This window comes from Cnephaeus nilssonii (genome assembly GCF_951640355.1).
Source record: "Cnephaeus nilssonii genome assembly, chromosome: X".
Lineage (NCBI taxonomy): Eukaryota > Metazoa > Chordata > Mammalia > Chiroptera > Vespertilionidae > Cnephaeus > Cnephaeus nilssonii.
The window spans coordinates 87,380,377-87,524,555 of record NC_137071.1 but is presented as its reverse complement, the minus strand read 5'-3'; the positions used below and the strand labels follow the sequence as shown (position 1 = coordinate 87,524,555).

At 41.7% G+C, this 144,179-nt stretch overlaps 2 protein-coding genes across 2 annotated transcripts; both read right to left on the bottom strand.

The window, feature by feature from the left end:
* Positions 1 to 28,958: 28,958 nt before the first annotated feature.
* ZCCHC12 (zinc finger CCHC-type containing 12) lies at positions 28,959 to 32,078 on the bottom strand. Its single transcript, XM_079765777.1, has 4 exons — positions 31,926 to 32,078; positions 31,528 to 31,579; positions 31,185 to 31,330; positions 28,959 to 30,777 (listed from the first exon to the last, which is right to left on the bottom strand). The coding sequence occupies exon 4, from the start codon at positions 30,683 to 30,685 to the stop codon at positions 29,483 to 29,485; it is 1,203 nt and encodes a 400-aa protein (XP_079621903.1). The 5' UTR covers positions 30,686 to 30,777; positions 31,185 to 31,330; positions 31,528 to 31,579; positions 31,926 to 32,078; the 3' UTR covers positions 28,959 to 29,482.
* Positions 32,079 to 71,724: 39,646 nt separating this feature from the next.
* IL13RA1 (interleukin 13 receptor subunit alpha 1) lies at positions 71,725 to 142,895 on the bottom strand. The gene is made up of 11 exons (XM_079764525.1): positions 142,705 to 142,895; positions 133,780 to 133,919; positions 126,961 to 127,099; positions 122,816 to 122,936; positions 115,261 to 115,448; positions 108,149 to 108,300; positions 101,183 to 101,230; positions 100,768 to 100,900; positions 91,411 to 91,507; positions 88,417 to 88,501; positions 71,725 to 74,328 (listed from the first exon to the last, which is right to left on the bottom strand). The coding sequence occupies exons 1-11, from the start codon at positions 142,781 to 142,783 to the stop codon at positions 74,236 to 74,238; spliced, it is 1,275 nt and encodes a 424-aa protein (XP_079620651.1). The 5' UTR covers positions 142,784 to 142,895; the 3' UTR covers positions 71,725 to 74,235.
* Between the last annotated feature and the right edge of the window lie 1,284 nt (positions 142,896 to 144,179).

Here is a 144,179-nt window from a genome sequence, read left to right as displayed (position 1 = left end):
CTCCATTCTAAATACCTTCTCTTGACCCCACACACCATTCCAGTTACTGTCTCACCTCTCTGCTCGTTTACAGTAAAACTTCAAAAGACTTGTCTATATTCCCCATCTACCATTTTTCACCTCCTTTTCTCTCTTACACCCACTTCAATGAATCTTCTGTCCACTGAAACAGCCTTTATCCAGGCCACTAGTAATTTCTATGTTGCTAAAGTCTATTTGAGAATTCTTGCTTGCCAACCAGAAATATGTTTCACAACTGATCATTCCCTCTTCCTTGAACTTCTTCTGTGGCTTCCAGGATACCATTTGTTCTCTTCTGGGTTCCCTTCTACCTTACTGGCCACATCTTGTCCGTTTACTTTGCTCATTCTTCATTGTGTTCCTAACATTTCAATGTGGGAGTGCTTCAGGGCTGGGTCCTTATCCCCCTCTCTTCTCTAACTACTCCCACTTTCTTAGTGATGTCATCCATCTCTTGGCTTTAAATACTACCTAGATGCCTCTGACTCAAAAATATTTATTTCCAGCCCCAACCACTCCTATGAATGCCAGTCTCATCCTACAGATTACTCACCATCTCCATTTAAATATCTAATTGGCATCTCAAATTCAACATATCCAAAATTGATCTACTGATATACTCTCAACGCTGTTCTTCTCACAGTCTTTACCATTGGAATTAGTGGAAACTCTATCCTTCCAGCTGCTCAAGAAGAAAACCATGGCATCATCTTGAACAGAAATGCTATGTTACACAACTCCAGAGGGCACCAGCCACATTTAATTCAATGCTATTGGTATGATGCAACGTGGTAACCTTGTTCTCCTTTATTCTCTTTTTCTCACATCCTGCTCTTTTGAAAATGCAGTTGTTCTAACTTGAAAATATATCCAAAAATCCAACAACTTATCCCAAATTCCACTGTTCCAAGTTGGACCCAGGCCTGTCTCCTTATCCATAAAAAAAACAAAACACCCACAAAAACAGAGTGATCCTTTTAAAATATGTCAGATCACATCACTCCTCTACTCAAATGTCCCCAATGCTTCCCATCTCTTTTAGAGTAAAAGTCAAAGTTTGTGCAATGGCCTATAGACCCTGCATTATTTTTCCCCGTTGGCATTTATCCCTATTTAATCTATTTTATTTGAATCATATATAAGCGTTTATTCTAATACTGCTGGCAGTATGGGAGAGCAGCAGGTCATCCACAAAAATCTGCTCTGTAGCTCCCCATAAACCAGCTGCTTATATGGGGTAGGACAAAGATTACATGAGAAAGAAGGGATTATAGGCATGGGGAAGTAGGAGGCTGGGGTGGGACTCCATTGTTTGGGCAACAAGGTTGTTAATCTTTCCATGAGAATAGGCAGTTCTTAAATGAGAATGGTTCCAAGGTTGACTCCCAGGTCCAAGGTTGACTCCCAGGTCCTGGGGGCTTACAACCCCCAGCCAGGTGCCCTATTTAATCTATTTATCTCACTTATTGTCTGTTGCTCACACATGAAATAAGCTCCATAGAGTCAGGGACTTGGTCTATTTTCTCCACAAATGAAGCCTCAGTATCCACAACAATAGCTGACACAAAGGATACACTCAATATATATTTGTAGATGTAATAAATGAAATATATTGGGAAGAGGTAAATTTTTACACATGGGCCAGAATCATACCAACACATAATATAACAAGTGAAATGGCATGTGAGTCAGCTACTCTGAGACCAAGTTAAGTGACAGGAAATGTTCAGTTCCTACTTCCTACTGTTTGTTTCTCCATTGCTTTCATATTTTACCTGATGAAGTCTTTCTTTTGCCTCCAAAAGAAAAAGAAATTGACTTACAGATAGTAAGGAGCGCCCCCTAGTGGAAGAACTCCTTCAAAGCAATAGAAAAGAAAATCAGAACAGGTTTAAATTACAAAGATCTGAAAGGAAGTGACTCCAACATTTCACAAGGAAAAGTCCTCAAGGGAAGCTCACAATTGGATTCAAAGTCCATGGGGGAGCTTATCAATTTATTTTACTGTTGAGCCTCTTTTGCATCTGATGATGAAAAAAAGAATTCATTTAAAGTTGAACAAAGTAAGTACCTTCCCTCAAGTAATTTAAAATTTGGTAGAGACATGGAAATGAAAAAAAAGCTGGGGTAGCAATCCTTATATCTGACAAAATAGACCTCAAAGTGAAGGACATAACAAGAGATAAGGAAGGCCACTTCATTATACTAAAGGGATAGATACAACCAGAGGATATAACTCTGGTAAACATATACACACCCAATGCAGGAGCACCCAAATACATTAAAAAAAACTTCTGGAAGAAATCAAGGGAGAGACTGACAGCAATACAATCATAGTAGGGGACTTTAATACCCCACTGACATCACTGGTTAAATCCTCTAGACAATAAAATTAGCAAAGAAACAACAATCCTAAATGACTCACTAGATGAGATGGACTTAATTGACATCTTCAGAACATTTCACCCCAAAGCTACAGAATATACATTCTTCTCAAGTGCACATGGGACATTTTCAAAGATAGACCATATGCTGGGTCATAGGCAAAGTCTCTCCAAATTCAAAAACATTAAAATCATATCAAGCATCTTCTCAGACCACAATGGCATAATATTATAAATCAACTACAATAAAACCAATATAAAAATTCAAACAATTGGAGGCTCAATAACATGCTATTAAACAATGATTGGGTTACCAAAGAGATCAAAGAAGAAACTAAAACCATCCTGGAAATGAATGACAATGAAAACACAACAATCCAAAACCTATGGGACACAGTGAAAGCAGTCCTGAGAGGGAAGTTCATAGCTCTACAGGCCTACCTCAAAAAACAAGAAAAAATGGTAATAAATTATCTAACTCTAGAACTAAAGAATTAGAAAGAGAGCAACAAGAAAAGCCCAGAGTGAACAGAAGGAAGGACATAATAAAGATCAGAGCAGAAATAAATGACATAGAGACAAAAAAAAAACACAACAACACAAAAGAACAATGAAACCAAGAACTGGTTCTTTGAAAGGATAAACAAGATTGATGAACCTCTAGCCAGGTTCACCAAGAAACAAAGAGAGAGGACCCAAATAAACAAAATCAGAAAGAGGCAAAATAACAACAGACCCCACAGAAATACAAAGGATTGTTAAAAAATACTATGAACAACTCTATTCTAACAAACTAGACAACCTGGAGGAAATGGACATATTCCTAGAAAAATACAACCTCCCAAAACTCAACCAAGGAGAATAAAAAAATCTCCATAGGCTGATAACTAAGGAGGAAATGGAAGCAGTCATCAAAAAACTTCCAGCAAACAAAAGCCCGGGGCCTGACGGCTTCACAGGAGAGTTTTACCAAACATTCAAAGAAGAAATAAAACCTATCCTTCTCAGACTATTCCAAAAAATTCAAAAGGAAAGCACACTTCCAAGCTCTTTCTATGAAGCCAGCATTACCCTAATCCCAAAACCAGATAAAGACACCACAAAGAAAGAGAACTACAGGCCAATATCCCTGATGAACATAGGTGCTAAAATCCTCAACAAAATTCTAGCAAATTGGATCCAGCATTACATTAGAAAGATCATACACCATGACCAAGTGGGGTTTATTCGAGGGATGCAAGGCTGGTACAATATCTGCAAATGAATAAACGTGATACATCACATAAACAAATTGAGAGACAAAAATCACATAAACATCAACTGATGTAGAAAAGGCATTTGATAAAATCCAACACCCTTTCCTGAGAAAAACTCTCAGCAAAGTGGGAATTGAGGGTTCATACCTCAACATAATAAAAGCCTTATATGACAAACCTACAGCCAACATCATACTCAATAGGCAAAAACTAAAACCATTTCTGCTCAGAACAAAAACAAGACAGGGATGCCCACTTTCACCACTCCTGTTTGACATAGTACTGGAAGTGCTAGCCATAGCAATCAGACAAGAAGAAGAAATAAAAGTCATCCAAACTGAAAAAGAAGAAGTAAAATTGTCATCATTCACAGATGACATGATATTGTACATAGGAAACCCTAAAGACTCCATCAAAAAACTACTAGAATTAATAAATGAATTCGGCCATGTAGCAGGATACAAAATTAACACCCAGAAATCTATGGCTTTTTTATATACCAATAATGAACTTACAGGAAGAGAAACTAAAAAAACAATCCCATTTACCATTGCAACAAAAAAATTAAGATACCTAGGAATAAATTTAACCAAGGAGGTAAAGGAACTTTACTCAGAAAATTACAGGACCCTGAAAAAAGAGATACAGGAAGACATAAACAAATGGAAGAATATACCGTGTTCATGGATCAATAGAATCAACATCATTAAACTGTCCATACTACCCAAGGCAATCTATAGATTAAATGCAATCCTCATTAAAATACAAATGGCATACTTCAAAGACCTAGAACAAACTCTCCAAAAATTCATCTGGAACAAAAAAAGACCCTGAATAGCTGCATCAATCTTGAGAAAGAAGAACAAAGTTGGAGTGATCACAATCCCAGATATCAAGCTATATTACAAAGCCACTGTTCTCAAAACTGCCTGGTACTGGCACAAGAACAGACATATAGACCAGTGGAACAGAACAGAGAACCCAGAGATCAACACAAGCCAGTATACTCAATTAATATTTGACAAATGAGGCAAGAGCATACAATGGAACAAGACAGTCTCTTTAATAAATGGTGCTGGGAAATTTGGTCAGATACATGCAAAAAAATGAAACTAGATCACCAACTTACACCATACACAAAAACAAACTCAAAATGGCTAAAGGACTTAAATGTAAGACAGGAAACCATAAAAATCTTAGAAGAATCCATAGGCAGCAAAATAGCAGACATATGTCGTAGTAATATCTTTACTGACACAGCTCCTAGGGCAATGGAGACTCAGGAGAAAATAAACAAATGGGACTACATCAAAATAAAAAGCTTCTGCACAGCAAACGAAACCATCAACAAAACAACAAGAAAGCCCACTGCATGGGAGAACATATTTGCCAATGTTATCTCTGATAAGGTTTTAATCTCCAACATTTATAGGGAACTCACACAATTTAAGAAAGGAAGATAAACAATCCAATAAAAAAAAATGGGCAAAGGACCTAAATAGATATTTTTTCGAAAGAGGACATACAGAAAGCCGAGAGACATATGAAAACATGCTCAAAGTCACTAATCATCCAAGAGATGCAAGCCAAAACAACAATGAGGTACCATCTCACACCTGTCAGAATGGCTATCATCAACAAATCAACAAACAACAAGTGCTAGAGAGGATGTGGAAAAAAAGGAACCCTCTTGCACTGCTGGTGGGAATGCAGACTGGTGCAGCCACTGTGGAGAACAGTATGGTGTTTCCTTATAAAGTTAAAAATGGAACTCCCATTTGACCCAGTGATCCCACTTCTAGGAATATATCCCAAGAAAATAGAAACACCAATCAGAAAGGATATGCACCCTTATGTTCATAGCAGCACAATTTACCATACTTAAGATTTGGAAGCAGCCTAAGTGCCCATCAGCAGATGAGTGGATTAGAAAACTGTGGTACCTCTACACAATGGAATACTATGCTGCTGTTAAAAAGAAGGAATTCTTACCATTTGCAACAGCATGGATGGAACTGGAAAGCATTATGCTAAGCAAAATAAGCCAGTCAGAGAAAGATAAATATCACATGATCTCACTCACTTGTGGAGTATAATGAACAACATAAACTGATGAACAAAGATAGAACCAGATCATAGAAGCATCGAACAGAGTGTCCAACCTATGAGGGAAGGTATGGGGTAAGGGGGTAAGAGATCAACCAAAGGACTTGTATGCATGCATATGAGCATAACCAATGAACACAAATGGGCATGGGGGGAAGTTGAGGGCATGTGCTGGGGTGTGGGGGTGGGCAGGGAGAGGTCAAGGGAGGAAAAAGGAGATATATGTAATACCTTAAACAATAAAGAATTTAAATTTTAAAAAATAAGTTTGGTAGAGACAATAGCTTCTCGGCCTTTTGTCTAAGATCAAGTGTAATAAAATTTGGTAGAGGATTTAAGTCATGAATCCAAATAAATACAAAACAATGAGTATGACTATGAATGAGTAAATTTGGGCAAAATAAGAAGAATAAACTAAGAGCTATGATTTACCCAGGAAAGTGAAGGATTACCTTGGGCTGAGTAAATCCAGGAAGACAACTTGGAAGGGGTAGTTCTTGAGGAGAACCTTAAAAAAATAGAGAAAAAATTAATAAGATAGCAAAAATGTAGGAAAGGGCACATCGTGTAGAAACCCACGCTGGCCAAATGAGCTCTGTAAAGGTCACAATTAGTTGACAACAGAATTCAACCCCCTCCTTGAAAAGAGTAGAGAGGGTTCTTCAAGAAAAAAGTCCTTGGCAAAGGTAAACACAGGAGGGAACCAAAGAAAGTCCCTTTCCTTGTTTTCCTAGTGTTCCCTGTATGAGAGGAATACTACTAAAAATTAGGAGGGGAGGGAGAGATATAATGCAAACTCTATGATAAATAGTCTAGCTTATATACTAAATGATTCTGAATCTACATCTAATGAAAATACTTACAGGCATGCAGGGTCTATTCTAAATTGTATCTGAAGGTAATCCCTGGAGAACCTATTTTTCAAATGATGTTGCTCTGCCCTCCATTCTCTCCTATATAATGTCCTTTTCATGAAGATGTCAAAATGAATCTTGAACCCACCCACCCCTCTCCATCTCCACTGTCATCCCAGTCTGAGCCACCACCATCTCTCCCCTGGTCTAGTACAACAGCCTCCTGACTGCTCTGCCCACTTCTAATCTAGCCCCTCTATAAGCCACACTGCACACAGCAGTCAGATCACCCAGGAATATTTGGGAGGGGAGGTAAATAATTCATTTCATTTTCAACTTTTCATTTTGAAATGATTACAGACTTACCAAAAGAAGTTGCAAAAATAGTACAAAGAAATCTCCATATTCCTTTCACCAAGATTTTCCAAATATAGCATCTTACATAACCACAGCACAGTATTAATAAAAATAAACATTCATGCAATACTATAATCAATAGACCATAGTCGATTTTCTCCAATTGCCCCACCAATGTCCTTTTTCTGGTCCAGGTTCACACATGTCGCCTTTAATCTGGAAGAGTTCCTCAGTCTTTTTTTTTTTTTTGGTCTTTCATTACCATGACACTTTTGAAAAACAATGACATGCTTATTTCTTTGTTTTAATTTATTGATTTTGAGAGAGAGAGAGAAACATTGAGTTGTTTTTCCACTTATTTATGCTTTTATTGATTGATTTTTGTATGTGCCCTGAACCTGCAACCTTGGGATATCAGGACGATGCTCTAACCAACTGAACTCCCCAGCGAGGGCTAACAATGACCTGTTTCAATTTGGGGTTTGTCTGATGGTTCACCATGACTCAGTTTAGGTTATATGTTTTGGCATGAATACTACAGATGTCATGTCGTGTCCTCAGTGTATGCTATCAAGAGGCATGTGGTATCAGTTTGTTTCATTACTAGCCATTTTAACTTTGATCACTTGATTAAGGTGGTGTCTACCAGATTTCTCCCAAGTTACAACTTTGCCCTTTGTAATAAATAAGCATTTTGTGGTGAGATACTTTTAGATTATATAAATATACTGCTTTTCATTATACTTTTGTCAGTTCAATTTAGTATCTGTTAATGATTCTTGCCTGAAACATTTACTATGGTGCTTTCCAAATGATAAGTTTCTATTTCCATTATTCTTTCTACATTTATGAATTAGAATTATACTGTAAACAAGTACTTTCTTTTCTCCCTTATTCACTTATTTTTCAGTTATTTCTTTATATTAGTATGGACTCATGAATTCTTACTTTATTCTATGAGTTATAATCCATTATTATCATTAGTTATTTTGTTGCTTAACTTATCACAGATTTTGCCATTGGGAATCCCTTCAAATTGTATCCTGCATCCTTTTGATATGTCCTGATTATTCCATGCGTAATTTCTTACTTTCTGGAAGAAAACATTCCAAGCTCATCTTATACTCTCCTTGCCCCAGCCATGGAATCAGCTATTTCTCCAAGAGTCCTGGTTCCTTTTATTTGGGGAATAGCACTTCAAAAACTAAGATCTGAGTACTAGGTGTCATTGCTTCTAGGCTTTCTCAGCAGACAGAGGTAGGAAATATATGTTTACACACAAACAACTATATCTATAACTTTCTCTGTGGGAATGTAGGGGTTGTGGTATACCTCTGATTACCATCAGTCTTCCGTCTTCCCTTATGTGTAACTCCTGACAGAGTAAAATCTGGCATTCATTATTCACAATATATTTACTTACTTGCTCACCAGTGGAATATACATAAAGTAGATTCAGAGTTTCTAATTTATACCCCTGTAGAAAACAAACCTACTAAGAGTACTGTACTTGTTTACAATTTTATTTTGTCTTTAGCCTTAGAACAGTGGTTCTCAAAGTAGTCCCTGGACCAGCAGCATCAGCATCACCTGGGAACTTGTTAAAAATGCAAATTCTTAAGCTCCACCTTAGACCTATTCAATCAGAAATTCTGGAGGAGGGGTCCAGCAACCAGGTGACTCTGATGCATGCTAAAGTTTGAGAACCATCACCTTGGAGTATATAGTCAAAATATTCTTTTCCAAAGTTACTTAGTACATTAGTCTCCTCAGATTAACATAACTAAATACCAGATGGATGGCTTGAAAAATAGAAATATATTTCTCACAATTCTGGAAACTTGAAGTTCAAGACCAAGGTGTCAATGGGTTTGGTTTCTCCTGAGGCCTCTCTTCTTGTCTTGCATATGGCCACCTTCTCACTGTGCTCTCACATAACCCTTCCGTTTCTTATATGAACACTGGTCATACTGGATTATGACCCAATGCTTTGACCTCATTTAACCTTAGTTATATCCTTAAAGTCCCTATTGCCAAATATAGTCACATAAGGGGTTGGGGCTTCAACATATGAATTGAGAGGATACAATTTAGTCCATAACACTTAGGCTAATGGGGGTTTTCCCCGACCCCTTCATTGTGGCTATTATTCATTTTTAATACAGTTAGTGCCTTTGTTTCTGTTTGTATTCCATTTTGGGTCTTCCTTTCATCCATATTGATTTTAAAAACTTTAGTATGTGAGCCGAAACCGGTTTGGCTCAGTGGATAGAGCGTCAGCCTGCGGACTGAAAGGTCCCAGGTTCGATTCCGGTCAAGGGCATGTACATTGGTTGCGGGCACATCCCCGGTAGGGGGTGTGCAGGAGGCAGCTGATCGATGTTTCTCTCTCATCGATGTTTCTAGCTCTCTATCCCTCTCCCTTCCTCTCTGTAAGAATTCAATAAAATATATTTTAAAAAAAAACTTTAGTATGTGAAATATTAACATAATTCTAAAAGTTAGAACTAAATACAAAAAGTGAACTAAGAAAAACATCACTTTCCCATTCCTTCTATCCCATTCCCATTCTCTTATCCTTTCTACCCTGTTCCTATCCACCCCTGTAAATTACTTAATCTCATTAGTTTTGGGTTTATCTTTCCACACAGGGAGTATTTGCTACTGCAACAAATCACCACAAACTTAGTGGCTTAAAACACCACAGGTGTATATTATAATTCTGAAGGTCAGAACTTCACAATGGATCTCACAGGCTGAAGTCAAGACTCCAACAGGCCTGCATCCTTGGGGCTTTGGGGGTAAATATGTTCCCTTATCATTTTCAGCCTCTAAGGGCTGCCTACATTCCTTGGTTTATGGCCCCTTCTTTTATCTTCTAGACAGCAACATAGCATCTTCAAATCTCTAGGACCCCCGCTTCCAACATCACACTTCCTTCCTCTGACTCTAGTCCTTCTGTCTTCCTCTTATAAGGATCCACCAGGATAATTTCCTGTCATGATCCTTAATGCCATTTTAAAAGTCCCTTTTGTCATATAAGGTAACATATTTCACAGGTCCTGGGGATTATAGCACATGGACATCTTGTGGGGGGGCATTATTCTGTCTACCACACAGAGATTTTTTTTAAGTTTTTAGAAACACAGAATGAGAGATTATGTCATTCTTCTTCTTAAACGGTTTGCCTGTACTTTTAGAATGAGCACAGCCTCTTTACCCTTCTAGCCTCTTTGCCTCCTTCCATTTTTGAACATGCCAAGTCTTTTGTGGCTTCAAGGCCTTTCCTCTGCCCCAAATATTCTTTCCCCAGTTCCTCGCTTGGTTGACTCATTCTTCCAGTCTCATCTCAAAGTCACCTCTTTAAAGAAGTTATCCCTGATCACCAGATAAGTAGCAGCCTGTCTCAATTACTCTAATTTATTTTCTTTATCATTGATTAGTCTGTAATATATTTTTATTTTTATGTATCACTCACTTGTTTATTAACCTTTTTTTCTCACTAGAATTTAATCTCCATGATGGTGGAGACTGTATATATTCTCTGGTATCCATCTAGCATAGAACCAGAATATTCTAGGCACTTAATAAGTGGTGGCAGAATAAATGAATGCTGTCCCAGTCTGGATGAGCAATATAAGATAAATGTGCTGCTGGTATAAACAGGGTAAACAAAACAACCCCCTATTACTTTAGGTACTGCTGGTGCAGACTTTCACAATTTCCAGTATAATTCAAACAACTTCCTATATGTAATTCACTCAGTCATTCAACAAGTACTCACTGAATAGCCAATACACATGCATTTAATTCTTCCAACAACCATACGAGATAGCTACTATTATTATTATCTCCATTTTACCAATAAGAAAATGAAAGTTCAGAGAAATATATGCTAGGTATTATGATAGGTTCAGGGGATATACCAGAGAAAAATCTAACATGGTCACACCCACTGCCCTCTCTAGTGGAGAGCCAGAGAATGAATCCAGGCTTACAGAGCAGTGGGCTAAGTGTTACGACAGAGGGCTAGGAAGGGTGCTACAGGTGCACAGATACAGGATTGTGAAATCAGGTGAAGTGAGAGGAGGCTTCTGAGAAGAGGAAGCACTTGATCTAAATTTGAAACATAAGTAGAAAGCTAAATGAGTAGAACACCAATTAGCTATTATTGATAGGGCTCACAGGCTATAATTTACCTTAATAACTTTCCTGTTTTTCCATGATTGGCCTCACCTCAGCTTTGCAGGATAAGAAATCCAATTTTGTATGTAACCCAGAGTCATTTGTAATTGGGAATATTGACAGATGGTAATAGAGCTCAGGAGGAAATGAAGCTTATAAATCAGAACATAAATTTGTTAATTTAACTGTAAGGTGGGCATTCTCCCTCCACGGCATGCCTACTGAGACGGTTTTATAGTAAGCCTAGAACAGGGGTCTACAAACTTTTTCTTTAAGGGCTGATAGTGAATATTTTTGGTTTTCTAGGTCATACATAATCTCTGTCACAACTAAACTGCATTATTGCAGAGCAAATGCTGACCACTCTACAAAATCCCACCCCATTCTAAAGCCTTGGGTATAAGTAAGCTCTACTTACCAGTAAAACTCCAAGGGAAATGCCAGAAGCATCAGTTTACAGCTATTTCACAGAGAATGCCTTGATCCTTTGTTAACTGCAAGGGGGAAGAGCACTCTCCATCATTACATGTACTCCCCCAGGAAACAAATTTGGCAATATTAGTACTTACAAGAGGAACTAGCATGTAAGCTCCATGAACAGAGAGATTTTTTTTTAAATTAGAATCTTTTTTTTTTACAAAAGCAGTATATATTTATTGTAGAAAATTATAAAACAAAAGTAAGTAATTAGAAACATTATAATGGGTAATATGCAAATTGACCCTAACCACATCCGATCCGGAATGACTGGTCCCTATGAAGACCACTGACCACCAGGGGGCAGACGCTCAACGCAGGAGCTGGCCCCTGGTGGTCAGTGCGCTTCCACAGGAGGAGTGCTGCTCAGCCAGAAGCCGGCTCATGGCTGGCCAGCACAGCGGTGGTGGCAGGAGTCTCTCCCACCTCCATGACAGTGCTAAGGACATCCCCCGAGGGCTCCCGGGCTGCCAGAGGGATGTCTGACTGCCACCTTAGGCCCAACCCCCCAGGGAGCAGTCCTAAACATCAGTCGGACATCCCCCAAGGGGTCCTGGACTGCGAGAGGGCACAGGCAGGGCTGAGGGACCTCCCAAGTGCACGAATTTTCATGTACCAGGCCTCTAGTATATATATCCTATCTAATAAAGAGGGAATATGCTAATTGACCCTCACACCATCACAAAGATGGCAGTGTCCACAGCCAATAAGAAGGGAATATGCTAATTGACTTGCATGCCCTCAAAGATGGCAGCGCCCACAGCCAATAAAGAGGGAATATGCTAATTGACTGTCCCACCCTCAAAGATGGCAGCGCCCACAGCCAATAAGGAGGAAATATGCTAATTGACTGCCCTGCCCTCAAAGATGGCAGCGCCCACAACCACAAGGTGGCAGTGCCCAGTCCCTTCAGCCCTGCCAGGATGCCTACCTCCGGAGTCCCCTATCCCCTCAAACCCCCAGCCGCCCAGGGCTGCCCCGAGGCACAGGCAAGCCTTGGATGGCAGCTGCCCAGCTGCCCAGGGCTGGCCTGAGGTACAGGCAAGCCTCAGATGGTGGCTGCCCAGCCGCCCAGGGCCGCCCAAGGCTCAGGTAAACAGGGCCGGCTGAGGCTTGCGCTGCCGGAAGTGGCAGCAGCAGTGGTGTGATGGGGCGTCGCCTTTCCCCTGATCGCCAGGTCACCTCCCACCCCTGAGGGCTCCCAGAATGTGAGAGGGGGCAGGCCAGGCTGAGGGACTCCCCCTCCAGTGCACCGGGATATATATATATATATATATACAAACACACATATATATACACATTTCTACCAAAATGAGGTAATACTGTACATAATGCTTTTTTCAGTTAATAACCTCTACCATTCCATGTTAATAAGTTTTCATCTAATATCCACCAATATTCATATTCCCCTGCTTTTCCCCAAAATGTCCTATAAAGCCTATTTGTTCAAATCAAGGTCTAATCTCAGACCATACATTGCATCTTAATACCTTTTCATTTAGAATAGTAATCATTTTCAGGAAGGAATTTTGTTTCCTGCTGATTCCCAATGCCTTTAATAATTCTTGCCACATAGTAGCAGCTCAATAAATATTTGCACAATTAATTAAAAACTTAGGGATGGGAGCCATTTCATTGTAGAGTTTATCTCATCTACCCATTACCCTTTATCTCCATTTTATAAATAATGAAAATCAAGGCCATAGAAGTGAAATGACTTCCCAAAGTCACACAGCAAGTACATGGAATTGCTTTCCATTCCTCTGTTTATTCTTTTAAACTGGAGTTGGCAAACTTTTTCTATGAAGTTCAGATAGTAAATATTTAGGCTTTCTGAGCCAAGAAGCAAAATCCAGGATATGTAGGTACTTCTATAACATATATATATATATATATGGAATCCATAAATGTTTTTGGTCTGTTTTTGTTAATCCTCACCCAAGGATATTTTCTGCACAGCTTTTCAGAGAGAGTGGGAGGGAGGGAAGGAGGAGAGGGGAGGAGAGAGAGAGAGAGAGAGAGAGAGAGAGAGAGAGAGAGAGATGGAGAGAGAAACATCGATGTAAGAGAGACACATTGACTGGTTGCTTCTCTCACGAGCCCTAACAGAAGTGGGGAACAAACCCACAACCCAAGTACCCACCCTTGACTAGGAATGGAACCTGAGATCATTTGGTGCTTGGGCTGGTGTTCTAACCACTGAGCTACCATCCAGGGCAGAATCCATAAATTTTTTATTGATGAAATCCAAATCTATATATATATATAAGCCTAATATGAAAATTGTCCCCTTGGGAGTTTGACTGGGAGACCGGGAGTTTGATTGCTCACTATGACGTGTGCTGACCACCAGGGGGCAGTGCAGAACAAAGGAAGGCCCTGGCCAGCAGCTGGTAGCCAGGGAAGGGAGGCCCCAGCTTGGCAGCAGGAAGGCCCTGATGGGCCCTGATTGCCGGCCAGGCCTAGGGACCCTACCCATGCACAAATGTCATGCACCGGGCCTCTAGTATGATAATAACTGATCAAAGGTTTTGTAATTCAGGTCTACTAATGAAAAATAAGAAAGAAGAATAACATTTGGTTTAATTGTGGCTGAAAGTTAGTGTTCCCTATCATTAAACAGAATGTAAATGTTTATCTTAGTTTATGCAGGTCATAGTTTGCCAACGTCTATCCTATACTATGCTGCTTGTGTGTGATTTGGCTTTTTCTGTGAAAGTACCATTTTTCTTAATTGACAAGTTGCAACCCAGTTCTGGCTTATTGAAGATATATGGTACTAAAGTACCAATGAGGAAAACAAGTCCTGAGCCACTACTTTAAAATGTGTATCTTGTCTTACTTCAGTTATTCTAGTACCTAACCATTGGTAACGCCTATCTTCTTTCACTAAAATTGCAAGAAGGTAGGTTGCACTGTGACTGTGGCTTTCATAATTAACCATGTGTTAATATTTAATGGGGCTGACCAATTTAGAAATCAGTGCAAGTGAGGATGGTGATTGTTTTGCCTACGTCAGAGCTCATTATTTTTCTTTCTCAATTAAAAAACATGCTATGCTATTTAAAGATATAAAGGTAAATATCCAAAGAGTTAAAAGAATGGAAAGTGATTGCTTTGGGGGGGGGCAGGGAATGAGGAGTAAAGCTGGGGACTCATTTTATTTTTTTAATAGCACACCTTGTAGAATTCTTTGTCTTTTTAAACTATGTACATGCATAATTTTGATTTAAAAATACACAAAAACCAGAAGCACATTAAAACCCCTTCTAGTAAAGTGTTCTTTAATACTTTCCTCCATCCTTCCCTCAACCTAGGATAGGTGTCCCTTTTCTCTGCTCCCCATATTGTCTGTATTCTGCTCCATCAGAGCACTTTAACACACTGTACTATATTATCTGTTTCCCTATATGTCTCTCTGAAGGAACCATGAGCTCCTTGCAAGGAGGAACCATTTATTATTCATTTCAGATCCTAGACTCAAATATTTAAAAAGGTATTCATTAAAGTGAAGTGAAACTAAACCAAATACCATTCAGTCTAGGCAAATTAAACATCACAATGAGATAGCAGACAAAATAAGTGTTGGTGAGGATGTGGAGAAATTGGAACCTTCATACATTTACCAATGGGAATTTTAAATGGTGCAGCCACTTTGGAAAACAGCCTGGAAGTTCCTAAAAAAGTTAAACATACAGTTACCATATGACCCAGGAATCCCACTCCTATATCAGCGAACATGTTCCTTGCCCTCTCTAGTGGAAAGACAGAGAACGAATCCAAGTTCACAAGTCAGTGTGCTAAGTGTTATGATATAGGTCTGCTAAGGATGCTAGGGGAGCACCCATGAAGGTCAGTGAAATCAAGAGAATTGAAAACATATGTCTATGTAAATGTTGACAAGAGGATTACTCATAATAACCAAAAAGTGGCAATAACTCAAATGTCCAACTAATGGATAAATAAACGTGGTATATCCATACCAGGAAATATTATTTGGCCATAAAAAGGAATGAAGTACTAATACATGGTACAACTTGGATGGACCTGGAAAACATCATGCTAAGTGAAAGAAGCCAGTCACAAAAGACTGCATATTGTATGATTCCATTCATATTAATTGAGCAGAAGAAGCAACTACGTATAGTCACAAGGCAGATGAGTGGTTGTTAGGGATAGAGATAGGAGGAGAGATTAACTGTAAGCAGGTTTAGGGAATTTTGGGGGGTGATGGAAATGTTCTAAAACTGGATTGTGGTGATGGCTGCACAATTGTGAATTTACTAAAATTAACTGTACATTTTAAATGAGTTCGTTTTATGGTATGCAAAGTATAAGGCTCTAAAAAATCCCTTAATCAATTACATTATTTACTTTCTCAACACCCCCCCCTCCCCCAATTGGACTAGCCCTCTTACAAGACCTGGTAAGACTTGTGAAAGTTTCTGAAGCATTTTTGCCAGTTGGGGCTTGGGATTGTGCTGATGGAAATCAAAGTCAGCATCTCTCTGTGAAGCTGTAAGATGTCTTGATGTGTTCAATGTGTTTCAGGTTGGGTGACCCTTGTGTATAATCTGGATAATCCGTAGCCTCTCTGTCAATTTAGGTGTGAGCATGCCTAGGGCCTCCACTCCAAGTAACAAACTAGTCAGGTAACAAATTCACTACTCGCAACTCTCGAGCCCTATTCATAACCAGGTGAATTTTTCTATCATGGCATATCCGTGAAAATGTTGGGTGGGAGGGAAACTTGGTCAGTGCTTGTTAGGCAAAGGTGTCCTGCCAGAATAAGCGGTACAAACTCCACCCCCTAGGCCAGCTCCCGGGTGGTAACCCAGGGGAAAGCACACCTTTCCAAGGGCGGTGGGAAGGTGCAGGAGGCTGTAACTGAACCTTTTCGAGCTAGGCGAAAGGCCCGAACCAGTCCCTCCTTCTCTGCGTTGCAGGAAGAGCAAAAACTGCCACAAAGTAGGGGTAAGGTGTCGGCTCCCAGGACCACCTGCTGTCCGAAACTCACGCTGCTACTGTCAGAGTCCGCCAGGCTTGTCTTGTTTTCTTGTTTGCCGCTGCAGCCCCACCTTGTGGGGAAGGAGAAGGTAGTGGAATTAGCAAAGCAGTCTGAGGGGGCTCCCAGCCGTGCAGGACTCCCAGCGTGCGATAGCCTCACGACCCAGCGCGGGACTCCTAGGTCATTTGCCCACGCCCTCCCCCCACTCCCATCCCCCACCTCCTCCCACCCCGCTCTGGCGATTGCCTCGCAGCTCTCCCTGGTAACCGGAAGGAAGCAAAGCCCTCACCGCGCGGACACCAGTTGGTCGGAGCATGCGCAGACCGGTTGGAGGGAGGCCAGCGGCTTCTGTTCAGCAGGGTAACACTGGCCTGGCCGAGGACCCTGTGGCGGAAATGGCCGTACCCCTGGGACCCAGGTGGCCTCTCGAGGCAGAGGAAAGCCGACCCAGACCCAAACTGGAGTAGGTAAAGCGTTCAGGCTTCCACCTTTTCCTCCCAAAAGGACCCCGAAGAGGACAAAATTGCCAAATTATCATGAACCTGGATCCCAGCTCCCTTCTGCAAAAACTGGAACAGAATAAGGCAGTTTTGTTGAGGGTGGTTTTTCTTGGAGTTCCTGAAAAAAAAAAATGTATTTGTAGCCTCGTGAATGTGAGCTAGGTATTACCTCCCTGAGCCTCAGTTTCCTCCTCTATAAAATAGGAATAATAATGGTGCCTACTTCACAAGGTGTTGGTAAATATTAAATAAAATAATCTACCTTAAGGGTTGACCAGACTGGAGAAAGCTAGTGATTTAATTTGTTTCGCAGAGTTTAGCACACTCCTAATGTAGGTGTCATCTTCCTTGGGATTCAGGGAAAATAAAGGATTTTGACACCACAAAATAAACACATACCTAAGGTTAAATATTCATTAAAATGTATATGAGAATCGAAACAGTCTCCCCACACTCAGCCTGGACAGAGACATAACCACCCCTTACTATCTACATAAACATTACTTTACTAGTCAACTGTCATTACCGGCATTTTCCAGGATTCCTTTGTCCAGGTAAATAGTTTCTTCATTACAGGAATTTCCCCAAAAGACCCACCAACTCTTCAATGGAAAGCATTAACAGCTTGTACCTAAAATTACTTGAATCCCTCTCCTCCAAATCCTCCCCTTGCTGCTTCCACAAACCTAGGCTGTTCATATCATGATCCTTACCCAATTCTAATCAAGTTCCCACGTTGACAGACTCTCTGCCTTAAATCAAACTTTCATTTATCAGTAAATTCTGACCTTTCCATTCCTCCATGAAACATTGCCATAACTTTGAGAAGTGGGGTTCTCCTTTACTGCGATAAGCAGTGAATTCAGTTTCGTCATATCAGTAGGTGTGTGGGTAACATTCGGAAGCCAGCATTTGACAGTTTTGAAGGCCTTACAGAGATTCAGGGCAGGCTAAAAGCTCACTACCACAGCTCAAGACCTTTAACTTGGAAACAGTGTGCTCCTCTGAAGCCTCTTGAACCTATGTACCTTGGTTGCGGCTCTCTGACAGCAATGGTGAGGTACATAGGTTTCACATTGGTTGAAGCTCTGAACCCTTGACTTGAGCTCCCATTTGCTAAGGATACTAGTCCTATGGCCCATACATCACCCCCTATAAGAAGCCATTCCTGACCACCTGAATTATAGGGTCCTCTATGTTCCAAATGTCCCCTGTCTCAACCCTGCCATGGCTGTCACCACACTTGTTTTATTCCCATTGAGCTACTGCATATGATTGTAAGCCTAGTGTGGCAAAGGATCCCTGCATTGTAATTATGAGGTCAACCTGTGATGTGGCTGGGACCTGGGTGGTTTTATGGTGATGTCTTCCTCTCCACCTCAGCTGCAACACCCACCATCCTGTAGCTAACCTTGAGGTCACTCCTTTCATTCAAATGTAATAGTGCACTAAAGAGAGTTTTATCATTTTCTCTTCCAAGGTCTTTCAGATTTTATATTAATGTCCCTCATTATTTTATTTTCAGATATGTTTCTGCCAATTCTTTTGCTTATGAAAATAATCATAGTTACACAATTAATGGTCAGTATTTCTCAGCCAGTAACAACATAGTGTTTATTTCTTGTAGTCCTTTTGGAGGGGTATGTTTTTATATTTGCTCAGACTTTATCCCCCCCTTAATCTTCTTTTTCCACACAACCTTTATTTCTGCTCTTTAAATTATTACATGTATTAATAGAGAAAGAACAAAAATTTCATAACCATGTAAAATATAAAACAATAGAAAGATAACCTCAATAAAGTAAATATATATATTCACATACAGAATTAGAAAAAAAGATTTAAGAGGAATATGCCAAAATGTTTAGTGTTTACCTACAGTTTATTTTTTTTGTTCTGTATATTTTTATGGCTATTTAAATGTTAACCATACAAATCTTTTACATAGATTTGTGATATTCTAAGTACTCTACTTTTATTTGCAGTTGTTTTCCTGAGCTAAATTAGGTCTTGGTCCATCCAGAATATTTAAAATCAACCTCCATCATGTTTCTTCAAGTTATTTTACTTATAAAAGTTCAAACAGCTTTAACATATGTTTGACAAACAGGAAACTATCAAATATTCATATCTGCTTATTACCCCTTCCCCAATTACCCTTTTCCTAATAATTGATCTTCCACTGTAATATAGGTTTTCTCAGTAATGTCAATACTTTTACTTGAAATATATAATGGAAAGTTCAGACTTTGGTGTCAGTCTTAAAACCTGTTTTCTGGTTATATAACCTTAGTCCTGTTGCTATCCCTTACTGAGACTCACTTATGTCCTCTAAAATTAGGTTAATAATTCTTACTATATTTTTTATATGTTCAATACATGGGAATTGAAAATATTCATTATCATTACTCTCAATTATTCTTTAATATATGGAAAAGAGCAAACAGTAACTGAAACCTTTCTATTTACAGGGCAGTTCTTTTTAATATTTACAAATGCTTGTGGAGTGACGGAGTTTGAAACACCTAAATCTAAGTTTTGGTGATATGACATGGTTAAAGCTACAGAGAAGCCAATCTCTCTCTTTCTGCCATGCTAGAAGTGAATGGTCCAGATAATGTGACAGCCTGGGAAAGTGAGAAGCAAGCAATCCTATATAATAAAGAGGTAATATGCAAATTGACCATCACTCCAACACACAAGATATCCACCACAAGATGGCCGGCAAGGGAGGGCAGTTGGGGGCAACCAGGCCTGCAGGGGAGGACAGTTAGGGGCAACCAGGCTGGCAGGGGAGAGCAGTTAGGAGTGACCAGGACGGCAGGGGAGGGCAGTTAGGGGCAATCGGGCCAGCAGGGGAGCAGCTAGGCATTGATCAGGCTGGCAGGGGAGTGGTTAGGGGGTGATCAGGCTGGCAGGCAGAAGCGGTTAGGGGCAATCAGGCAGGCAGACAGGTAAGTGGTTGGGAGCCAGCAGTCCTGGATTGTGCCAGGGGTCCCAGATTGGAGAGGGTGCAGGCTGGGCTGAGGGACACACACCCCCGTGCATGAATTTCATGCACCGGGCCTCTAGTTGATTTATAATGTCTCCCAGATTTCTGATCTCATCAGCTAGGTGGATGGTGGTTCAGGATTGTGAACTGTTTTCTCATTAACTATTTCCTCTCTGGCAGCACCTGTTTCAGGAGAGCAGCAATAATGAAGGCTTCCATTTGCCTACTGTGCACCAGGCACTTCATTCATTCCAGTCACAAACATTTATTCAGAGCCAGCTTATGTTCTATACAGTGCTCTAGAAGCTGGGGATCCAATGGGGAACTGGGCAGACTAAAATGTCTGCCCCTGTTGAGATTGTGTTCTAGTAGGGAGAGATACAAACAATATAATAAATCAATAAATTATCTCTATATATAAAACACTAATATGCAAATAGACCGAACAGCAGATGGAACAACCGGTCATATGATGTGCGCTGACCACCAGGGGGCATGCATGGAACATGGCGGGCATCAACCATGGCGGGATGGTGGAGCAGGTTAGCAGGGGCACCAGACCAAGGCAGGGTGCCAGTCGCTGTCATCTGGGCAAGCCTCCAGTGGTTACTGAAAATTCTTTGGTCCCACGTGCTGCAGTCCCACTGGGCACTCGCACCTGCTGCCAGCACCGGCCCCGCTCGCACCCGCTGGCAGCGCCTGACACCAGCCCCAATCACTTGGCACCATCAGCGGCTGTGAGCAGTGGCTGCTCGCCCCAATTGCCCCTCAGAGCTTCTCCACCTCCCCCTGCTCCCAAGGGGCGATTGGAGCCAGCAGCCACCTCTCACACCCACTGCTGGCACTGACCCTGCTCGCACTCGCTGCCGGCTCCCAGCGCCCGGTGCCGGTCCCAATAACTTGGCACCATCAGCAGGTGCGATCAGTGGCTGCCAGCCCCAATTGCCCCTGAGGGCTTCTCCACCTCCCCCTGCTCCTGAGGGACGATCAGGGCAGCAGCCACTGCTCGCACCTGCTGCTGGTGCTGGCCTCAATTGCTCCACACCATCAACGGGTGCAAGTGGGGCCAGTGCTGTCAGCACATGGGAGCAGCAGCAGCAAGAGCAGGGCTGCTGGCAGACAGGGGACCAGGGACCACTGCGAGAGGGGCCAGGCAGGGTGCGGAGGATGGGCCGAGACCCACCCCTGTGCCCATCGCAACCGCATAGCCCACAGTTCCTTTCAAGGTGCATGAATTCATGCACTGGGCCCCTAGTTCTATATAATAAAAGCCTAATATGCTAAGTGTCTGGTCGACTGTTCAGCCATTCAACTAATCAAAGTATAATATGCTAATGACATGCTAAGCCCACTCAACCGCTGGCTGTGACATGCACTGACCACCAGGGCACAGACAGTCGACCAGTCAACCAGTTGCTATGACATGCACTGACTACCAGGGGGCAGAAGCTCCGACCAGTAGGTTAGCTTGCTGCTGGGTCCAGCCGATTGGGACTGAGCTAGAAGGGCCAGACATGCCATGGAGTCCTCTTGCTGTCTCTCCCTCACTGGCCAACCTCCCGTGTTTCTCCCTGGCCTCAGTTGTGCACCATTGGGGTCCCTTGGCCTGGCCTACACCCTCTCACGATCTGGGACCCCCTTGGGGAATGTCAGAGAGGTGGTTTTGGCCCAATCCCAAAGGGGGAGTGCCACTCAGCCAGAAGCCAGGCTCACAGCTGGCAAGCGCAGCGGCAGTGGCAGAAGCCTCTCCTGCCTCTGCGGCAGCGCTAGGGCTGTCCGACTGCTGGCTTAGGCCTGCTCCCCCTGGACTGCAAGAGGGTGCAGGCCAGGCTGAGGGACCCCCTGAGTGCATGAATTTCATGCACCGGACCTCTAGTGTAGTATAATAGAAGAGAGACATGATGGAAAAAATAGAGCAGGGAAGGAGGAATGGGAGTGCTAGTGGCTAGGTATACAGTTTTATTCTTATTTATTTTTTTAATATTTTTTTATTGATTTCAGAGAGGAAGGAAGAGGGAGAGAGAGATTGAAACATCAATGATAAGAATCATTGATCGGCTGACTCCGGCATGTACTCTACTGGGGACTGAGCCGGCAACCCAGGCATGTGCCCTTGACTGGAATCAAACCTGAGACCCTTCAGTCCCCAGGCCGACACTATATCCACTGGGCCAAACCAGCCAGGGCTAAGTATGCAGTTTTAAATGGGCTGTGCAGGGTCAGTTTTACTGAGAAGGCGATATTTGAGCAAATACTTGATTAATATGATGAGAGATCAAGGCACAGGAACATCTGCGAGAATGTTAACAACAGCCTTTGCAAACACGTGAGGTGGAAATGTGCCTGAATTCTGTACCAAGATATCCAAACAACACTGTGCTAGGCACCAGAGATATAAGCCTAGTGGGGAAGACAGATAATATACAAGCAGTTACAACAAAATGACTTAAGATATAAGGGATGACCTCTAGTGAGAATCAGAGAATGCTGGCCTGAGGGTGTACTAAGGGAGATGATACTAAAAGTTTGGCAAGGATTTTGCCTGATGAAGGGGAGGACTAGGCTGATAGAAGAGCATGTTGGGAATCAAACATAACACAGATGACCTGGTGGACTGGTGGTCCTTTAAGCTCTTTTTCTAGAGGGGCCACATTTCATTTGTCTGGTTAGGCCCAATGATCTGAAGGCACACCCAGCGTTTTAAATGTGTGGCATTCCATTCTTAATGTGGACCCTATTTTTTTCGGCCAAACTTTACTCAAAGTCTTTCAAGTTGTTTCCAGTTTTCCACTATTAAAAAAAAAAAAAAAAAAAGCTAGGGTAAGCATCTTTTGTTCATAAAAAATGTTACACTTGTTTAGTTATTTCCTTTTTTAAACTTTTGTATTTAATTTATTGGAGTGACATTGGTTAATAAAAGTATATAGGTTTCAGGTGTACAATTTTATAATGTATCATCTGTATGTCCAGTTATTTTCTTGACATCAATTTCAGAAATTTAAACTGGGGTTTCATATTTCAACCTTTGATACATTGCATAGTTGGCCTTCCAGAAAGAATGTGTCAATTCTCAGTCCTTCCAGCACTGTGGGAGAGAGACTCTTTGCCCATATCCTTACCAACAGTTTGTTACTTTTAGTATCTTATCTCAGAAATTGAAGGAAGTTTCTTAAACTGATCATTTTTTTTCTATTTGTTCAATAAAAGAAATGAGTCCGTGCCCCAACAGTGTTGCTCAATGGTTGAGCATCAACCATGCACCTGAAGGTCTCTGTTTGATTCCTGGTCAGGGCAAATGCCCAGGTTGCAGATTTAATCCCCAGTAGGGGGCATGCAGTAGGCAGCGATCTATTATGTTTCTCTCTCATTGATGTTTCTATCTCTCTCCCTTCCTCACTCTGGAATCAATAAAAGCATATTAACAAACAAAACACCCAGGTTTTTGTTTTGTTTTTTTAAAGAAATGAGACCAAGGCTATCCTACTGTGCAGACCTTAGGTCATAACTATGACAATTTATAAACCTGTATCCAGCATGAAGCCAGTAGAAGGATCAGATATTTTATACTCATTACCTTAGAGAGAAGGTAATGGGGGATGTCATTACCTTTACAGAACAACAGTAGACCTCCGGCCCTGGGGAGGAGCAAATCTGATGTTTGAGTTCCTTACTCTCTGTCTGATCTTAGGCAAGTTACTATTGCTGTGTGTGACTCAGTGTCCTGGTCTGTAAAATGCGGATGTTGAAAAGGCCCATACCTGTGGGAGCAGTTGTGAGAGGCCATAATAAGTTGTGAGTTCCATTCTGAGAAGAAATGCCACATCTGGGAATCCATCCATCCCTTCAGGATGAGGTGGAAACCCAGCCCCACTCTCTCTGCTCCCTTTTATGCTGCCCCTGAGGTCCCTGGTAGTGACAGGATTTCAGAGTTATCTGGATTGTAAAGGACTCCTCAGACCTCAGTCATATCTCCTTCCCACCACACACTGGGGAGCCTATGTGTCCTTCTGAGATAAGTTCCCCTTGCTCTTAGCTGCCAACTGTTGCTCAGCAAAGTGATTTGTGAGGGGGACAATTGGCTGGTACTGAGCGATCTGAAAGGATAGTGGTGCCTTTGACAAGTGGGAGAAGGAGACAGTCCCTGGGGATACACAAAACCAGGAGAAATCCATCTCAACATTCTATGTGTTCCCTTATCATTTCATCATTAAGCTCTCAGGTATTTTTTAATCCACTCCTATGCCTGTCAAAGGCTAGCCTTGGTGCAGTTCCTAGAGCAAGACTGTCACAACATCAAATTAACACAAAGTAAGCACTTTTTTCATGACATAGACAACATTTAATTTCCCCCCATCCTTCTGTAGCAGAGTAATGCATTCTAACAGAGTAATATACTAGCTACCATTGCTTTAGAGCATACAATGGACCAGTCCTGTGTTAATTACTCATACACAGGGCACACCTGGGAAAGGCAGATATGAATTTACACACCTCAATTTCCTCATATATCATATGTGAATAATAACACCTACATCGTAGGGTGCTATGAACAGATGAGAGCTCAGACAGATGAGAGCTCAATTTCAATGATACATCAGATAAGGGGTTGATATCCAAAATATATAAGGAACTCATACAACTTAACAAAAGGAAGACAAATCAATTTAAAAATGAGCAAAGGACCTGAATAGACAGTTCTCCAAAGAGGGCATACAGATGGCCAAGAGACATATGAAAAAAATGCTTAACGTCACTGATCATCAGAGAGATACAAATTAAAACGACAATGAGGTATCACCTCACGCCTGTCAGAATGGCTACCATTGACAAATGGCAAGTGTTGGCGAGGATGTGGAGAAAAGGGAACCATAGTATAATGCTGGTGGGAATGAAGACTGGTGCGGCCATATGGAAAATAGTATGGAGTTACCTCAAAAAAGTAAATATGGAACTGCCATTTGACCTAGTGTTCCCACTTCTAGGAATATATCCCAAGAAATCAGAAACACCAGTCAGAAATAATGTATGTACTCCTATGTTAATAGTAGTGCAATTTACATTAGCTAAGATCTGGAAACAGCCCAAGTGCCTGTCAGTAGATGAGTGGATAAAAAAACTGTGGTACATTTACACCATGGAATACTATGCAGCAGTGAAAAAGAAGGATATCATACCCTTTGAGACATCATGGAGGAATCTGGAGAGTATTATGCTAATCGAAATAAGCCAGTCAGCAAAAGACAAGTATCACATGATCTCACTCATATGTGGAATCTAATAAACAACAACCAAAAAATGATGAACAAAATAGATCCAGAGACATAGAAGCATGGAACAGACTGTCGAACCTCAGAGGGAAGGCGGGGGAGAGGGGAAGGGAAGAGATTAACCAAAGAACTTGTATGCATATATGCATAACCCATGGACACAGTCAATAGGATGGTGAAGGCCTGGGGTGGAGGTGGGCTAGAAGAGGTCAATGAGGGGAAAGGGGAACATAGGTAATACTTTCAACAATAAAAATCTAATTAAAAAAAAAGAAGCCTCAGTTTCTCACCCTAGAGTCTGACCACTGATTCTACCACTAACTAGCAGCATGACCATAGGCAAGTTTCTTAACTTTCCAGCCTGTTACTTCATCTGAAATATGTGTTAATAATAATACCTATCTTATAGGGTTGATATGATTAAAGGATCTAATGCATTTAAAGGACTTGGTACTGGCGCTGGGCACGCAGTAACCTCTTATTAAAACAGTTATAATGATTTTTTATTTTTATCAGGAAGAATCAGGAAGAGGAAGAAGATTCAGCAAAGGAGACTGAGAAGTAGACACCATAAAGGTCAGGGAGTGGGGAACATGAGAGAAGCATGTCATGGAAACCAAGGGTAAAGAATTCCAGGAAGGAAGGAGATAGAATGCAAAAGGGCACTCAGAGGCCACTTTCTTTTGACAAAAGAGTGATTTTCATCTTAGTGACCACTGAGAATGAAAGCAGAAAGGAAGAAAATAAACCCATAGTTTGAAATGAAGCCTTTTAAAAGCTAACTCCATTAGTCTGATCTAAATGCCCAGGTATCACTTCCATGTCTTCTAATTAGGGATACACATATTTATTGGGTAAAGGAAAAGCCAATGCCACACAAATTAAATAAAAAAGAAATGTCAGGTTACGTCAGGTTGGTGAAATAAAAATTTAGACAATCTCAAATTCACCAAACAGAAGAGGATAAACAGGAAGAAACAGGAAGAATCACAGAACAGGTTTTCAGAGGAGTGGTCTATACTGGCGCCCCAGGCTAACTCCAGTGAAAAGGAGGGTAGTGATATAGATAATTCTTTTTTTTAATCATCACCCAACTATATTTCCTCCATTGATTTCTAGAGAGAGTGGAAGGGAGGGAGGAGGGAGAGAGAGAGAACCATCTGTGAGACAGAGACACACTGAATGGTTGCCTCCCACATGTGCCCCTATGGGGGATGGGGAACCTGCAACTGAGGTAGGTGCCCTGGGCCAGGAATCAAATCTGAGACCCTTTGGTCCAGGGCCAAGCTCTAACCACTGAGCAAAACCGGCCAAGGCATCTTTATTTTTTATTTTATCTTTCTATTCTACCTGGTGCCAGAAAGAAATTATGGCTGTATAAACAGTGCCTTGTGTGAACAAATATTCCACAAGTGTTTATAGAGTAAAACAGAAAAGATGAACAGGAAGTGGAATGATATTCAAATCTGGACTAGATGAGGGAGGTAGATATCTCCTAATGGTAGACTTATCGAGGGAAAGAGAAGACTTAAGGGTTAAATCCTATGTGAGCTGGGAAATGTTGGGGCCCCTGTGGAAGCCTGAGTGGAACTGCCTCTTGCCTGGGGGTGAAGGAGGGATGCCCTTTGGCTCTTGAGAGATGGTAGTGGCTGCCAGGGTCCCAGAGGTGCCCCAAGAGATGCAAGGAGTGGCTGGCTCCTGGCCAGTTCTTAGCTAAGGGGCCCCTCCCAGTCTCCCTCTGGCCTTGAGGGTTAAGAATGCTGAATTTTAAAAAATATTTTTTATTGATTTCAGAGAGGAAGGGAGAGGGAGAGAGAGATAGAAACATCAATCATGAGAGAGAATCATTGATCAGCTGCCTCCTGCACACCCCACACTGGGGATCGAGCCTGCAACCCGGGCATGTGCCCTGACTGGAATCAAACCGGGAACATTCAGTCCGAAGGCTGACGCTCTATCCACTGAGCCAAGCCGGCCAGGATGAGAATGCTGAATCTTAAGGAAAACATGGAGTGTGTGGTGGGGAGGGTAATGGCAGAACCCAGAGACAGGGCCTCCACCACCCTCTACCAAGAGATGAGTATGGCTGGGTGTGGGGAGTCCTAAGGTCAGATTGTAGGGTCGTTGATGGAGCAGGAGCAAGAACCCAGGGAGGACCTAAGGAGCTGTTTCTGGAAAGAGAAATACTTCAAGGCAGGTTCTTGTCATGGCAGCCCAGACAGGCCTGCACTGACTTTCTACAGTGCTTGGCTTCAGCCCCTAACCCCTTCAGGGTCCCTTTATCCCTCTGAGTGGCCCATCAACTGCTAGTATAATTAGAACCCCAATACCTCTTCCTGGGCTCCTCAACCTGTGCCATTCCTGATACAACATAGCCCAGAGTTCTGTATGAAACCCTGGAATCTGTGGTTCCTATCAGGCTTCCTGTCACTGTCAACCTCCATGTAACCTCAAGCGCTTTCCCCTGACCCACACAGCTATGTGCTTCTCCCCTGAGGCAATATCTCCCACTGCTGCACACTCTCTCCTCTCAGCTCTATGGAGCACCAATTTCCTGCATGACAAACTCCTTCAAGTCCTCAAGTTTGTGCATTCAATTCACTCCCCACCCCCTGCCTTAAATGCAATCATTCCTACACAACTGGCCTTGTCCTGCTCACAAAGTAGGGACATATGCACCTACAAGAGACATAGGGACCCTTGGGGCCTGAGGTCACACATGTCCTGTCCTTTTTTTTTTTTTTTAAATCACACTACAATATGAGATCAGGAGAGGGGACAAGGCAGGTTCCTCCAAAGGTCCCTCACTTCCTCCCTGCCCCATGAATGCCCTTCACTCTGCTAAAATGGCATGGCTTTCTGATCCTCATGTTCCCACATGCGTCCTAGCCACTAGATTGCTTTCCATCCCTCCCCAGCTATTCTCAATTCTCAGATTGGTGTGGGGTTGGCTTGGAGTCCTGAGCTGCCTGTGTCTTCTGGCATTTAGCCTCAGGGCTTAGGGGTGAGGCTCAGTCCAGTGCTATCAGCTGAGCCTCTGGTGCTGGGCTCCCGTGAGTAACTGCTCTCCTTTCTTTAACTGGGATTTGGGAAGAGGCCGGTTTCAGCCCACAGGAGAGATTGCTGGTTGTGACCACAATGTCAGCTAGGAGCAGCAGCAGTAATCTAAGAAATCCACCCAAAGGAGGAAGAGCTGCCCCTCCCCAAAGGGACAAGGATTGAAGCCTCTAGACTTCCCATTTGGGGTTATACTCGAAGCACCAGACTCCCCAGCCATAAGACTCCTTTGGATACATTACAGAAATCACTGAAGCATTGTCAACTAGTGGGTGCCATAGTTTGGCTCTGTGATCTAAGGGACAAGTCAATTGTAGAGAGTCTCTATATACCTTTGGGGAATATTTCAGCTTATTTCTTCTTCCCTTTGCCTCGCCTGCAAAATGAGATTGCTAAAAACCCCACCCCTTTATAGCTTTTTACCATATTTCTCTTATTTCCTTTTCCTTTACTTCTTAAAATAATACCACAGAGACATTAAAATAGATGCTGATATATATTTATTGACATAGAAAGAAGCCCACAACAAATTGTTTGGTGAAAAAATACAGACTATAGAACAGCACTTATATTTGACACTTTTATCTGTACATATATCTATCTGGGTACATACTAGTAGGTATAGGGAAATATCTAGAAGGATAGTCATTAAAGGGTTGACAATGGTTATATAAGGGTAGAAGATTTGGACTAATTTGTACTTGACTTTTTGTACTTTTTTGTTGTTTGAAGATTTAACAGTGAATTATACCACTTTCACAAAGAGAATAAAGCCATCAAGGAAATGAGCACACACAGAAAATAGACCCTTAGGCAGCAGAGGTGGGGGTGGGGAGCAAGGTCAGACGACAGGCCATCTTTCTCCACTGTGCTTGTATCCAAGACCCTTTCTCCTGAACCCTAAATAAAAGCTGCTATGTGGATTAATTCATGCAATTAGAAGCCCCCTCCCTCAGTTTTCCCATCACTAGGCTCTGAATATAGCTTACGGGTTCATTTAAGGCTGAAGGCTAGCACCTCACTGTAGCTCAGAAGGGTCATCAGATTGGTCAGAAGCTTCTCTTGACCCCTCCTCCTCTGTATGTGTCAGCTCCTGCAGGGTCATGACCAGATTTTCAAACATCTCAGCCTTGTTCTTGTCACAGGTTTCCTTCGAGTGGTCCTCCTTGCCACAATATGAAGAATGGGTTGTGTATTTTCGCTTCCTGGCTCTACAAACATCCCCAGGACCATCATTTTTATCTCCAGAACCCCCACTGGTGGAAGGAGACTGAGCCTGGGAACTATTGGGGGAATCAATGACTACCACTTGATCCTGAGGTCTGGCTCTGCTTCTGGGGGGAGGAGAACCAGACGATGAAAGTGGAGGGTCCTGAGACTCCACCAGGATCACATCTTCATCTGAGTCATCCAGAGTGTCATCTATTTCTATAACGTTGCAGTCAGCACTGCCGATTACTATCCGTAGGGAACCCTGAAATGCCACTGGGCTGGTTGCCCTCTCCACCATTGACTCAGATCTCCTGGCCCGCTTCCGACTAATTAAAGTGTCATCCCAATCCTCCTCCTCCCTTATCATCTTGATTAACTCCAGAAAATTGGGAAGTCGCTCCTGATCATTTGCATACATCCTGAGAAGACGCTTCAGCCTGTAGCGCAGGTCCCCATTCAGCTCAGCCCCTAAAAGGAGCTGGTGCAGGCGAGTCTGGTTTGCATCTTTCGCAGCTATGATCCCTGCCTGAATAGCATTCTGGAGCTGCACCTCTAAACGGATCACATAAAGGGAGGCTTTCTCCCCTTGTGCCTGCAGGGTGTTAAAAAATTTACCATGGGCAGTCACATTGTTTTCAGTCTCCCCAAACACCAATTTCATTGCGTGCAAGAAATCTGCCACACTTAGGTTGGGGTTGGCTGCCTGGAGCAAATGCATGACCTCCCGGGCAGGGCCCCTAAGGGTTTTCAGCAAGCGCTTGAGCTTTTCTTCTTCAGACATATTCCAATCTGGCAGGACCCCATTGACTTGGATTAGCCAGTTTTCAAAGGTTTCTTCCCCCTGGGCTGGCACCCCCCTCCCTGAGAACAGCTTCATGTTTCTTTCTGCCATGTTGGCCATTAAAGGACCAAGACTCCTACCCAGGGACCTCAGCATAGAATGGGCCCAAGGCGGCAAGCGTGTGTTCTGCCGCCGGCTATTACCCATGTGTGCAATGATGCTAGCCATGACAGATGATCGGGTATCTGAATATTATCAAGATGTTTGGGCTTTTTGGAAAAGACTAATCTGTAGGCGTGCCGGGAGCCTCTGCCTTCCTCCTGTAAAAAATAAAAAAATAAAAAAATAAAAACAGGAGGGGTGTGTAAGAGGAGATTAATAAGGCTGCAGCTGTTTTCTCTCCCTTCCTGAATATCCTGCGGTACATTTTATATCTGCCTGCTGTCCTAAAAATATCCTCCAGGAGACTGGCAGTTACAACCTCAGGGAGCCAGCAGGTGTCTCCCTGTTAGCGGGGAGCTTTGGACAGCCACATCCATTCCTCCAGTCTTTCAAGAGCAACAGCAACTGTTGCTTCTAATTCTAAGTGTAATAGTGTATGGAGCTGATGTTGGGCTCTCAAAATAGAGCACAGTGGTCAGATCTCATTAACCTCATGGTCTCAGGTCTCAACCACATTCCCTCTCAAAGTGTCTCTCCCCCCACCCTTTATCTCTCAGATTCTTACAGGAGCTCAGGAACAAGCGTGCGCCTTTATTTCACTATCAGCCTCTGCAACTGGTGGCCTCCATGAGAAAGCTTGTCTCCAGGATACAGTCGATCTTTGTCCACTGGGAGTCCCTGATCCCGGACCTCTGGGCATCAAGACTGAGCCTCCGCCAGGAAGGGCAGGGAAAGGAAGGGTCAGAAACAGCCCCATCCCTCATCCCGCTCCCTCCCTCCTCATCCCACACCCCTTTGCTCCCTCCGCTGTAGCCAAGCTGAAAATTCCCTCACCGACCTTTTGAATACAAGCGAAAGCGACCCTCGCCCCGCCCCATTACACTTCCCCTTGGAAATCCTCGGCCTACCAGCTCTGCAATCAGCCGCACAGAATTCAAGTCCGGAATCGTCTTAGATGGCCTGCCACCGAAAAAGGGAATAGGAGTTGGACACGCACACGCACACCCATATATCCCTCACCAGGGTGAGATGAGGGGATGCAAAGGGCTGTCAAGACAGACAGCTTGCGAGTCTCTTCCCTTGCCTCCCCAACCTCCCTGAAAACTGCCCCCTCTCAATCCAGGCAAACCCTACCCACTAGACAGCATCCCGTGGCACCCAACCTCCTCCCTCAGCGCAGCCAGGCCATACTGAGTGCTCCTTGCCCAGCCTCCTAATTCTGGATTTTCCAAGCGGGGAGCCGCCCAGTCCCGGTGTGGCTTTCCCTCCTCTTTCCCCGCCGGGCAATCGCGCCCCCTTTATTTACCTGTGTTCCGCGGGTGGGCAGCGGCGAGACAGCTCTGGATGTAGGCTTTGGCCTCTGTGGCCCTGCAGTGGGAAAGGATGGACGCTTCCTGGGCCGCTAAGCTACTCGGGGCTGCCGGAACCGAACTGCTCTGCACTGCCGCCCAGCTAGGGGGAGTCGAGTTCGGTCAGCACGGTTCCCAAGGCAGCAGCAGCTGCTTTTATCCTCAGTCCTCTGAGACAAAAGAGCGTGACGCGCGGGCTGGCGCGGCCAATCAAAGAGGCGTGTGTGTGTTGGTGGGGCAGACGATTCCCAGCACAACCTCCATCCTAGGCCAATTATACCGGAGCAGGGGGTGGGGGGTGGGGGAGGGGACAAGGGACTGGGCCGCAGGTCTGCTGGGCTTCAAGTGCAGTTTGGTTGCATGGGCTGCAAATTTGCTACTCTTCCCTTCTCCCTCTTTCTCCCTTGACTAAATTCCGTGCCTTGAGGGCAAGTGCATTAAACACGAGGTGGGATCGAAAACAAATAAATAATAGAAGGATTTCACCTTTGTGTGGTGGGAAGAGGGGTAGGGGTAAGAACACTAGAGTTTTCTTAGTGCAAATAGGCTTGCACAGACATCTTTTACTGTGAAGGAGGTGGCAATATGTCCAGTTAACAGCGAGAGGACTTAGGCACCCAGGCTGTTAACCAATTACTAAACTATGGGTACAAGGCTGACTGCAACAGAATCATTTTGGGGAGCTTGTTAGAAATGTAGATTACTGGATCTGGCTTCTGGGGCATTCTGATGAGATGAGGGGATGCAAAGGGCTGGGGTATGATTTTAGATTTTAGGTTTTTAATCACCACTGTAGTTGATCCTGAGGTGTAGAGAAGATGGTAAGTAAATGCACCTGTCTCCAATGTATCTGTTCACAGTATATCTGTGGTGAAATGCATCTCTAGAACATATTCAGCCTCCTACAGATTCCAAACTCTTCCCATAAATTTCAGGAAGATCATGGACACAGGGAAGAGTTTGGAATCTGTAGGAGGCTGAATAATGGCCACCCAAATATATCAAGTCCTAATCCCTGGAACCTGTAAATGTCACCTTATAAAGTAAAAGAGCCTTGACAGATGTGATTGAGGATTTTGACATGGAGAGATTGTCCTGGATTATCTGAATGGGCCCTAAATGCAATCACAGGTGTCGTTATAAGGAGGACAAGAGAGCTGACACACAGAAAAGTAGAAAAGGATGTGAAGACAGAGAGCCAGAGAATGGAGTGATGTGGCCACAAGCAAAGGAATGCTGGCAACCACCAGAAACCAGAAGAGGCAAGGAGCAAAGTACAACTCTGCCCACACCTTGAATTCAGTCCAGAGGAACTGATATTAAACTTCTGGTCTCCAGAACTATGAAAAAACAAATGTCTCTTCTTTCCAGACACCAAGTTTGTGGTAATTTGTCACTACAGCAAAAGGAAACTAATGCAAATTGTATTTTTCTGAATCCATAGCTTTGTCAATTTTAAAATGGGTCAATGGCTCAGTAACTGTTAAAAACCACTCCCCTGCGATATTTCTTCATTAGTATCTTCCTCCTTCAATTTGTACTTGAGGAAAGAGTGTGAGAAATTAAACAGTTTTACTAGAGCTCTGAACCACAGTTTTCTGCCATAACATAGCTCTTTCATTTCCTGGTTCAAGGATAAGTTGCTAGATGGTTATTCTTTGAGCTCTTGAAAAGACTTTGCCTCTGCTGGACTTGGCATTACTAGACCAAGACAAGGAGCAACTCCATGAAAACACTATGCAGAGTTGTCTGGAGTGAATGGGCTATGAAGCCAGTGGCTCCATGTCTTAGCTCGGGCTGCCATGACAAAGTACCATAGACTGTGGGGGCTTAAACAACAGGAATTACTTTTTTAAAAGTTCTGGAGGCTAGTATCCAGTTAAAGTTGCCTACAGGATTGGTTTCTTCTGGGGCCTCTCTCCTTGGCTTACAGATGGCCACCCTCTTGCTGCCTCTTCACAAGGTCTTTCCTCTGTGTGCCCACTCCTGATGTCTAAATTTCCTCTTCTTATAAGCACCCCAGTCAGACTGAATTAGAACCCACCCTAACCTCCTCATTTTCACTTAGTCACCTTAAAAATCTGAAGTTTAGAAGTTAAAGCTTTCAGTTGAAACACAAATAGCTGCCTTTGGTTGCCTTCCTCCTCTGTGCCAGGAATTTTCCATCCGTTATCTCTTTTAAGCATCTCTGGCAACCCTGATGAGATAGAGATTGTTCTCCCACTGAAGGAGCTGAGGCCATGCAGGCTCTTCACACTAGGGCTTAGGCTCATTGGAAGTCAGAACCCAGATGGGGATACTTATGGGAGATCCTGGTCACACTAACCTCGTAACCCAAGGACAGCATCTTTCATGAAAATATTCAACAAGAGAGTGAAACAAATATAATTTTTTTAATTTTAAATTAAATTTAATTTTTTCCATCACCTTTTATCCCCTCTATGGCCTCTACCACCTCCACCCATCCCCCTCTACCCGTGCAATCACCACACTTTTTTTCTTTATTCATTAAGGCAGTGGTTAGCAAACTCATTAGTCAACAGAGCCAAATATCAACAGTACAACGATTGAAATTTCTTTTGAGAGCCAAATTTTTTAAACTTAAACTTCTTCTAATGCCACTTCTTCAAAATAGACTCACCCAGGCCGTGGTATTTTGTGGAAGAGCCACACTCAAGGGGCCAAAGAGCCGCATGTGGCTCGCGAGCCGCGGTTTGCTGACCATGGCATTAAGGTATTACACATGTGTCCTTAACCCCCTATTGCCCCCCACTATTGCCCCCCCACTTGTGCCTTCACCCCCTAGTGTCTGTGTCCATTGGTTATGCTTATATGCATGCATACAAGTCCTTTGGTTGATTTATCCCCCTCCTTCCCACCCTTCCCTGCCTTCCCTCTGAGGTTTTTTTTTTAAATATATTTTATTGATTTTTTACAGAGAGGAAGAGAGAGGGACAGAGAGTTAGAAACATTGATGAGAGAGAAACACAGATCATCTGCCTCCTGCACACCTCCCCCTGGGGATGTGCCCGCAACCAAGGTACATGCCCTTGACCGGAATCGAACCCGGGACCCCTCAGTCCGCAGGCCGACGCTCTATCCACTGAGCCAAACTGGCTTCGGCCCCTCTGAGGTTTGACAGTCGGATTGATGCTTCTCTATCTCTGGATCTGTTTTTGTTCATCAGTTTATGTTGTTCATTATAAATATAATTTTAGACAAACAAATCTAAGAGGGTTTGTCACCAATAGACTGAACTAATGGAAATTCTAAAGGATGTACTTCAGGAGGAAAATGGTCTTAGAAGAATGAAAACCTAGAAGGAATAAAGAACAAGGAAAGTAATAATGCATGGGCAATGTAAGTGAATGTTGACTGAAGAAGGATTCATAAAAACATCTATTCTGGTTTTTTTTTGTTTTTAGTAACTTTTTATTTATTATTATTTTTTAATCCTCACCCGAGGATATTTTTCCATTGATTTTTAGAGAGAGTGGAAGAGAGAGGGAAAGACAGAGAAATATCGATGTGAGAGAAACACATCAATTGGTTGCTTCCCGCACGAATTCCAACCAGGGCTGGCCAGGGAGGAGCCTGCAACCAAGGTACGTGCCCTTGACCAGAATTGAACCTGGGACCCTTTGGGCCCCAGGCCGATGCTCTATCCACTGAGCCAAACCGGCCATAGTTTATTCTGTTTTTTAAAAATAAATGAAATATTGTACAATAAGAAAAGATGTTAGGAAGGACATAAATGGAGTTGAACTTTTCTAAGGGCCTTGTATCATATCGGGTGATTTGGGTATTTATTAAATGTACACTTGGATAAGGTAATTCTGTATGTAGGAATTAATAGTATGTAACTATTAAAATAATAGTAACAGGGTGTAAATTTCCAAACTAGTAGAGAGGGAAAATAATTGAAATTTTTAAAAAAATTCTCAATTAAAAAAAAATTCAAGAAGAGGTGAAAGAAATATAGGTTGGACCAATACAAGCACAAAATAAAATTATAGCTTGAGTCTCAAATATATCAATAATTTTATTAGATGTTTATGAGGACCATGATCAGATTAAAAAAACAAATATTATCAAGTGGGATTAATAAGTGCACCCCTATTTAAGAGAGACAAATCCAAAATATAAGAATACAGATAGGTTGATAAATCACACAAATAATATATGTGACAGGAAACTTGTATAGCTGCATTCATATCAGATAAAATACACTTAAAAGCAAAGCATTATTAGAGACATAGAAGGTTATTTCACAACTAGAGGCCCAATGCATGAAGATTCCTGCAAGAATGGGCCTTTCTTCCCCTGGCTGCTGGGACCACCTTCCCTCTGGCCAGGAGCTGCCTTTCTGCCTTTGCTCTGGCCCAGAGCTGCCTTTCCACCTTCCCACGCTGCCCAAAGGCCTGGAGCTGCTGGGGTGGTGTGGAATGCCTGCATCGTCGCCATGATGATGCAAGCATTCCCTCCCCCCCCCTCCTTGCCCTGGCCACTTGGCACCTGCATATGCAAATTAACCTTCCATTTTTGTTGGGTTAATTTCCATACTCACTACTGATTGGCTGGTGGGCATCGTGAAGGTACAGTCAACTTGCCTCTTTTTCTTTTATTATTGTAGATGATAAATGGTTCAATTCATCAGGAATGACCTTGTACTTATAAATATATAAAGTAAAAATTAACTTACTAAAAGGAGAAATAAATATGTAATCAGAGTATATATTTCATTATATAGAGAGAGGTCTTACCATACTTCTCCCAGCAGCTGATCAAGGAGGCAAAAAAATATCTCTAAGGATATAGAATTTTTGAACAATATGATTAATAACTTGAACTAACCAACAACTATGGAATACACATACAGAATGCTTATAAAATTTGACTATGTACTAGGCCAAACAGCAAGTTTCAACACATTTTTAAAAATTTAAATCTGGCCTGGCTGGCATGGTTCAGTAGTTGAGTGTCCACCTATGAACCAGGAGGCCACGATTCAATTCCCAGTCAGGGCATATGTCCAGGTTGCAGGCTCAATCCCCAGTGTGGAGCATGCAGGAGGCAGCCGATCAATGATTCACATCATTGATGGTATCTCTCTCTCCATCTCCCTTCCTCTCTGAAATCAATAAAAATATTTTTAAATAAATAAATAAATAAATTGAAATATAAAAATGCAAATAATTTATAAATCAATAACTAAAAGATAACTGGATAATATCTGTATATCTCAAAATTATGACACTCTGAAGGAACTGAGGTATCAAACAAAAATGATAGTGGAATTGAAAATATTTGTGGCAGAACAATAATGAAAATACTCATATCAACACTTGGGAATGCAGCTAAAGCAGTGCTTAGAAGGAAAAAGTATCTCTTATTAATGATGAAAGGCCAAAATTTTGTGAATTAAGCATTCACCTCAAGATATAAGAAAACAACAAGATAAGCACAAAAAATTAGGAAAACAAATCATAAAGGTAGGAACAGAAATGACACAGAAAGCAATAAAAAATAAGTTGAGAATTTTCTCTCTTGACATTTCTATTCAACATTAGACAGAAATTAGACATGAAAAATAAATAAATGGCATCCAGATTGGAAAAAAAGAAGTAAAATTTTCTCTGTAGATGATATGATTTTATATGTAGAAATTCCTAAGGAAATCACTAGAAAACTGCTGGAATGAATAAATTAGTTCAGCATGATTATAAGATACAAGATTAATATATAAAAATCCAGTTGTATTTCTACACACTAGCAATGTACAATCCAAAAATGAAATTTAAAAAACAATTCCACTTTATAAGAGCATCAAAAATAAAATATTTATGAATAAAATTTTAAAAAGAAGTGTAAGACTCCTACATCAGAAACTTCTCTGTACTTCTATTACAATGTTCCTGTAAATCTAAAACTATTCCAAAATCCCTTCACCTGTTTTAACCAGACCCTCAAACCCCACCACCACCACCTCACAACTGTCAGTCTGTTCTCAGTATCTATGAGTCAAGGTAAAGAAATTAAGAAGGAAAAAAAAAAGACAAAATTGCCAGAAGGAAAGGGGAGTGGAGGGAGGTGGAAGAGGGCAAAGGGGGGATGAATGATGGCAGAGAGAGACTTGACTTTGGATAATGAGCACACAATGCAGTAAGCAGATAATGTGTTATAGAGTTGTGCATTTGAAAAATGTATGGTTTTATTAACCAATGTCACCCCAATAACTTCAACAAAAAAATAAAAATTTAAGCCGAAACCGGTTTGGCTCAGTGGATAGAGCATCGGCCTGTGGACTGAAAGGTCCCAGGTTCGATTCTGGTCAAGGGCATGTACCTTGGTTGCGGGCACATCCCCAGTAGGGGGTGTGCAGGGGGCAGCTGATCAATGTTTCTCTCTCATTGATGTTTCTAGCTCTCTATCTCTCTCCCTTCCTCTCTGTAAAAAATCAATAAAATATATTTTAAAAAATAAATAAATAAATAAAAATTTAAGGAAAAAGTACAATTGCATAGTTACAAAATAGTCATGGAATGTAAAGTAATAACTATGTATGGTGCCAGGTGCATACCTGAATTATCAGGGGGATCTCTTTGTAAATTATATAATTGTCTAATCACTATGTTATACACCTGCAACTAATCTAAAATAATATTGAATGTAAACTCTAATGAAAAATAAAAAAACAAAAAAACCTTTTCCAAAATAAAATGTTTATATGTAAAAAAAGGATGAATTTTATGGAAGTGCACTATCTATAATAATAAAAGTGTAATATGCTAATTAGACCAGACAGCTGAACAACCTTCCAGATGTCCTTCCGGATGACCTTCTGGACAAAGCCGGGGCTGTGAGGGCCGAGGCAAGCCGCAGAGGCTGCGAGGGGCTGTGAGGGCCGGCTGAGGCTGTGAGGGCTGGCCAAGGCAGCCGGGGCTGTGAGGGCCAAGCCCGTTGCACGAATTTCGTGCATTGGGCCTCTAGTATCACAATAAAGCTGTTTCATAAAAAAAGAATACTTCTGATATGGATCCATTTATGTAAAGCTCAAACACAGGTAAGACTAAACTACATTGTTCAAACATGCATACAGAGATGATAAAGCTAAAATAAAGCAAGGAAATATTACCATAAAGTCAGGAGAGTGGTTACCCTGCTGGTGAGGGAGGAGCTTTGATTGAAAAGGGCTTTTGTGGTGCCCCAATGTTTTATTTCTGATCTTGATTAATGGTTACATGGGTGTGTTTTCAACTTTTGTTAAAATGTACACGCATGCTTTATGCACATATGTTCTATTTTCAACAAAACAATAAAATTAAACTCAGTCACATAAGTTTAGGTGGACTTGTTAAAATGTTGGACTGAGCCAGGCTATTTATTTCAGATATTTACAGAAAAGAGTTGGTAAAATAAGTGTCCATGAGATTAAAAGAGGAAGTAGGGGTGGAGAAGGAGTATAGTAGAGGGGGCCGGGAGGAAGGTTTGACTTTCTAAAAGAAGTGCTTATTTGAGTTGGTTTAGCTAAGGACTAAAGATGGGGTAATAGTAAACCCAATATCAGGTTATAATACTTTTCTTTGCATTCTTTTTTTGAGTAAGAAAAATTTACTTTTCAACAATGGTATATATTATGAGAATAAGGAGAAATTTAAATACTCTTTGTATCAGTGTAGTATTCCTTGTATTAAATTAAAAGGTTGTGGTTGAAAGCATTTAATGTATAGTTATATTATTTTAAACATTATGATTATTCAGTGAGACCTTACCATTGAGTTCCAAAATAGTACCATTTAACAAAAATTGTTTTTAAAATAATTATCCTCTCTAATAAAATGGTAATATGCAAATCAACCATCACTCCGCTACATAAGCCATGCCCACCAGCCAAACCACGCCCACCAGCCAATCAGGGCGAGTATGCAAATTAACCCCCATCCAAGATGGCTACAGCCACAGAGAGCAAGGTTTCCTAGGTAACAGAGTAAACCAAGCTTTCCATAGCTGTTGCAGGCCTAAGCCTCCACTCAAGCTACAAAGTTTCAATTATAGAAGGTAAACAAATTCAAACAAATGGCGGCAGAATGGAGCTTGAGAGAGCAGGCCAGGGTTGCCGGTGGCAACAGGGGTAGCAAAGCTTTCCGCACACCCTGGCCAGGCTCACCCGCTTAAGGCTACAAAGTTTCAATTGTAGAAGGTGAATTAACTGCCACAGAAATGGCTGCCGGAACCCCAGGCTTGGCTCCGCTCCAGGCTACAAAGTTTCAATTGTAGAAGGAAAATAAATTCCAGATACCAGGGCCTCCCCTTGGGTTGCCAGGGGGCGTGGCCGGCCTGCAAACCACCACAGGCCCCTCGCTCAGGCCACCCCACACCCCAAGGGAACCCCCACCCTTATCTGTGACACCCTTCAGGGCAAACCAGCTGGCCCCCACCTGTGCACCAGGCCTCTATCCTATCTAATAAAAGAGTAATATGCAGATTGATCATCACTGCAACAGACAAGATGGCTGCCCCCATGTGGTCAAAGATCCTGCCCCCATGTGGACACAAGATGGCCACTACAAGATGGCCAGCAGGAGAGGGCAGTTGGGAGGCACCCGGCCTGCAAGGGAGGGCAGTTGTGAGGGACCAAGCCTGCAAGGGAGGGCAGTTGGAGGTGATCAACCCTGCAGGAGAGGGCAGTTAGGGGTGACCAGGCTGGCAGAGGAGGGAAGTTGGGGGCAAACAGGCTGGCAGGGGAGCAGTTAAGCATCAACCAGGCTGGCAGCAGAGTGGTTAGGGGGTGATCAGGCTGGCAGGCAGAAGCAGTTAGGGGCAATCAGGAAGGCAGGCAGGCAAGCAGTTGGGAGCCAGCAGTCCTGGATTGTCAGAGGGATGTCCCAGATTGGAGAGGGTACAGGCTGGGCTGAGGGACAACCCCCCGCCATGCACGAATTTCGTGCACCGGGCTTCTAGTAATTAAAATAATTCATCCAATTTGTATATTTCATTAAAAATCTTGTTGTAAAATATTAATTTTGGAGTAGTGTGTAAGATTGTATGTAGTTCTTCACTGAATGTTTTGTTAGCCTTGATTAATTTCTTTAAAATTTTTTACATGACCTTTTTCACTGATTATACATTTCATAAAGTATGTTCAATATCTGGCCCTGTCAACCAATATTAAGAGTAACCACTTCCATATGTTTCATCTGTATTTGACTATATGATAATATGTATTCACACTTTGACTCTCTGGGAGAGATAAAGAATAAATGCTGGATCCCTGGACAAAATTATAGTTGACACTTGTTTTCTGACTCAGTATTGCATTCATTAGACCTAAGGGAAAATGATGCATACTATAATTAAAGGCTATGTTTTGTTTTATACTTTAAAAAAAAAGATGGGGCAGCCTGGCCAGTGTGCCTCAGTGGTTGAGTGTTGACCTGTGAACCTGGAGGCCAGGGTTTGGTTCCTGGTCAGGGTACATTCCTAGGTTGCAGGCTCAATCCCTGGTGGGGGGCGTGCAGGAGGCAGCCGATCAATGATTCTCATCATTGATGTTTCTATTTCTCTCTCCCTCTCTCTTCCTCTCTGAAATCAATAAAAATATATATTTTTAAAAAGATGGGGTAATAGCGGTGAAGTACACAAGCTCAGCAGCCCAACAAACTCGGTTTGAATTCTGCATCTGCCACTTAGTTCTTAGGTTCTTAATCCTCCTGTGCCTCAGTTTCCACATCTGTGAACGAAGTTTATAATCACATCTAGCTCAGATGTTATTGTGAAGATTAAAGGGGATAGTCCTTGTAAAGTCTTGAGAATGGTTTTCAACACATAATTGGTTAATAACTATCATCTGTTGTTACTTCTTCCTACAGCTCTTTATAAGGCATATTAAATTAATTCTGAGTCCCGCTTGTATGTCTGCTATTTTTCTATTTTCTATTTGTGTAGATACATGGAAAATATTAAAATTGCATTTATAAACAACTACATTTTTTACTTCTCACTCTTTCAGACTGGTTCTGCCTCTTCAATTAGCCCAAAAAGAGGTTGAAAGGAATAAATATTTATTGAATGTTCCAATGTGCTAGGTATTGTGTCAGGTGCTTTACATATGCCAACTCCCTCAATTCTCAAACCTATCCTATGGATTGCTACATTTAATAGAAATTGAGACTCAGAGAGGTTAAGTAAGAAGCCTTAAGTTGCACAGCTTGGAAGAGGTGAGGTCATTTTTTGGAAAAAGGTCCATCTACTTCAAGCCCTTGCACTTCCCACAGCACTGTGTTGGCATGGAGTTGACCAGAACCATTAATCTACAAGAGATTCCAATAATTTTGAAAACAAACGCTGCTTTGTTGAGTTATTTATATGTCTTAATATGGAGAAAACCTGTCCAAAGCCTGAGTGCTTTGTATTCTGGAGTTCATACAGTGCAAGTGTATCATTTCAGAGCAGACCTAAATCTCTTGTGCTCTGTAAATAGGTGTCCCTAGAAGTTGCTTTAATTGCAACAATCTAGCAGTCTGGCTAAAACCCGAAATATAGTGGTAGGTTTTCCAGGGGGGAGTGTTTTAACTATAGGAGACCACAGGCCACCAAATCTGAGGGAGCCCAGTGTCAAACTTCTGATGAGGGCCCTGGCACCCGAAACTGTTATTTGACTAGTTCTTCTCACTCTGCCCCAGGTCTCTGAACATAGGAGAGCGCTCCCCCAGACCACCACCACAGAGGGGCCCAGCTAAATGTCCAACCACATGTGCACAACTGCAACGCCTCAGGAAAGAGAGACTAGCCCCTTCCTGCTAGTCTGGATCCGCTGAGGTGATTGAGGCCCAAGTGGTCCTTTGGTATCTATTTACTGTGAAGTAACAGTGCTGAGTACTTGGAAAAATCCCTGCTGACTGACTGATGGACTGGATTGTTGCAGCATAAACCAGATCTAGAGCATGAGAGGGAGGATGGTGGAGTGCAGAGGCAGAAGGCAGGCTGGAAAACCCTGGGTGCCCAACTGGAAAAGGGAGGCTGGAGAGTAGATAAGGTTGGCGGCTATCTGTGCAATGAAGGAAGTACTAACATGCAGCCTGGAGGCCTGGGCTCAAATGTCAGCTCTGCCACTCTTGGAACAATTCATTAATCTCTGAGTATGTTAGTTTCCTCATCTACAAAATGGAGATAAATCACAATAGTGTCTATCTCATTTGATTGTCATGAGAATCAAATTAAATCATGTATATGAAAGCACTGTGAAATCTCTCATGGTATATAGAAATGTGAGGTTTGTGTTTACTTATTTCCTTTATGTGAATATCCCTGGCATCTGGAATAGTGTCTGGTACATAGCAAGTACTCAATTCATTCATTGAATGAATGAATAAACTGTGTACTAGATTTTGAGTATTGACTTTTAGAATACTAGGTGCATGTGATAAGCAAAACTATGAGACAGGCAAAAGTAAATTGTACCTTTCCACCTGGAGCCCTGTCCCTTGTCCCTTGACAGAGAAGTGCCCTGTAGGTATTAAATATCCAACATCTTCATCCTACCATTTTCCCTTACCTGGCCCATTTGGCACCAATCATGACAAGAAGGATGACTGCTGTTCATTAAGGGCTTATATTCTCAGCACTTGGCTTTACATGCACACCCTCAGCTTGCTCTTCAAATATTTAATGGTTATTTTTCTCAGATAAAAAGTACACGTTGATGGCTCTGAAGCTAAAGTTTTCTCATCTAGGATGTAAGGCAAATCCTGCTGCAGAAACTGGCATAGTTCCTGTTAGAATTTCTGTCTCCAGGACTCTTCCAGCCCAACACAAACCCAAGCTTGAAATTTGTGCCAAGGGGCCCAACTGCCATAGCTGTGCCATCAGGCATGGCTGTGATTGATGGGGGCAGGAGCACTGGCAGAGGAGAACGTGGGGTCTGGTTCCTAAGGAAATCCAAAACATTCTGAGAGGTCAGCTAAGGACTCCTACCCTTGATTGATTCCAAACTGCACCAGGCACTGAAGCTCTTCTATTTGTTTCACAATTACATTGCTGGGACACAGCAGCTGTCATTCAAATCCAGGTAATCTCTTTTCAACACTCGGTGACATTTAAGGGAGCAGATGGAACAACTTGTCAACTGCTTGTCCGAAGCTGCTCACCTGGGCCCACAAATCCTTCCCGTCAGCCAACAGATCTTTCATAAAGGAGTGCTAATCTCTCTGGCTCACTCCCTTTGCATCCTTACAACCTTAGGCTACAGCCAATTGCTAGGTTTAGAACCTTATGGTAGGCTTTCTCATACCACTCACTCCATTCTTCCATTGTAATTATATCAAAGAAAGAATAGAACTATTTGTGTAATAATTTGATTACATTTGGTCTTCCCTAAGTGTCCCCAATTTCCACAAAAACAGATGGCACAAAGCAGATGCTCAATCAATATTTGTTGAGGAAGGAAGGAAGGAAGGAAGGAAGGAAGGAAGGAAGGAAGGAAGGAAGGAAGGAAGGAAGGAAGGAAGGAGGGAGGGAGGGAGGGAGGGAGGGAGGGAGGGAGGGAGGGAGGGAGGGAGGGAAGGAAGAAAGGAAGGAAGGAAGGAAGGAAGGAAGGAAGGAAGGAAGGAAGGAAGGAAGGAAGGAAGGAAGGAAGGAAAGAAGGAAGGAAGGGAGGGAGGGAGGGAGGGAGGAAGGGTGGAAAGAGAAAAATAGAATAAAAATGTGGTAATTGTTTTCACAAGCCTTTGGAGAACTGTCTTATGAAAGAGGGGGGATTTTTAAATTAACTTTTTATTTTGAAATAATTTCAGTTACAGAATAGTTGCAAAAATACTACAAAGAAAGAAAAAAAGAGAATACTACAAATAATTTTCATATGCCATCTAACCAGATCCCACTAATTTTAAATATTTTGTCATTTGTCTTATCACTCTCTCTGTCGCTACTTACATATTAATGTTCTCTTTTTTCCTGAACTATTTGAAGGTATGTTGCATACATCATGACACTTTTCTCCTTAATATTCACAGCATAATTTCCCAGGACAAGGACATTCTCATGGATAATCAGAGTACAGTTATCAAATTCAGGAAGTTTGACAGTGATACACTAGTGCAGCCTATAGTTTTTATTCCAATTTTGCCAATTGTGAGGGAAGATTTTTGGTTCTATTTGGTTCCTCAGGGCAGAAGGAAGATTAACAGGTGAACATATGAGGAATATGATTTTGGACTATACAATGTAAAGATTGATCTGAAAATTAGAATTAATCTATTAATAAATGAAATTACCTTTCTCCAAAAATAGAAACGCCCTGTTTCTGGAGGTATTTGGGTAGAGACTAGATTATCTGTTAGGAATGAAGGAAGAGGAGGTCCCTTATGAACATGAGCTATATAATAAGCTTCTCTCTTTGTGTACTTCTGCAAACCAGATAAATTACATGCAGTGTACTGGGCTTCTTTTTATTACTTACCATTTCTAGTATAAGGGTTGGTCTTTGGTGTAGTTGGAGTAACCAGCCTTTTCCATGGCATTGAAGATGCTCCATCAGCCTGTATTTACCCTGACATGTTTTATAATCAGGTCAGCCCTGAAATAATAATATTAACATATATTATGTGCTTATTATGGACCAGGAACTGGTTTAAGTGCTTTGCAAGTGTTAACTCATTATGTCTCCAAAAACCCCAGGATATAGCTGTTATTATTATCTCTATTTTATCAATGAGGAATCTGAAGTTCAGGTAGATTTTGATATGTTGATTTGGTTCAGGTTCTACTTGTTAAGATATTTAAAACATTATGTTCAAGATGAAATGAATGTATATGGAGATTTTAAAAATTGATTCAATTCTTAGAAAGAAAAAGAAAAATGAAAGAAACCAAAACACAGATTTCAAGACTTCAAGAAAACTAGTATTTCCATCTATTGATATTTATTCCTTTCCAAAAGGGGCAGTCTAATTTGGAGTTATTTGTTTTTTGGTTCTCTATTTCTATGTGTCCTGACTTTTTATTGTTGTTGTTGTAATTATTATTTTTATTTAACACCCACACCTTTCACTTTAATGGACATTCCAACTCAGGATTAAGGATTCACCTGGCCCTGGCCAGATAGCTCAGTTGGTTAGAGCATTGTGCTGATACGCCAAGATTGAATGCATAAATAAGTGAACAACAAATTGATGTTTTTCTCTCTCCCTCCCTCTAAAAAAATCAATACATTTAAAAAGGTTTTTTAAAAACAAGGATTTTCCTACAGACTGTCTGTGTAAAGTGTTGAAATTCTCTACTGCACTATCAGCCTAGAAGACAGCGAAACCTGAAGGGTGGCTTCTTCTTTTCCTGGCCTTGTGGATTGCATGCTTTTTTCAGAGCAGTTCATTCCTAGCGAATTTCAACTTAAATGTCACATTCTCAGAAAAGTTTTTGCTACCCTTCAAGACTAGGACAGATTCCCCTGTTAACCTGTTCTCACTGCGTCATACATAACCTTTACTTCATAGCAATTATCACATTCCATGTTTGTTTTTGTCTTTACAGTTAGACTGTAATACAATTTTTGAGGGGCCCTGCCTGTTTTTGCTCCCCAATGTATCCTCAGTACTTAGCACACTCAAGAAATGTTTGTTGAATGACTGAACAAAAGTATGAAGATTCAGTTCCACTCCAGAAAAGGAGGTTCACCAAGAAAACATCAATGAGTAAGTGGTGCCTCCAGAGGCAAAAAGTAGGATATTCTGGTATCAAAAGTCAGAGCCATCCAGTGAAGTCAGAACCAGGGGTTTGGTACATCCAGCAGGGAGTTGTGCTCCAGGTCAGAACCTTGTTCAGTAGCTGAAGGGCAGTAGGAGCAGCATGAAATATCTCAATCCAGTGTTACCATGCATAGCTGACGGGAAGTAGTCTGGTGTTAAGGTTTAAATCCTTCTACAAAGAAAGGATACTATAGAACACATGCCTCCATGGTTTTCTTCACTGGGGACAGAAAAATAGAGCTAGGCTAAAAAGAGTTCAAGGGAAAATTATAAAAGGCTTTTGAGAGAAGGGGTTTTGCTGGCTCCAGAATAATGTCCCCTCTAAGTGGATTTCACAATGCTGCCGTTGCATTTTTACATGCAGCCCCTAGGTGGCAGCAGTGTGTTACTCTTGAGCTGCAAGTTCCTAATAAGTGCTCTGCCTTGACAATGTCTTGCTTGCCATCCCATGACTGCCCCATAGCAAGCTTGGATTTGGGTTTTCTTCATCCTGTTCTGAGAAGGCTTTGTAATGTGTCTTCTTCTGGGAGTGAGTCCATATGTCTTTCCTGGTAGCTGACTCTTGTAGTTGCTCTCCTCTCATTGGGAGTACCTCCCAACCCTGTTGGAAATCATGACCCAATAGTCCCCTCCAACAACCCATAGTCAACATGTCCAAAACAGAATTCATATTTCTCATCTACCTCATCCTCACCCCCCTCAAGCCTTTGCTTCTCAACATCATCTTGAACATTTCCTATCCATTCATCTCTTATACATGGTGAAGCCACCTCTAAAATATTCCAGATCTACACCCTTCTCTCCAATCTGTCTGGTACAGCAGATCCTCACCAGTTCCTGACAAAGCTCCTAACTCATCTTCTTATCTCCATCATCTTTCTCCCAGAATCCATCCTGCTACCACAATCTATGCTTTTACTCAAACTCCTCCAACGATAAGAATGTCCCTTTTTGTTAATCTAGTCAGATTGTATTTATACTTCAAGGAGCAGATCAACTAGCACCTTCAAGAAATTTTTATGGGTCTCCTCCCAGCCTTGACACCCCCCATCATTCTTTCTACTGCCTGTCTACAGCACTTTATTTGGACCTCCTTTTATAGCTATATATATTTTTAAGTATATTTTTATTGATTTCAGAGAGGAAGGGAGAGAGAGATAGAAACATCAATGAGAGAGAGTTATTGATCAGCTGCCTCCTGCATGCCCCCTACTGGGGATCGAGCCCAAAACTGGGGCATGTGCCCTTGAGCAAAATCAAACCCAGGACCCTTTAGTCCACAGGGTGATGCTATATCCACTAAGCCAAACCAGCTAGAGCACAGCTCTAAGTTTTAACATTCTGCCTTGCAGATTATTATTTATATGCATGAATATCTCCCTCCATTCCTTAGCCCAGGATGGCAATATCTCCCTCCATTCCTTAGCCAGGATGGCAACATGTGGACCAAATGCTTCAAGTCATCCCCCTACAAGCACCCAATAAGAGACATCACTAATAAATCTTAGCTGTCTTCCTACTGAACACAAACTCAATCTCAAGATCATTCTCAAAACAGTACTCCAGGCAGACCTGATCCACAAGATGAAACAAATTTTTCACCCCTGCCATGGACTATCCTACCTAATAATCCTACCTAATAATAGGGTAATATGCAAATAATCATCACTCCGCTATGCCCACGATTGGGCAGTGGGAGGCTTGGGGGCGGGACTCGGGGTGGCCTATCCGGTCATTGAGAGGCACAGGGGGTAGGACTCACGAGTCCCGCCCCCCGCGCCACCGCCTATCCAGCTGTTGAGAGGCACAGGGCACGGGACTCTGCAGCCCATCTGGTCATTGAGAGGCGCAGGGCACGGGAGTCCCACGCCCCGCGCCTCTCAATGACTGGATCGGCCACGATCGGGCTGTTGAGAGGTGCGGGGGGGGGGGGGCGGGGGGGAGGGGAGGTTTGAGAGTCCCGCCCCCCCCCCCCCCCCGCGCGCCTCTCAACAGCCGGATCGGCGGAGGCGCGGGGGGGGGGGGGGGGGAGGGGGGCGGGACTCGCGAGTCCCACCCCCTGCGCCTCTCAAAGACCGGATCAGTGGCTCCTGAGGGGGGCTGCCGCGGATACCCGGCTCCCCTGCCATCGAGAGCAGACACCCGGCTGCCCTGCCATCTAAAGTGGGGAGCCAGGTGTCCGCTCCGGCTCCAAGGCCAAAAAGCGGGGAGCCGGTGTACTTGCCAGAGTCCATTAAGCAGGCTAAGGAGCTGGACCTTGCGGGGCTGGGCCTACAACCCCTCTTCAGCTTGAGCTTTGAGGAGGAGGAGCTGCAGCAGCTGAGGCTGGTGGGACAGCATCAAGCAGTACCGCTCACAGGCGACCATCTTTGAGATCAACGCCTCCAGCCGGGACCTGAGCAGCCAGGTGATGTGGGCCAAGCGGCAGAAGGACTGCAAGGCCATCGCCAGCTTCTGGCAGGGCCGGCAGGAGCAGCAGGAGGGCCTGGCTGGTCCAGCCCCGAGCTGCCAGTGTGGCAGGCGGAGCAGCCTGGGAAAGAGGAGGAGGAGGTGGCGGGAGAAAGCATGGAGGATGTCTCATAGAGGTTGTGGACCGAAAACGGCAACAGCCAAGACCTGAACGGGGAGCCAAGAGGTGGAAGGAGGAGGCCCGGCCGCTGGACCAGGATTTCTATGTCCCTTATCAGCTCAAAGATTTCGACAGTGAATGGGGCCTAAGCGTTGGTGGGGACCAGAGGTGCCTTTGAGCAGCAGGTGGCTGGTGCTGTCCTGGACCTGATGGGGGGCGAGGCCCAGAACCTGACCAGGGGCCGGCAGCAGCTCAAGTGGGACTGGAAGAAGAAGCGGTTTGTGGGACAGTCAGGACAAGAGGACAAGAAGAAGATCAAGACAGAAAGTGGTGGCTACATCAGCAGCTCCTACAAGCGGGACCTCTACCAGATGTGGAAGCAGAAACAGAAAATTGCCATATGCTCAACATCTGAGCCCCAGTGGGCTGCCAGCAGTCGGCCCTGTTGGCAGCGCTATTTCGGCCTGATCTGGTCGGGGCATGTGCAGGAGGCAACCAATTGATATGTCTTTCTCACATCCATGTTTCTCTCTCTGTCTCTCTGCTTCCCTTCTACTCTAAAAATCAATGAAAAATGTCCTTAGGTGAGGATTAACAAAAAAAAAACAACAGTGCATACATACACACATATACAAAAATACATGAATATTGGAGGGTTGGGGAGCAGGGCCCCATAAGTGCACAAATTTTGTGCACCAGGCCTCTAGTATGAAACAATAAGACAGAAAACATGTCCTAGTCTTCTTTGAATCCATCACAGCATCTTGCACATAATCTATACTCGTTTAAAGGATTCTTGAGTGAATAAATTAAAAAGTAAAGTAGAATAAGTCAGACCCTCCAGCACAAATGCTGCTACTGGCTCCAATATATCCACTATATCTGGTTGGTGATACTCACATGGCGTATATCAGTATTTCCCAATGGTATTCAAGGCAGCAACTTACCGAAAGCTGCATGACTAAGTGTACACTCAGCAGGTTTAAAGAGCACATGTCTAACAACCCATAATTTTTCTCAACCTAACATTCAGTCATAAGCCTACTTTTCCATCCTGCTTTCCAATTTTCAATGTATTAAAAAATATCATAAAGAATTTGCAACATTTTGGTCTTAATTAACCTACCCTGAAGTGCTCTTTCAATATCACATTTCCAATGTACTAATGTTGGTCCTTATCCTGAGGGGTAATGATACAACACAAATATGCTTTGTACTGCCATTTGCAAAAACATTCCTAGACATATCAAAAGTTGGCATTTGATTGTATGTGTGTATGACCCTGTATGTGCATGTGCGCATACAGGGTTTTTTCCCCTAGGAAAACTATGTGTAGGTTGTGTAACAATTTTCAAATTTCAAGGATAAACCTGACTTTTTCCTTCTTTCACAGCTGTCTTACTGTTCTTATAAAGAATTTCCAGAGTCCAATGAAGTACTAAACTAATGTTTAGTCACAGCAATCTAGAAGGGGGAAAAAAGCTACTTTGTGGTGACAGGGCCATATTCATTACTAGAGGCCAACGTAGCATGGTTTTGGGGGCCAAGCAATTGTTTGCTCCCAAATCCTTGCCCTTTTATATCACAAGGTATTAGTATCCAAAACCCATCATGAGCCTCATTAGGTCCTGATTCGAACAAATTATACAAGAAAAACATTTATGAGACAATTTTGGAAATGTGAACACTGGATATTTTATAATATTAAGCAATTACTGTGAATTTTTAAAGAGTATTATCCTGCTGGTTTGGCTCGGTGGATAGAGCATCCACCTGCAGACTGAGGGGTCCCGGCTTTGATTCCGGTCAAGGGCATGGACCTTGGTTGTGGGCACATCCCCGGTGGGGGGTGTGCAGGAGGCAGCTGATTGATGTCTCTCTCTCTCTGATGTTTTTGACTCTCTATCCTTTCCCCTTCGTCTCTGTTTTTAAAAAAATCAATAGAATATATTAAAAAAAAAAAACACATTGCCTTCTCATTAAAAAAAAAAAAAGAGTATTATGCTAAATGAAATAAGCCAGTCAGAGAAAGGCAAGCATCACATGATCACATTCATATGTGGAATCTACTGAACAACATAAACTGATGAACAAAATAGACCCAGAGACATAGAAACATGGAACAGACTGTCAAATTTCAGAGGGAAGGTGGGGGAGGGTGGGTGGGTGGGAAGAGATCAACCAAAGAACTTGTATGCATATATGTATAACCCATGGACACAGACAATAGGGTGATGAAGGCCTGGGGCCGGGGGGGGGGGGGGAGGTGGAGGGTGAAGGCAGGCTAGAAGAGGACAATGGGGGGAAAGGGGACATATGTAATACTTTCAACAATAAAGATTAAAAATAAAAAACAATGAAGATTTTTGTTAATTCTCAGCCGAGGCTATTTTGTCATTGATTTTTAGAGAAAATGGAAGGGAGGGGGACAGACAGAGAGAGAAACATTGATGTGAGAGAGACACATCAATTGGTTGCCTCTCACACATGCCCCAACCAAGTGTGGGGATTGAGTCTGCAACCAAGGTATGAGATATGTGGCCTTGACCAGGAATTGAACCTGGGACCCAACAGCTATCCACTGAGCCAAACAGAGTAGGGCAGTATTTGTTTTAAGTGTGATAAGGTATTGCAATTATCTATATATATAAAAGCTTAGTATGCAAATTGCCCCCTCAGGAGTTTGACCAGGAGACCAGGAGTTCAATAGTCGCTATGACATGTGCTGACCACCAGGGGGCAGTGCAGAACAAAGGAAGGCCCCGGCCGGCAGCCAGAAGGCCCTGATCAGCCCTGATCACTGGCCAGGCCTCGGGACCCTATCCGTGCATGAATTTCATGCACTGGGCCTCTAGTTTTTTAATAAAAGGGAGTCCTTAGTTTCTACAAATGTTTATTGAAGTATTTACAGATGAAATGATGTCTGGGATTTGCTTCAAAATCATTCACTGGGAGGTAAAGAATGGGTGGAGATATAAATGAAACAAGATTGAACATACTGATAATTGTTGAAGCTGGATGATGGGTATATGGTCAGTCATTCACTGTAACAGTCTCTCTACTTTTATGTTTGAACTGTTCCATAATAAAAGATTTTCCAAAATCCATCATGAAATTGGTAGCATGGTTTGGGGAGGCTCCTTGTAATATGAACCTTATCCAGGAATAATATCCCACAAACATCTTAGCCTTCCTTGACTACATTAGCAAGGATGAACTGACCAGATGTATTATAAGGAGGCAGAGGCCAAAAGGAAGAAGAGATGAGTCAGAACAAGACTATGAAGAGCGGAAGTTCAGAAAGTCCTGGAACATGGACTCTTGCCAGAATGGATAGCCACTTCCAGCCACTGAAAGTAGCTGCTAAAAGAAAGTAGTAGATCAGGAAGGGGGAAGGCATCTTGTGTATGCATGTTGGTGGGGTTATTGGGGTGCAGCTTGAATGGCAAAGCTGTAAAACATCAAGGAGAGAAGACATTTATAATTCATTCTTAGTCCAATTCTTAAATCAAACTATAATTCATAAATCATTTTCTTTTTTCCCCCCCATATTTTCAAATCTACAAGTTTTGGGTCAGCAGCTCTTTTTCTATATCTGCTTCCATTATGTTTCTAAAAACAAACAAAAAAATTACTATTTTATTGATTGTGAATGTTAGATCTGAACATGTAGAGCATGTACTCCTTTTTCCACAAGTGAGAAAACTAAAACTAAGAGAAAGAAATGGACTCGCCCAGCATTGTACAGTGAAGGCACAGGGTAGGCACTTAAGAACTACCTGTTGAATCCTGGATTGATACATACTAGTATGATCCCCACCAAGAAATTACAGCTAACATCAGATCTGATTGGTTGGCACCCATGTTGTATAGTTTTAATATCATCCCTGGTTGGGAAAAAAAATGAACAAATAGTGCTCACTTTGGCAGCACATATACTAAAATATGAACAAATAAATAAATAGAAACCTTCCTCCTCTGTAATTTTAGTTCTGGTTTCCATGGGGCCCTATGTGCAGGCATAGCAGCTCTTGGCTGTGAAGTTCACAGCTAATCTAGGCCTCCTCTTGGGACTGAGATTTATCAATTAGGCTGTTAGCCTCCTCAATGGCCCTAGGTACTGCTCAGCCTTATTTTGGGCCGCATGGCAGAATGTAAATTAATCCTCATACATTAAAGGTGTGCACTGCTCTCCTATCCAGAGAAAATGGTTAGTTTGGGCTTCAAAGTAGCTATTTTACTGGTACTGTCAAGAGCAGCTTTCCAGCATTATTTTTCCAGTTTTTATTTACCCCAGGGTAGGGGGAGAGAGTGAATCTTTTTATTCCCTGACAAATTTTTAAAAATGGAAGGGGAAAACAACTACTTTTAGTTTTTTATTTTAAGTTTTTAGACGCATAAATAAAAGTTGAGATTCAAATTCTAACGTTCTAATACTGCCAACTAGATTTATACAATAGAATTTTCCCCCTAAAAACAGTTCAATTGGAAAATATTATTTCATTACAAAGTAAGTATAAAGAAGGTTAATAGTATAATATTGTAAAAGGTAGATATATTGCTGCCACTAAGATTGTCATTTTCACAGAAGAAGGAAGAAGGAATTGGTGCCAGAATAACAGTGTGCAATCACAGCTACCATTTACTGAAGTTCACTTTACATGGTTTATTTCAGGCATATCATGCAATAACCCTATGAGGAAGGTCCTTTTTTCACCATTTTACAGATGAGAACTGAGGCTCAAATTAAGGAAAGTTAAGATCAAGGTAAGGAACCCTCCCAAAAAGTAGAATCAAAAGATGATTAAATGGAACATGAGAGAAAGATATGAAAATTAGAGAATCAGTCCAGGACATCCAATATCCAGCTAATAGGAACTTGAAAATGAGAGAAAATAGAAAGGCTAATGTTATGTAAGAAACTAGTGACCGGGTACACGAAATTTGTGCACATTAAAAGGGGATTAATTAGAGGAAATAATTTACTATTGCTATTTGCCCTTTCTCTATAATACAAGTGTCAGAGATGAAAGAAAATTAGTAAAATGTATATGAAAACCTTCCTCCTGTCAGAGTCTGGGGCTCACCATGGGACCCAGAGTCAAGTCCCCGCCCACCCACATGCACCTCAAAATCACGTGAGATGCAGTCCCGGCTGGCCCCCCCTCATTGGGCTAGATCCAGACCCGGCCAGTCCCACCCTTGTCAAGCCCTGCTGGGCAGGGGGCATAGCTTCAGGTCCCCTGGCCCGGTGCCAGAACGGGGGGTATAGCCTGAGGTCCTCCATCAAGCCCTGCCAGATGGGGGACACGGCCTGAGATCCCCTGTCAAGCCCTGCTGGGTGGGGGACACAGACTGAGGTCCCCCATCAAGCCCCACCAGACAGGGGGGTGCAGCCTCAGGTCACCCGGCCCAGCACCGGGAGGGGGGCACAGCCTCAGGTCACCTGTCAAGCCCCATCGGCAGGGGGGCACAGCCTCAGGTCCCCTGTCAAGCCCTGCTGGGTGGGGGCACAGCCTGAGGTCCCCTGTCAAGCCCAGCCAGGCAGGGGGGTGCAGCCTCAGGTCCCCTGGCCCGGTGCTGGGGCGGGGGACATGGCCTGAGGTCCCCCAGCCTGGCACTGGAGCAGGGGGAGCAACCTGAGGTCCCCTAGCCCAGCACCAGGACGGGAAGCGCACCTTGAGGTCCCCCGTCAAGCCCTGCCAGGTGGGGGGTGCAGCCTGAGGTCCCCTGGCTTGGCGCTGGGGCAGGGGGAGCAGCCTGAGGTCCCCTAGCCCAGCACCAGGACGGGAAGCACACCTTGAGGTCCCCTGTCAAACCCTGCTGGGTGGGGGGCACGGCCTGAGGTCCCCTGTCAAGCCCCATGGCGGTGGGGGAGGGCATAGCCTCAGGTCCCTGCTGATTGCTCATTAAGGCTCCTTAAGGGAACTTGGCCTCAGCTGTGGGTGCAGCCATCTTTGTGATGGAGTGATGGTCAATTAGCATATTCCCTCTTTATTAGATAGGATAATATAAGATAATGTCTCAAAAATAAAGGATGAGTTTTTAGATCGAAAGGTCTCACAAAAGCTCAACACAGTAAATTAAAGAAGATGCACAAGAAGGCATATCATTGTTAGATTTTAAAACACTATAGACCAAAAGAAAACCTTTAAAGCTTGCAGAAAAAAAGTTACACACAGAAAACTGAAAATCAATAGGAAATCACCCTTCTCAAAAAGCAACACTAGAAGCAAGAACATATTGAAATAATGTTTTCAAAATTCTTAAAGGAAATTGTTTCTAATTAGGAAATCTTCACCTAGTGAAAATGTTAACCACTTGTGAAAATATATGCAGTCAGAGGGTCTTATTAAAATTACTTTCTATGCAATCTTTCTAAGGAAGTTAGTTCAGGGTGTCGTCCAGCAAAACTAAGACATTAAAACAAGAGGACAACCTGAGATCTAGGAAAGAGAATCTAACACAGAAGAGGAGCAAGGGGGAATTCCCAGGATGACAGCTGGATGGCAAGTCTAGAGGGCAACCATTCCAGAATGGATCAGGAGTATGAGGTTTGCCTCCAAAATAAATGGAACTCATAGATTACCTAATATATTTGACCATACTGAGTGGAGTTTTATGATTCTGCCAGAAAGTTTGGGACTGAACTCATGACAAGTACATAGAAGAACAAATTAAACCAAAAAAGAGACTATTTGGGAAAAATAAAATAAATATAACTAATGGTCCTCTACATGAATCAACTGTGAGCAATAATTATATGGTATAATGCAAATATTGAATATTTTAACCAAGATTTTTGTGTTTGTGGAAGAGAAGTGTGAGTTCATGTGGTGTGTGTGTGTGTGTGTGTGTGTGTGTGTGTGTGTGTGTGTGTGTTGGATAAGAAAGCTAGTTTCTCATCTTTCATAGCAGAAATTTATAAATAGATCATTTTCATTTCTAATCCTAAATAAAAATATCATTAAGTATAAGGGTGTTATGAGAAGTAAAGAGTAATATACTAAAAGAAACAGCTAAAAAGGTTAAAAAGTAGTTTAAAACAACACAAATGTATTATCTCACACTTCTGTGCTGTCAGAATCCGGCACAATCCAAATTACATTTCTTTCCACACTAATAAAGATGCTTTTGTAAATAGATTATTCATTTCTCACACTTTCACATTTCTTACCTATCAGGGATGGGGTCAAATCAAATGTTATTTTCACTTTATAAAACCATACCAAATACTGCTTATTTGCTAAGATACTAAATATATACGATTCCAGCCCAGCCGGTGTTGCTCAGTGGTTGAGTGTATGAACCAGGAGGTCACAGTTCATTTCCTGATCAGGACATATGCCCTGGGTTGCTGGCTTGATCCCCAGGGTTGGGTGTGTAGGAGGCAGCCAATCCATGATTCTCTCTCATCATTGATGTTTCTATCTCTCTCTCCCTCTACCTTTCTCTCTGAAATCAATAAAAATATATTTAAATGTATTTAAATATATATATACTAATGCAGTCAATGCAAAAAATTAAAATATTGAAGACTGTCAGTTTGTGCACATCCTATCTAATTAAAAGAGTAATATGCAAATTAACCATCACTCCACTACGCCCACAAGCCATGCCCACCAGCCAATCAGGAATGAGTATGCAAATTAACCCAACCAAGATGGCTGTGGCCACAGAGCAAGCAGGAGGCTTGGGTTTCCCTGGCAATGGAGGAAGCCAAGCTTTCTGCACACCCTGACCGGGCCCAGGCCTCCGCTCATGGCTACAAAGTTTCAATTTTAGAAGATAAATAAATCCCAACAAAAATGGCTGCGGCCACGGAGCTGGAGAGACCAGGAGGCTTGAGTTGCCCCTGGCAATGGAGGAAGCCAAGCTCCCGCAGCCCTGGACTGCCTTGGCCTCCGCTACAAAGTTTCAATTATAGAAGATAAATAAATCCCAGAAACCAGGGCTTCTGCTTGGGTCACCAGGGGGCATAGCTGGCCTGCAAACCACCACAGGCCCCTTGCCCAGGCCGCCCCACGCCCCAAGGAACCCTCACCCTGATCCGGGACACCCTTCAGGGCAAACCAGCTGGCCCCCAACCGTGCACCAGGCCTCTATACTATCTAATAAAAGAGTAATATGCAGATTGACCATCACTCCAACACAGAAGATGGCTGCCCCCATGTGGTCAAAGATGGCTGCCCCCATGTGGACACAAGATGGCTGCCACAAGATGGCCAGTAGAGGAGGGCAGTTGGGAGGGACCAGGCCTGCAAGGGAGGACAGTTGAGGGCGATCAGGCCAGCAGGGGAGGGCAGTTGGGAGGGACCAGGCCTGCAAGGGAGGGCAGTTGGGGCGATCAAGCCTGCAGAGGAGGGCAGTTAGGGGTGACCAGGCTGGCAGAGGAGGGAAGTTGGGGGTGACTGGGCCTGCAGGGAAGAGAAGTTGGGGGGGACCCAGGCCTGCAGGGGAGAGCAGTTTGGGGGGACCAGGCCTGAAGGGGAGGGCAGTTAAGGGTGACCACTCCTGCAGGGGAGGGCAGTTAGGGGTGACCAGGCCTGCAGGGGAGCAGTTAGGCATCAATCAGGCTGGCAGGGTAGTGGTGAGGGGGTGATCAGGCTGGCAGGCAGAAGTGGTTAGGGGAAATCAGGAAGGCAGGCAGGCGAGCAATTGGGAGCCAGCAGTCCTAGATTGTGAGAGGGATGTCCGACTGCCCATTTAGACCCGATACCGGTAGGGGTCCCAGATTGGAGAGGGTGCAGGCTGGGCTGAGGGACACACACACCACCACCACCTCTCCCCCCCCCCCCCCGTGCATGAATTTAATGCAACGGGCCTCTAGTACTATTATATTTTACATGCATTTTTTTCAAATAGATTTTATCTTCCCAATCTCGCCAATAAAAATTCAATTAAGAAAAAAAAATAAATGACTGAATTTTCTGCTCAGGGTCTCATGAGGCCAAAACCAGGGAGTTGACAATCCTGGGCTCCTACCTGGAGGCACTGGGACAGACTCTGCTTCCAGGCTCATTCTGGTTATTGGCAGAATCCAGTTCCTCTTAACACTTTTTCAAAAAAATTATTTATTGTTTAAAGTATTACATATGTCTCCTTTTTTTTCTACGTGGCCTCTTCAATCCTCAAGCCAGCAACAGCACATTGAGTCCTTTCCGAACTTTTATTCTGCCCCCCCCTTTTTATTGAATTTATTGGATTGACAGTGGTTAATGAAATTACACAGGTTTAAGGTCCACAAGTCTAAACCACATCATCTGTACTTTGTATTGTGTGTTCTCCACCCCAAGGCAAGTCTCCTTCCATCACCAATGAGTCTTTTTTTTTCAGGTTTAATTTTTTTAAAATTTTATTGTTTAAGGTATTAGAAATAGTAATACATATGTCTCTTTTTTCCCCACTGACCTCCCCCCGGCCTCCCAGACCACCCCCTCCAGCACTTGCCCTCATCCCCCTGCCCCCAGTGTCTTGTGTCTGTTGGTTGTGCTTATATGTATGCATCCAAGTCCTTTGGTTGATCTCTTACCCCCCGACAACCGTTCCTTACCTTCCCACTGTAGTTTGACAGTCTGTTCGATGCTTCTTTGCCTCTATTTTTGTTCAACAGTTTGTAATGTTCTTTTTTTTAACTTTTTTTATTGCTTAAAGTATTACACATAGTAGTACATATATATCCTTTTTTCCCCTTTGACCTTCCCTCAGCCTCCACTACCCCCTGTCGCATCCCATCCTCCCCACAGTGTCTTGTGTCCATTGGTTGTGCTTATATGCATGCATACAAGTCCTTCGGTTGATCTCTTTCCCCGCCTCCCCAATTCTCCCAGCCTTCCCGCTGTAATTTGACAGTCTGTTCGATGCTTTACTGCCTCTGTATCTATCTTTATGTTCATCAGGTTATAATGTTCTTTATTATCCATAAATGAGTGGTGTTGGTGTCCCTCATTAGGGCATCATAATGTTGGGGTTCTTGTCCCAGCCTTACAAAGGGTTCAGCATTATGGAGAAAGTGGCTGCGCATAGATGATTAAGGAGGAGTCCAAAGACAAAAGATATTTTTGAAAGGCATTGGGGGTCAGAGAAGTTTCAGCTAAAGGGAACTGAAGACTCTCCTTGTCTAGGACCCCGTGCTATCCTACCTAATAAAAGTGTAATATGCAAATTGACTGTACCTTCACTACACCATAAACCACGCCCACCAGCCACACCCACCAGCCAATCAGGAGCAAATATACAAATAAACCCAACCAAGATGGCTACAGCCACAGAGAGCAGGAGGGAGGCTTGGGTTTCCCTGGCAACAGAGGAAGACAAGCTTTCTGCCTGCCCTTGCCGGCCTAAGCCTCCACTCAAGGCTACAAAGTTTCAATTATAGAAGGTAAACAAATCTAAACAGAAATGGCGGCAGTCACTGAGCTGGAAAGAGCGGGAGGCAAGGGTTGCCCCCGGCAATGGAGGAAGCTAAGCTTCTGCAGCCCTGGCTAGCCCAGGCCTCCGCTTAAGGCTACAAAGTTTCAATTATATGAGATACATAAGTCCCAACAGAAATGGCTGCATCCACAGAGCGAGCAGAAGGCTTGGCTCCACTCCAGGCTACGAAGTTTCAATTTTAGAAGGTGAATAAACCCCAGATACCAGGGCCTCCACTTGGGTCGCCAGGGGGCGTGGCCAGCCTGCAAACCACCACAGGCCCCTCGCCCAGGCTGCCCCACGCCCCAAGGGAACCCCCACCCTGATCCAGGACACCCTTCAGGGCAAACCAGCTGGCCCCCACCCGTGCACCAGGCCTCTAACCTAGCTAATAAAAGAGTAATATGCAGATTGACCATCACTCCAACAGACAAGATGGCTGCCCCCATGTGGTCAAAGATCCTGCCCCCATGTAGACACAAAATGGCCACCACAAGATGACCAGCAGGGGAGGGCAGTTGGGGGGGACCAGGCCTGCAGGGGTGGGCAGTTGGGGGGGCGGGAACTAAGCCTGCAGGGGATGGCAGTTATGGGTGACCAGGCCTGAAGGGGAGGGAAGTTAGGGGCAAACAGGCTGGCAGGGGAACAGTTAGGCATCAATCGGGCTGGCATGGGAGTGGTTAGGGGGTGATCAGGATGGCAGGTGGAAGCGGTTAGGGGCAATCAGGAAGGCAGGCAGGCGAGCAGTTGGGAGCCAACAGTCCTGGATTGTGAGAGCAATGTCCGACTGCCCGTCTAAACGGGCAGTTGGACATCCCTCGAGGGGTCCCAGATTGGAGAGGGTGCAGGCTGGGCTGAGGGACACCCCCCCCCCCCATGCACGAATTTCGTGCAACGGGCCTCTAGTTTATTATAACACAATTTATCCTAAGGCAAGGTGGAAATATACACTTCAAAGGTAAGGTATCAAAGGGTAGAATACAGAAGCATTATCAGTTTGGGGAATAGCCTACAGCTGTTCAGGTGTTTGGCCATCAGGAGGCAATAAAATGCCCTGAGCTGTCTGGCAGTTAACAATCCTACTATTCAGGTTTGGGGGAAGTGCCATTTAGCCGTTTTGAACAGGTAAACTACATGTGTGGCTCACCCTTGTTGAGCCCCCCAAGCTTCACCAACCTTTTGGTAAAACTCTTGTAATTATTACATGCTGGAATTGGTTCCCGACAGAGTGGGATCATGTGGTATTTATCTCTCACTGACTGGCTTATTTCACTTAGCATAATGCTCTCCAGATCCATCCATGCTGTCTCAAATGGTAAGAATTCCTACTTTTTTACAGCAGCATAATATTCCATTGTGTAGATGTACCACAGTTTTCTAATCCATTCATCTGCTGATGGTCATTTAGGCTGTTTCCAAATCTTAGCTATTGTAAATTCCGCTGCTGTGAACATAGGGGTGCATATATCCTTTATGATTGATGTTTCTGTTTTCTTGGGATATATTCCTAGAAGTGATATTACTGGGTCAAATGGGAGTTCCATTTTTAATTCTTTGAGGAGACACCATACTGTTTTCCACAGTGGTTGCACCAGTCTTCATTCCCACCAGCAGTGCAGGAGGGTTCTTTTTCTCTGAATCCTCTCCAGCACTTGTCATTTGTTGATTTGTTGATGATAGCCGTTCTGACAGGTGTAGGATGGTACCTCGTTGTCGTTTTGATTTGCATCTCTCAGATGATTAGTGACTTTGAGCATGTTTTCATATGTCTCTTGGCTTTCTGAATGTCCTCTTTCAAAGGTTATCTATTTAGGTCCTTTGCACATTTTTTGATTGGATTGTTTATCTTCCTTTTGTTAAGTTGTATGAGTTCCATGTAAATGTTGGAGATTAAACCCTTAGAGATAACTTTGGAAAATATGTTCTCCCATGCAGCGGGCTTTGTTATTTTGTCGATGGTTTCTTTTGCTGTGCAGAAGCTTTTTATTTTGATGTAGTCCCATTTGTTTATTTTCTCCTGAGTCTCTATTGCCCTAGGAGCTGTATTGGTAAATATATTGCTATGACAAATGTCTGCTATTTTGTTGCCTATGGCTTCTTCTAAGATTTTTATGGTTTCCCATCGTACGTTTAAGTCCTTTATCCATTTTGAGTTTATTTTTGTGTATGGTGTAAGTTGGTGGTCTAGTTTCATTTTTTTTGCAAATATCTGTCCAGTTTTCCCAACAACATTTATTGAAGAGACTGTCTTGTTTCCATTGTATGCTCTTGCCTCTTTTGTCAAATATTAATTGATCATACTAGCTTGTGTCGACCTCTGGGTTCTCTGTTCTGTTCCACTGGTCTATATGTCTGTTCTTGTGCCAGTACCAGGCAGTTTTGAGAACGGTGGCTTTGTAGTATAGCTTGATATCTGGTATTGTGATCCCTCCAACATTGCTCTTCTTTCTCAAGATTGCTGCAGCTATTCAGGGTCTTTTTTTATTCAAAATGAAATTTTGGAGAATTTGTTTTCTGTCTTTGAAGTATGCCATTGGTATTTTAATGGGGATTGCATTGAATCTATAGATTGCTTTGGGTAGTATGGACATTTTAATGATGTTGATTCTACCAATCCATGAACATGGTATATTCTTCCATTTGTTCATGTCTTCCTCTATCTCTTTTTTTAGCGTCCTGAAATTTTCTGAGTACACGTCCTTTGTCTCCTTGGTTAAGTTTATTCCTAGGTATCTTAATTTTTTTGTTGCAATGGTAAATGGGATTGATTTTTAAATTTCTCTTTCTGTGAGTTCATTATTGGTGTATAGAAAAGCCATAGACTTCTGGGTGTTAATTTTGTATCCTGCTACATTGCTGAATTCATTTATTAAAACTAGTAGTTTTTTGATGGAGTCTTTGGGGTTTTCTATGTACAATATCATGTCATCTGGGAATAAGGACAGTTTTACTTCTTCTTTTCCAATTCGGATGCCTTTTATTTCTTCTTCTTGTCTGATTGCAATGGCTAGTACTTCCAGTACTATGTTGAAGAGGAGTGGTGAGAGTGGGCAACCCTGTCTTGTTCCTGTTCTTAGGGGAAATGGTTTTAGTTTTTGCCCATTGAGTATGATATTGGCTGTGGGTTTGTCATATATGGCTTTTATTACGTTGAGGTATGATCCTTCTATTCCCACTTTGCTGAGAGTTTTTATCAAGAAAGGGTGTTGTATTTTGTCAAATGCTTTTTCTGCATCAATTGATATGATTATATGGTTTTTATCTTTTAGTTTGTTTATGTGGTGTATCACATTTATTGATTTGCGGATATTGTACCATCCTTGCATCCCCGGAGTAAATCCCACTTGGTCATGGCGTATGATCTTTCTAATGTAATGCTGGATTCGATTTGCTAGAATTTTGTTGATAATTTTGGCCTCTATGTTCATGAGGGATATTGGCCTGTAATTCTCTTTTTTTGTATTGTCTTTATCTGGTTTTGGGATTAGGGTAATTCTGGCTTTGTAGAAAGAGCTTTTAAATGGTCCTTCCTCTTGAATTTTTTAAAATAGTCTGAGGAAGATAGGTTTTATTTCTTCTTTGAATGTTTGATAAAACTCCCCTGTGAAGCCATCTGGTCCAGGGCTTTTGTTTGTTGGAAGTTTGTTGATTACTGCTTCAATTTCCTCCATAGTTATCAGCCTATTCAGAATTTTTTATTCCTTCTGGTTGAGTTTAGGAAGGTCATATTTTTTTTAGGAATATGTCCGTTTCTTCTAGGTTGACCAGTTTGTTGGAGTACAGTTGCTCATAGTATTTTTTTTGCAATTCTTCTTATTTCTGTGGGGTCTGTTGTAATTTCACCTCTTTCCTTTCTGATTTTGTTTATTTGGGTCCTCTCTCTTTGCTTCTTGGTGAGCCTGGCTAGAAGTTCATCAATCTTGTTTATCCTTTCAAAGAACCAGCTCTTGGTTTCATTGATCTTTTGGTTTGTTTGTTTGTTTTTTGTCTCTATGTCATTTATTTCTGCTCTGATCTTTATTATTTCCTTCCTTCTGATCACACTGGGCTTTTCTTGTTGCTCTCTTTCTAATTCTTCAAGTTGCAGAGTTAGATGTTTTATTACCGGTTTTTCTTGTTTATTGATGTAGGCCTGTAATGCTATGAACTTCCCTCTCAGGATTGCTTTCACTGTGTCACAAAGATTTTGGATTGTTGTGTTTTCATTTTTGTTTGTTTCCAGGATGTGTTTTATTTCTTATTTGATCTCTTTGGTAACCCACTCATTGTTTAATAGTGTGCTATTCAGCCTCCAAGTGTTTGAATTTTTGTGATTGTTTTTACTGTAATTGATTTCTAATTTTATGCCATTGTGATCTGAGAAGATGCTCGATATGATTTCAATACTGTTGAATTTGGAGAGACTTTGCCTGTGTCCCAATATGTGGTCTATCTTTGAAAATGTCCCATGTGTGCTTGAGAAGAATGTATATTCTGTAGTTTTGGGGTGGAATGTTCTAAAGATGTCAATTAAGTCCATCTGATCTAGTGAGTCGTTTAAGATCGATGTTTCTTTGCTAATTTTTTGTCTAGAAGATTTATCCAGTGATGTTAATGGGGTTAAAGTCTCCTACTATGATTGGGTTGCTGTCAATCTCTCCCCTGATATCTTCCAGAAGTTGTTTTATGTATTTGGTTGCTCCTGCATTGGGTGCATAAATGTTTACCAGAGTTATATCTTCTTCTTGTATCCATCCCTTTAGAATTATGAAGTGGCATTTATTGTCTCTTGTTATGGTCTTCACTTTGAGGTCTATTTTGTCAGATATAAGTATTGCTACCCCAGGTTTTTTTTTTTTTTTCATTTCTATCTGCCTGGAAGATATTTTCCCATCCCTTCACTTTCAGTCTGTGTGAGTCCCTTGTTCTGAGGTGGGTCTCCTGTAGACAGCATATACATGGGTCATGTTTTCTTATCCATTCACTCACTCGATGTCTTTTGATTGGAGCATTTAATCCATTTACACCTAATGTTATTATTGATAGGTATTTGTTTGTAGCCATTTCTGTACTTTATGCCTGTGTTCCTTCCTCCCTTTCTATTTCTTCTTTTTACAGCATTCCCTTTAGCATTTCTTCCATTGCTGGCTTGGTAGTGATAAACTCCCTTAGCTTTTTTTTTTTTTTTTTTTTTGTCTGCAAATCTCCTGATTTCGCCTTCAATTTTGATTGATAGTCTTGCTGGATAGAGTATTCTTGGATTCAGTCCTTTACTTTGCATCACTTTGTATATCTCCTTCCATTCCCTTCTAGCTTGATGTGTTTCTGTTGAGAAATCATTTGATAGTCTGATGGGGGATCCTTTGTAGGTAACTGTCTCTCTCTTGCAGCCTTTAAGATTCTCTCTTTGTGGTTAACATTTGCCATTGTAATTATGACGTGTCTTGGTTTGGGTCTTTTGGGATTCATCTTGCTTGGGACTCTCTGTACTTGTGTAACTTTTTTCTTCCCCATATCCGGGAAGTTTTCTGTCATTATTTCTTCAAATAGATTTTCAAATCCTTGCTCCTCTTCTTGTCCTTCTGGCAGCCCTATTATACATATGTTACTTCATTTCATGTTGTCCCAAAGCTCCTTTAGGCTCTCCTCCTGCTTTTTAATTTTTTTCTCCAGTTGCTCTTCAGATTGAGCTTGTTTCTCTACCTTATCTTCTAACTCACTAATTCGGTCCTCCTGCAGGGTCCTGGCCAGACTGGGTGGTGCTGAGGCCAGGATCCTAGTCTCAAGCAGCTGTTTTTCAAGATGGCGTGGTCTCTGTGCCCGTGCTGGCCGCCCCCTGGAGTGTCTGCAGTGGCAGCAGGGCTCTACCGTCTAAGACTGCCCAGTTTGCCAGCCCCTTGGAAGACCTGCAGGATCTAACTCTCCATAGCTCATTCACACACACACCACACACGTCCACACACTCCTCTATTGCTCACTCACTCTCTCACACTCTCTCCCTCCCTACCTTCCTGCCAGTCGCCATCTTCAGAATCACCAATGAGGCTTTTCAATACTTTGAATCTCTCATCCTCTCCTGCCTCCAGTCAGAGAAATTTCTCTGCTTTTATGAGTTCAAGTGATTAAATTGGGTTTACCCAAATAATCCAGGATAATCTCTCCATTTCAAGGTCTGCCATCTTAATCACATCTGCAAAGTCCCATTTGTCATTAAAATAACATTTTCACAGATCCTGGCAATTAGGGTGTGGGCATCTTTTCTGGAATCAGGGATCAGATCTAAGGAGGGGTGGGGCAGGGGAATGCTGTTTTTTTAATTTAACCTTTTGCACTCGGATGTCTAGTGTGACTCGACACAGTTAGCATTGGTAGCAGCTCTTTTTATACTCTTTGAATGTATCAATTTGAAATATAAAAAAATCCAAATAAATAAGTTTGTATGAAAAGAAACTCCAGTTTTTAATTCTACTGCCGCACTTTGTAAAATCTGGGGTATTTAAAAAATTAAATCTAGAGTAGAATAAAGGAATCGAGAAAAAAGCAAGTGAGTGCAAAGGGTTAAGTATATTTTTATTGATTTAGGAGAGGAAAGGAGAAAGAGATAGAAACATCAATGATGAAAGAGAATCATTGATCAGCTGCCTTCTGCATGCCCCACACTGGGGCTCGAGCCTGCAACCCGGGCATGTGGCCTGACTGGGAATCAAACCATGACCTCCTGGTTCATAGGTCAACTCTCAACCAAGGAGCTATGCTGGTCGGGCAGGATTGCTGTTTTTCTATAAGCCCTGTGGTAATCTGTCTTTTTAAATTATGTATGTTTTGTTTTGATCAAATAAAAACCAGTAACTTAAATTCAATGACCAAATTTACAAGTATTAAAATCAAATGGGAACTTTATGACAATGCAAGGACCAAGATGGCGGCATAGGGCGGACGCATGATTGTTGCCTACCACAACAATTTTGAAACTACAACTGGAAAACAGAGCAGACACCATCCAGAACCACCGGAGGGCTGGCTGAGTGGATGCTCTACAACTAGAATAAAAGAGAGGGGGACGCGGGATGATGATGATGCCGGTGAGCCAAAGATCACACTTTAAGAACTACGGCTTTGGCGACACAATGGTGGCCTGGAATGTGCTCGGCGCGGTTCCCCTGGCAGTCTCCGGCTGAGAGGACAGCTCCGCTCGCTGCCGAGCACAGACAGACAAGCCCCTGGGGGACATGGGGTGGTAGACTCCGCGCTTGCTGACCTCTGAGTCATTCGAGAATCTCTGTGCCCGGGAAGCAGCCAGGTGCGCACGCCCGGCGACCGGCAGCCCCTGCAGACCCGAGCACTGTCGCAGCGACCTCGGACCAGCCCACCGCCGTGCACTGGGCACACCGGAGCCTCGCCGAGCCTGCCGCCCAGCGAGTTCCGCGGCAGCTGCCACGGAGCTTTGAGAAAATGGCCGGAGGAATTGCTGAGAAGGAATTGACCGATGAGAGTCAGGAGCGGGAAGACGAGGCCCCGCTGGGTTCTGGATCCAGGTGCGCTCACCTGGCGACTGGTCGCCGCTGCAGACCCGAGTGCCGCCGCAACGGCCTCGAACCAGCGTCACCCGGACCCAGGGGCGCGCGGCCTCACCCCGACCCGGGGGCGTGCACCGGAGCTTCGCCGAGCCCACTGCCCAGCAAGTTCCGCGGCAGCCGCCCCGGAGCTTTGAGAAAATGCCCGAAGGAATTGCTGAGCGGGAATTGACCGACAGGAATTGGGATCAAGAAGATGAACCCCCCTGGGTCCCGGGTCTGGGTGAGGCCGCACACCCCTGGGTCCGGGCGAGGCTGGGACCCGGGTCAGGGTGAGGCTGAGTCCCGGGTCTGGGTGAGGCTGCACACCCCTGGGTCTGGGCGAGGCCACATGCCCCTGGATCCGGGTGAGGCCGCACGCCCCTGGGTCCGGGTGAGGCTGGGTCCCGTGTCCGGGTGACGCCGTGCGCCCCTGGGTCTGGGTGAGTCCACGTGCCCCTGGGTCCGGGTGAGGCCACGTGCCCCTGGGTCCTGGTGAGACTGGATCCCAGGTCCGGGTGAGGCCGCACGCCCCCGGGTCCGGGTGAGGCTGCGCGCCCCTGGGTCCGGGTGAGGCCACGCACCCCTGGGTCCAGGTGAGGCTGGGTCCTGGGTCCAGGTGAGGCTGCGCCCCTGGGTCCGGGAGAGGCCACGCGCCCCTGGGTTTGGGTGAAGCTGGGTCCCGGGTCCGGGTGAGGCCACGCGCCCCTGGGTCCAGGTGAGGCTGGGTCCCGGGTCCAGGTGAGGCTGCGCCCCTGGGTCCGGGAGAGGCCATGCACCCCTGGGTCCAGATGAGGTTAGGTCCCAGGCCTGGGTGAGGCCGCATGCCCCTGGGTCCGGGAAAGGCCACGCGTCCCTGCATCCGGGTGAGGCTGCGCGCCCCTGGATCCGGGTGAGGCTGCGCGCCCCTGGGATCGGGTGAGGCCACGTGCCCCCAGGTCCAGGTGAGGCCACACGCTCCTGGGTCCGGGTGAGGCTGGATCCCAGGTCCAGGTGAGGCCGCGTGCCCCTGGGTCCGGGTGATGCTGGATCCCAGGTCCGGGTGAGGCCGCGCGCCCCTGGGTCTGGGTGAGGCTGGATCCCGGGTCTGGGTGAGGCCGTGTGCCCCTGGGTCTGGGTGAGGCCACACGCCCCTGGGTCCGGGTGAGGCTGGATCCCAGGTCCGGGTGAGGCCACGCACCCCTGGGTCTGGGTGAGGCTGGATCCCGGGTCCGGGTGAGGCCGCGCGCCCCTGGGTCCGGGTGAGGCCACGTGCCCCGGGGCCCGGGTGATGCTGGGTCCCGGGTCCGGGTGAGGCCGCGCACCCCTGAGTCCGGGTGAGGCCGTGCCCCTGGGTCCGGGCGAGACCAAACCAGAGGGAGTCGGACCTGCATTACCACCATTTGTCCACCATCCAGAGCTGAGGGGTCAGTGCCGACATGTACACATAAGGAACTGGTGGACATTGAAGTTGGGTCTCAAAAGAACTGTTGGTCCAGAAAGAAACTCACTACAGACTGATTCATTTGCCTGTCAGCATAACTATTATTGCTCATCTCACATTTGGTTCTTATAAGTATATTTCTAGTAACACATGATCTCACTCATCTAGGGGAAATGATGAACAACATAGACTGATGAACAAGAACAGACCCAGAAACAAGGAGGCATTGATCGGACTGTCGGGCCTGAGAGGGAGGGGAGGGGAGGATGGGGGTAGGGGGGAGAGATCAACCAAAGGACTTGTGTGCATGCATAGGAGCCTAACCAATGGTTAAGGACAACAGGGGGGTGAGGGCATCCATGGGGAGGGGTGTGGGATGGGAATGGGGGGATGAGGACAAATATGTGACACCTTAATCAATAAAGAAATTTTAAAAAAATTTTAAATATATTTTTATTGATTTCATTGATTTAAGAGAGGAAGGAGGAGGGAGAGAGAGATAAGAACATCAATGATGAGAGAGAATCATTGATCGGCTGCCTCCTGTATGCTCCCCACTGGGGATCGAGCCTGCAACCCGGGCATGTGCCCTTGACCGGTATCGAACTTGGGACCCTTCAGTCCGCAGGCCAATGCTCTATCCACCAAGCCAAACCGGCCAGGGCTCAATAAAGAAATTAAAAAAAAATCAAATGGACTGTATTTTAGGTAATGTGTCAAATTTAGTCATTATAGGAGCAATCTATATTATACAACAGCAATTTTTTGTTTCTAGGCAAAATGACCTAAGATCCACAAAGCTTGTTAAGAAATATTTGTTAGGCACAACCATGGCTGGGTTCTTGTGGAAATTCAGATTTGGATGGACCACAGCACTCATCCAATGTATCAATTACCTTTATCAAAGGACCTACTCTGCTTATTTTTGGCAGTTTACTGCTAATAGCTAGCTCCTTCATGCAGCAAGAATAGGGGGTGACTATATATGTATTTTCTTGATATGTAAAACAGAAGTCACCTTAGTTTTTGCTGGATGTCAAAATAGAGCTAATCTAGTCCAACCTCATTTTCAACAGATGCCCCCAGAGAGAGGAAGGGACCTGCCCATTGTATAGCAACGATCCTCACTTCTAAATGAGCTCCACAACTTATGGCCTCTGCATTTTATAGGTGGGAAAGCAGATGCAGACAGGAAGCAATACCTGTCCAAGGTCATTTAGAACTCCTAAATTCTAATCTAGATAGAACTCCTAAATTCTAATCTAGATAACCACAAGCTGAATCTTATTCACTAAGTTCCTATTACCTAACACACTGCCTGGCTCATAGAAGAATGAATGCACAAATTAATCACTTTTTTTATTAAGAGGGTTTTGTTTTTATTTGCATAATATTTTTAAATATATATATTTTTATTGATTTCAGAGAGGAAGGGAAGAGAGAAAAAGAAATATCAATGATCAGAGATAGGGCCATATTATATAAGCTCAAAATCTGGGCTGACATTTTCCAATTTCATTTCTATTAGTTACTAGCTGTGTGATCTTGCACTCATACATCAATCAGTTTATATTTGCTTCTTCATCTATAAAATGAAGATAATGCAATCTATCTCATGGGACTCACATGAAGATTTAGTAAAATAATACATGTAACTTGGCACATAGCAGCCACTCATTAACTATTAATTTTCTCTTTTTATATAATGGTTTACCCAATAAATGTAGCAAACTAGGAGTGTAATATGTTCCTATTGCTATTGGTAGTAAATGAAAAGAGTGGCCATTAGGAAAGGGACCAAAGAACCTTCAGGAAGAAGTCATCTTGGGGATTGATATAAAAAATAGCTAGCACATCCAAATGTCAGTAAAACTCCTCCCTTGAAGTAAAATCATGCCAAGGTTTAGCTACATTATTTAAAAAAATAGTTGTTGCTGATATAATCATTAGGGTTTAAAAGGAAAGAGACTGCCCTGGCCGGTTTGGCTCAGTGGATAGAGCGTCAGCCTGCGGATTGAGGGGTCTCAGGTTTGATTCCGGTCAGGGGCATGTACCTTGGTTGCGGGCACATTCCCAGTAGAAGGTGTGCAGGAGGCAGCTGATAGATGTTTCTCCCTCATCAATGTTTCTAACTCTCTATCCCTCTCCCTTCCTCTCTATAAAAAATCAATAAAATATATTTTTAAAAATAAATAAATAAAAGGAAAGAGATTTTGGAAATCAATGTGCTTAGCTCATTTTGGCTCCTCTCCCCCTGAGATAAGGTGACTGTGTTTTTGCCTAAAAGGATTTGTTTCTATAGATCTCATACATACAAGGATCTTTAGTTCAATGTTTTCTATAATAGTACTCCATGTTTTGGTATACCAAGAATTGAAAGGAGGTTTGCTGTTAAAAACAAAGCTACATCAATCTGGAGCTAGATTTCCAGAATCTTCTTGGAGCATCCTAGATAACAGAACTAACCTGACCAAGATCAGTATCCCCTACACACATCCTTGGGTTGGGATTCTATGGAAATTCAGTGTAATTAACACATGTGGTCTGGCTCAAGACCCACCCCTAGAGCTCAACACAAATGAGAAAAAAATCCTCTGTAACATTCAAACCATTTTGCTATATTTATAGAAAACATGAAACTATATCACCATTTCTTAAGAACACAGCTATTGAGAACTGATTTTCTTAGTCTCAAATCTAATCTGCTAATGTGATTAATTTGTAACTAGGGGATCCCCCCCTTCAGTGTACCATGACAGCTTCCTTAAGTATATTGTACTCTATTTTAAGCTTAATATTAGAAAGGACCAGTTTTTCATTTCCCTTAATTATCACAACCACCATTTATCAAATACGTCCCTTTAGGTACTGCTTGCAAAGGCTGTACTAATATTAAACTAAGTGCATGGCCTTATCAGAAATCACAGCCATACTGAGAACAGCAGGGAAGCTTATGATAAATGATTGTAAGATTAAATAGCTGAGAAATTTTCACATTTATTCATTTAACTACATTTTTTCTGCCACCCACTATTCATAATACTTTCCTCAAAATAATACCAAAGGAAAACATTTGAATGACATATAAAAAGACAATATTTATTTTATTCAAACTTTCCTATAAGAAGTTAAACACAATGACCCCTAGTTGAAGGCATTACAAAAAACGTTAACATTGTTTCACATATCCCTTTAGTGCCCAGATGAAGAAAACACTTACCTGAATGAAAGAATAAGAATGTACATTCTTACAGTAGGTTTACTTAGGTATGCGGGGAAAAAAAATCCATATAGGTCAGACATAAAACAGTAATGAACCTACTAGTTTCCTACAGGTGATGAGAATCCCACTGATGTACAGGATGGGGCAAAAGTACATTTACAGTTGTGAGTACACAAAACACAGTTTATTTTTGTATTATTATTATATTATTTTTCATATGAACAACTGTAAACCTACTTTTGCCCAACCCTGTATTAAATTCTCCAAGAGCTCCCAAGACCTGGGGATCACTCTTCAACAATTAAAAAACAGCCATAGCTAGCTAATCCCATAACTCACTGTCCCCTTTTCCCTCAACTATTTTACTACCCCAAAAAATACTATTTTACTGCTAAAAAAGGAGAATGAAAAATACAATTTCCCCACTCCCAAGATGCATGACTATCAGTATCAATAGCTCCTTGGGTAATAAGAATATCAAAGCACACCCTCACCGCATTGCCATCTAAATAGAGTAAGAGGAAAAATGGCTTTGGGTGAGGCATTTCAGTGTTCTGCTTCCCAGAATTATAAAAGACCTGGCTAGGAAATAATCTAATTTCTACAAAGGAAAACCAAGTTGTTGGTTTTTTTGTTTGTTTGTTTGTTTTGTTTTGTTTTAGAAAACAGTAGAACAAAGTGGAACATCCATGCCTGTCTTCCAGGCTCAATCTGACCTCAAAAATAAAAGTGCAGGGAGGCAACAGCATGGCATCTACCCTTGCTCTGAACCCCAATTTCCTCAGAAAAGCTGGGGACACAGTGCTCCTCTTCTGCAGTGCAAGCAGGTTGCTACTTTCCCCCAAACCTGTGAAGAGCGGGGATCTCTGATCTCCCTTCCCCTAACAGCAGGAATTACAAGTAGTACCATCTGGTTAATACAAATGGGTGAATGTTTGGAGAACTGGTGATACAAATTTCTCAAATTCCTACTAGTAATCTAACTCTATCTTTGTAAGGAGAGAAACACTAGGAGGGCAATATCATTTCCATACTTCAAATTTGGAGGAAGTGTGGGTAGGGGGAATATATGTTGTGGGGATGGGTGAGAATGGAACCCTAGCATAGGCAAAAAAAATGCATACAAACATTGGAGCCTTGGATGCTGGCTAGCTATACAAGACACAAAACCTAATAACTATTTGTGACAATAGGGAAAAGAGGGAAACACAACTATTCTTTTTATCAAGCAAATAGCAAAGTTCTAAGTGAAGATAATATCTCCTTTCTGTTTAGAAACTATGTAGAGAAATAGTAAATGCTGAAAACCTTCAAATAAATGCAGACCCACACAGAACTTACAAAATATGCAAGAACTTGTCATTGTTTCTCAGTCAACTCACACTTTACCTGAGATACAAATCACTCCCTGCTCCTCTAGGTATTCTGAGCAGATTTATATTCAAATATCCATTGAAAGGTGAAAGACTACAATGAGGGAAAATACAAAAGGGGAAATCAGGTGTAGAAACTGGGGAATTAAAAAGTCTGAAAAATGACTGGTGGAGAAAAAGAAAGTGGTAAGAACTGAGGAGTGGCAACCAGATTGTCAACCCTTAGACAGAGGTGCCTCACACCTGGGAGCCTAGCACAATCTGGACATATAGTAAATACTTGATTTGAGTAGTAGAGGTGAAGAAAAAACAGTATATCATTGAAGAATGCAGTGGTTCAAATACTAATACCCAGTAAGTCTTTCTGTCTCTGCTGCCCTTAAAAGCTTGCAATGGATTTGAAAGGTATTGGTAAAAGAAGCTGACACTGCTTTTTCTGTAGTTGTCATCATCATGGCCAACACTAATGTCTGGGCCTTTCAAAGTAGAGAAAAATGCTGCTGAAGGATGGTGATTCCGGATAGCCACAAACATCACTTAATGGGATCCCAAACAACAGATATTTTTTTCAATTTTGTTTGCTAAATGGTCTCTGTGACTCAAGTTTGGCATTAGCATTTGCACCCAAAAATGAGTACCCCCACAAATAAAATTTGTTGGTATTGTTTGACAAAACGAATACAAAACAGGCATAGATTCCTCAGAAAGTTGTCTCAACTTTTGATAAGATTAACTCTATTGGCATCATCGCTTTTTGCTTTGTCCCCTAGTTTGAAAACTTCACAAAGAAGTTTTTACATAAAAACTGCTTTTACAATTCAATGAGAATAATTCCCCTCTCTTTTCCAAAGGGCCCATTATTTTTAGTTTTTCGGTGCATGACTCAACATAAAAGCCTATGGTTCTTATGAGCTGCCTGTTTTTAAATGGTCCAGTAGTTTCAGTTTCCATTTAACAAGTTCTCAGATTGAATGTTAAAATAAATGATCCCCATCACTGAGAGGTTCTCTTCAGGTTTTCTATCAGCACGACAGAATCGGTTTCTTCTTTGATTTGCTTCTCATAGATGTCATACTTCTTCCAGTGCTAGAAGAAAGGAAAAAACACAGACATGATGACTTTTCTAAATAATGTTCTTTCCCTGAGTACTCATAGCCAATGCTTATTTTTAGCTTTACGTGCACGGAACCATGAGTGTGTGTTTCCTGTTATGTGTTGTTTTTTCTTTTTTGACCTAAGAATCTTCATCTATTTGAGCAATTAATGAAACAAAACAACCAGGAATTAACCTTAAAGAGAGAAAAAAGCATGGGGGTGTTATGTGATATTGAATGGCCATCTTAAAAGATAAACAAATTTAGACATATCCAAAATTAAAAACAAAGTCTTTTAAAGAAGAATAAAAGGGTGGTATACTCTTATTACTTCAAGTGTTTTAACTTTTATTTTCTTACCATTCAAATTTGACTATTGCTCCAGAGACATATTAGGTTCAAAAAGTCAACTAGCATTTTAGTAAATGGCAATATTAAATGTCTCAAAAGTTTCAATGCAGTTAAAACTTTTGAAAGACCTTGTATTAACAGTTCCATGTAACACCATCTGCTAGAGCAGGGGATTATGCATAAGTTAAGCTCATCTTGAACTCAATTTAAGTGTGTCTCCTATGGTGAGAACCAATATCCTGGCCCTTGCCATCTTTACATATAAATCAAGGAAAAGGGTAAAACCTAAGCTCAGTCCCTTCATCTGTAAAAGAAAGTTGTTAGACTAAACCAAGGCTCAGCAAACTATGGTCTAAGAGCCAAAGCCAGTAGGCCACCTGTTTTATTAAATTTTATTGGAACACAGCCCCACCTACTTCTTTCTGTATTGTCTATGTCTGCTTTCATGCTACAACAGCAGAGTTGAGTTGTTGTGACAGAGACAAAATGGCTTGCTAAGCCCAAAATATTTTTACTCAATCCTCTTTATCCACAGGTTTCACATCCACAGATTTAACCAATCCAGGATCAAAAACAGTATTTTCAACCCAAGGTTGATAATCCATGCATGTAGAGGTCCAATGCAATGTTCTACACTATCTTATATAAGGGACTTGTGCATCCCAGATTTTGGTATCTGTGGGGGGCCCTGGAACCAATCCTCCATGGATAACTGTACTATCTGGTCCTTGAAAGAAATAGTTTACCAACCATTACCCTACATTATTTCTAGGCTCCTTTTCTGATTTCATGTTTTATGGTTCTACAACCCTTGGAAAGGAAATGGAAAGAAGAAAAACAGAAACAAGAGTAACAATGGCCATTTAGCTACCTCAGGTTGAGCAACTGGGGATGGACTGGGCAAGTAAAAACCATCCAGTCATAGAAAGCCTATGGAGGGATAAGTTGGGAAACAGTGCTTAAAACATCCAAATTAGTCTAAACAAATTATTTAATCCCAATACTCCTAATAGAATGGCTGAAATAAGAAATACTGACAATTCCAAGTACTGACAAGGATCCAGGATAACTGAATCTTTTTTTTTTAAATATATTTTATTGATTTTTTACAGAGAGAAAGAGATAGGGATAGAGAGTTAGAAACATCGATCAGCTGCCTCTTGCACACCCCCTACTGGGGATGTGCCCGCAACCAAGGTACATGCCCTTGACCGGAATCGAACCTGGGACCCTTGAGTCCGCAGGCCGACGCTCTATCCACTGAGCCAAACCGGTTTCGGCTAACTGAATCTTTTATACATTGTTGGTGGAAACGTAAAATAGTATAGCCACTATGAAAAACAGTCTGAATGTTTCTTATAAAGCAAAACATATGCTTATTGCGTGACTCAGAAATCCCAACCCCTAGTGTCTAACCAAGAGAAATATGTCCACACAAAGACCTCTACAAAAATGTTTATAGCAGCTTTATTAATAAAAGCTAAAAACTGAAGACAACCCCAAATGTCCTTGAATAAGAGAATGGTTAAATAAATTGTGATACAGCCATATCGTGGAATACTGTTCAGTAATAAAAAGAAATAAGCTATGAACATAGGGGTGCATATATCCTTTCTGAGTACAACAATTTGTAATACTTTAAACAATAAAATAAAATTTAAAAGAAGAAATAAACTATTGCTACACATCACAACGTGGATGTCTCTTAAATGCATTACGCTAATTAAAAAGGCAGACTTGAAAACTATGTACTGTATGATTCCATTTATATCACATTCTGGAAAAGGTAAAATTTTGGGGCAGAAAACAGATTAGTGATTGCAAGAGCATAGGGTCAGGGACTGAGGAATGACTGCAAAGGGGCAAAAGGGAGCTTCTGGGGGGGATGATGGAAATGTCCTATATCTTGATTAGAGTAGTGGTTATAAAACTTTATATATTTCCTAAAACTCTTCCAACTATAAACTTCAAAAAAGTAAGTTTTATTGTATGCAAATCACATCAACAAATCTGATTTTTTTTAAATGAGAAATATACAGATTTCTAATAAAAATCTGAAAAAATTACATAACCTTGAAATAATGGCTTATTTAATAAATGGCACTAAGACAACTGGCTAAGCATTTGAAAAATAAAGCTAAATCCTACCTCACAGCCTACATGAATAAATTCCCTGTGGATTCAAGACTGAAATATAAAAAAACAAAATCAAATAAGTAATAGAAAAATATATTGGAAAACAATTATATAAATCTGAGGTAGGAAAGGAATTTCTACACATAAAAAATAAAGGAAGATTTGATTGCATAAAAAAGGAAAAAATTTGTACATCATTAATGACAAAAGCAGACACAGATGACAAGCCAAAGGATTAATATCTTATATATAAAAAATGCTTTATAAATCACCAAAGAAAAGATGAATATTTCAGGGAAAATGGACAATGAACAAGAATTGTACAAAGGAATCAATTCAAGCTAAAGAACATGAAAAAAATATAAAAGTGGAAATGTAAAATTAAAACAAGATGCCTTTTCCTCAGCTATCAAATTGGCAAGACCTTTAAAAAATTATATTTAGGCAAAAGCATGGCAAAGCAACCATTCAGACATACTACTGGTAGGTATATAAACTGGTACAACCTAGTTGTAACCTATACTTCTTGTGAAAAGTTTAAATGTGTGTATTCTAGTTCCCTCATTTCTTTACTATAAAGGAATCACTCCCTACATATGTAACCAGAGTGTCTAATAGCATATATTCTATATTTTTATACATCAGTAAAATAGATCCACCTTCTTTAATCTCTGCATAATATTTCATTACATGACTCTTCTTTAATCTCTGCATAATATTTCATTACATGAATGCACCATAATGCATCTAAACAGTATCCTTAAAAGATAATTAACCTGTATATCCTCTCTGGATGACAATTTGGCAATATCAATCAAAGGGTTTGAAGGTATATAATCTTCCTTGATCCAGCAATCTTACTTGTAACAATATATTCCAAGAACGTAATAAAATATATATGTTAATATCAGCTGTGAAATGATGCCTATAATAATGAAATTTAGAATTCATCTTAATGCCCAATAATGAAGACTTGGTTAATTAAGTACATTATAATATATTTACACAATGGAATGCTATTTAGCCATTAAAGAGTATAATATAGAACCAGGTTTGGCAAAGTTTTTCTGTAAATGACCAGATAATAAATATTTTCAGATTTGAAGGCCATATAGTCTCTGTCCCAGTAACTCAACTCCGCTGTCATAGCATGAATGCAGTCATAGATAACATATAAATGAATAGGCGTGACTGTGTTCCAACAAAACTTTATTTATATAGACACTGAAATTTTCAATTTCATATCATTTTCAAGTGTCATGATAGGATTCTTCTTTAGATTTTTTCTCAAATGTTTAAAAGTATAAATAGCATTCTTAGTTCGCAGACTGTACACAAATAAGTGGCAGGCAGCATTTGGCCTGTGGTGTATCATTTAGAGAGAAATCCTTGAGTAAAAGTGGTGGTTGGCAGCAGGGTGTGTGTGTGTTTTTTTTTTTTTTAATTTTTTCATTGATTTCAGATACAGAAAGTGAGAAGGAGAAAGATAGAAACATCAATGATGAGAGAGGATCATTGAAAGGCTGCCTTCTGCACGTCCCACCCTGGGGAATGTGCCCTGACTGGGAATTGAACCATGACCTCCTGGCTCATGATTCATTGCTAAACCGCTGAGTCACTCCAGCCAAGCAGCAGGGTTTTTTAATCTCTCTAAATGCCACCATAAAAACCACAAGTTAAAAAGTTAAGTAGGAAAGCAAAACCAAAATCCATGGACATAATCTACAACAAAATGAGATGAAAATTATTCCCCCATGAACCCTGAAATATGAGTAGATGGGGACAAATTAGAGATAGCTACAAGAGAGAAATGGTATCAGTTATGGAAGCGTCTGCTGCAAGAATCAGCAGGGCATCTGATAGATGTGAGAACTGTGAAATAACTCACTCAAACCTCAGCAAGTTAATTTATGAACAACTAAGACTGACAGGGATCTGAACCTTTAAGGAGTGACTGAGTCCAAGGAGTCCATGGTACAGCCAGGAGCTGCCTGGGCCCCATGAACTTTCAAGGCCATCTAAAGCCCCCTTTAAGGGCAAAGTCCCATTCTGAGAAGAAACTAGTGGGAATAGACTCCACATTGGCCAGGAAAGGGACAAGAGACAAAATAGAAAATCCAGACAAAAGTAGAAGAGGCAGAAAGGAATTAGCTATAATTTTGAACAATTCTTAAAAATAATAGAAGATTGCCCAGAGAGCATGGCTCAGTGGTTGAGCATCAACCTATGAACCAGGAGGTCATAATTCGATTCCTGGTCAGGGCATATGCCCAGGTTGCAGGCTCGATCCCCAGTGTAGGGCGTGCAGGAGGCAGCCGATCAATGATTCTTATCACTGATGTTTCTATCTCTCTCTCCCTCTCCCTTCTCTGAAATCACTAAAAATATATATTTTTAAAAAAACAATCAAAGATGGAACTCTATAGCCATACAATTAGAAAACACACACACCACTGTCCTAAATCGAGCCTCCTAAAACTTCAGGGAAATTAATTTCATGTAAAAATAAGCAACAGAATAATATCCTTACAGAATTAAAACGTGTCAGAAAGACATATCCACAAAAAATAATGAAAATCTAATGTTTCAAAACTACCTAAAACATAATAAGAAAAAGTTATATGATATGAAAACATGTATATAGTATGGAAGAATATAAAAATTCAGAGTAAGAACTCAGACATGACATGATAAAATGCAGGAAAGAACAGTAAAATAATATTTCAGAAATGAAGACTAGGGTAGAAGGAACACAGGAGCAAATAAACACAACAGATAATATCTTAAAACAAACAGAAGATAAAAAGGAGGACTTAAAAAAAGAAAGAAATGAAGGTGCCCTGGCCAGGATGGCTCAGATGGTTGGAGCATTATCCCACATACCAGAGGTTTCAGGTTTGATTCCTGGTCAGGGCACATGCTTAGGTTGTGGGTTCGGTCCCCAGTTGGGGCACCTAGGAGAACCTGGTCAGGGCACATATGAGAGGCAACTTATCAATGTTTCTCTCTATCTCTAAAATAAAATAAAATATACCCTCAGGTGAGGATTAAAAAAAAAAGAAAGGGAGTTGATAAAAATTATTCAAAAGGACGTGGCAAATATCCAAGATGGGCAAAGAAAACAAGGGAACAAAATAACTAGTCTATAAGTAAAAAAAATTTTACTGAAATTTAAAAAATCTGAAACTACATACTGAAAGGGCACACCATATACCTTGAAAAATTAACCCAAAATGACCAACAACATAGAGTCATATTCTGGTAAAATTATTGGACTTTGAAGAAAAAAATCTTTTGACAAAGATTTTGTTTTTTTAGGCAAAAAACACCAAGTGTTTTAATACAGAAAGAAAATTATACTGTCAGCAGACTTTGGCAACATTTTATGCCAGAAGAAAATGTATGACACATTTAAGATAACCAAGGGAAGAATGTATGAGCAATAGATTTTATATCTAGCTAAAATGGTTTTCAATTATTAATGCAGCAAACTCCATCAGTGTGTAAATATTTTAGGGAATGTTGGTCCCATGAATCCTTCCTGATAAAACTTTTAGAGCTTTAAAGAAGCAAACTGAGTGGAGAGACATAAAGACTGGTAGCGAGCATCAAATACATACCCACACAGATGAGGGCTATAAGAGACACAATCCTATATAATGAAAGACTAATATGCAAATTGACTGAACAACGGAACGACCAGTCACTATGATGCGCACTGACCACCAGGGGGCAGACACTCAAAGCAGGAGCTTCCCCCATGGAGGTCAGTGTGCTCCCACAGGGGGAGCACTGCTCAGCCAGAAGCCGGGATCACGGCTGGTGAGCGCAGCAGCGGTGGTGGGAGCCTCTCCAGCCTCTGCGGCAGTGCTAAGGACCCCTTGGGGGATGTCCACCTACCAGCTAAGGCCAGTTCCCTGGGGACATCTCCCAAGGGGTCCTGGACTGCGAGAGGGTGCAGGCCAGGCTGAGGGACCCCCCCCTCCCAGTGCACGAATGTCATGCACCAGGCCTCTAGTATAGTCTATAACGGCCTTACACATTGTCAATGTAGATACTGGACAACTTTGAAAATGGGGAGAGAATGGGGAGAACATGGAAAAATTGCTCTTTTCAATAATCATTAAAAATTATTACTTGTCAAAAGTTCAGAAATTCCTTTAGGTTCACCTATTTCTTTCCCATCTGCAAATTCAAATAAAATGAAATATGAGCACTTCATTAAAACATATTATATGATTAGTTAAAAGTGCAGAGTGGAGGAGAATCAGAATGTCTGGGTTCAGATCCCAGCTCTAATACTCGTTGGTTAAATTTGTATCCTATCTCTGCTGTGTACTAGCAGTATAACCTTGAGCAAGTTACACGTAATACCCCACCTCATTTTCATCACCTGTATAATGGAGATAATAGGTATTGTAGATGGGGATAAATTAATGAGTGAAGTAATTCAAAAAGTGTCTGATACACAGTAAAAGTTCAATAAGTATGAACTATTACTATTGTTGGTATTGCCATTATTCCATTTACCAATAAAAGTATTTCCATTTCTCTATGTTGTTCATATAACATTAAATACAGTTATGTATGGGTGGTAGGATTAAGAGTGATTTTATTTTTCTCTTTTGATAACCTATATTTCTAATTTCTCTATAATACATATATATTGTTTTAAAAGAAATCATTTTAATTTTTTAAAATGTACCCTGAACATTATACTTTCATTGGTTTTTGGTCACGAGACCCAATGCTTAGCTGTATTGGACAGGAAAAAAGCAATCTGTTCCAGTGAGGTGAACAACGCAGCAGAAAAGGCTTCTAAGGATCCACTCATTTTTTCAATTGCCTGTTTTCATTTCTGAAACTTCGGTACTCTCATTTTCACCCACCATTAGCATCATGGCCTCTTCCTGAGCAGCGTTTCTATGACTATGGCCATGTACAGTAAAAGGACCAAATGGAAAGGCTCTGACCTATTCTTCAATTCTGTAAATTATGTCAGTCTAATTTTGAAATTAACTGGGGAACTTACATGCTTATATGCATGGCCATGGACGCAGACAGTGCTATGGTGAAGGCCTGGGAGGGACGGGTGCATGGTGTAGGGGGGTTAATGGGGGGAAAAAAGGGGGGATATCTGTAACACTTCCAACAATAAAGATAAATGTTAAACATTACTTGTAGAAAGAATAAAGTCCACAAAATTACCAGTTCCTAATTCAATTCTCACACTGCCGATTTTTTTAAACAAGGTAATCAACAATGGCCAAAGATGAAAAACAGCATACATGAAAAAAAAAATCAGTATTTAGGAGGCTAACACAACTGACTTTTAGTTGTAAGTCGTCTAATCCCAGAAAAATAGTGCTATACAGGCTTTTATATTTTAAAGTAATAAATACATTTCATAGGATAATGGAACGTCAATTCTCAATTTAGGAGTACTTTCAAGATTTGGTTATTTCCCACAGTGAATTCTCCAAAGAAGTGAAGTGGGTTTCACACACCTAAGCACCAAGCCAAACATGGGCCTTTTGTATATAAGTCAAGCAATTACACGCCCCAGTCTTCTTTGGATCAACATTCACAATAGAAAGTTGTACAATATGAACTGTAGGTTCCCATGCCTTAAAACCATTGCAGCTTCAAAAAGAACTGTGGGACCATTTGAGGTGGCTGATAATCCAACCCCTTACTTTAAAAATTGATAATTAAAGGGAAAGAATTAAACATGTATCCTGCCTTTCGAGCAGCACCTGAATTTCAGAACAACCAAAGAGTCCAGTTGATGACTGAAAGCAGTGCTTTATAGAAATGTGCCATCTTACAAATGTAGATTAAATAACCGATGAGGAATGCCATTATTTCACAACCCTAATGAAATTAGCGATTCAAGCAAGGATAAAAAGCATTAACTGAAGAGTTGACGGGGTGCAAACATACCACCACACAGACTATCTTCAGGTGGCATGGGGAGGGGGGAAAGATAAGTGTAGATGGCAGGAGGGGACATGTTGTTATCATCTTAAATACAGTGGTCAATCTTAGCCTCACTAACAGTGGGACAACTGGATATTAATTATCTGCCTCTTGACAATTAGGACAGTTGGAAAATTTTAAAATATGGACTGAATATTAGATGATATTAAGAAATAATAATTCTTAGCCCTAGCTTGTTTGGCTCAGTGGATAGAGCATCAGTCTGTGGACTGAAGGGTCCCAGGTTCGATTCCGAGCAAGGGCACATGCCTGGGTTACAGGCTCGATCCCCATTAGGGGGTGTGTAGGAGACAGCTAATCAATGATTTTCTCTCATCGTTGATGTTTCTCTCTCTCTCTCCCTCTCCCTTCCTCTCTGAAATCAATAAAAATATATATTAATAAAAGAAAGAATTCTTAAAGTGTGATCATGCTCTTTTCACCATCCTATATAATAAAAGGCTAATATGCAAACTGACTGAACAGCGGAATGACCGGTCGCTATGATGTCCCCTGGTGGTCAGTGCACTCACACAAGGGGAGCGCCCCTCAGCCAGAAGCTGGGCTCACAGCTGGCGAGTGCACCAGCAGCCTCCGTGGCAGCGATAAGGATGTCCTACTCCCAGCTTAGGCCCACTCCCTGCAGGGACATCCCCTTAGGGCTCCCGGACTGCGAGAGGGTGCAGGCTGGGCTGAGAGGACCCCCTCCCCCACCCCCACCCCGAGTGCACGAATTTCGTGCATGGGACCTCTAGTACAGGATAATATTCTTAGTTTTTAAAGCTATATACTGAGGTTTAAAAAAATCAGCAATATTTTGAAGTCAACTCCCAAGTTAAAAAGCTGCTTTCCAATTAGGAATGCAAAACTGGCACAATACTGAAAACATCATTGGTTTCCAAGAAGTAGGGGAAGAATGGATAATTTTTTATGGATGAAAAAGATGCAAAGGAGAAGCAATCAATCCCCTGTGTGCATCCCCACAATATGGCCAGCAGCCCAATTAGTCACAGAGAAAAGACAAACAGCAATGAACAGGAAGAAATGCTGTTGGCCAAAATGTTACTACAGTGATGAACAAAACATTATCAAAACACTAGACCCTTAAGGAAAACGACACAGATTTAATTTATTTGTGGCCACACCTAAATGACTTTTTAAAAAAAATAAACTAACATCAGCAATGTTAGTTTTTTAAAAATATATATTTTTATTGATTTCAGAGAGAAAGGGAGATGGAGAGATAGAAACATTGATTGGTTGCCTCCTGCACGCCCCCTACTGGGGATGGAGCCTGCAACCCAGGCATGTGCCCTTATTGGAATCAAACCCAGGACCCTTTAGTCCACAAGCCAATGCTCTATCCACTGAGCCAAACCAGCTAGGGCCTAAATGACTTTTTTTTTAAAAGAACTATTGATGGTGTAGTATGGAAGAAAAACATATTTAGAAAGGGCATGGGATATTTCTTTGGATTATGAGTCAGTAATTTAGGTTATAATGGCTTCTCATTCAGGTTCTGCAATTATCTATGTACTAATCCTTGAGAAATTTCTCTGTAGCCTCCAATGTCCCCATCTCTCAAGTGAAGGGGTAGGACTAGAATCTAGAGTTTTAAAATTTTATAATTAAAGAAATATAATTAACCATGTAAACATCTAACTCATTAGGTGAACTCTAGGGCCACATTCATTCTAGAATTCAATGATTCTGGAAATAAAAGATTAGTATTTCTGTTAGATATACAGTTCACTTTGGGAAGATTACTGCCATGTAAAGAAAGAAGATTGTTCATTTGGTTAAAAAGGAAACATGAAAATTTGTTCTATTACCCTATCCCCAGTCTGGCATTTTTATTAATTTTAAAGACGAATTTTATTTAATGGTCTGCAACCATCACAAACAAAAAAACATCATATACTTTAAGTGGTCCATCTTGTCAGTGCATCCACTTCACTAAATTACAGCATTATCTGACTCATTGGGTCAACATATTATCCTCTAGACAGCAAATTGAAAAAACAAACAAACAATTTTCCCATTTCTGAGAAAGATAATTGATCTTATTTTGTTGTCAATGTTATTATCATTCACTCTACCACCCAGGCTTGAGATCTTGAAATTATTTTTTACTCTCTCCCGCCTTTCATCACCCACACAGAATCACCAAGTCTAATGAGTTTCCTTTAATGTCTCTTGCATCAATTTCCTCTGCTACCACTCTGGTTCAAGTCCCTATTACCTCTCAGACCTGGATGACCACAATACTCTCTGTTGCCTTAATAACTTATACAGGGTTTCTTTTTATCATAAAAGCAATACATGTTCATTACAGGCAATTTGGAAATTTCAGAAAGGTAGAGAGAATGATATTATCCACAATAACTTTGCCAGAGTTGATCATTTTGACCCATTTCTAACCACTCATTGTTCTATGTATATATTCATTCATTTTTTAAAATTAGGATTATAATACACTATACATTTATAATATGTTTCTTTTATATCATAAATATTTTACTATGACATTAAATGCTTTGAAAGCCTAACTTCTAAAAACTAATTTCAATTGCTGATGTTTTATTCGTTTCTAATTTTTCATGTTAGAAACAAATGCTGCATTGACACTCCTTGGCCATTGCTGGATTATTTCCTTAAAATAGATTCTTAAAAGTATAATTATAAGATCAAAGATTCTTGTTACAATTTACCAAGTTGTTCTCCAGAAGGAATATATACTATTTTACAGGATCCCCAGAAGTGCGTTAAAAGTCCAGGTCCCCACCCTCTTGTTTAACACTGGTTATTATCACTTTTTAGAAATTTATTAGGCTGGAAATTTATATCTCATCTATGCTTTGGTTGGCATGACTTGTGTGTATTAGTGAGTCCAAACATGTTTTAACAGATATTGGGCATTTGTGTTATGGCACTTTGACTGGTCTTCATTCGATAACGGGTAGCAAACTCAAATGCCTTTTAGGGGTTTGGCATGTTAGGTCATCGTGTGAAACCACAGTGGGAATTAGGAATGGTAGGGCCCAAGATAAATTGGAGAGTGTGTACCCTGCTTAAGATCCCAAATTGAAAAAAAATTATATACATCACGCTGGCCAAACAAAACATCTATGGGGCAAATTTAGGACTAGGTTCCCAGTTTGCTAACATGCTAGTGCCTCCCCTCTTTAATCCATTCCCTCCTGCCTATTGTCAGAATGGCATTCCTAATACCTTCCCATATAAGGCCAGCCATAATGTGACTCCACATCTTTTTCTCAGAACTCCCCTATCACAACCTTCTACTTCTATCATAGAGAACTCTTTGAAGAGGGTGATGTTCTTGAGGACAAGCATTCTATCTTACAAGAGGCAATGCAGCACAGTGGAAAGAGAGAACTCTGGAATGAGATAGTCCTGGGTCAAATCCCACCTAACCTTTACCTACTAGCTGTGCGAACTCAGTAAAGTTACTTAACCTTGCTGAGGCTCCATTTCCTCATCTGTAAAATGGTACTAACAGCACCTACACCACAGGGTGGTTATGAGCATTCAATAAGGAAATGTAAGCAAAGCACGTAGTACACTACCTGGCACATAATAAATGGTAACAGTGATTTTCAAAGTCTAGTACACAGACTATCTTGCCATGATAGGAATCATCTGTGGGCTCCTATCAAATATACAAACTCCTGGGCCCCATCCCAGACCTGCTGAATCAGAATTTATAGAGCTAGGGCCCAGGATTCTATGCTGTTACTAGTTCTAGTTGATTGGGACTCGACTAAAGTTGAAGAACCATTGGTTGACATATTCACCTCAATTACAGTGTACAATCTCCTTCTCAGGTAGCTGACTCTGGACCTACCTGCCTAGTGGTGCTCTATCCCCCAGGGTCTGGCAGAGTTACCCACCGTCTATGACTATGACTTGGTGGAAAAGTGATCCAAATGAATTGTCCTCGGCTAGCATGTCAGTCTCCCTGCCCTTCCTTCCCTAGCCACATATCTTAGCTGCCACTGTGAATCACTCATTATTACAAAAATTGTTTGGGGCTAAAGATAAATGCAAAGTACTATCAAAGTATTATGAAAATATTATCACTAATACTTACTAAGCATCTATAATGTGCCAGGCACACTAAGTGGCCTTTATATATTAAATTAATTTAATCCACATAACAATGCCATGAGGCAGGTGGTATCATTACCTCCTGTTTATAAATGGGAAAAGCGAGGCATAGAGAGGTTAAGAAAGTTACCTAAGGTCAAGTAGACGGTAAATGCCACAGCAGAGATTTGAATCCAGACAATCTGACTCCAGAGCCTAGGCTATTATCTACTATGCTGAACTGCTTCCCCAAATTAACTGCTTTATCCCTGATATTACTAATTTAAGATACACATGATAATATAATATTGATATTTCTTTCACTTAATGTCTTCATTATTTTATTTGGGTGAATGGATTTATCAGAGGAACTTCAAACCCCTTTGGTCCCATAAGGTCTTATGTTTTTTAGCCACAAATGATAACATGAGAGTTTGCAGCAAACTAACTATAACAGTTGGGGTGGTTTGCTTTATTTCCATGCAGAGGCCAGCTTTCCAGACAACAGCACGAGCAAAATCTATTTTCATTGTTTACCCTATTTTTCTATTTCCACAAATCAAGCTGTAAAAATTATCCAGGAGTCAGAGCCTTGCCTATTAGGCTAGTTTCATAACAAAGGCTCTTCCCACTGCAGGTTTGGATAAAATATGTCCCCTACCCCAGAAAGAGAATGAAGCCAAGTGATATGAGACAGACAGAGTGTTCTGGGGACTTCTTAAATGCTATGTGTGGACTGAGATACATTTTTAATCAGCTCTTCATTAATATTTTAGACAAAATGTAATTTCAAATAACCAGTTTTGAAATGTAATTCTGGCCCAGCTGGTGTGGCTCACTGGTTGAGCATTGACCCATGAACCAAGAGGTTGTTGGTTTGATTCCCAGTCAGGGCATATGCCCAGGTTTCGAACTTGGTCCCCAGTGGGAGGCGTGCAGGAGGCAGCCAATCGATGATGTTTCTTTCTAATCAATGCTTCTATCTCTCTATCCCTTTCCCTTCCTCTCTTTCTAAAAAGCAATAAAATATATTTTTAAAAAAGAAATGTAATTCTGACACATGCCACAACATGGATGAACCTTGAAATCATGCTAAGTGGAAGAAGCCAGACACAAAAGGGCACATAATGAAGGATTCTGCTTAGATGAGGTACCTAGAATAGGCAAATTCAGAAACACAGAAAGTAGAATAGAGGTTACCAGGAGCTGGGGGGAATGGGGAGTTATGGTTTAATGAGCAAAGTTTCTGTTTGGGATGATGAAAAAGTTCTGGAAATAGTGATAATGGTTGTATTATAAATGTACTTAATGACATTGAACTGTACACTTAAAATGGTGAAAATGGTAAATTTTATTTTATATGTGTGTGTGTGTGTATATGTGTGTGTGTGTGTGTGTGTGTGTGTGTGTGTGTGTGTGTGTGTGTATATATGTTAAAACAAATCCCACAGCCTCCAAAAAAAAAAAAATAACAAACAATTTTGAATTTCATGGAGTCAGAGCTTACCAGGGTGTCATCATTTTGGTCTCCAAACATTTCTTTAAAAATCTTGCCAGGATCAGGAATTGGAGGGAATATAATGATCTTGAGCCTTTAAGAAAACAGAGACATTTTTTACTAAATCTTTCACCCCATGGGAACATCATACTTAAATACAGCATATTAAAAGAAGGCTTGGACAGCCTGGCCGGTGTGGCTCAGTGGTTAAGCATCGACCCATGAATCAGGAGATCATGGTTCGATCCCCATCAGGGTACATGCCCGGGTTGCGTGCTTAGTCCCCAGTAGGGGGCATGCAGGAGGCAGCCGATCCATGATTCTCTCTCATCATTGATGTTTCTTTTTTTTTTTTTTTAATATATTTTATTGATTTTTTACAGAGAGGAAGGGAGAGGGATAGAAAGCTAGAAACATCGATGAGAGAGAAACATCGATCAGCTGCCTCCTGCACACCCCCTACCGGGGATGTGCCCGCAACCAAGGTACATGCCCTTGACCGGAATCGAACCTGGGACCTTTCAGTCCGCAGACCGATGCTCTATCCACTGAGCCAAACCGGTTTTGGCTCATCATTGATGTTTCCATCTCTCTCTCCTTTTCCCTTCCTCTTTCTGAAATCAGTAAAAACATATTTTTTTTAAAAAAGAAAGAAGAAGGCTTGGACTGAAGACATGGTATGCAAATGATCTATAGTGATAGAGCAGTTGTGAAGAAATTTCTAAAACAAGCTGAGAAATCAATGTCCAAATAGGATCAAGTATGGGTGGAGTAAGGGGACTTTCAGGATAGGCAGACTTACTCGTACCCTACCATTTAAAAATTTTTACAACTTTATTGTGATATACTTGACAAATAATTGTATATGTTTGAGGTGTATGTACAATGCGATGCTTTAATATATGTATACATTGTGAAATGAGCACCACAATCAATCTAATTAACATTCATCACCTCACATGGTTATGATTTGTGCGTTTGATACCCTATCATTTAATAATAATAATGCTTTAGTTATCATAGATCAGATGGGAGCTTGCTATTAATAATTTTGGAAAACATAATATCGTATTCCTAAAACAGGGTAAATTACTCTTTTTTTTACTTCTCTGCTCTACTTTTACATAGAGATGGTGGATTACCTCATCTCTGAGGTCTCTCCACATTGGTGTGCCCCAGGGTTCAGCCTTTTGTCCTCTTTATCTCCCTCACTTTATGAGCACTTTCTTTACATCTTAGTGCTTTAAATCCATTCACATGTCAAGGACTCCCAAAATTCTATCTCCAGCCCAGACTTTTCTTAAACTCCAGATTCATGTATACAACTACCTATTTAACATCTCTACTTGGTTATCTAGTAGGCATCTCAAACTTATGTTCAAAACTGAAGTTCTCACCTTTACATTAAAGCCAGCTCTCCTCACAAATTTCTCTATCACGTACAGAGTAAATGGCTTCAGCATCCACTTAGGTGGCTGAAGCCAAAAATCTTAAGAGTTATGTTTGAATTTTCAATTTCTCCCACATCTCCACAGAGAAGCATCCATCAGCTAGTGCTATTAATTCTATCTTCAAAATATATCTCACATCAGACCAGTTCTTACTACTTCCATTGTCAAAACCTAGCCTAGGCTACCTTCACCTTTCTCCTCAAACCCTGCAATATCTTCTAATCTGCTGCTTCCATGCTTGCCCATTCTTCACTCAGCAACTATAATGATCTTTTGTGACAGTAAATCAGATCACATCCCTCCCCTGCTTAAAACTCTCCAATGTTTACCCCTTATGCTTAAGATAAAATCTAATTTCTTGCCATGGCCTACATGATCTAGCTCTGCTAGCTCTCCAGCCTCATCTCCTGTCACTCTCTCCCTTGCACACTCTACTCCAATAAGACTCACAAAGCTCATCCTAGCCTTGGAGCCTTTGCACTTACTATTCCCTTGGCCTGGAATACTCTTTCTCTGAATATCTAGCCTTTCTCCACATCACCCCCATAACTCGCTATGTGAAGTCATAGTATTTATGATTTGTTATCTATCTATCTATCTATCTATCTATCTATCTATCTATATCTATATCCTCTCTCTCTCTCTCTCTCTCTCTCTCTATATATATATATATATATATATATATATAATTTAATTTGTTTTATATATACAGGGTATCCCCCCAACCCCCTCAAAATGTATACATACTTTACCAGCTGATAGCTCATGTTTGAAAATGAAATGTATTTTAATAAACACTGCCTTTATAATTGTTTAAAGTGTGTGTGTACATTTTTTGGGACACTATATATATATATATATATATATATCCATCCCCCTAGAATGTAGATAGGGACTTTGTCCTGTTCACTGCTGTAATGCCAGCAATGAGGACAGTGACTGGCACATAAATAGGCACTCAATAAATGTACGTTGAATGACTATTGACATGATGATAAAATATTGGTTTAGACCCAGCTTAATACCTTATTTCAACCATAGGTATTTACTGAAAGAGCAAATGATGACACCAGACTAGTCCTTATAGTTAGATAGAGAAGGGAAAACATTCTCAAAAAATGAATACTGTATATTACATTCAACTTGGTGAAGCTCTTTCCTACAGCATTAAGTAGCAGCATGCTTTGCATTCATACCAGACAAGTCATTTAATGAACAATAGTTTCCATTTTTAAAACTTTACTCCAACAGCTACCAACTAACTGTCAATAAATTAGACATTTGAAAGAGTAGAATGAACATAAGTCCTAGCAACAATTCTAACACATGCAAAGAAAGCAGTGCCTGAGCTGAGCCCTGAGAAACACAACTAACACTTCCCTCACCATAAAATGTGCATAATAATACCTCTTTGCCATGCTATAGTATCAAAAGTCAGTTATAATCCAAATGCTTTTAATACACTGGGCAAACATCAAACACCCACACAGAGTAATAACCATAGCAACCAGGCTAGCAGAAACTGTCAAACCTGCCTGGGCAGTTGCCTTACCTTTTTAGATAAAGCAGAAGGACTATGATTGCACCTGCAACAATGATTGGAATTATGAGTAACATGGTGATATAGAGTGTTGGATTGGTCTTCTTACCTGGAAAATGGAAAGTAAACAGAAAGATATGAGAAATAAAATTCTTTTAGAAATAAACCAAGCAACAGCTCTATTATAGTAGTGAGGTCACAGATATAGCTGCCCTCTGCCCCAAACTATTTTCCAAAACCCTTCAATTAACTTATCCTCTGTTATCTTAATAATGGGGGGAGGTCTTGCTCTAGTGCCTAAATTCCATGAATGAATAAACACCTTAAAAATTATCTAAAACTGACTCTCAATGTTGCGAAGATGGCGACCAGCAGGAAGGTAGGAAGGGAGAGAGTGTGAGAGAGTGAGGAACCCAGAGAGGAGAGTGCAGACGTGTGTGGTGTGTGTGTGTATGAGCTAGGGACAGTTAGATCCTGCAGGTCCTCCAAGGGGCTGACAAACTGGGCAGTCTTAGACGGCGGAGCCCCGCTTCCAACACAGACTCAACGGGGCAGCCAGCGCAGGCACAGAGACCATGCCATCTTGAGAAAAAGAGCTGCTTGAGACTAGGATCCTGGCCCCAGCACCATCCAGTCTGGTCTCAGACGCAAAACAGGACCCTGCAGCCACTGGGGACAGAGACCTGCGACCACAGCTGCAGACCTACAGACACCAAGAATCCAGACATCCCGGCCGTAGATTTCTGTGAGTCACAGAGCCTATCCCCCTCCCTGCAGGCTCGCGGGCAACGCCATAGAAACTGATAGACCAGCCCCTCTCATGGGCCACAGCACTGCTACAGGAATTTGAGCCTGGGAGCATGCAGACACTGGGACTCTGTTCCCTGCAACACAATCGGGCGACCAAACCCGAAGCCCACGCAGGGCGGCAGTGCCACCTGACTTCGATTCTGGGCAAGCGCACACGGAAGTCTGTTTTCCGCAGCGCAGGAGCGGACCTCGTGCCGACACAGTGCTAGTGTGCAACCCAGTCCCCCAAGCTGACGGGGACCCCGATTATCCAGGCGGAAGGCAGCACTGAGCACCACTGACTTGACTCAGTTTCTTATCGCGTGAACATGGGATCCCTGACTCCCAGTGAACTCACACTAAGAGCCAGTGACTTCAATTCTTGGTGCATGTGCACACAGGGACCCTGATTCTCAGCACAAGGCCACACAAGCAACGGAGACTCTGATACTCGATTCTTGGTACAGGCACAGGAGAACTCTGACTACTGGGATGCGCTAGGGGGTTCTGATTTTTGGCACACGCCAGCGGGGTCTCTATTTCAGCATGGTACAGGCAGGGTCCCTGATTCTAGGTGCACTTGTGAGGCCACACTAAGCGCTGGTAACGCTGACTCTGGGTGAGCCTGGTTCCCACCAACCCTTGGCAGCCACACATCTTCGTGTTGGAGCTCTTCAGTGACACTCGGGTGGTGCGAAGCTCCCACTGCAAACGGCCCAGACCCACACAACTCGACGTTTGAACCTTCTGGTGATGATCAGAATGGGGAGACAACACAATCCACAGAGGAAAGAAAATGAGGAGTCGCCAAGAAAGGAAATTAGTGAAATTGAAGCATGCAATATGACAGAAAAATAATTCAGAGTAATGGTTGTACAATTCATTCACCAGATGGATGAGAAAATCAACATCCTATGCAAGAATTAGGAAGAAATGAAAACTGATATAGCTACAATCAAAAACACCATGGAAAGTTTCAACAGTAGACTAGAAGAAGCAGAGGACTGAATTAGTGAGTTATAAGATAAGGTAGAGAAAAAAACTCAAGCTGAACAGCAACTGGAAAAAGAAGTTAAAAAGCAGGAGGAGAGCCTAAGGGAGCTTTGGGACAACACGAAACGAAGTAACATACGTATAATAGGCCTGCCAGAAGGACAAGAAGAGCAGCAAGGATTAGAAAATCTATTTGAAGAAATAATGACAGAAAACTTCCCGGATATGGGGAAGAAAAAAGTTACACAAGTACAGAGAGTCCCAAGCAAGATGAATCCCAAGACCCACACTAGGACACGTCATAATTACAATGGCAATGTTCACGACAAAGAGAGAATCTTTTTTTAAAAAATATATTTTATTGATTTTTTACAGAGAGGAAGTAAGAGGGACAGAGAGCCAGAAACATTGATGACAGAGAAACATCGATCAGCTGCCTCTTGCACACCCCCCACTGGGGACGTGCCCGCAACCAAGGCACATGCCCTTGACTGGAATCGAACCTGGGACCCTTCAGTCCGCAGGCCGACGCTCTATCCACTGAGCCAAACTGGCCCTGGCAAAGAGAGAATCTTAAAGGCTGCAAAAGAGAGATAGAGAGTTACCTACAAAGGATCCACCGTCAAATTATCAAATGATTTCTCAGCAGAAACACATCAAGCTAGAAGGGAATGGAAGGAGGTATACAAAGTGTTGCAAAGCAAAGAACTTAATCCAAGAATACTCTATCCAGCAAGACTATCAATCAAAATTGAAGGCGAAATCAGAAGCTTTGCAGAAAAAAAAAAAGGCTAAGGGAGTTTATCACTACCAAGTCAGCAATGCAAGAAATGCTAAAGCGAATGCGGTAAAAAGAAGATATAAAAAGGTAATAAAGAACATAGGCACAAAAATAGAAATGACTACAAACAAGTACGTTTCAATAATAACTTTAAACATAAACGGACTAAATGCTACAATCAAAAGACATTGAGTGGTTGAATGGACAAAAAAAACACGACCCATATATATGCTCTCTACAAGAGACCCACCTCAGAAAAAGGAACTCACACAGACTGAAAGTGAAGGGATGGAAAAATATCTTTCAGGCAAATAGAAATGAAAAAAAAGCTGGGGTAGCAATACCTATATCTGACAAAATAGACCTCAAAGTGAAGACTATAACAAGAGATAAGGAAGGCCACTTCATAATACTAAAGGCATTGATACAACAAGAGGATATAACCCTGATAAATATAAATGCACCCAATGCAGGAGCACCCAAACACATAAAAAATACTCCTAGAAGATATCAAGGGAGAGATCGACAACAATACAATCATAGTAGGGGACTTTAATACAACACTGACATCACTGGATAAAGCCTCTGGACAAAAAATCAGCAAAGAAACAGCAATCCTACATGACTCACTAGATCAGATGGACTTAATTGACGTCTTCAGAACATTTCACCCCAAAGCCACAGAATATACGCTCTTCTCAAGTGCACATGGGACATTTTCAAAAATAGACCACATATTGGGTCACAAGCAAAGTCTTGCCAAATTCAAGAAGGTTGAAATCATACCAAGCATCTTCTCAGACCACAATGGCATAAAATTATAAATAAACTACAATAAAAACAATCCAAAAATCTCCAACACTTGGAAGCTGAATAGCATGCTATTAAATAATGACTGGGTTACCAAAGAGATCAAAGAAGAAATTAAAAACATCCTGGACACTAATGACAACAAATACACAACAATCCAAAATCTATGGGACACAATGAAAGCAGTCCTGAGAGGGAAGTTTATAGCTCTACAGGCCTACCTCAAAAAATAAGAAAAAATGGTAGTAAGTCATCTAACTCTACAACTCAAAGAATTAGAAAGAGAGCAACAAGAAAACCCCAGAGTGAGCAGAAGGAAGGAGATAATAAAGATCAGAGCAGAAATAAATGACATAGAGACCAAAAAACAATACAAAAGATAAATGAAACCAAGAGCTGGTTCTTTGAAAGGATAAACAAGATTGATGAACCTCTAGCCAGGCTCACCAAGAAGCAAAGAGAGAGGACCCAAATAAACAAAATCAGAAATGAAAGAGGCTAAATAACAACAGACCCCACAGAAATACAAAGGATTGTTAAAAAAAAGTACTATGAACAACTCTACTCCAACAAACTAGACAACCTGGAGGAAATGGACATATTTCTAGAAAAATACAACCTTCCAAAACTCAATCAGGAAGATTCTAAAAATCTCAATAGGCCGATAACTATGGAAGAAATAGAAGCAGTCATCAAAAAGCTCCCAGCAAACAAAAGCCCGGGGCCAGATGGCTTCACAGGGGAACTTTACCAAACATTCAAGGAAGAACTAAAACCTATCCTCATCAGACTATTCCAAAAAATTCAAGAGGAAGGAACACTTCCAAGCTCATTCTATGAAGCCAGCATTACCCTAATACCAAAACCAGATAAAGACAACACAATGAAAGAGAATTATAGGCCAATATCCCTCTTGAACATAGATGCCAAAATCCTCAACAAAATTCTAGCAAATCAGATCCAGCAATACATCAGAAAGATCATACACCATGACCAAGCAGGATTTATCTCTGGGATGCAAGGATGGTACAATATCTGCAAATCAATGAACGTGACACATCACATAAACAAATTGAGAGATAAAAATCACATAGTCACATCAATTGACGCAGAAAAAGCATTTGACAAAATACAACACCCTTTCTTGATAAAAACTCTCAGCAAAATGGCAATAGTGGGATCATACCTCAACATAATAAAAGCCATATATGACAAACCCATGCCAACATCATACTTAATGGACCAAATTGGAAAAGAAGAAGTAAAACTGTCCTTATTCGCAGATGACATGATACTGTACATAGAAAACCCTAAAGACTCCATCAAAAGATTATCAGACGTAATAATTGAATTCGGCAATGTAGCAGGATACAAAATTAATGCCAAGAAATCTATGGCATTTCTTTATACCAATAGTGAACTTATATAAAGAGAGACTAGAAAAGCAATCCCATTTACCATCGCACCAAAAAAATTAAGATACATAGGAATAAACTTAACTAAGGAGGTAAAAGACCTATATGCGAAAAACTACCGGACACTGAATAAAGAGATAGAGGAAGACATAAACAGATGGAAGAACATACCGTGTTCATGGATTGGTAGAATCAACATCATTAAAATGTCCATACTACCCAAAGCAATCTATAGATTCCATGCAATCCCCATTAAAATACCAATGGCATATTTCACAGACCTAGAACAAACATTCCAATAATTCATCTGGAATGAAAAAAAGACCCCGAATAGCTGCAGCAATCCTGAGAAAGAAGTACAAAGTAGGTGGGATCTCAATACCAGATATCAAGCTGTATTACAAAGCCACTGTTCTCAAAACTGCCTGGTACTGGCACAAGAACAGACATATAGACCAATGGAATAGAATAGAGAACCCAGACATCGACCCAAACCACTATGCTCAATTATTATTTGACAAAGGAGGCAGGAACATACAATGGAGTCAAGACAGTCTCTTCAATAAATGGTGTTGGGAAAATTGGACAGATACATGCAAAAAGATGAAACTAGACCACCAACTTACACCTTACACAAAAATAAACTCAAAATGGATACAGGACTTAAACATAAGACGGGAGACCATAAAAATACTAGAGGAATCCACAGGCAGCGAAATCTCAGACATATGCCGTAGCAGTTTCTTCACTGTTACTGCTCCTAGGGCAATGGAAACTAAAGAGAAAATAAACAAGTGGGACTACATCAAAATAAAAAGCTTTTTCACAGCAAAGGAAACCATCAACAAAACAACAAGAAAGCCCACTGTATGGGAGAACATATTTGCCAATGTTATCACCGATAAGGGTTTAATTTCCAAAATTTACAGGAAACTCATACAACTTAACAAAAGGAAGATAAACAATCCAATCAAAAAATGGGCAACGGACCTAAATACATACTTTTCAAAAGAAGAGAGAAGGAAGGCCAAGAGACATATGAAAACATGCTCAAAGTCACTAATCATTGGAGAGATGCAAATCAAAACGACAATGCGGTATCATCTCACACCTGTCAGAATGGCCATCATCAACAAATCAACAAATGACAAGTGTTGGTGAGGATGCGGAGAAAAAGGAACCCTTTTGCACTGCTGGTGGGAATGCAGACGGGTGCAGCCACTGTGGAGAACAGTATGGAGTTTCCTCAAAAAACTAGAAATGGAACTCCCATTTGACCCAGTGATCCCACTTCTAGAAATACATCCCTAGAAGCTAGAAACACCAATCAGAAAGGATATATGCACCCCTATGTTCATAGCAGCACAATTCACCATAGCTAAGATTTGGAAACACCCTAAGTGCCTGTCAGCAGATGAGTGGATTAGAAAACTATGGTACATCTATACAATGGAATACTATGCTGCTGTAAAAAAGAAGGAATTCTTACCATTTGCAACAGCATGGATGGACCTGGAGAGCATTATGCTAAGTGAAATAAGCCAGTCAGAGAAAGATAAATACCACATGATCTCACTCATTTATGGAATATAATGAACAACATAAACTGATGAACAAAAACAGATCCAGTGACAGAGAAGCAGCGATCAGACTGTCAAACCTGAGAGGGAAGGTAGGGAAGGGTGTGGATAAGGGGGAGAGATCAACCAAAGGACATGTATGCATGCATATAAGCCTAACCAATGGACACAGACAACAGGGGGGTGAGGGCATGATTGGGGGGGGTGGGAGGTTAATGGGGGGATGAGAACACATATGTAATACCTTAATCAATCATGAAATTAAAGATGAAAATAAAATAAAATAAAATAAAATAAAATAAAAACAAATTATCTAAAACCAAGATATCTCAACAGGTTTCAGACACTATTAACAAAGATGTTATATCTGGTAAATGCATCATCTCATTAACAGTGACTATCTTTTCTTATTGGTTACTTAATACTATTAGAACACCTAAAATAATCCTAACAACAACTAACACTACTACTGTTCTTAATTGAGCACCTACTATATGTGTGATACCATACTATGTGCTTCTACATGTGTATATCTATGCTACAGAGATAGATAATACTGTCTCCCATTTATACAGATGAGAAGGGCAAGGCTCAGAGCAGTTTACTAGCTTGTCTCTAAGGGTTTAGTAAGTGATGGAGTCAAGCCTCAAATCCAGCACTGTCCAAATCCAAAGTCTTTACTTTAATGCCTTGTTACACCTAACACGTGAACTATATGTCTATTTATTTGATTATCTTTTCCACTAGGATATGAACATTTAGAAAGCATCAAGTAATAGCATAATTGTTTAAGGCAGCCTCTAAGATGACCCCAAATGATCCCTGCCTCCTGGTATTCACACCCTTATATAACCCCTCCCCTTGAGGGTGGGCTGGACTAATTGACTCATTTGTAAAAAACTGACCAGCAATAGTGATGGAATATTATTTCCAAGATCAGGTTATAAAAGACTGTGGTTTCCATATTGGGTGTTCTCTTATATATTCTTTCTTTCTTGGATCACTCACTTGGGGAAGCCAGCTGCTACTGTATCATGAGGTAGCCCTATGGGGAGATCCATATGGCGATGAACTGAGGGAGGCCTCTGTATTGATATTCTAGAATTGCTTTAACAAATCACTACACACTGGTTGACTTAAAACAAGAGAAATATATTCTCTCACAGTTCTGGAGGCTAAAAGTCCAAAATGAAGATATCAACAAGGACATGCTCCCTCTTAAGGCTCTAGAGAATAATCCCTCTTTGCCTGTTCCTAGATTCTGGTGGCTCCCAGAATCCTTGGTATTTATTGGTTTGTATCTGCAGCACTCCAATCTCTGCCTCCATGTTCACATGGTCTTTGCTATGTGTGTCTCTCTGTGTTTCTGTGTATCCTCTCTTCTACTTATAAGAATACTAGTCATTGGTTTTAGGGCTTAATCTAATCCAGTATGATCTCATTTCAATTTGAATACATCTGCAAATCTCTATTTCCAAATAAGGTCACACTCATAGGTAACAGGAGTTGGAATTGAAACACATCTTTTTGGGGGATATAATTCAATCTGTTATAACCCCCCTCTCTAGCACCAGAGAGGAATTGAGGCTCCCCAATGACCACATTAGTAGTGATCTTGGAAGTGGACTCTCTAGCCCCAGTCAAGCCTTCAGATGAGGCTCTAGTCCACACTGATAGCTTGACTGTAACCTGATGAGAGAATTTGAGCCAGAGTTACCTAGCTAACCTGTGCCCAGATTCCTGATACACAGAAAGAAACTGAATTAGTAAATATGTGTTTTTTAAGCCACTATATTTTGGCATAATTTGTTATGCAACAATAGATAACTAATACAACCATGTCTGACACATAGCTTGTTCAATTACTCAATTAATAGGGAATTGACTACCTTAACAACTTGTCTCTCTGACTGTTAGATAGCTATTAGAAAGTCCTTAAGTTGGTCCTCTTTTGCCCCCAAGGAGCCACAAAAAAGATAGTCTATTCCGTCTTCTACCTGAAAATACCTAAAATGTTAGAATTGATCAATTATGACTTCCCACGCTTACTTCATCAAGTGTTTCTCCCTAAATTTTGAGATTCTTCAACATCCTGATTACCCTCTTTCAAGAATAGGCACCTCCTAGAATGTGGTGCCCAGAATGAATACAGCACATTTCTGATGTACACAGGACACTGTGCCCCACCCTCCCATGTTCCTTTGTTTTAGGTGCTTCACTGTCACTGCTGCCTATGACTGCATGTGCCTTTAGGGATACTTAAGGATCCAATGTTGAGTCACTTTGAGTTTACAGTCAAACAAAACCCTATATGCACCCTACAACACACACATTCATAAAGCACAGGTCTTTCAATCCTATACTTGAGTCTGGCAAATAGCTTGTTCAGCCTCTCAATTAATAAATGAAACTGATTTTTTCAAACCTAGATACAGGTTTATCTCTATTAAATGCCATCAAGGGTCACTGTTCTATTCTTTTTTTTTGTTTAATATTTTATTGATTTTTTACAGAGAGGAAGAGAGAGGGATAGAGAGTTAGAAACATCGATGAGAGAGAAACATCGATCAGCTGCCTCTTGCACACCCCCTACTGGGGATGTGCCCGCAACCAAGGTACATGCCCTTGACCGGAATCGAACCTGGGACCCTTGAGTCCACAGGCCGACGCTCTATCCACTGAGCCAAACCGGTTTCGGCACTGTTCTATTCTTGATTCTATCACCAAGTCATAAGCTAAGTCCTCTAGCATTGTACAATCTGCAGATTTAATCATGCTTACCTTCTAAAGATGGAGCCAGGACAGAAGAGAATAGCACTTTGAAAATCCGTAATGCAAATTGGGTGATTTGACAGTAATTAAACAGAAAATACATTTCAATTGTAATACTCACTGGCTGACATTAAGAATATAGAATATCCCTTTTCCCATCCTATTTTCTGCTTCAGCTTAGTTTCCATGCATCAATGGTTTAAATTTGAATGAAATCCTGTTCCCTTACCTATACTCATCGCTGGACTCCAATTACTCCACAGTTTGTCATCCTCATAGCATAACTTATTTGTTTTTACTCTCATTCTGACTGTGTTCAAAGTATCATGAAGAACACCAGGAACCCGGAAACAAATTGTACCCTTAGAATTAAAAAACAAAAACAAAAAACAAAAACACACACAAGTAATATTAATAGTTTATTCTCTTTCTCTGCTTCTGAATCTTAAATATAATTATCGACCAAATTCTGTATATGATTAAGACTTGAATTGTACTCCAAATTATCTGACTTTAACTCCTGGATAAAAATGGACAATAACACACAGAACAAAGCAGTTCAAATTTAGGCTATGCTCACCCGGCCCTATCCCCAACTACTCTTATGTGTTTAAGCCCAAATAGCTAAAGTTGAATTTACTGACCTCCAGGTTTCCCTCAAACTCTGAATGATTACATATGGGTTCTTCAACCTTGAAAATATAAAAAAAATGGGTAAATTGAAGATATTTTAAAAATCACATTTTACATGATTTAACCATTTCTAACAAGGTTTCCTTTATTCCATTAAAAGAGAACCAGCCCTGGCTGGTATGGCTCAGTTGGTTGGGTATCATCTCATGTATGATGATTGATGATTCTCTCTCATTATTGATATTTCTATCTCTCTCTCCCTCTCCCTTCCTCTCTAAAATCAATAAAAATATTTTAAAAAAATATTTCTTAAATAGGATAAAAATATTAACTGTAAAGAAAACACTTTTTATAAAACCATCTATATTATCATTAAAAATATATCCTATTCTATATAATAAAAGCCTAATATGAAAATTGAATGTTACTCCAACACACAAGATGGCTGCCCTTATGTGGTCAAAGATGGCCACCCCCATGTGGACACAAGATGGCTGCTACAAGATGGCCAGCAGGGGAGGGAAGTTGTGGGCAATGAGGATGGCAGGGGAGGGCAGTTGGGAGGGACCAGGCCCACAAGGGAGGGCAGTTGGGGGCGATCAGGCCTGCAGGGGAGGGCAGTTAGGGGTGACCAGGCTGGCAGAGGAGGGCAGCTGGGGGCGACCAGGCCTGCAGGGGAGGGCAGTTGGGGGGCACCAGGCCTGCAGGGGAGGGCAGTTGGGGGTGACCGGGCCAGCAGGGGAGGGCAGTTAGGGGTGACCAGGCCTGCAGGGGAGGACAGTTAGGGGTGACCAGGCCAGGAAGGGAGGGCAGTTAGAGGCCATTAGGCGGGCAAAGGAGCAGTTAGGTGTCAATCAGGCTGGCAGGGGAGTGGTTAGGGGGTGATCAGGCTGGCAGGCAGAAGCATTTAGGGGCAATCAGGCAGGCAGGCAGGCAAGCGGTTGGGAGCCAGCAGTCCTGGATTGTAAGAGGGATGTCCCAGATTGGAGAGGGTGCAGGCTGGGCTGAGGGACACCGACCCCCCCCATGCATGAATTTCGTGCACCAGGCCTCTAGTTAAGGAAATAAAAAGGTAAAGCATAGAGTGAGAGAATATATTTGCAATTTCTGACAAAGGACTTGCATATATGTATTATATAACATATATTTACATTTATATATAATACACACATATGTACATATATCCCACAAATTAATAAGGAAAAGACAGACAAGCCAATGAAAAAACTGGTAAAATACTTGAACAGGCATTTCACAAAAAGATATTCAAATTGCTAATAAACATGAAAAAGTACTCAATTTCATTAATCACCAGGGAAATGCAAATTAAATATACAAGATAACAATACACACACCTACCAGACAATAAATACCAAGTGTTGGTGAGCAGCGGTTGCCAACTGGTGGTCCGCGAGGTCCAAAAAATTGGCGACCGCTGTTGATGAGGATATGAAGGATCTAGAGCTCTCGATTTCTGCTCTTAGTAGTGTAAATTAGCAAAACCACTTGGGAAAATGATATTATTTACTAGAGAGAATAAGATGTAATCCTACGACCCATATATGCCCAACCAAAATGTATGCATGTGTGCACCAAGAAACAAGTATGAAAATGTTCATAAAAACTCTAGTCATAAAACTCTAAACTAAAACTATTGAAATGTCCATCAATGGGAGAAGGGATAAATCAAATGTGGTATATTGGCACAATGGAATGAATACAATGAGTATGAACCATCTACAACTACAGGCAAGAATATCAGTCAATCTCATAAACATAACACAATGAAAGAAGACAGACACACACAAAAATAAATTCACTATAATCAATTTATATAAAGTTTAAAAAGAGTCAACAAAACTAATCTCTGAGATTAGAAGTCAGGATAATAGTTGCTCTTTGGGAGGGTAGTGACCAAAAGGGGTCATGATGTGGCTTCTGGAGTGCTAGTTATGTAAGTGAAAAATCATTTGCAAAATCACTAGTGAAAAATCATCTAACTGCATATAATGACTTGTGTAATTTTTTTCCTACATCAATTACAAATTTTAAAAGAAGGAAAAAGAAATCATTCCCCCTTGTGGATAGTATAATGTATGAAAAATAACTAGGTTACAGAAAATATAATGTAAAATTTTACTCCACACAATTTAAGTCACTTGCTGTCTGATGTAAAAAGAATAATCAGTTCCTGAAATGCAAATATTTCAAAACTGAGTAAAAAATCAACACATGAAATACTGTCTACTTCTGGCCAACAGGTACATTAAAAAATGTTCAATATCACTCACTAATCATTGGGAAATACAAAACAAAACCACAATGAGATACCATCTCATACCTATTAGAAGTGCTATTATCAAAAAAAAATCAACAAATAACAAGTGTTGCCAAGGATATAGAGAAAAGGGGACCCTTGTGCACTATTGGTGAGAATGTAAACTGGTGTACCCACTATGGAATACAGTATTACATATCCATATGGGAGGAGAATCTTTTTTTTGTGTATGGAGTTTCCTCAATAAATTAAAAATAGAACTACTATACGATCCAGCAATTCTATTTCTGTGAATATATCCAAAGGAAATGAAATCAGGACCTCAAAGGAAAACAAATCAGGATCTTGAAGAGATATTTGCACTCCATGTTCACTGCAGCATTATTCACCATAGCCAAGATGTGGAAACAACCTAAGTATCATCAATGGTTGGATAAAGAAGAGGTGGCACCTATGGAATATTATTCAGATACTACAGGCCCGGTGCATGAAATTCGTGCACGGGGGGGGGGGGGGGGGGTGTTGTCCCTCAGCCCAGCCTGCACCTTCTCCAATCTGGGACCCCTCAGGGGATGTCCACTGCCCGTTTAAGATCGGGCCTAAACCAGCAGTTGGGCATCCCTTTCTCAATTCGGGACTGCTGGCTCCTAACCACTCACCTGCCTGATGCCTGATTGCCCCCAACCATTTCTGCCTGCCAGCCTGATTACCTCCTAACCATTCCCCTGCCAGCCTGATTTATGCCTAACTGCTCCCCTGCTGGCCTGGTTGCCCCCAACTGCCCTCCCCTGCAGGCCTGGTCACCCCTAGATGCCATCCCCTGCCAGCCTGGTCGCCCCCCAACTGCCCTACCCTGCTGGCCTGGTGGCCCCTAACTGCCCTTCCCTGTTGGCCTGGACGGCCCTAACTGCCTTCTCCTGCTGGCCTGATTGCCCACAACTACCCTCCCCTGCCGGCCATCTTGTGGCGGCCATCTTTGACCACATGGGGGCAGCCATCTTGTGCGAGAGCAGGAGGGTCAATTTGCATATTACTTCTTTATTATATAGAATATATATAGATATATCTATATATATAGACATATATATGTGTGTGTGTGTGTGTGTGTGTGTGTGTGTGTGTATATAAATTCTAAAGTCAGCAAATCATTGTGTAAATTAAAGGCTTTGGGCTCTTGTTCAAATGTAAATCCTCTTGTGTTGTTTATCAGCTGCTTAGATACCTCTATGAGAAAAGAAAAACGAAGGCACAGAGAACCAAGTAGATAGTTTGCAGGGATGGGGGTGGCCAAAGACAAGTCATTCCTTACTTTGTGATTCTGTCATGAGCTACCTCTGTCCGACCACAGCCCTCATGTGATGGCACAGTTCATGTTCCAGCCTACTTCCCTCTCTTAACTGGAACACCAGGCAAAATAATTCCTCAAAAAGTCTTGCAAAAAGAAGAAAAAAAAAGGCTAAACAGCAGAACTCAAGATCAGAGAGCACACAAAAGCTGATGATATTCTAGGAGAGGAAGCAGCTGCTGACCATCTGCTAGGAGAGAGTACATTACACTCAAGTGTATAAACAGAGTTAATTCCACATAGACTATAGATCTGATTTAGATGAATAAGTTCCATATATGTGTATTCTCTTCTGTTCAGAAGTTCATAAAAAATAAAGTAATTTAATTCAACAAAAATGTGTTAAGTGATGATTACACAAATGGTGTTATACCAAGTATTCTTTTTTTTTTTAATTTCTTTATTGATTAAGGTGCCAAGTATTCTTTGTCAAAGTTTAATACATGGAGACCAACTTTTGAAGTCATACTTATTAGCTGTATGGCCTGTAATATGTTACTTAACCTCTCTGAGCCTTAGTTTCTCTATGAAATGTAAACTACTTCATGAATTATTATAAACCACTGTATGAGAAGTACACAGAAGAGTATATTTGTAGCATATCATATAAACACTTAATAATTGATGGCTGTTAGTATTAAAATAAAGTACTGATGTGATCCACAGTGTTTAAGAACAAATACTTTGAACTTGGACTTTTGCTGAAATCTTGACTCTACCACTTTCTAGAAATGTGATCTTAGTAGTAACCTCTGAGACTGAGTTTTCTCATCTGTAAAATGGAGAGGGGGACAGGAGCTAGATCCTTGGGGTTACTGTGAGGACTTAATGAGACAATTCAGATAAAATCCTTATTAAAATACCTAGTGCATACTAATTGCTCAATACATGTTAGCTGCTATTAATAGCAGGAACAGCATAAACACCACATAACTCGTCCCTATAGCAGCTTATCTTTTTAGTGGAGAGAACAGGCCTACACAGGTGATCAGAGTAGCTATCAGGACATAATTCAGTGCCAAATGAATAATACAAGCAGCATGTGTATTCGGGATTTGACAGGAGAGCAGTAAAGGCTGGAGAAAGCAATTATATTTCAGTTTTCTGATATCTCACTTAGTTGGAAATGCAAGCCGCACCCTCTCCCCACTTGGAAGTCCTTTGCCTTTTCCCTTTGCTGTATTGTATGGGGACATCAGTTTCTGTTCCAGATCATGGTTACTCTATTTCAGAAATAGATTAATCTGCAAATGCCCAGAAGAGCTCTGCTCAGCTGTGGACCTGGTCGCTCCCTTTTGAGTTATTAACCTGTCAACACTGGCTTATTTTAGTAAGTAGAGATGCTCCTCAACTTATGATGGTGTTACATCCCAATAAACACCTCATATGTTGAAAATATCCAAAGTCGAAAATGCATTTTTATACACCTAACCTACTGAACATCATAGCTTAGCCTAGCTATATTAAACATTCTCAGAACACTTACATGACCTACAGTGGGGCAAAATTATCTAACAAAAAGCCTATCCTATATAATAAAAGGGTAATATGCAAATCGACTGAACAGTGGAATGACCAAATACCCACGGCCCCTCAGGGGGGTGGGGCAGGCCAGCAAACCGCCCACAGCCCCTCGCCCCAGCTGGCCCAGCCCATGACCCCTCACCCAAGCTGTCCACCCCCGATGGCCCCCATTGGGGCGGGCTGGCTGACCCCACCAGTGCACGAATTCATGCACTGGGCCTCTAGTTTTATAATAAAGTGTTGAATATCTCATATAATTTATTGAATACTGTACCAAAAGTGAAAAATAATGGATATATGGATAGTCATCATTAATGTACACAGCTAAAAGCACAGTGGGCCTGAAGAATGTTTGAAGCATTGAACTAAAATTAATTACACATGAGAGTGTATCGTACTGCATATCACTTGTCCAGGAAAAGATCAAAATTCAAACTTTGAAGTACAGTTGCTAGCAAATGTGTATCATTTTTTGTGCCATCGTAAGTCAAACCATGGTAAGTCTGTATTTTGAAACTCCCCTGAGGAGCTAAAACAATTGAACCAAGGAATTTGCCCATGTGTGCTGGGCTCCTTTAAAAGCCAACACAAAACACTTGGTTTCGAACCTCTAAAACTCAAATGCACAGGGCCAGGGCAGGTGGCACACAACTGAGTCTCTGTGGTCTTGAGGTGCCACCTAATGGAAACTACACTCTCCAGGCACCACAGTTTTAAATCTAGGTAAAAAATTCAAATTAAAAAGACAAACAAAACTCCATTTTGTGGCCCAAACAAAAATGTCTGAGGCCCAGTTTGTGACTGATGCCCTGCGGTTATGCCACATGATGTTATGCCCAGTGTCCCACAGGGACCTCTAATTAGCATATTTTGTACCAGATTCTGAATAATAAAATCGTATATAATCCAACCAATACTAACTACTCAAATTTGAATACTTTAGTTGCCACAAACTCTTAAGAAAACTGAATGGCCATACCAGAGCCTCCAAGTATCTACCTGATCTGACTCCAGAGTTCATTCTGTTTTTCACACATGCCACACTCATTTCTTCCTTAGGCTTTGTATTTGCTGTCCCGTCCAACCCAAGATCTTCACATGGCTAGCTCCTGCTCATCATTCTGGTCTCATCTCAAATGTCTCCACTTTGAATTATTACCCTACCTACTATTCCCTCAGGCCCTCCCATCACGCTACTATATCACCCCATTTAATTTTCTTCATAGCATCCATTCCCTGAAATTAGCTTATTAATTTACATATTTATCTTATATTAGGTAAGCTTCATGGAAAAAGATTTTGTATCATTTTTTGTGCCATTGTAAGTCAAACCATGATACAGGTGTCATGTACACAAAAATAGTGTATGGCACATGGTAGATACATAATAAAATTTATGAAATATGTTTTTATTGATTTTTTAGAGAGTGAGGAAGGAAGAGGGAGGGAAAAACATTGATGTGAAAGAGAAACATTGATCAGCTGCCTCCTGCACACACCCCAACGAGGGTTCAAGCCCACAACCTGGGCATGTGCCCTGTCCAGGAATGCAATGCACAGGACGGTGCTCAACCAACTGAGCCACATGGACCAGGGCTAATAAAATTTTTTTGAGCAAATGAATTAATATATGGCGTGAATATTGCAGTCAATGCTATCATAAACCCTCAAACCTTCCACCAACCTATTTCAGACAAGGAATTATCATCATAATAATTATGTGACAAATCTAAGAGCTAAATTTCATTGATATTTCAATGTGTTATACTATAAGAAATTCAAGTGAAAGAAAAATATCCAAATATAAACAACAATCTAGAAAACACTTACGGATAAAGTATAAAGTGTCTCAGTTTGGCTGTTATTGACTTCTACTTGATAAGATAAGCAAGTGCTAATAAAATTCTGTGGATTCTTCCCTAGCATATATAATTCACCATGTTGAAAGAAGAGCCTTTTAATATGTGGCGGATCAGGTTGCACTGAAAGAGAAATAGAAGAATACAAATTAGCTTCCAGAGTTGTTTTTTTATGAGATACCTATGTGGGAACAGATAACAAAAGTCACAAAGTTAAATCAAAATAGGGCTGATACTTTCAATGGCCTTCCATGATCAGACATACTAGTACAGTTCTAGATTTCTGATTAGCCATGGTTAATGAAGAAAGGTTATGCTAAATTGCCTAGTAATGGATTTAAGGAACATCTTTGGGTGTCTGGCAGATGGTAGGAACTCTGACATGCATCTGGTTAGAACATGGCCAGGGTATAATCAGGATATCCAGCTGCATTGTAAAGAAAAGAAGCGTCTGGTCCAGATGTGCCTCCACCTAATGGGTAACAGGGGCACCAAGTGCAAGGGGTTTCCCCAGCTGTTACCCATTTTGCCAATCAAAGACCACAATTTAAACATTAGCTTAGTCTCTGACACATGCTACAACAATGATGAACCTCAAGGACATTATGCTAAGTGAAATAAGCCCGTTACAAAAGAACAACTACTATATGATTCCATTTATGAAGTATCCAAAGTAGTCAAAATCATAGCAACAGAAAGTAAGAAGGTGGTTACCAATGAAGCATCCACCTTATTTAAAAACTGCTGTTTGAAATTTTAACCCTGCTATTTTGGCTTCTGTAAACGCTTGCTTGCTTAAATGATAAGGAAAATAAGACTACTCCCATTCCAGAGAGGCCGTGGACTATGCCCCAGACAGAGCTGTCAGTGCTGACACCAGGCCAGGCCTTGAGATATGGTCTCATGGCCCCTTCCCAGCATGTAGGCCTTCTTTCCCAGAAGACCCGGAAGTCTCATTCCAAATTTGGGAGACAAAAGAACTAGGAAAAGTATAAATAGAAAAGGTTTCCTCCATGTGGGGGGGGGGGCAGAATTTGAAAGGCACGTTTTTCTCTGGCCCTGCCCTTAATAAAATGTAACTCCCTTTCTCTAAACATGGCTTGGTTTTTTTCCAGTCTTCTATAACATAATGGTTCCCTGACCGAGAAGAAGGCCAAACATGCTGGTCTTTTGGCCTGCGGTGAGTGGACTGGGTTTGGGGCCCGGGGGAGCTGGACAGGCCTCTGGGAGGCACCGCTCTGCTGATTTAGCAGAATTGAACTGGGGGACTCTGGGCACTCCCGTACCTCAGACTAGGACCCGGCCGGCATCTGGAGAGAGTGGACGGACACTTCTGGACCTGCCGACAGAAACTGTAAGGTAGAGGCCCCTATCACTCAGGCCCACTTCGAGTGAGTGGAAGGGGGAGCTTGATCACCTCCCCGGAAGTCAAGGACTTCCTCAGGCAATTAATCAGGAATCAGGTGGACTGTTTAAACTCTGAGTAAATATCTGGTAGAAGTCAAAAACTCAGACTGTCTGATGTATAAATGTAAGTGTGAGAGTCTGTGTGAAAGACAGTGCAAACCCTGCTTTAGAGGGAAGACAGTAGAGAACTTTTAATTGCTTTTCCTTGATTTATAATTTTGCTGTGTTAGTTTAAAATTTTGGAATTCTAGGGTTAATTTAAAGGTATAAAATTTGTGAAGGTTGCCAATCCAGAGAAGTTTAAACAAAGGCTTGTTGAGTTAAGATTAGTCATAATTAACTGCTTTGTAGGCTGCCTTTTTCAACCCTGCTAGCAAACAGAGAATCATGTGGTCCCAAGAACTGCAACCTGCCTGCCGTTCCTGATAGATTTACAGTGGGTCTCTGAAGGAGGAGGAGAGCCGAAGACTGCTCTGGAGCAGGTGTGAGAAAGGGTCGAGGCTGTGGAATTCACTCTCAGCCTGCTGAGATATAAGAGCCCTAGGCTGGGGGACAGGGGGATGGTTGGAGATATCAGAAGTGGTGAAGGAGGAGGAGGATTTGAGATCCTCTGGAGCCTTGGAGTAAAGAAGGAAAATCTGGGAGGGAGAGCAGCTGTTCCTTAAGTGTAAAAAGCCTGGTTATACAGGACCTCAGACTGCTTGCCTTATTTCCCCTGCTAAGGACAGAGTAAATGGTTAATGCAGAAAAGGGGGGGGGGGCATCGGTGGGGAGAGCAGGGAGAGATAGGTTTTTGTTGATTTTACTGGCTACAACTCACTCTACTGGCGTCCTTGGTTTCTTACTTATCTGAACTATACTAGAATCAAGGCTTTCTGCAAAACACAGTGGATCTTCCTCTGCCCCGTTTTATTCTTTTTAACCCTTCCAATACACATAAAGAAAATCTCATTGTCTGAGCCAGGAAGGGCAGGGTGACTGGGTACTTCTTGGGCGGTGGTGGAATATTCAGCAAAGGAACTTTAAGATATAATATTTTTAATGTTACAACTAGTTTAAGTTTTAAAAATCTCTGTCTCTCAAAAAGAAATATTTTTACCTGCTCTTAGTTTTATCACAGAAGGTCTAAGTCATAAATGTTAAACTAAGAAATTCTAGCTGTTTACTTTTGAGGAATCATTAAAGGATTGAGGTTTCAAAGAATAAGGAATACTGAGTAGAAGGTCTGAGGCATGGTTATGCATTTTTAAAGGACATAGAAAGAAGGTTTGAAGGCTAATTTGGAAGTGTAAAATTTATAAAGGTTGTGTATGTAATAAGAAGGAGAAGAGAAATGTTGAAAGGAAATCAAATAATACAGGCCAGTAAGCCAGGAAGAGTAAATAATTTACATTCTGCCTCCCTAAACAGAGGGTAAATAGCTTATGCCTAAGTACTTAGGGAAGGACTGATAAAAGAAATCTAACCGTTACTGTTTGTTATAATACATTCAGAAAATATTACTTTGGAAAGTCCATAAAAAGGACTGGCAAGAAAAATTCTATCTTAAAGCAGGTCAGTATATTTTTCTCCTTATAAAATTCCTCCGAAATTTGGCAATACTTAATAAATAAATCATGGCAATACATTTCTTTGCATAAATTCAATAAGACCGGTTTCCAATAGTGGTTTTATTAACCAGAAACTTTGACTGGAGTATCATGTTTTAAAGAGCCCTGCCTGAACTCTGAAGACTTGAAGCCAATAAGAGTACCATGGAGAAAGTCTGGTATCCTGCTTGGTAGCCCTGAAAATAGCAGGTACTAGAGCATCAGGCCCATGCCCTACCATCACTGGCGGTTGGTCAGAGTACAAGGGGAGCAAAAGAGTGCCTCTGCGTCCCTGCGGAACCCCCACACACTCTGAGCCCCGACAAGTAGGAGGGCTGAGATGCGACTTGAAGCCTAGGGCATGGGCCCGGGTAGAGCCACTACAGGTGAGGATTCACCTAACTCAGCAGGTACTGCAGGCAGGCCTGACGGCAGCTGAATGGCTTGGCTTCCTGGCCCTGTGGGGCACATTAAGATTCAATCATGAAATTCCGGCAAAGGTAGTCAGTTACCATTCTTGTTATGTTTATGCAAACAATCAGGCCAAATTAAATACAATAGATAAATTAGTCTTGATTTGGATCTTTTGATAAACATGGGGGTAATTTTGAGGAGAAAAATTCTATTTCAATTGAAGTTATTAAAACTGAAAGGTTTTCTTTCCCTTCCACCAGACCATTTGTTACAGTTTGTCTCCGCCAGGTCACAAGCCCACCTCCTTCTGTGCCCAGGCCTCATTGTCCCTCTGACAGACAGCAAGGATCTCTTGGCTCTGAGAGAAACCTCTGACCTGCCTCAGCAGGAAGTAGCTAGAAGAGCCCACCAATGTCCATTTTCCCTAAAAGAATTCAGAGCCAGGATTCTTGAGGTAATATATTAGGCAGTTAGACAGACATGAGCAGAGCAAGGATGATGGGCCAACTAGCACTACCAGATGTAATTAAGTCTTTCCATCTCTACCTATGTGAGACAAGGGGACTCCCCAAAAGCAAGAGGGAACGAGGCTGCAGATGAAGCAGCCCAGGAGGCTGCCCTAAAACCAGTGGGGCCTCTACAGATTCTAGTGACTCTTCCAAACCCTGACCTACCCACCTCACCAGCTTACATGGAAACCCAATCTAGAAAAGCTGAAACCCATAACCAATCTTTACTCAAGTTCTTACAGGCTTTACAATCTACCCAGAAAGCAGTCCAGAAGCATATCCAAGGTACTCTGCCTATACCAACTTCTGATCCGGTCCATCCTTCCACCCTGGTGACTCTGTTTGGGTAAATAAATGTGCCACACAAGGACTGACTCCTACCTGGAAAGGACCACCCACACGGCAGTCAAGGTCGACAGGATCCCGACGTGGCTTCATCACACCTCGCTTAAGACAGCCCAGGCAAAATAGAGAGTCCAGGACTCTTCGGACCCTCTAAAGCAGTGGTTCTCAACCTTCCTAATGCCGTGACCCTTCAATACAGCTCCTCATGTTGTGGTGACCCCCAACCATAAAATTATTTTCGTTGCTACTTCATAACTGTAATTTTGCTACTGTTATGAATCGTAATGTAAATATCTATGTTTTCCGATGGTCTTAGGCGACCCTGCTAGCGGTTCTCAACCTGTGGGTCACGACTCACAGGTTGAGAACCGCTGCTGTAGAGCCTAAGACCATCGGAAAACACAGATATTTACATTACGATTCATAACAGTAGCAAAATTACAGTTATGAAGTAGCAACGAAAATAATTTTATGGTTGGGGGTCACCACAACATGAGGAGCTGTATTGAAGGGTCACGGCATTAGGAAGGTTGAGAACCACTGCTCTAAAGATTAGTCCTGGCCCTCATTCCGGGCCCTTATCTTATAAACAGGCCCACTGACTTTATTCAGCAGAGAATTAATTCTAACAAGCTTATAGTCCTCAGGGGTCAATATAACTCCCTCACCAACAATGACCCAAAAGAGTCAATGATTCGACTCATGTACATAAAACCAGTGGGGAATGAATCATCTATCTTATATAAAAACTGCTGTTTGAAATTTTAACCCTGCTATTTTGGCTTCTGTAAACGCTTGCTTGCTTAAATGATAAGGAAAATAAGACTACTCCCATTCCAGAGAGGCCGTGGACTTTGCCCCAGACAGAGTTGTCAGTGCTGACACCAGGCTAGGCCTTGAGATATGTTCTCATGGCCCCTTCCCAGCATGTAGGCCTTCTTTCCCAGAAGACCCGGAAGTCTCATTCCAAATTTGGGAGACAAAAGAGCTAGGAAAAGTATAAATAGAAAAGGTTTCCTCCATGTGGGGGGGCCCAGAATTTGAAAGGCACGTTTTTCTCTGGCCCTGCCCTTAATAAAATGTAACTCCCTTTCTCTAAGCATGGCTTGGTTTTTTTTCCGGTCTTCTGTAACACCAAGAGCAGGGGGGAGGAATGAGAGGGAATTAGTGTTTTGGGGCATCGAGTTTCAGTTTTATAAGATAAAAGTTCTTGAGATCTGATGCACAACAATGTGAATATATTTAACTGCTGAACAGTACACTTAGAAATGGTTAAGATGATAAATTTAATGTTATGTGATTATAACCACAATGTAAAATAAATAAGAAAATTAGCTTAGTCAATTGAGTTTTTTGGGAGTCAGCTATGCATAAGACCACGCAACAGAAGAGAATGAATAAGTAACAAAAAATCTGTAGATGTCACATTCTAGCTGAGAAGTATCTCCCTTTATGTCACCACTAATCTCTAGGAAGAAAACTAGCAAAATGAGCTTCAAAAGGTCCATTGAGGACAACCTGCCAAGCAAGGAAGAGGACAAAGAAGAGCTTTGCTTCAGATTATCCCACTTGGCATATTACCACAACTTCACTCCCTGGACCTACAAACTAAGCTCCCTTTGGTTCACTATTAGAATTCACTTCCCTGAGTACCTGAAAGAGCAAATAGTGTTCTGCTCACAGACTTGGGCACTTTTGTCAATTTATGGTTATTTGCCTATATATTTTCTGTATACCACTTAGCCAGTATCTGAGCTCCTTGTCAGGGTATTGCAACATATAAACAAACATAATGCTTTAGAGATTTACAAAACATTTTTATACACCTCACAGCATTTAAACCTTCTACAGTTGACCCTTGAACAACAGAGGGTTAAGGGAATCACTGCCACCCCTTGTCAAAAATCTGCATATAACTTTTGACTCCCTAAAAACTTAACAACTAATAACCTACTATTAACCAGAAGCCTTCCCGATAATATAAACAGTTGACTGATGCACATGTATTTTTATATGTATTTTATATGGTATTCTTATAATAAAGTAAGCTAGAGAAAATGTTATTAAGAAAATCATAAGAAAAATACATTTACAATACCGTACAGATTTAAAAAAATACACATATATGTGGACACATACAGTTCAAACCCATGCTGTTCAAGGGTCAGATGTACAATCTTTTGAGATCAAGAAGGACCATGCACTCCATTTTATAGATGAGGAAACACTTTAAGAGCATGTACTAGTATATACATATATCTTTTCCAAAGTGAAGAAGCTAGCACTTCAAGCAGATATTTTATTTTCAAGTGGGAGGCTCTTTCTAATATGCTGATACTCAGCTGCACTGGTTGTTCTCATTGATCAGTGCCGGACCCAGAATGTTAGATAATTTGAATATCAGCCCTGATCATTCTATCTCCAGTCTAAGCTTTTTAAAAAAACCCACTATAAAATAGATTGTTCAAACTATATTCAATCATAGTTATTCTGTAGCACCATCCTGTCAAGTATTATAAGTAAAAGAGAACAGATCTTAAGAGTCAGAAAGCCTGGGTTCCAATCTTGGTTCTATAACTAACTGCTTGCTGTCTGTCCCAGTGTACTCATAAGTGAACAAGGAGAAAACATGTGCATAGGTACTAAATAAAATAATTTCTAAGCTTGCTTCTTTAAAAAAGATCAAATAAAGGTATATAAACATAGTCTTTTTTCTGGTAAGATCTTAAAAACAAAATCTGTTTCTATTATATGTATTGATTGTTCAAAAGACATTAACACTTTTGTCCACGCTGTCATAGAGGACTTTGAAAACTTACCACGAGAAGTTAAAGGCACTATATGAAAGGATGGTCTAATTTTTCCTGCATTATCCTTGACCATCACTTGAACATTGTGTTGGTCGAAACTGGAATCCTTTACTTTAGTCAGAGTAAAAGAACAAGTAATGTGTTGACCTTCTCTATAGATGTTTTCACATTGACGAATTTTTCCCAGGCTGCTGTGCCTACAAGGTAAAATAAGACAATCTTCTGCATTATTTTTAACAATGAACTCAAGAAACAAAGGTAGACATTGTTGGGTTTTGTTTTGTTTTGAATGACTTAAGATGTCCATGAAAAGCAATATTTGCAATATGGCAAGATAGCTTTTTCTAATACGATACTTTACGTGGCTCCATTTCATACTCTAAGAGAAACAAATGTTCCTATAGCTATGGAAACTACAGGAGTACTGGTTCTTTTTCTTCTTCTGAATACGAGGTGTTATGAGGGGAGGTTGAAAAGTTTTATGCTTCTTGAAAATATCCCATCTGCTGAATTCCATGGTTCTCCTCTGGTCCCACTTTCTGCTCCCTCCTTGTTTTCTTGTCTTGTTCCTCTCCCTTCTCCTCTTCTCAGAGGGTTCCTATTCAGTTAATAGCCCTCTGCACATCCCTCTCTATTTCTTAGTCACACATCTGTTCAGCCCAAGCCTATAATTTCCATCCCTTGATTAGAATTTCTATGCTAGGGATGCCTAGTCCTAACCTTTCACCTTGGATCCAGTCCCAGACTTCCAAATGCTCCATTCTAGTATTCCACTCTTGCCTCAAATTCAATGACCAAAACATATGTCCCTTTTCCCCTGACAAATTGCCTTTCCTTCTAATGTTCCAAATTTCCACCAGTCTGAGCTCATTTCCTCTGGGCTCCTCAATTTCAGCCTTTGAAATTCCGTTTTACCTTTCCTTTCCCTATATTCTATCACTAAATTCTGTTATTTCTTTCTTTGCAAAGCTTGAATTCTCTCCTGTGATATTTCCATTGGCCTCACCCACTTTCATGTCCTACTCACTTCAGGTGTCATGTCTTCTCCAGACTTACCTCTGGGACCCTCATTATTAGTTCCCTACAATCACTGCCAGATCTATGTTCCAGAATACACTGGCTTTTTAAGTGTCTTACTTCACCATGTGGCTTTAACTACCTTCCATAACCAGTACTGCTGGTATATTACTTCCCATTTCGAAAACCTCTACATATACCTTTCCTCAATGATCATCAGCACCTAGCTAGCACAGTGCAAGCATAGAGAATGTGCTCACTACACTTTTTCGTCTATGCTATTAAAGGATTCTGTTTTGTAGTAAGTGGCAGAAGAGAGTTGGCTTTACATCATCAGCCACAATGGGAGCTGTGCAAAGATTCTGCAGAAAAGAGAAGCAGTTTAAATAACGGACTAAGAGTAAAGAGTCCAAAACCCTTGACCTGTTATCGCAGAATCATCTGCAGTCATTTAAAATGTAGATTTCTCAAACCCTCTCTCAGAGGATCCTATTTAGAAGGCTTTGCCCAGGGCCTAGGGATCAGCATTTTAACAGCAATTCTCCAGAGGATTCTACTGCAAATCAGGACTTATAAAACTCAGATCTACTCCCATAAATACAGTCAACTGATCTTTAACAAAGGAGCAAAGGCAATACCAAGGAGCAAAGCTAGTCTTTTCAACAAATGGTGCCAGAACAGCTAGACGTCCACATGCAAAAAAAATAAAATAAAATAAATCTAGTCACAAACCTTATACCCTTCACAAAACTAAACTCACAACGGATCACAGACTTAAATGTAAAATGTACAACTATAAATCTTCTATGTAATAACATAGAATAAAACCTAGATGAAGTTAGGTATGATAATGACTTTTTTAGACACAACACCAAAGGTATGATCTATAAAAGAAATAATAAGCTAGACTTCATTAAAATTAAAAACTTTTGCTCTGCAAGACAATATCAAGAAAATAAGAAAACAAGCCACAGAATGCAAGAAAATATTTGCAAAAGGCACATCTGTTGAAGGACTAGTATCCAAAAAATACACAAAGAGCTCTAAAAACTCAACAAAAAAACAAATAACCCAACTAAAAATGGGCCAAAGACCCTCACAGACACCTCACCAAAGATATACAGATGGTAAGTAAGCACATGAAAAGATGCTCCACATCAGGGAAATGCAAATTAAAGCAACAATATAACACTAAACACCTATCAAAATGGCCAAAATCCAGAATGCTGATGACACCAAATGCTTGTAAGCATGTGGAGCAACAGGAATTTTCATTCATTGCTGGTGGGAATGCAAAATGGTCACTTTGGAAGACAATTTGGAAGTTTCTTTAAAAAGTGAACATACTCTTACCATACAATCCAGCAATCACACTCTAGTACTTACTTAAAGGAGTTGAAAACTTATGTCCACATAAAATCCTGCATATACCATTCATAGCTAGAGTTGGAAAGCTACCAATATGTCCTCAGTCCTTCAGGTTGCAGGCTCGATCCCTGGTAGGGGCCTGCAGGTGGCAGCGATCGATGTTTCTCTCTCATTGATGTTTCTATCTCTCTCTCCCTCTCCCTTCATCTCTCTGAAATCAATAAAAACATGAAAACTTATATCCACACAAATATAACATTCACTGTTAGAGTTTGAAAGCAACCAAAATGTCCTTCAGTAGGTGAATGGATAAACTGTGATACACCCAGAAAATGAAACATTATTTAGCCCTAAAAAGAAATGAGCTATCAAGCCATGAAAAGACATGGAGGAACCTTAAATTCATATTACTAAGTAAAAGAAGCCAGTTTGAAAAGGCCTGATACTGTATGATTCCAACTATATGACATTCTTGGAAAAGGCAAAACTATGGAGACCATAAAAAGATCAGTGTTTGTCAGGGGTTGGGGGAAGGGATGAAAAGGCAGAGAATAAAGAATTTTAGGGCAAGGAAAATACTCTGCATGATACTATAATCGTGGATGCATGTTATTATACATGCATCCAAACACATAAAATATATAACAGCAAGAGTGACCCCTAAGATAAACTATGGACTTTGGGTGATGATATGTCAAAGTAGGTTCACCATTGGTAACAAATGTACCACTCTGTTGGGGGATGTTGATAATAGAGGAGTCTGTGCATGTGTAGGGGTAGGGGTTATGTGGGAAATTTCTGTATCTTCCTCTCAATTTTGTTGTAAACCTAACACTGCTCCAAGAAAATAAGGTCTTTTAAAAAAAGTTCCGATCTAATATATTTAATCCTTCAAAGGCTGTGCAAAGAAATGCTTCAATATTTTAAAAAAATGCTCTTGTCCCTTAAGAAATAGTACATAAGGCTTTGCTCCTAATTGTAGGCCCCAGTGGTTCATGAATGAAAAGTCTTTTAAAAACTCACTGCCTTGGCTAGTTTTTAGAACAGACAGGCCTGGAGTGTTTTCCACAGACAGCCAGAAACAGAAACCAAGATACTAATGACATTTTTGTTACATAACTAAAGAAAACTATGTAGAAAGTTAAATTTTTTTTGTTTCAAATAATGAAAGGAACTCTTCTAATGGGCAATCTTTGAGATTCCTTTTTCAGTTTTGTACCCTGAGTATTTCACATATTCTCATGGACCCCAGATATAAAATTTATTTTTTGTTGTAATTTAGAAAAAATAAGAAAAAGAAAAATAATGTTTTTTAAAATGTTTTTTGTTGATTTTATAGAGAGAGGAAGGGAGAAGGATAGATAGAAACATCAATGAGAGAGAAACATCAATAAAAACATTGATTGGCTGCCTCCTGCACTCTCCCTACTGGGAACTGAACCCGAAACCCGGGCATGTGCCCCAACCGGGAATTGACTCAGTGACCTCTTGGTTCATGGGTCAATGTTCAACCACTGAGCAACTGGCTGGGCAATATTGGTCTTTAATAGACAATTTTGGGGGACTTCCTGTGAAAGATTAGATGATAAGCTAAGACAGAAGACATTTAGCTGCTTCATGTTAAAAATTCACACACTGGCCCAGCCTGTGTGGCTCGGTTGGTTGAGCATCGTCCCATGCACCAGGAGGTTGCAGGCCGATCCCTGGTAGGGGGCATGAAGGAGGAAGTGATCAATGTTTCTCTCTCATGGATGTTTCTATCTCTCTCTCTCCCTCTCCCTTCCTTTCTCTGAAATCAATAAAAACATATTTTTTTAAAATCTTTAAAATTCACACACTGAAATCCTCCACAGACTCACACTGCAAACATACGGAGGGAATGGACAAATGAAAGACTATTTCCTCAACTCTGAAGATGATTAATGTGGTAAGAAATTCCCTAAAATTCACTGACATGGCTTGTCTGTAGCAATTAAGGTCAGGCTCCTTCAATGCCAGACTCTCCCTCCAGAGTCACAAGTCACAGCCCTGGGGCTTCAAAATGACACTACATTTTTGGATTGGGGATTAGGGAAACAGTCTGAGAGTTTTACATGATTTAAATTGATACCTAAATCAATTTCAAATGCTTGGTAAGGAATAAGCCATATGTCTCTCTTTCTTTTGTGATTCTGATTGGAAAGAATCTCTCTAGGGGAGAGCAGAAGAGGAGGAAGTATGGGCTAGGTGCTATTCCTTCAAGATGGGGGAAGAGGCCAGCAATGTGTACTGGCTACATCTGCAAGGGAGTGGGATGAATAATAAAATACAATATAGCTATCATGTATGGAGTGCTTACTCTATACATGTTAGGGGTTAGACATGGCTCTAAACACTTTTCATACAATAGTGGCCCTCACAACAACCTTAAGAAGTAGTACTATTATTACTATTTCCATTTTACAGTTTACAAAACTGAGGCTCAGAGAGAAGGCACTTGCCTCAAATTACACTTGCTAGTAAGAAAGACAGCCAAGATTTGAACCCAGGGAGGGTGGCTCCAGAAAAGAATAAGTTATGGGATGGTGAGGGCAGAAGATATAGAATCTGTATCAGCACTGGCCAACAAAATTTTCTGGCGTTATGGAAATGTTTGATATCTGAGTAATACAGGAGCCACTAGCCACGTGTGAAATTGGCTAGTAAGACTGAACAATGAAGTTTTAATTTGCTTTAATTTTAATTAACTTAAATTAAAATGCAAATAATCACATGTGGCTAGTGGCTCCTGTGTTGGACAGTGCAGGTCTTTATTATAACAAGAGCCCATGCTAATGACCAACTCCAGGAATGTGTATGACAAGAAGTGCTATCCCTGATCCCTGCCCCATTGGGTGCAAGGAACCATCACTCTCTTGGGATGACTTCTTGAGCCACATCCAATGACGGTAGATTATGGTTTGTAGGCTGAAAGGCAACCCAAGCACCGTCTGTTATCAGCTTTGGCAGGACAATGCATCAACCTGGAAGAAGATTGGTTGTTCCAGTCTTTTGTAATTTATTCACCCAGGAGGGCAATCATTTCGCAATTTGCTTTAAGATTTGGTTGTGCTAGTAGATTGCCCAAGACACTTCCCTATTTTTCTTGTAAGAAATCCAAGGACTACCTCACCATCTACCTTCAGTGTCACCCCAATTCCTATATCTGGGTTATTTTCCTGGATACTTTTGCTATGGAATAACATAGTTTTAAGGCAGCTCCTGTTCCTTTCCCTGCCCCCTCTATAGACACAGACTCTTTAAAGATCTTCCCTGTGTTATACTAATACTGATTCCAGGGAAAGCAAGAGGAGTTAATAGCGTAATAAACAAAGGATGTTACCAACTCTTGAGAGCTCTTAAAAGCCTGCAATAACAGCTCTCTCCAGACTTCACTGCAACATCAACAGAGCCAGGCTATTCCTTTTGAGACTTCGTTCTATGGCCCTTTCACTAGCAATTCTTTAGGGAGTCAAATCTACTCAATCCTCCTCTTTTTAGCCCTGAACCATAATGTTCCTGAGTTGTTTATCCCTCCTAAATTCTCACCCCAGTTCCGAATGTTCTCTCGCTTTAGTTCCTATCAAACATTCAAACTCATATATGGAGCATGCACCTACCATGTGTCAGGCACAGGGGAAAACAAGACACAGTCCCTGCTCTCAAGGGAGACCGCAGTCTGGGGAGGGCTACCACTAAGTAAACAGGAAACTACAACACAATGTGCTGAGTACTATGGCATGGGAAAGTGCAAGGTACCATGGAATACAACTATGATGGGGCACACAAAGCTAGACTTCAGAGGTCAAGAAAGGCTTTCTGGAGAGGAAGTAATGTTTGAGCTAAGATAAGAACAAAGAAGAGGAATCCAAGTGATCGGCCTACCTCTCCACATTTTAAGCTACAGGAGCAAAGAGACATGTATCTTATCTCAGCTGCCCATTCAGTGCTTTATCCGAAATGTGTGCTAATTAAAGTCTTATTGAATTGAATTGATTAACCTGGTCCTTTCTTCCTTGTCCTGTTGCTAATAATTCTAGCCTCTGAAGGAAAGGAAATTATTAAAGATGAATTTAGAAATTTAACAGATTTTGTAGCTGTAGTCATAAATATCAAATATAAGTTATTTTGTAGGGAGCTAAATTACTTTGTAACCCTGGGCATGATATAATTTTCCCTTTTAAAGGTAGACACCAAAGACTCATACATTGCTGGTGGGAATGGAAAATGGTACAGACACTCTAGAAAATAGTTTGGCAGTTTGTTATAAATCTAAATACGCAATTACCATAGGACCTAACAACTGTATTCTTGGGCATTTATTCCAGAGAATGACAAGTTATGTTCACAAATATTCACAGAAGCTTCATTCATAAGTAAAAAATTAGAAACAACCAAGATATCCTCCAATAAATTAATGCTTAAACAAACTGGTATATCCATATCATGGACTACTACTCAGTAATAAAAAGGAATAAATGAACTATAAATACACACAACACACAACAACTTGGATACCATGCAGAGGTGTTTTTTTTTTAGTCAGCCTCTAACAGTTATATGTTGTATGATTCCATTCCAGTAACATTCTTAAAATGACAAAATTATAGAGATGAATAGATTAGTGGTTGTGAGGTTAGAAACTTGAGGGAAAGGAGTAGAGGGGGAGGGGATGCAGAAGGGAGGTGGATATGGCTATAAAAGGGAGACTTAAGAAATCCTTGTGGTAATGGAACCGTTCTATGTCAATACATGTGATAAAATTGCATAGATTTACACAAACACTCACATGATTGCATTTAATACTGGTAAACATTGAATGAGTTCAGTGGACTGTACCAATGCCAATTTTCTGGTTTTGATTTCATACTCTAGTTATACAGGATGTTACCATTGGGAGAAGCTGGGTGAAGGATATGCAGGATCTCCTTGTGCATTTTTGCAACATCCTGTGGATCTATAATTATTTTTTTTAAGTTTTTTCAAAGTAGCCACCAAAATCAAATGCATTTTTCACTAAAGCAAACTGCCCATCTCCTGGGGTGTGCCGAAAAGAATTAGCTGTTGTTTTTTTGTTTTGTTTTAATACTAAGTTAGATCCAAAGGCTCCCAACACCATCACAAGCAGTCCTTCCCCTATAAGTCTCCTGTCCATACTTACCAGTAGTAAAGAGTATAGTTAGTGTCAGGACTTGTGTTCCTTCCCGGGAGCCAAGTGCACTTCATGTAGCTCAGGTTGTGCCAAACACATTGTAGCTCAGTCACAGCTGACTCAGGATCGCCTAGAATACCCAGCCAAGAGTTTAGGACCTTTCTTTCCTTGTAAGGCAGACTAGCCAATAAACAAAGGATGTCTTTTCAACAAATGGTGCCAGAACAGCTAGACGTCCACATGCAAAAAAATGGGGCATGGGAATGGTGGGGGTGCTGCATGCTGCTTTACCCAAATCTAAAATGCTTACAACTTTCTCACCTCTCGATACTAAGAAAATACCTTCATTATCATTGAGGGGCCCTCTTATATCCCTAACTGGAGAGTTGAAAGGTCAAATAATATTTTCATAATAAGAAATGACTACAGAATTCCTAAATTAATGTGAAAATATAAACAACCTACCTACATTCTTTACTTTTTGCACAAAATTGCTTAATTTCATATAACTTATTTACACACACTTAAATCCAAAATTAAATTTGTTTACTTCTTATAAACAGTTTCATTTTTTTAAAAAAATACTGAGTTTCTCTGAAATTATTCAAAGGAATATGTTATCTATTCTGAAGATAAATTCCAAAAAGGAGGATTAAAAATATATTTATCTTAGCAGCATCATTAGAATATTTTTTATTGTCATGAATTTGTGTGTCATCCTTGTGCAGGAGCCATGTTAATCTTCTCTGTATCATTCCAATTTTAGTACACGTGCTGCCAAAGTGAGCACTATCTATCTTTAAAAACAAACAAGTTTAGCTCAGCCGGCATGGCTTAGTGGTTGAGCATTGACCTATGAACCAGGAGGTGACAGTTTGATTCCTGGTCAGGGCTCAAATCAATGATTCTCTCTCACTGATGTTTCTTCTCTCTTTCACTCTTTCTTCCTCTTTGAAATCAATAAAAATATATTTTTAATCCTTTGCACTCGCTTGCTTTTTTCTCGATTCCTTTATTCTACTTGGGATTTAATTTTTTAAATACCCCAGATTTTACAAAGCGCGGCAGTAGAATAAAAAACTGGAGTTTCTTTTCATACAAACTTATTTATTTTGATTTTTTTATATTTCAAATTATTGATACATTCAAAGAGTATAAAAAGAGCTGCTACCGATGTGCAAAAGGTTAAAAAACACACAAGTTTAGCCCTGGCTGGTGTGCCCTGGCTGGTTAGAGTGTTGGCCTATACACCAAAGGGACTCGGATTTGGTTCCTGGTCAAAGGCATCCACCTTAGTTGCAGGTTTGATACACAACCCCAGTTGGGGTGTGTACAGGAGGCAACCAAAGATGTGTCTCTCTCAAATCAATGTTTCTCTCTCTTTCTCTCTCTCTCTCTCTCTCTCTCTCTCTCTCTCTCTCTCTTCCCCCCACCCCCCTGTCTTCCCCGTTCCCTCCCTGCCTTACCCTCTCTTTAAAAATCAATTGAAAAATATCCTTGGGTGAGGATTTACAAAAAAAAGTTTACTGGGTTATAATTTACCTTCTTATCTTTTGATTAATACTGACACATCTTGTTTTAAAAACTAAACATTCTCCTTGAACCAATTCGGGGAAAGGTATGCATAACATAATTCTTAGTATCTGCCTATTGTGTGTTATGACTTTAGGAGCCTTAAAATCTTTATGATCTTAAATTTCTACTGTTAACATTTTTTTTTTTAGTTGAAGCATCAAGTCTTTATATTAAATACCTCTGTTTAAAATGCAAACCTCTTATCCCTCAGGATTCTTAAAGCAGTACTATACTAAGCCATCATCAACCATTTTACTGTCAAAATACAATTTAAGTTTTTTTCAGATTATTTATTAAACTCCTAAAGAAATGAGAATAGGGAAGGTAAGTTGTTTTAAACCATGCTCCAAGCCTCCTAGCAGTACCAAACTTTATTTTATAAATATTACTAGATACCCGGTGCATGAAATTCATGCACGGGGGTGGGAGGGTCCCCTCAGCCCAGCCTGCACCCTCTCCAATCCAGGACCCCTTGGGGGATGTCTGACTGTCGGTTTAAACCGGCAGTCGGACATCACTCTCACAATCCTGGACCGCTGTCTCCTAATCGCTCAGCTGCCTGCCTGCCTGATAACCCTTAACTGCCCCCTCCTTGCCGGCCTGGTCGTTCTTAACTACCCCCCCTGCCGGCCTGGTCATCCCTTACTGCCCCCCTGCCAACCTGGTCTCCCCCAACTGACCCCCCTGCCGACCTGGTTGCCCCCAACTGCCCCACCACCGGCCTAGTCACCCCTCACTGCCCCCCCCCCCGCCAGCCTAATCGTCCCCAACAGCCCCCCTGCCAGCCTGGTCACCCCCAACTGCACTCCCCCCGCCGGCCTGGTAACCCCTAACTGCCCCCCCCGCCAGCCTGGTCACTCCCAACTGCCCTCCCTGCTGGCCTGGTTGCCCCCAACGGCCCCCCCCCCCCCCCACTGGCCTGGTTGCCCCACACAGCCTGCTGTTCAGTCGTTTGGTCATACCTCACTAGCCCCCCTGCTGGCTTGGTCGTAGGCAGCCATCTTGTGAGGGTGTGAGGGTGTGAGGGTCAATTTGCATATTACCTCTTTATTATATAGCATTTCATATACTTATTCTTTTGTCAATCCTAACCCAAGGATATTTTTCCATTGATTTTTAGAGTGCAAGGGAGGGGGAGAGACAGAGAGAGAAATATTGATGTAAGAGAGATACATCAATTAGCTGCCTCCCACATGCACCTGGACCAGGGCCAGGGCCAGAGCCTACAAACTGAGGTATGTGCCCTTGGACCCTTCAGTCCACAGGCCAATGCTCTATGCACTAAGTCAATAGATAGGGCTATTATATACTTTTGATCAGTGCAAGGCAGGTAGACAGCATGGTCTGGAGCAGCAGTCACCAACCAGTGGTCTGTGGACCACTGGTGGTCCATGAGGTCCGAAAGGTTGGTGACTGCTGGTCTGGAGAACGTGCCATGCAGTGCTAATGTTTGGAGGTAGTAGTTGTGCCCTGCACAGACAAGGGGCAACATAACATCAATAGGTAATATGTACAGAGCATTTACTCTTTGCCAGGCACTATTCTATGTGCCTCACATATACTGACTTAGGTAATCCTTTCAACAGTCCTGGTAAGTAGGTACTATCATCATCTCCATTTTATATATGAGGAAACTTAATGAAGGAAGGGCTAAGTGATCTGCCTATGGTCACAGAAACAGGCAGAACTAAGTAGTAAACTTGGACATTTTGGCTCTGGTAGCTCTGCTCTTAAGCAGTATATACTAGTATGTACTCCCTGCATGCAACATAAAAGCCAAAAGGATATTGGGTGGTGGGTGCAAAGGCAGGTGGGGGACAATGACTACTTAACAGCTTTTTCTAAGGCTAATCTTGAATTGGAGCCAGGCCAGCTGTTTGCCTTTTTAACATCTTTGCCCAAATATATCCTGTGTATCAAACTAATCTCTCTATATAATGAGGAAGATAGTACATATTTTGTGTGTTTTTAAAGCACTGGATCTGGAATCTTAAGACCTACAGCAACTCACTCAGTTCCCTCATAAAATGAAAAGGATAATATGTGCCTTGCTTACTTCACAAGATAAGCTTATGAGGCTTGATGAAAAGTGTGTGTGTGTAGCCCTAGTTGGTTTGGCTCAGTGGATAAAGTGTTGGCCTGCAGACTGAAGGGTCCTAGGTTTGATTCTGGTCAAGGGCACATGCCTGGATTATGGGCTCGATCTCCAGTGTTGGGCGTGCAGGAGGCAGCCAATCAATGATTCTCTCTCATCATTCATGTTTCTCTCTCTCTCCCTTTCCCTTCCTCTCTGAAATCAATAAAAATATATTTTTTAAAAAAGTGTGTGTGTGTGATTTTCCAAATTATTAAGTGCTACATAACTCTTGAGCATTGTTATTCAAGGTGTTGGTGAGCACCTTGAAGGCAGGGACATCCTCATATTGATCATTGTGTTGCTAGCACCCAGTACAAGTGCTTGTAACTTATTACATTCAGCAAATGTTTGTAACTGAATGAATTAATGAACACTGAACATAAGCATATGGATAATTTGGATTATTCTCTATATACCAAGAGAAACTCCTTTCAGTTGTTACCTTCAGGGGGTGAGATGCACTTTTCCACCAAAATGCTAGGATTGTCACTTTCATTGGTGCTACACTGGGACCCCACTTGCAGACAAATCCTCTCATTCAGGGCCACTTCTTTTGAACGATGAGTTTCTGGAGCAATTTTCTAAGGTTAGGAAATAAAAATAGGCATTGCTACAGCAAACACACAGAAATACATTTATGTAATAATACATTAGCATGCCCAGATGTATAAAAAAATGAAAAGTTATCCAATGGTATACATAAGTCATCTCGACTTAGGGTGATTTTCTCCACCCCCCAACCCTGGGGGACCTTTGGAATTGTCTAAGAACACTTTCAGTTGTCATGACTTGAAGGAACTTGCTACTGGCATTTAATGGGTAGATGCCAAGGATGCTGCTAAACATCCCACAATGCAATGTACAGCCTTCCCTTCCCCCTATAACAAGAATTATCCTGGGCCAAATGTCAGTGGTATCACCATTAAGAAACCCTGTTATAGATAAAAGACAATTTCCCATGTTTTAAATGTATAAACATTATGACATTTACCTAGAAATCCTACCATACTAAAACATCAACTATCTAAAAGAAATTCTATGGAAAACACAATAATATTATCAAAATTCCATTCCAAGCAGATGCAGTATGCCATCAAGATCAAGGTAAAAAGGATTGCTTAGTCATCCTGGTCATATCTGAGGAGAGGAAGTAAAGAAAGGGGGCCTCAGGGCCAAAGAGAGATTTTTCATTAAACATCTTTCTGTACTGTTTGACCATTTTTACTATCTTACACACCCATAGAAATTTTAACGGTTGATATATGCACTGAGTATACTACACTCTTATTCTGAAAAGTAGATAAGTTTTTGTGAAACCACAGAAAGCCAACTTAAAGATAGCATACAGACATAAATCACAAATCTAGTTATTATGATTCAGAATAATGAGATTAAAGGGTTCCTCAGGAAAATATCTTCCAAGGGGACGGAGTTGGAATTATTAAAAATGGAGTTGCTTTTAACCAGAGCTCCAATGAGTTTCCTGTTTTGCAATAGTTTCTGACTCAAGTTGAAGACAGCATTTCCTTTTATATACGTGCTGATGGCCACGAAGGGGAAAATTGGTCACAGCTGACTCTATTTTCCACCCTAAGGCTCTACTCTTCCATTTCACATGGCTGCTTCCAAGTGAACATGAGGGCAAATATGAGATATTCCCAAAACCAGGACATAAAGGATGCCATCTGAGAGGTAGCTAGCAAATCAAGAATTCATGAATAGCAAAGATAAAAGAAAATCACTTTATAGAGACTGAACAGCTCTTAGGCCCGGACAAGACAGCCCTCTGAAAAGGGAGTTAGTTGGTCAGCCCTTGGATAAAAATAAATGTCTGTTAGTAAAATTCTGGCTGGGAGACAAGAAAGGGTGATTTAGCTCCATGGACATTGAGTATTTCTGTCCTACCAGCAAAGCTATGCCTACCCTCAGTGGGGCCTCCTGCTATTCTTAGTGAAGTAAATTTTCACAACTAATTCCTAGCCAAGAAGACTACTTATCATTTGGCTTTCCATACAGTTGCTGCCAACAGGGATGGAACACACCAGTGAGGCCAACAGAAGGCTTTCTATAATATTTCACTTTTATAGTTTTCATGGCAAAGTAAGGAAGTGGCTCTTGAGAGGTGACTATGTGCTGAGGAAATGAAGTTTCTCAGCCTGTGAAGTGGAAAGCCGGCCCCAGGATCCTGGTAATGGTGGCAGGAAAGGTCCAAATGCAAATTTCACCAAGCTCACAATTTTATTAAGCACAAGTCTTACACACTAAGTCCTCACTTAATGCCATCAGTAGGTTCTGTGACTTTTGAAATGACAGTGATGTATAACGAAGCTAGTTTTACCACAAGCTAATTGATATAAAAGAGTTGAGTTCCTATGGCATCCTATCAATGTTATAATCAATGTTATAACAAAAAGATGTTGAACAAAACAATATTATCCCAGGACCTCTTGTATAGCCCTGAAGGAGCCACCCTGACCCAAGGATCCTTGATAATTCTTATTTGGAAGCTGCATTTGCCCTTTGAAGACACCAGGGGGAAAATGTGCAGTCAAATGCCATAAATTAGAATCATCATGGAAAATCTCAGTTCTCTTATTACATTAGATATTGTTCCAGGGAGAGGGCTGAGGAGTTTTATTACACAAATATTTTTATTATAATGGAATTTTTAATTGAAAAAATACTTTAGTACCTAAATTTGAACCTTATGTTTTGGGCATAGGAATAATAAAGGGACTTAGAAAAGAGAATGGGGGGGGGGGAGATAGAATCATTTTTAAAAATATCTTTCAAAGCTCAAGGTAAATAATATTAGATTGGCATGAATAAAGCAGGAACCCACATTGTCAATGATCGCCAAGTCAAGCACACTTCTAGGTAAGAAACTAAAGCCCTCCCAGCAGATCTGGATGAGGTATGTGAGATGGCTCCCATGTGACTTTCGGCTATGGTGACTCATTCCACTGGTAGCTAGCTGCTGTATGATATTATGCTCCACCCTTCAAATAATCTGGCCTCCTTTGAAATTTTATCAAAAATCAAGGCAAGAGTCCTGAATTGATCCCTCCCGTTAGGACCAATGTTCATTTGGCTGTATCACAACTTTCCCAGTTGCAGATTCCTTTCTAAGAACGAAAGGGGTATCAGTTTCAGCTCTGCCTCTCTGGATGCCTGGACAGAACAACAATCTTTTAATTTATTCACCTGGTGAGACTTTTCTATCTCTTGGTGGTGAAAGATACTATCTAAAATCTGATGCCAGATCCTTCTTTCACTTGCCAGATTGGGAAACTATTAGATTGCTAAAACAGTGGTGGGGGACAGCCACTTAAGCTAATTTTTTAAAAGAATCATTATAAACCCTTGATTCATCTTAATGGTCCTCCAATCTGAAGACTGAAAATGACCTCAAGGGTTTATCTCATTTAGCAATTGGAGAACTTTGGACATTCACATCAGCCCCTTAACATGTGCAAACTATTATAATACCACTTCTTCAATATGCTTCAAAGGATGTATGTACCCTAGTTTTGTCTGATGATGTTAATGCTGGGACCAAAGGACAGAAAGAGGAAAGGAAAATTACTCCCATCATTCATTCTCAGCCTCAAGACTGTAACCTTCAAAAGATCCAGACAGGAAATCCCCCAGCACTAATTGAAGACATAATCCATTTATCACAAATTTGGGATTGATAGCCACCAACGCTGTCAAATGGCTGAAATAAGTTACTTTAAGCAGAGGACACCCTTTATGGTCTCTATTTGGTCTCTTCAGGGGCAAAATGGGAGGAACAAGATCAAATGATAATATTAGGTTGCACCAAAAAAGTGACAATTGCTTATGGTTCAACCTAACAATAGCAATAATGATAAAAGCTAACAATTACTGAGCACTAAGTCTGTAGTCAGGTGCATTAAAAGCATCATCTTCTTTTCTTTGTTATTTATTTACTAGAGGCCTGATGCATGAATTCATGCACAGGCGGGGTCCCTCAGCCTGGCTGGTGATCGGGGCCTATCGGGGGCCAGCCAGCCATGGGGAGGGACTGTGGGAGGTGGGCTGTGGAAGCGCATTGACCACAAAGGGGCAGCTCCTGCATTGGTCAGGACTCCCCTGGTGGTCAGTGCCTGGAATGACTGGTTGTTAACAGTCGCTTAGGCTTTTATATATATATATAGATTGATTTGAGAGAGACAGAGAAGAAGGGAGAGAAACATTGATCTGTTGCTCCACCCACTCATGCATTCACTGATTGATTCCTGTATGTGACCTGACTGGGGATCAAATCCACAACCTTGGCACATCAGGACGATGCTCTAACCAACTGAGGTACCCCGCCAGGGCCCACAAATATCATCTCCTTTTAATACACATGCCCTTCATATGAAGTAGGTACAGTTGACCCTTGAACAACTCGGGATGGGGTATCAACACCCACTCTAGCAGTCTAAAATCCTCATAAATTTTGGCCTACAGTGGGCCCTTTGAATACGCAAATTCAACCAACCACAGGTTGAAAACAGTATTTCTGATCCAAGGTTGGGAAACAACAGCTGGGAAACAGTGGTTGGGAATGCAGAAATACTGTATTTGATCCACGGTTGGTTGAACTCACAGATTTGAACCAGGTACATACTAAGGGTTGACTGTATTTATTTTAAAAAATCTACATATAAGTGAACCTGTTCAGTTCAAAATCATGTTGTTCAAGGGTCAACAGTACAATTATTAGCTCATTCCCCCACCAGCCTTTTATAAACAAGGAACTGGAGGCTCAGAGAGGCTAGTGAACTTGCCCAAGATCACACAGCTTGAAAGGGGAAAAGACAAAATTTCAAACCCAATTCTGATTCCACTGCCTCCTCAAGTTACTTTTAAGTTTAAATTCCGATAAGTATACTGAAGAATTAACCTCACCTGGCCGATCCTTGAACGTGGTTAACAGACTAACAAATAGGGAACAGTTAGAAAAAAAAGTGACCTCTCAGGATTTCAATTAGATACTTAGGGGAGACTTAGGGGTCTTTTCCGGAATTTCTCAAGATTGAACTACCAGAAATTGCAACAAAGACTCCCAATGCCTAAAGCCCCTCCTTAGGAACAAGAGGAAGCCAACATTGTGAAAAGCAGAACTCTAACTACTCAAGTTTCACTGCTAGGAATATTACAGGCTTCTGCATTTAGAGGACCTCTTTGAAAATGCAAATACTTTTGACTAGCCTCAATCAACACCTAAACCTTATTTAACACCTCAGCAAGAAAAGGTTGAGGGAGGCAAATTAGCACATTTCCCTCAAGAGAAAAAACCTGTTACTTCCTGACTTTCTTAAGCCTTCACATACATTATTTTCCTTATCCCAGCAAAACCAGGGAAGTGAGTAGAGCCACACTTTACACACAAAGAAACTGAGGATCAGAGAGACCTTTTCAGTTTAATTTACCCCAGGCCACTGAGCTCGTTAAGTGGCACATCAGCTAGCACCTAGCCTTGTCCTGCCACCAAACTGCTTGAACTGGTGATTTCACAATTCACAGCTCCAAAGTAGTGTCACTAATAACAACTTCTCATTTAGCCTCAAAATCCTGAACAAAGTCAACCCTAAACATCCCCTCACACCCCCACTGAAAGAAGGTATCTATACTAATAATAGAGAAATATGCAAATTGGTCAGGACACCCTCACACAACAACCGAACAGCAGGCTGTGTGGGGCGACCAGGCTGGCAGGGGGGCAGTGAGGGGCGACTAGGCCGGCAGAGGGGGGCAGTTGGGAGTGACCAGGCAGGTGGGGGGGTAGTTGGGGGCGACCAGGCTGGTGGGGGGATAGTGAGGGGCAACCAGGCCAGCAAGGGGGTGGGCAATTAAGGGTGACCAGGCCAGTGGGGGAGGGAGGCACTTGGTGGCAACCGGGCTGGCAGCAAGGGGCAGTTGGGGGTGACCAGGCCAGCAGGGGAGGGCAGTTACAGGCAATCAGGCCGGCAGGCAGAGGCAGTTAGGGGCAATCAGGCAGGCAGGCAGGTGAGCAGTTAGGAGCCAGCAGTCCTGCATTGTGAGAGCGATGTCCGACTGCCAGTTTAGGCCCAATCCCAGTTTAGGAATTAACTGAGGAATTATTCACATTGGGCCTAAACCAGCAGGTGGACATCCCCCGAGGGATCCTGACTGGAGAGGGTACAGGCTGGGCTGAGGGGACTCTGTCCCCCCATGCACGAATTTCGTGCACCGGGCCTCTAGTCCTATATAATAAAAGGCCAATATGCAAATCATCTGAACGGCAGAACGACCGGTCGCTATGATGTGCACTACCATCAGGGGGCAGACGCTCAACGCAGGAGCTGCCCCCTGGTGGTCAGTGCGCTCCCACAGAGGGAGCGCTGCTCAGCCAGAAGCTGGGCTCACAGGTGGCGAGCACAGCGGTGGTGGCGGGAGCTTGTCCTGCCTCTACGGCAGTGCTAAGGATGCCGCTCCCCGCGGGGAGTGGGTCTCAGCCATCAGTCGGACATCCCCCGAGGGCTCCCAGACTGCAAGAGGGCGCAGGCCGGGCTGAGGGCCCCCCCACACCCGAGTGCACGAATTTCGTGCACTGGGCCTCTAGTAAAGATATAAAAGAGCTTTGAACAGATGATATGACACTTTGAAGAACTTATCAATTAGAAGGGGCTACAGACCAATAAAGCCCAAGAGAAAATTCCGCTGAATAAAATCATCATAAAGAACCAATTTTGTTATCAAAAATTCACTTGAATCAGTCAACTACATCTGACTGGAAAGGCTGAAAGTTCCCCTGTTTTCTTCAGACATCAGGAAACCTTCTGGTCAACCCCACCTGCCAGGAACATCTTAATTTGTTTTTGTTTCCCATACAGTCCTTTGCTTCGCATCACATAGTTCTTGTGTAACTATCCATGCATGTGATTAACAAGATGGTGAATGTGAAAATTCCCTGAGAAATTGAAAGTGGTATATAGATACAAGGCTTTAGGCAGGAACCAATTTTAACATATTCACTTAGTGAGTGCCTAATAAAGATATCTAATATTTCCTATCAGAGAATCTCAATTGTATTTATCAAATAATTAGCAAATCATTTCATATGTTCAATTTCCTAACAGTTGTTTCTGTAATGTTATGTTAAAATTTAGACATAGCCCAAAATCAGATTCTCACCTTGAAGTAAGATCAGAATTGGGCTTATTCTTGGCTCCAATTCATAGTGTTCATTTTACCTCATTAATGCCATATGTTCCAGAAAACTTACCTTATCCTGCTTGTTGCCAAAATGACTAAAATACCACAGACTACAATTCGGGCTGGCTCCCTCCGGAGGATTCCATGTCCATATCACTGTGCAGAGGTTTTCAACTGAAACACTCAAATTCGTTACTGGTGGCTGAGTTTCTGTTCAAATCAAGCATAAGAAATAAATTTATCAATATCAGCCACTGTTTGGGGTGGTTCATTTAATTCATTCCTCCAAGTCCTAGAAGTCAAGAATAAGAAAAATGAGCAGAGCCCAGTGGTTGAGTATCAACCTATGAACCAGGAGGTCAAGGTTCAATTCCCGGTCAGGGCACATGCCCAGGTTGTGGGCTCAATCCCTAGTGTGGGGTGTGCAGGAGGCAGCCAATCAATGATTCTCTCTCATCATTGATATTTCTATCTCTCTCTCCCTCTCCCTTCCTCTTTGAAATCAATAAAACTGTATTTTAAAAACTGAGTAGAAATATCTAACATTTACTGAGACAGGCACTGTTCTAAGTACTCTCCGCATATTCACCCATTGAATCCTCACAACAACCTTATAAGACAGGGACTATCAGCCTGTTCTTAAAGATGAGGCGACTAAGATGCAGAGAAGTTGAGTCACTTGTCTTATATCCTAAGGCTAGTGAATGGCAGAGCTGGGTACAAACCCAGAAATTCATGTGGCTCCAAAGCCACCTTCTTAACTACTTGCTATACAGAGAAGAGTATATTCTTAAATTTCTAAGTTTTCCTCCTGCAGGAATTTGGGGTTCCCCACACTTAGGATCCACGTCTCCCTCAATACAGTCACTTCCATCTCAGCAGTTCTGCCAGTGAGCTTAAGCAGCTCATCTGCTTGCTAACATGATCTGTCAATTATTTATAACTCTGCCAAACAAGTACTGAGAGAGATTTAACAGCCCTTATTGTTCCCCTGAGTTCTGACACTAAACAGTTGGAACTTACCTTTAGCTAATCTGAAGAGGAAATAAAAGAGGAGAAACTGTGAACCAGTATCTTAAAAATGTGTTTCATTTGGAGAAAGCCTCCACACTAAATATTTACTATTGTTTTAGATGAAGCTCTAAGATGAGGGAAAGGAGTTTTACTACTTCTGCCAAATACAGGGAAATATGTAGGGGCAGGGGTACATAATTTCAAACTTCCTTGAAAACTTCCCCTGAGGCCAGGACTACCAAAATCATCACCCTAGATACTGGGGTACAGGAATGCTCTGTCCTACCTTCACAACCTTTCTGTAAATCAAAAATTATTCCAGAGAGGAGAAACCAAGATGGCAGCATAGGTAAACACCTGAACTGCTGCCTCGCACAACAACTTCAAAACTACAACTAAAAGACAAAACGGATATCATCCAGAACCACAGGAAGGCTGGCAGAGTGGAAATTCTACAACTAGAAGGAAGGAGAAAAGCACACTGAGACTCAGAGGAGGGAGACACAAGCTCCCGACTGCTCTGAACTCCAGTTCCAGGCGAGACTCTGGGGACCCAGAATCATATGGGGAGAAACTGGACTGTCTAGCAGCAGGCAGAACTTGAGGGCAGCTTTCTCTCAGAGGTGCTTGCAGCAATTACCGAGGGACACTGAGACCCGGGTCTCTTAGGGCATGGCTGACGGTCAGCCATTGCTGTTTGCTCCCCCTGAGACTCTGCCCATCCAAGCTGTGCGCAGAGGCTTTTGCATATGATTGGCCTGTTCCTTTGAAATCTAAACTTACCTAACAAACTGCATCTGAGTCAGTGAGACCCAGAACATCCAAAATAAGGCCCAAGGCCCAGCAGCAGCTTGCATTGCTTCACAGCTGGGCCTCATCTGTGCACCTCCAAAACCCAAACAAAGAAGAGGAATCTGCAGATCTTTCCGTAGCTCCTGCTGGGTGGCCTCAGGCAGAGGCTAAATTAGCACCTCCTTAGAGATCCAAGAGCCACTGTACCCAGTGGTCAGAGTGGGACCATCCAGATTACAACTCCTCATATCCATAAGGGACACACTCAGGGGGCAGACTCAGTGAGCACCAAAGCCCCACTGAAGCATGTCTTGCCTCATAAGGGTGTCTCCAGCACAGAAGTTCTCCCATTGTAGACACAGCTGATCCTCACAGCCAACTGGCCTGGAGGCCAATTTCTCCCAGTGATACCAACAATAATCAAGGTTTAACTACAACAAGACTGTGCACACAGCCCACAAAGGGGTGCACCAAGAGTGTCCACCTCAGGTAACTGGGGAGGCTGAGCCACTGGGCCCTATAGGACACCTAGCACACAAAGCCACTCTATCAACACAGGGAAGCAGCCAAAATGCAGAGACAAAGAAACAGGTCACAAATGACAGAAATGGGGGAAAGCAAACTACTGGATATAGAGTTCAAAACCACGGTTATAAGGTTTTTCAAGAATTTTCTAGAAAAGGCCGATAAATTTAGTGAGACCCTTGAGGATATGAAAAAGGACCAACTAGAAATTAAGCATACACTGACTGAAATAAAAAATAATATACAGAAATCCAACAGCAGACTGGAGGATCGCAAGAATCAAGTCAAAGATTTGAAATACAAAGAAGCAAAAAACACCCAACTGGAAAAGCAAAAAGATAAAAGAATCTAAAAATGTGAAGATAGTGTAAGGAGCCTCTGGGACAACTTCAAGCATACCAACATCCGAATTATGGGGGTGCCAGAAGAAGAGAGAGAGCAAGATATTGAAAACCTATTAGAAAAAAAGAAATGTAAACTAAAAAAAAAAAAAAAAAGAAGGAACTTTTACCATTTGCAACAGCATGGATGGAACTGGAGAGCATTATGCTAAGCGAAATAAGCCAGTCAGAGAAAGATAAATATCACATGATCTCACTCTCATGTGGGATATAATGATCAACATAATTTGATGAACAAGAATAGATCCAGAGACAAATGGCAGGGGAGGGGGTGGTTTGAGAGCAACCAAAGGACTTGTATGCATGCATATTAACGTAACCAATGGACACAGATGTTGGGGCGGTGGGGGCTTGCCCGGGGTGGGAATGACTGGGGGGGGGGGGGTGTCAATCGAGGAAAAAGGAGACATATGTAAAACTTTAGACAATAAATAAAAAACTAAAAAATAACTCATTACAAGAAAAAAAATGACAGTAATATTGTAATAATTATGCATGTTGTCATTTGGATACTAGACTTACCAAGGTGATCGCTTTGTAGGTTATATAAATGTCTAATCACTATGTTGTACACCTGAAACTAATATTATATTGTATGTCAATTATAATTGAAAAATAAAATAAAAATGAAATAAAAAAAAAAAAAAAAGAAAACCTATTAGAAGAAATAATGGCAGAAAACTTCCCCCACCTGGTGAAAGAAATAGACTTACAAGTCCAGGAAGCGCAGAGAACCCCAAACAAAAGGAATCCAAAGAGGACCACACCAAGACACATCATAATTAAAATGCCAAGAGCAAAAGACAAAGAGATAATATTAAAAGCAAAAAGAGAAAAACAGTTAGTTACCTATAAGGGAGCACCCATACGATTGTCAGCTGATTTCTCAACAGAAACTATGCAGGCCAGACTGGAGTGGCAAGAAATATTCAAAGTGATGAATAGCAAGAACCTACAACTAAGATTACTTTACCCAGCAAAGCTATCATTCAGAATTGAAGGTCATATAAAGAGCTTCACAGATAAGAAAAAGCTAAAGGAGTTCATCACCACCAAACCAGTATTATATGAAATGCTGAAAGGTATTCTTTAAGAAGAGGAAGAAGAAGAAAAAGGTAAAGATAAAAATTATGAACAATAAATACATATCTATCAACAAGTGAATCTAAAAATCAAGTGAATAAAAAATCTGAGGAACAGAATAAACTGGTGGATATAATAGAATCAGGGACATAGAAAGGGAATGGACTGAAAATTCTCGGGGGAAAAGGGGTGTGTGGGGTGCGGGAAGAGACTGGACAAAAATCGTATACCTATGGATGAGGACAGTGGCGGGGGTTAAGGGTATGGGGTGGGGTGGGAACCGGGTGGAGGAGAGCTATGGGGGTGAAAAAGAGGAACAACTGTAATAATCTGAACAATAAAGATTTATTAAGAAAAAAAATCCAAAATAAAGTTTATTAAACTAATTTTTAAAACATCCCCCAAATTATCTACAAAGTGGCAAACAATAGTTATTAATTACTTAAGGACTACAGTTATATTAATTTATCAATCTATAGAGTTATATTTCATACCCTATGCCAACACTTGGGAGTGCATTGAGCCTCTTACATAATCTGCAATACGTATAGCATTACTTATCTCTTTAACTGAACAAAAAAATTCCATATGTCCCAAAAATATCAACCTGACAGGCACTATGTAGTTGGGATTTCCCCAACAGTCAGTTCTGTACATCACAGCCAAAAAGGCCCTTGACTGTCAATATTCATTCCCTCTTTCCTGACTCTAGTACATTAGACTTTTAGCAAGGTACACCAGAGTCCCAAATGTAGGGAGGAGCAGCCCACAGCAGGCTAGGCTTTGTGGAAACAGGGAATTCCTATTGCACTTCATTCTAACCCAGCTAGTGCCAGAGAGCACCAATGGCTTAGGCAACAGGATTTTAAGTGACTACAGGAGTGTACAGCTATTCCGTTTTGGCTCTTCTAACATCACATCAATGATGTTTGTTTTTATTTTTATTTATTTCCGAAAAGGAGAGGGAGAGAGAATAGAAACATCAATGATGAGAGAGAATCATTGATCAGCTGCTTCCTGCACTCCCCCTCCTAGGGATCAAGCCCACAATCTGGGCAGGTGCCCTTGACCGGAATCAAACCTGGGACCCTTCAGTCCGCAGGCCGACGCTCTATCCACTGTGCCAAACCAGATAGGGCCAATGATGTTTTTGAAGACAAACCATTTGTCAGATATAGAGCCTCTAATAAAAACTTGCTCCTACTGAAGACAATAATCTACGTTAGGATTATTTGTCTTATTTTCCAGGTTCCAGAACTACACTGAAACAACCTTTCTACCTACCTCCCACTCCTACACAAAAATGAAAGCCCTGATAATAAAACATTACCTATTTATGGTTCAGTTACATTGGACAGCAATTTTCAAGTAATTTAAGACCTTTTAAAATCTTTCTTTAACCTCAGTGTTTTAACAGAATAATATCCTGCACTATTTCCAATCTCACAAATAGATTTAATTCCCCCCTCCGCAACACACACACACACACACACACACACACACACACACACACACACACATCTATTTTGAAGTGTCCTTTAGTCAGATCTCATTGTTTTTGCATTTTAGGCTACTTGTGAATATCTGCTATGCTTTTTTCCCTCTAATGATTCCTTCCATTTTTCCTGAGATTTTTCTACTTCCTATACTTTAAAACACACACACACACACACACACAAATATACACACACTGAAACTTTAAATACAATCTCCAAATGTTTGGATATATATGAATACATGTGTATGTGTGTATAATACATCCAGACATCTACATAAATAAGTGCAGCTCGTACTTCTTATAAAGGTCTCTAACTAACAACAGCTCACAGGTAATAGGACATAGAATTTCAGTGTAGTGGAGTGACTAAGAACATGGGCTCTGGAGCCATACTGTCTGAGTTCATATGCCTGCTCTGCTCACTGCTAAGTCACTTAACCTCTCTATGCCTCAGTTTTCTCATATATAACACGAGGATGATCATAACCTAACTATTATTATAAGGATTAAATAACTTAATACAGATAAAATGCCCTAACAGTGCCTGGCACAAAGCAAGTGCCAGATAAATGTTAGCTAGCTGCTTTCTTTCTCTTTGAAGAGACAAAAAAAGAAGTTCTAAATAACTGTTTTGGTTTTCTCTGGAGGTGATATGTGCCCATGGTCTTTGAGACAGAACATCTCTCTTCTGCCTAATAAGCTTTCCTTGGGCATCTAATGCATCCAATTCTTAGAGACTGATCACTTCAGAAAGCAAAGCGTGAAGGAGAGGAGAGAGGGACTTACGTAGCTTCCCCAAATAAATTTCCAAACCTCAAGTGAATCTGTCCGGTAATCTAGCACAATATCCTATTCTAATTAGGAATTAACATGATCAATGCTCTTTCTAATGTTGCTTAGCTAATAGTTTTGCATGCATATTTTGGGAAAAGTTAGGAAAATCACAAGAATCACGTATGAGTCATTTATCTCCTTCCCTTACATCTACTCACTTATCAACTAAGTCTGTCCATTTTTTCTTGCACCAACATCTCTCTGTGTCACTTCAATCACACTAGTTTGCTGTGCTGAGCCCATGGTCCTGGACATAAGGTGTTCACAACACAACTTTCTAGTGGTCACCTACAACCCTAGATTCCTGCATAACTTTCACACTCCAGCAATCTCCCTCACCCAGTGAAGTCTCCCTGCTTGCTTCTCCTCCAGTGCAATTCTCCCACTTTGCTCCCCACTCAGGGCCTTCAGGGGCAAATGAAACTCTTCTGTTTGGACTGACTTTGCCGAAGCGCCCTCCTGCCAAGCAGGGCTCCTCCATTGAGCACAAAAGAACGCTCTCACCCTCTCTCTCACACCAGGGCATCTGCTCTTGCTATGCACCCCACCCCCAAATGGGAATAATTTCTCCACCTATTCAAATTCCACCCATCCTGAAGGTCTAGCTCAAGTTTTACCTCTTCCATGAAACTACCAGCCCTCACAGTTTCCCCTCTTCTGAGTGCCTACAGTACTTATTATTTGGACTACACAGTCTGGCATTTATAAAGCGAGTCTCCAAGCTACGAACATTCACTCCATAACAAGTGGCCTGTACATACTTTCATGGGTCCCAACTAGTCCTGCCCTGCTACTCTGGGAGGCACCCTTCTCCTCTCCCAGCCAAGGACTCCCCTCACCTCTAAACAGAGAGGCACTGATACAGTGGTTAAAGCCTCTGAAATCAGGCTGCAGGGGTTGGAAGCCTGGCTTCTCCACTCTACCAGCTGTTGTTCAAGCAAGGCTGGTAGCCTCACTGTGCCTCAGCTTCCGCAGATACAAAATGGTACTAATACCAGCACCTACAGTATACGTTTTGTGTAAAGATTAAATGAAATAGTACAAGTGAAAAACTTAAAACACTGCCTGGCATAGAGCAAACACTATATAAATGCTAGTTGGTGTTATTAATTCATGCCACAATGTGGGCTACCATTCTAAACAGAATAAACTAAGCTGGTGACCTAATCATTCTCTAAACCCTCAAGATCAGAGCTAAAAGAGCCCTTAGAACTTATGGAGTTCACAGAAAAGTGCTGCACAAGGAAGGGGAAACGACTAGTCCAGAGTCCAACAGCTGGGAAATGTCAGACCACTAAAAGTCAAGTCCCCTGACTTTTTTTCTTCACCACATTGTAATGCAATTCTATCAATAGTTCTAATGGGGGAAAAATTTCTGTATTCTAAGTAATCAAGTTGCCAATGAACCCCTATGACAAAACTGGTTAAGTAGGGGGGGGGGGGTTGCTAGTAATGTCTAGAAGGCCAGCTGTTGTTTCAGGTGTGTGTGGGAGGGAGTCTGTAGGAGGGAGAGTGTTGAAGTAGCACTGTGAAAATCAGGAGACTAATGAGATGGGTGACCTTAAACAAGTCCCTTCCCTTCAATGGACTGAAGTTTCCCCAAGTAATTATGGAAATCAGATCTCCCCAAATGAACTAGAGGCACCTTGTGGGCAAGGATGATGCTGTACACACTCAGGTTCTAAGTGAATGTACAGAGCCTGGCTGAGTACTAAACAAGGCAGGCACTTGAATAATTACTGACTGACAAATTTCAAACCTCTCTAAGGTCTCTACTCAAATGCTACCTTTTCAATGAGGTCTTCCCACTCCTCTTTACAATGGCAAACCCCGCTTTTGTTTTTCTACATAGTACTTAGCACCATCTGACATACCTTATATACCTCCCCCCCCCCCCCCCCACTCTTCCAATAGCAGATAAGCTCCACAGGGTGGGGACTTGATCTGTTTTGCTCATTGTTGACAGAATCGATTGAGGACTTCAAGGTTTCCTAATCAGCATTTCAACTTGGGTTTCAAAGCACAACACGAAGGTGAAAATACAATAAGCTAATTGTGGGGTTTGTGTCAATGTGATAATAAAACCTATCAAATTTGGAGCTACTGTTATCTTCCAAAATATCCAGAAGGCCACTCGTGCCAGGAGCTGTCCCTGAGGAAGTCATTGGTCCCCAACTTTTCACAGTGATTCTGAGGCTTAAATAAAAGTTGCCACACAGGGTGAGGGGTATAGGCGAACTCTCTATACTTTCCTTGCAACTTTTCTGTAAATCAAAAATTATTCCAAAACATAAAAGGTTATTAAAGAGAATAAAAAAAGCATCCGCCTGGATGTTGCCCCGGGTTTCCCAAAGGATTTCATGAACGCCAGAGGAGGACGTGATCCGCACATCCTTTTTCTAAGAGGACCAGGACCTTCAGAGGTTCCATTCACTCCCACCCCTTCCCCGGACCGGGCTCGCCCGGATCTCGGTCTCTATTCCCGCTGGTTCTAGGCCCCTCGACCCGGTCTGGACTCCCAGGCGACATTCCGGGGTCCGGAACCGCCGCCCCCTGACGCCGCGGGCGTGTTTCGGCCCTTCCCGACGGGCGCGAGGGAAGAGCGGCGGCGAGTCTTCGTCCTCCCGCTCCGCCGTCGCCGCCCGGGATCAGGAAAGCCCCGCCGCCCCTGGGTTCCCCACCTCGAAGCAGAAGCCGGAGGCGGCCGTCGCCAATCGCCGGGCGTCGAGTAACCGACCCCGGCACCCATCCCCTTCGCGGCCCTCGGCCCCGCGGCGCCCTTGCCCGCCTCTCGGCCGCGTCCCCCTCCGCCCTCGGTCGCCGTCCCCGGTCCGGGGGCCACACTCACCCGCGGGCGCCGCGTCCCCGCCGCCGCCTGCGCAAAGGAGCAGCGCCCACAGCGCGCAGAGCCGCGCCAGCAGCTCCATGCAGCCCCTCGCCCCGGAGCCCGGCGGGCGGCGGCAGCCTCGCCAGTCTCCGCCTCCTGAGCTCCGGCTCCCACTTCCCGGCTCTGCCGCCCTGGAGGCTGGGGCCGGCACAGACGGGAAGGGCCGCCCCGCCCACCGGCCGCAGGTAACCCGAGCCAGCGAGCGCGGTGGGGGCGGGGCGCAGCGGCCGCGGCGCTCAGACCCTCCCGAGTCTCGTCACGTCACGGGCCAAACAGAATCTCCTGGACCACGTCGCGGCCCACCCCTAGCGCTGGCCGGTCCCCGACCCCGGCGCCCGCCCGGGCCCAGGTCTCCGCTGCGTGCCTACTTGCGGGGCCTCGGCAGTTCCAAGGACTGTGCCCTCCTGGGCACCAGGGCAGGGCCATCTAAGGGAAAGAGGCTTGGCCTGGGAGCCTAGAGACCTGGCTTCTAATCCTTGGCCTCTGAGCCATTGTTTCCTAAACTGTGAGTCCAGGATTAGTAATCCCAGCCCGACCTCACTGGGTGGACTTGGAGGACCACAGATTGGATTTGGCGGGAGTGGCTATGTGAAAATGACGAAAAGTATATTTAAATAATATATTTAAATAATACATAATATTGGGAGGGGGGTGTTGAACCACAGCTCTAAATATAAGGGTCAGTGCCATACTGTATACTTGGATTTTTAAAAAGCCCCACAACTAACTTTCTATGTGTTTCTTTTCTGTGGGTATGAATTGAGAGGATGGAAAGTGAGGCAGAGGATACATATTAAATAGAGAAAGTGGGTGACCAAGGGCCGTTTAAGCTGAAAATAGAGGAAACCTAGAACCCTTTATTTGTTTCCTATTGCTGCTGTAACGAATTACCACAAATGTGCTGAACTAAAACAACACAGTTTTATTATATTAGAGTTCTGGAGGTCAGAAGTCTCACTGGGCTAAAAAGGTGTGGGGCAGAGCTGCCTTCCTTTGAGAGATTCTAAGGGAGAACCTATTTCCTTGCCTTTTCCAGCTTCTAGAGACTGCCCACATTCCTTGGCTTGTTGCTATACCACTTAGACCTCTACATTCCTTTTTACATCATCTCTCACTCTGACCCTTCTGCCTCCCTTTTTCATTTCTAAAACCTTTTTTATTAAATTGGACCTACCAGATAATCCATGATAATCTCCCCACCTCAAAACCCCTGATTTAATCACATCTGCAACATCCCTTTTGCCAGGTAAGGTAACATATTCACAGTTGTCTAGAATTAGGACATGGATATGGTGGGTGGGGAACATTTTCTGTTACCATCTCCCAAAAAGAGTCACGTCTGGATGGATGAGACCCACTAACTGAGGTGTATTTTGGTTAAATTAAGCCAATGTATATACCTGAAATCTGTTGCAAAAAATATATATCAATAAAAA

Excerpts from the sequence above, each read along its gene's own strand:
- ZCCHC12 (XM_079765777.1), bottom strand. The coding sequence starts at position 30,685 with ATGGCTAGCATCATTGCACACATGGGTAATAGCCGGCGGCAGAACACA.
- IL13RA1 (XM_079764525.1), bottom strand. The coding sequence starts at position 142,783 with ATGGAGCTGCTGGCGCGGCTCTGCGCGCTGTGGGCGCTGCTCCTTTGC. Across the intron at positions 122,937-126,960 it reads GTGCATCTCACCCCCTGAAG|GCGATCCTGAGTCAGCTGTG; the intron begins GTAACAACTGAA and ends TGGGTATTCTAG. Across the intron at positions 115,449-122,815 it reads AACTATACTCTTTACTACTG|GCACAGCAGCCTGGGAAAAA; the intron begins GTAAGTATGGAC and ends TTTACCTTGTAG.